The sequence below is a fragment of the Oncorhynchus mykiss genome, chromosome 19 (assembly GCF_013265735.2).
Source record: "Oncorhynchus mykiss isolate Arlee chromosome 19, USDA_OmykA_1.1, whole genome shotgun sequence".
Classification (NCBI taxonomy): Eukaryota; Metazoa; Chordata; class Actinopteri; order Salmoniformes; family Salmonidae; genus Oncorhynchus; species Oncorhynchus mykiss.
The window spans coordinates 57,212,733-57,356,911 of record NC_048583.1 but is presented as its reverse complement, the minus strand read 5'-3'; the positions used below and the strand labels follow the sequence as shown (position 1 = coordinate 57,356,911).

General features: G+C 44.0%; 3 protein-coding genes across 12 annotated transcripts in view; 2 read left to right on the top strand and 1 right to left on the bottom strand.

Annotated features, from left to right (window-relative positions):
* The window catches only part of LOC110498390 (ribosomal protein S6 kinase alpha-1), a 96,141-nt gene extending 43,953 nt beyond the window's left edge, over window positions 1-52,188 (top strand). For 2 of the 7 annotated variants that reach the window (XM_036955147.1, XM_036955149.1), the window contains exons 3-23: window positions 19,335-19,388; window positions 25,714-25,830; window positions 28,826-28,907; window positions 29,742-29,822; window positions 30,070-30,149; window positions 30,257-30,363; window positions 34,822-34,859; window positions 36,453-36,595; window positions 36,894-36,964; window positions 38,725-38,813; window positions 39,840-39,904; window positions 40,081-40,183; window positions 40,276-40,406; window positions 40,990-41,115; window positions 41,344-41,433; window positions 41,517-41,675; window positions 43,831-43,992; window positions 46,099-46,175; window positions 46,320-46,437; window positions 46,642-46,779; window positions 47,818-52,188. In XM_036955147.1, coding sequence (XP_036811042.1) covers window positions 19,335-19,388; window positions 25,714-25,830; window positions 28,826-28,907; window positions 29,742-29,822; window positions 30,070-30,149; window positions 30,257-30,363; window positions 34,822-34,859; window positions 36,453-36,595; window positions 36,894-36,964; window positions 38,725-38,813; window positions 39,840-39,904; window positions 40,081-40,183; window positions 40,276-40,406; window positions 40,990-41,115; window positions 41,344-41,433; window positions 41,517-41,675; window positions 43,831-43,992; window positions 46,099-46,175; window positions 46,320-46,437; window positions 46,642-46,779; window positions 47,818-47,940 — 2,154 coding nt within the window. In that variant the 3' untranslated portion in view covers window positions 47,941-52,188. Of the gene's footprint in view, window positions 1-16,579; window positions 16,705-19,272; window positions 19,389-21,419; window positions 21,825-25,713; window positions 25,831-28,825; window positions 28,908-29,741; window positions 29,823-30,069; window positions 30,150-30,256; window positions 30,364-34,821; window positions 34,860-36,452; window positions 36,596-36,893; window positions 36,965-38,724; window positions 38,814-39,839; window positions 39,905-40,080; window positions 40,184-40,275; window positions 40,407-40,989; window positions 41,116-41,343; window positions 41,434-41,516; window positions 41,676-43,830; window positions 43,993-46,098; window positions 46,176-46,319; window positions 46,438-46,641; window positions 46,780-47,817 lie in introns of those variants that run through there. The other 5 variants (XM_036955148.1, XM_036955151.1, XM_036955154.1 and 2 more) reach the window with 4 other exon arrangements.
* Window positions 52,189-59,239: 7,051 nt separating this feature from the next.
* Window positions 59,240-73,232, top strand: LOC110498169. 2 transcript variants are annotated; one of them, XR_002469787.2, is made up of 2 exons: window positions 59,240-59,408; window positions 72,624-73,232. XR_002469787.2 is itself a non-coding variant. In XM_036955144.1 (2 exons), the coding sequence occupies exon 1, from the start codon at window positions 68,259-68,261 to the stop codon at window positions 68,916-68,918; it is 660 nt and encodes a 219-aa protein (XP_036811039.1). In that variant the 5' UTR covers window positions 66,427-68,258; the 3' UTR covers window positions 68,919-69,916; window positions 72,624-73,232. The 2 variants fall into 2 exon arrangements, 1 of the variants encoding a protein (XP_036811039.1); XM_036955144.1 differs by lacking the exon at window positions 59,240-59,408 and adding an exon at window positions 66,427-69,916.
* Window positions 73,233-82,309: 9,077 nt separating this feature from the next.
* LOC110498167 (arf-GAP with SH3 domain, ANK repeat and PH domain-containing protein 3) lies at window positions 82,310-141,673 on the bottom strand. 3 transcript variants are annotated; one of them, XM_036955143.1, is made up of 27 exons: window positions 141,209-141,322; window positions 133,047-133,215; window positions 132,516-132,588; window positions 130,467-130,612; window positions 119,790-119,864; window positions 119,202-119,251; window positions 118,112-118,235; window positions 115,868-115,953; window positions 115,385-115,460; window positions 113,404-113,490; window positions 113,053-113,162; window positions 111,020-111,089; window positions 106,686-106,773; window positions 106,337-106,385; window positions 101,568-101,734; window positions 100,814-100,947; window positions 100,474-100,565; window positions 98,854-99,040; window positions 95,787-95,872; window positions 92,581-92,696; window positions 89,881-89,948; window positions 88,584-88,691; window positions 86,805-87,000; window positions 85,035-85,317; window positions 83,578-83,803; window positions 82,738-82,869; window positions 82,310-82,460 (listed from the first exon to the last, which is right to left on the bottom strand). In XM_036955143.1, exons 2-27 carry the CDS (start codon window positions 133,098-133,100, stop codon window positions 82,383-82,385), a joined length of 2,961 nt encoding a protein of 986 aa, XP_036811038.1. In that variant the 5' UTR covers window positions 133,101-133,215; window positions 141,209-141,322; the 3' UTR covers window positions 82,310-82,382. The 3 variants fall into 3 exon arrangements, with proteins under 3 accessions (XP_036811038.1, XP_036811036.1, XP_036811037.1); XM_036955141.1 differs by lacking the exon at window positions 133,047-133,215 and having other exon boundaries at window positions 141,209-141,673; XM_036955142.1 differs by lacking the exon at window positions 133,047-133,215 and having other exon boundaries at window positions 82,322-82,460; window positions 82,742-82,869; window positions 141,209-141,673.
* Window positions 141,674-144,179: the final 2,506 nt, after the last annotated feature.

The window sequence follows — 144,179 nt, the reverse complement described above, 5'->3', positions numbered from 1 at the left end:
ACCTGGCCAATGCTGGGCCAGTTGTGCGCCACCCTATGGGACTCCCAATCACAGCCGAATGTGATACAACCTGGATTCGAACCAGGAACTGTAGTGACACCTCAAAATTAACACAAACTAATAGCAAAATCACAGACGATGTCAACCAAATGTAATTTCCGGTCAGTGTGGACATTTACAAGCGAAAGTGAACGAGAGAAATTGTGCATGTATGCTTTTCTGAAGAGCAGCGTGTGTACTTCAATATTCACATGGAAAAGTCCACCGACCCACTCCGAAAGGATTTCGGAGCCATCGACTCAGTGGGTTTTGTCCAACATGTCTCCGGACCTATGCATTGCCACAATATAATATACACTGCTCAAAAAAATAAAGGGAACACTAAAATAACACATCCTAGATCTGAATGAATGAAATATTTTTATTAAATACTTTTACATAGTTGAATGTGCTGACAACAAAATCACACAAATTATCAATGGAAATCAAATTTATCAACCCATGGAGGTCTGGATTTGGAGTTACACTCAAAATTAAAGTGGAAAACCACACTACAGGCTGATCCAACTTTGATGTAATGTCCTTAAAACAAGTCAAAATGAGGCTCAGTAGTGTGTGTGGCCTCCTCGCTACAACGCCTGGGCATGCTCCTGATGAGGTGGCGGATTGTCTCCTGAGGGATCTCCTCCCAGACCTGGGCTAAAGCATCCGCCAACTCCTGGACAGTCTGTGGTGCAACGTGGCGTTGGTGGATGGAGCGAGACATGATGTCCCAGATGTGCTCAATTGGATTCAGCTCTGGGGAACGGGCGGGCCAGTCCATAGCATCAATGCCTTCCTCTTGCAGGAACTGATGACACACTCCAGCCACATGAGGTCTAGCATTGTCTTGCATTAGGAGGAACCCAGGGCCAACCGCACCAGCATATGGTCTCACAAGGGGTCTGAGGATCTCATCTCGGTACCTAATGGCACTCAGGCTACCTCTGGCGAGCACATGGAGGGCTGTGCGGCCCCCCAAAGAAATGCCACCCCACACCATGACTGACCCACCGCCAAACCGGTCATGCTGGAGGATGTTGCAGGCAGCAGAACGTTCTCCATGGCGTCTCCAGACTGTCATGTGCTCAGTGTGAACCTGCTTTCATCTGTGAAGAGCACAGGGCGGCAGTGGCGAATTTGCCAATCTTGGTGTTCTCTGGCAAATGCCAAACGTCCTGCACAGTGTTGGGCTGTAAGCACAACCCCCACCTGTGGACGTCGGACCCTCGTGGAGTCTGTTTCTGACCGTTTGAGCAGACACATGCACATATGTGGCCTGCTGGAGGTCATTTTGCAGGGCTCTGGCAGTGCTACTCCTGCTCCTCCTTGCACAAAGGCGGAGGTAGCGTTCCTGCTGCTGGGTTGTTGCCCTCCTACGGCCTCCTCCATGTCTCCTGATGTACTGGCCTGTCTCCTGGTAGCGCCTCCATGCTCTGGACACTACGCTGACAGACACAGCAAACCTACTTGCCACAGCTCGCATTGATGTGCCATCCTGGATGAGCTGCACTACCTGAGCCACTTGTGTGGGTTGTAGACTCCGTCTCATGCTACCGCGAGCATTCAAAAGTGACCAAAACATCAGCCAGGAAGCATAGGAACTGAGAAGTGGTCATCACCTGCAGAACCACTCCTTTATTGGGGGTGTCTTGCTAATTGCCTATAATTTCCACCTGTTGTCTATTCCATTTGCACAACAGCATGTTAAATTTATTGTTAATCAGTGTTGCTTCCTAAGTGGACAGTTTGATTTCACAGAAATGTGATTGACTTGGAGTTACATTGTGTTGTTTTAAGTGTTCCCTATATTTTTTTTAGCAGTGTATATCACATACGACAAGACAAAGACGCCTGACTGCTACGCCATCTTGGAATAGTCCTTCTGGAAGGTTCTCCACATAGGAACTCGAGAGCTCTGTCAGAGTGACCATCGGGTTCTTGGTCACCTCCCTGAGCAAGGCCCTTCTCCCCCGATTGCTCAGTTTGTCTGGGCGGCCAGTTCTAGGAAGAGTCTTGGTGGTTCCAAACTTCTTCCATTTAAGAATGATGGCCATTGTGTTCTTGGATCTTCAACACTGCAGACATTTGTTGGTACCCTTCCCCAGGTCTGTGCCTCGACACAATCCTGTCTTGGAGCTCTACGGACAAATCCTTCAACCTCATGGCTTGGTTTTTACTCTGACATGCACTGTCAACTGTGTAACCTTATCTAGACAGGTGTGTGCCTTTTTCAAATCATGTCCAATCAATTGAATTTACCACATGTGGACTCCTATCAAGTTGTAGAAACATCTTAAAGAAGAAGTTGCAGGTCTGTGAGAGCCAGAAATCTTGCTTGTTTGTAGGTGACCAAATACTTATTTTCCACCATAATTTGCAAATAAATTAATAAAAAATCCTACAACGTGATTTTCTGGATTTTTTTTTTCTCATTTTGTCTGTCATAGTTGAAGTGTACCTATGTGGAAAATTACAGGCCTCATCTTTTTAAGTGGGAGAACTTGCACAATTGGTGGCTGACTAAATACTTTTTGCCCCACTGTATTTTACACAATTTTTAAAGATACACTTGTTGTAAATCCAGCCACAGTGTCCGATTTCAAAAAGGCTTTTACGAAGAACTGATACCTTTTCCGACAGATAAGATCTAAACCAGGCAAGAACTTGTCTGCATAGACCAATTAGGGTTGCCAGTCTCTCCAAAAGAATGTGGTGATTGATACAGTTAAAAGCAGCACTAAGGTCTAGGAGCACGAGGACATATGCAGAGCTCTGGTCTGACGCCATTAAAAGCATCACCTTCACGAGTGCGGTTTTAGTAATGTGATGTGATGGGGGCTAGAAACCAGACTGTATACATTCTTTGTCTTCAGGAAGACAGTGAGCTGCTGCACAACAGCTTTTCCAAAAATGTTGGAGAGTAATTATTTAGTATTTTACATTTTCCGGGTCAAGGTTTGGCTTTTTCAGGAGGCTTTATTACTTCCAGGTGGATGGCGTCTGGAAGGGCATTTGGGTTGCCGGAGAATTTACAGTGCAGCTTTTGATAATCCTTGGTTGGAGTCTGAACAGGTTATTTGTTGCAATTTCAAATGTAATAAAATGGTGGTCCAACAGAGCCACTTTTATTCCACTGGACAAAACTAGATACAGGGTATTACTGTGGCAATGCATAGGTCTGGAGACATGTTGGACAAAACCCACTGAGTCGATGGCTCCGAAATCCTTTCGGAGTGGGTCGGTGGACTTTTCCATGTGAATATTGAAGTACACACGCTGCTCTTCAGAAAAGCATACATGCACAATTTCTCTCGTTCACTTTCGCTTGTAAATGTCCACACTGACCGGAAATTACATTTGGTTGACATCGTCTGTGATTTTGCTATTAGTTTGTGTTAATTTTGAGGTGTCACTACAGTTCCTGGTTCGAATCCAGGTTGTATCACATTCGGCTGTGATTGGGAGTCTCATAGGGTGGCGCACAACTGGCCCAGCATCGTCCAGGTTTGGCCAGGGTAGGCCGTCATTGTGAATAAGAATTTGTTCTTAACTGACTTGTCTAGTTAAATAAAAAAATATATATTAAAAAGATGCATAATGGGCTTTTCTTGTGTTTTTTTAGCGCCCCCTTGTGTGCTATGCCCATAATAGTGTAAATCCCGGGAAGAGAGAAGGACGGTATGACGATATGAAAACCTGCATACCGTCCAACTTTAATTCCCAGTCTAAACAAACACATGCTGCTACAGAGTTTGAGTGTGTGGCACACACCTAATACATGTCTGTACACACGTGAATGTCTCAGGAGAACATTTTAAGGCGCAACAATGCCTTTCCTTTTTGTCAAATATTTAAACATTAGATATTGTGTGTTTCTCTGTTGAGCATAAAACATTCTGAATGGTGTTAGGAGAATACATTTTAAATGGATTATGTAAACCATTGACAAATGCCTACTTGAAGGAAAATCCTAGTGTAATAGTATAGGGATATATGAGGTTTGCTGAGACCAATTTTAAATTCCACTTGATCCTGCTGAAATCTGTAGATTAAGCCCTCCAAATACTTTACTGCAATTTGTCAGCATTTGTGAGGACTCTCCTAAAACTACAGGAGTAGATGGGGTTGAAAATAATTGACTAATGCACTACTACCGTGTGTGTGTGTGACTGGTTAATGTGTTGTTTGGGGATTCAGCTCTTCACTAGTGGGACAACTTAATTGGACCAGCTGTACTGTTTCCCCCTGAGGGATTCTCTTAATAAATTAGAATGACTAAATATTATGAATGGTGTTGGCAGTGAATGCACTGGAGACTGAGCTTGTCGTGACACAATGTCTTGCTGTGAAAGTCGTGTACAATATTTATACATTGGGCGGGAGGGTAGCCTAGTGGTTAGAGCGTTGGACTAGTAACCGGAAGGTTGCAAGTTCAAACCCCCGAGCTGACAAGGTACAAATCTGTCGTTCTGCCCCTGAACAGGCAGTTAACCCAGGCCATCATTGAAAATAAGTATTTGTTCTTAACTCACTTGCCTAGTTAAATAAATAAAAACATGGGGGGGTGAACCATGAGCAGTTTTCTAAGACAACACCTGCTGAAACATTTTGCATTTCTTATTGGACAAGTTCAGGTAGTCCCTCTTTTGTTTGTTTCCTTTTGGTGCCTAATGAATAGAACCCTGTTAGGTTTCAGGACAGAATGGGTACAGTATGTGCTTTTTTATTTTGTATCCCTCTTTTCTCTGATAAGTCCATTACCTTCGGTCTTTCAATTCTTCTTCTTCTGTTCCTCGGAAAGCTACATTCTACACATTATTTTTTTCATTTTCAAAGCCTCATCCTTGTTATTCACTCTGCATCTCTGTATTCAGATACTGTGATATTTTTTTTTTTCTCTCTCCACTTAATTCCAGCCTTGGCGGTAACGGTCCCTGAGCCTGTAACACACTCTTCCATCCCTCTCTATAGGCCTTGACTTGTTCCAATGGAAACTCATTGGGAGCCATGGTGAAGATTTGCTACACAAGCTTTGAGGTGTAAATGCAAACCGTTTTTTGTTTGCTTTTTTTTGCTTGCCTAATGTCTCGCACATCTCCTGCTCTTGTCGAGTATTTCAGCAGTCGTGCACACAGAATGATACCATCCCCTGTGGCACTTGATTCAGATGGAATGAGGCGATTAGAATGCATGTCCATGATATTAAATTATTGACGTCATGAAATTAGTCACGTCATGATTATTTCCCCGTGTGTGTCTCGCTTCCAACAACAATCCCTTGTTAATCCTAGCGATTTGTTTAAACTGTGTTTCACTTGTAGTCCTTCACTAGATGGCCCTAGTACTGTTGGCAGAGTTTCTGCATCGCAGCCGACGCAATGCCAACTGAACCTCTTTAAAAACAGCCTTGACAATACAAGGTTTTACGGAATGCTGAGAACTACATTGCTGATTTGAAGAACCTGATTGGACTAGAATGCAGATGAGAACTTTTGATTAATTTTTTAAATGCTCCTTGTGCGACTCCCGTTATGGGAAAAACCTTTACTCTTCTTTTTGTTTAACCCTCTGGCAGCCTTGTCTTTGAACAACAACTTGTCATGAAAAATCTGTCTGCACTTTAGTCTGAGCTGACTGAAGCCGGCTGGATCTGACTGAAGCCGGCTGGATCTGACTGAAGCCGGCTGGACTTTGAACTCACACTGGGCCTGTTGTGTTGTTGGTGAATCTCTACTCTAGCAGAGCACCAGTCAGTGCTTTACTTGACTGACACAGAACCCCGTTTTTGTTTTGTGGTTCTGCATTAATTGAACCAATGCTGGAGGGCACTTCCGGATCTGCAGTACCTAATCAGCCTTGACTCTGATTGCTTCTGCGGGGCGTGGGGGGGCGCTCAGTGCGCACTGTCAAGTGCGTCTGGTTATCTCAGGCTCTGGTCCTAGGATTTACAGTACGTGCGCCTTGTATCGTTTTGCCGATCGTGACGGTCTTAATGTGGGCCCGAGCGTGTGTCTGTCGATCATTGAGGTCCATTGTGTCCACCCACGTGCGTCATCAGTAGACAGGCGATGGAAGCCCTGCTTTACTGGTTGTAGTACTGCCGGCAGCAGGAGTGGAGAGGCCAGACCGAACGGTGCATGGTTTAGTCTAATTACCCACACTGCTGCTGGGTTGGAGGAGGGCACTAAATCACCAGGTGTTTCTATCCTATCCTCTCCACACAGACCTGTGTTTTTTTTTTTAAATAGTATTTGTTTCCTTTCAAATACTTTGAGTGCCTGACTGAGCCAGATGGTCGGTGTTTGCACTTGTCCACTATTCATTGGTTCCACTGCATGCCATCTAGGCATGCTCAATCTAGCACAGCTAAAGTATTTAGATCTGGATTCAAATAGTATTGGTTTTCTGCTATCTTTCCTGTCCCAGCCTCGCTCCGTCTGGCAGTGAAGCAGCGTTCTATTTGGCAAGGATGGCTTCCCATATCAGGGCATCTACTGTGGATGCATTGTCTCTCTTATCCAATCTAACAATGGGCTCAAGCCTTATGCCTTTGAGCTATTTGCACACATGGCATTGGATACAAGTGCAATCAAGAGAAACCAATCCAACTCCAACCAGCAGATCTCATTGCCCTTCCTGGTTTGCACACCGTCTTGTGAGATTGGAAAAACACTAGTCAAGCGTTTTTTATTTTTTTACGCAACTGTTTGAATTTGTTTGTCTGGGCCCATATTAACAGGACTATATTTGTATAATCAGTACTCGCTAGGCTACGTCTTCATTCAGAGGATTTGAGATGTAGCGTGATGTTTTCTGTTGTGTATGTGAGGTTAGATGGAAATGTCTGCTGGTTCCATCATATCAGTAAAGCCTGCGGTGGGTTGTCATGGTTACTGCGGCTTTGCCTCAGTACCACACAACACAGTACCCTTTTGACATGTGCCACAGAGTAAAGGTGTGTGTACGTACACCCCCCCCCCCCCCCCCCACACACACACACACACACACACACACACACACACACACACACACACACACACACACACCCTCACCCTCTACTGCAGTACCAATTCACAGAAATCCTCCCCCAGTCTGTTTCATGGGGCTTTTCCTACCTCATTCATCTACAGAATCACTGTCATTCAGTCACACACACACTGTAATGATGTATCGCTGCCCAGCTAAAGGAGGTTCCATTAATCAGTGTGCGTATGATGGGGGTTCTAATGCAGAAGGCTAATTAACAGTTGTCACTATTTAGATACACTTCCTCTCTTCTTCTATCACCATCAGAGGGAACCCTCTGTAACCTTCTCTGTGTGACAAAAACAAATGTTGTGAGAGAGGGTCCAGGGGTTGCCATAGTTTCAATGTGTAGAGACAAGGTGGAGTTTTGAGGTCATCTATACGTCTCCGTCTACAGGGTGCTATTTACTCTCGGCTGTCTCTGCCTGCGTCCGGAATGGCACCCTATTCCCTATTATAGTGCACTACTTTTGACCAGAGTCCTATGGCACCCTATTCCCTATTATAGTGCACTACTTTTGACCAGAGTCCCATGGCACCATATTCCCTATTATAGTGCACTACTTTTGACCAGAGTCCCATGGCACCCTATTCCCTATTATAGTGCACTACTTTTGACCAGAGTCCCATGGCACCATATTCCCTATTATAGTGCACTACTTTTGACCAGAGTCCCATGGCACCCTATTCCCTATATAGTGCACTACTTTTGACCAGAGTCCTATGGCACCATATTCCATATATAGTGCACTACTTTTGACCAGAGTCCTATGGCACCATATTCCATATATAGTGCACTACTTTTGACCAGAGTCCTATGGCACCATATTCCCTATTATAGTGCACTACTTTTGACCAGAGTCCCATGGCACCCTATTCCCTATTATAGTGCACTACTTTTGACCAGAGTCCCATGGCACCCTATTCCCTATTATAGTGCACTACTTTTGACCAGAGTCCTATGGCACCCTATTCCCTATTATAGTGCACTACTTTTGACCAGAGTCCTATGGCACCATATTCCCTATTATAGTGCACTACTTTTGACCAGAGTCCCATGGCACCCTATTCCCTATTATAGTGCACTACTTTTGACCAGAGTCCCATGGCACCCTATTCCCTATTATAGTGCACTACTTTTGACCAGAGTCCTATGGCACCCTATTCCCTATTATAGTGCACTACTTTTGACCAGAGTCCCATGGCACCCTATTCCCTATTATAGTGCACTACTTTTGACCAGAGTCCTATGGCACCATATTCCCTATTATAGTGCACTACTTTTGACCAGAGTCCTATGGCACCATATTCCCTATTATAGTGCACTACTTTTGACCAGTGTCTTATGTAGAGAATAGGGTGCCATTTTAGATGCAGACTCCGCCTTGTTTTTATTTTATTTATTTATTTTATTTAACTAGGCAAGTCTGTTAATAAGAACCAATTCTTATTTTCAATGGCGGCTTTGTTCAGGGGCAGAAGGACACATTTTTACCTTGTGTCAGCCCGGGAATTCGATCTTGCAACCTTTCAGTTAGTAGTCCAACGTTCTAACCGCTAGGCTACCTGCGCGCGCGCGCACACTGCTAGGTGTTTTTCTCTGGTCCTCAGTAAGATGGGTTGTTCCACCAATTCGGTGCCTTTTTTTTGAGAAGTGTAAAAAAGTAATTTTCGTTCTCAAGAGGTTAGTTAAATAAATAAAAATACTATAGTAAGTGCCAAATAAAGTAATGGTTGAACGCAACAGGGTTGACTTCTTAAATCAGCCATAAATTCCCCTGTGAAAGGGGGAATGGAAGCTTGTTGTGTGCAACAGTGAGTGGCAATTGAATGCAAAGCTTCACAACTTTTATAATTATTTTCTTTCTTTGCAACATTTCTAGCCTGTATCAAAGGATAACGAGGTTGATGTGTTTTATGCTCGACCCGCTCAGTTTTCCACCACAAAACACCAGAAAAGGGCCAAAAAGAGGAGAGCCACTAACGATTTGACGATTAGATGTTCCTTTTTGAAACACATTTTTAAGGAATAGTTTCACCATGTTAAAGAGTTCAGGTCACCTAACAGGGTTGACTTTAAAATGAGGGCTAGACGTGAAATAATCATCTTTGTCAAAGCAACAAAATAACTTGGGTTTTACAATGATGGTGAAAACATGGAGAAATGTTTGGGTTTAAGTGGGTTAAAATCTTCCTAGAAGTCAGTATGCACAGAGGGACATAGCAAGTCTTCATTCATGTAAAAAAACACATTTTATAGAATTCTCCGTGTGTGTGTATATATTAATATAACAGGGTTTTAAATATTGGTGAACAATTTCTACTTAAAATATCATTGCCTTCAGCTTTGAGCTGAGCTGTGCAATGTGCAGCCTGCTCTGAGTGACAGACAGCCTGGTTTAGCCCAATGCTTTGAGGGCCATGGTCACAACGCCCACCACTACTCAACCCCCCCCCCCCCCCCCGTCGTGTGGTCTGGCTCAGCTGACCTCTGTTCAGCGTCTTCACATTGGTTATGTTGTTGCTGCTTTTATTTTTAATGGAGGCCGTCTGCATTTGAAATTCGACTTGGCCAAAGTTTCTCCCCTTCAGCTATTGTCTTTGACTCCGTCCTCCACTGTGTGCTTTAACACTTTCTCTCTCAACGGTCTTAGATTTATACCACTAGGGTGTGGCCCGGAGCACAGTACACTAACCTTTGACACGGGTTGCCGTGGCAGCAGCACTGTCGTAGGCGGCAAGGCGTTTAACTAAGGCTAAACACACTATCTACATCCAAATGTAGTCTCAACTGGGTCAGTCACTCTGGACGGCAGCCATATCTATACCAAGTCATTACTATGGGATTTACAAGCTATTGAGCGATCCAAAGGCTGCTATTTGATTGTGTCTGCTGTAGGTGTCGGCTGTAGGAGATAGAACTACCAACTGAGTGGCGGAGAGCGTGTAACTGGTTGAGGGAGAGCGTGTAGCTTTTACTTATGGTAAAATGTAGTGCAGGGAATAGGTGGCCATTTGGGACTCAGTCAGGCAGAGAATGTCATGCACCACTTAAGAAAAGGTGGAATGGCTGTCTGGTTAAATATTTTCTGTGTGCAGGGAACTTCCCACTAAGCTGGGAGTTGAAAGGCAATGGCTCCACGGTTGTACTGTCTGCATGTTCATTTTTTATGTTTTATTTCACTTTTATTTAACTAGGCAAGTCCGTTAAGAACAAATTATTATTTATAATGACGGCCAAACCCTCCCCTAACCCGGACGATGCTGGGCCAATTGTGCGCTGCCCTATGGGACTCCCGATCACGGCCCGGTTGTGATACAGCCCGGGATTGAACCAGGGTCTGTAGTGACGCCTCTAGTACTACATTGCGGTGCCTTAGACCGCTGCGCCACTCGGGAGAAGGCACCGGGTAGAGTGTTGTACTGTCTGTATGTTAATGTAGAGAAGGCTTGTACTATCTGTATGTTGAGGTTGACTGGACTCTGAGGAGTGGGGAGCAGAGACACTGTATTAGGATAGTAGGATTTTACTCTGGTATGAAGCAGCTTGTCTAGAATTTCCGCCACAGTGGAGCTGGCTGGTACATTATATATATACAAAAGTATGTGGACACGTCTTCAAGTTAGTGGATTAGTCCATTTCAGCCACACCTGTTGCTGACAGGTGTATACAATCCAGTACACAGTCATGCAATCTCCATAGACAAACATTGGCAGTAGGCTGGCCTTACTGAAAAGCTCAGTGACTTTCAACATGGCAGTGTCATAACATTTCTGCCCTGCTAGACCTGTCCCGATCAACTATAAGTGCTGTTATTGTAAAGTGGAAACGTCTAAGAGCAACAATGACTCAGCCACAAAGTGGTAGGCCACACAACCGAACCGCCGAGTGCTGAAGCGCCTAGCAACACTCTCTACAGTTCCAAACTGCCTCTGAAAGCCAACGTCAGCACAATAACTGTTTGTCGGGAGCTTCGTGAAATGGGGTTTCCATGGCCGAGCAACTGCACACAAGCCTCAGATCACCAAGCGCAATGCAAAGTGTCGGCTGCGATGGTCACGCTTCACCATCTGGCAGTCCAACGGACGAATCTGGGTTTGGCAGATGCCAGGAGGACGCTACCTGCCCTTATGCATAGTGCCAACTGTAAAGTTTGGTGGAGGAGGAATAATGGTCTAGGGCTGTTTTTTATTGTTCGGGCTAGGCCTCTTAGTTCCAGTGAAGGGAAATCGTAAAGCTACAGCATACAATGACGTTCTACACGGTTCTGTGCTTCCAACTTTGTGGCAACAGTTTGGGGAAGGCCCTTTCCTGTTTCAGCATGACCGTGCCTCCGTGCCTCCGTGTGGGTGAATGGAAGCAAGTCCTAGCAGAAATGTTCCAACATCTAGTGGAAAGCCTTCCCAAAAGAATGGAGGCTATTATAGCAGCAAAGGGGGACCAACTCCATATTATTACCCATGATTTTTGAATAAGATGTTTGACGAGCAGGTGTCCACATACTTTTGTTCCTGTAGTGTATAAAGCAGTTTGTATGGATTCTGTGAGGTAGTGTTTAAGTGTGTGCAAGACCAGGGATTTGGGCTATGGGAGGTTGTGTGAGAGAGGGAAACATGGGACTGTGTTTTGAAGAGAATTGCAGGCTGCTGTGAGTCACGTTCATGTTCCATAGGAGTGCTTGATATACAACATCACTACATGTCTGCTGCAGTCAGCCCTTAGCCCTGCTGCGCTTTGTGATGACCTCATTGTTTACATTACGTCATCCTAATCTCCAATCGACCCATCCCGCCATTCCAGACATTACGCCCTCCTAATGCGCCACCATCCCCCCTTCCAACCAGCCCTTCCTCTAGGCTAATGTTACCGCTCTATTCCTGCTAGCTCTGCTACTATTATTAATATGACCGTTCCACTACTTCCGCTAATACTACTAGTCATGTCAGCATTTTAAGCAGGTAACGCTAACGGCTAGTAGCCAAATTGCTGCCTTTGCAATTTTTGCTCCATCACTATTGACATGTACCAACTAGCCGTTAGCCTATGCTAACTGAAGGTACTATTGCTAGCATTTGCATAGCATTGTTCTGTTGTCTGTGGTGAGTACAACTGGGCCCGATCCCAAATGGACCCCTAAGCCATATGCACCTGTGGAGATCTGAGAGGATTTGACACGTGTCAGCGATATGGTAATATATGAACTTTGCCCTCTGATAGGCTAGGTGGAAGTTTCACCATATTGTTTATTTCAATCAAATCCTCTCAGATCTCCACAAGTGCCCAGGGTTCTACACTATTATTGTTATTCCATGGACATGTGGGATTGCGCCTGGTTGAAGTTTGGTAGGCACTCTCAGCTCACTCTCTCTCTCACTCACTCACTCACCTTATCACTCTCCCTCTTCACAGGTGGTGCAATAGACCTGAAACAGCAGGTCATTGTAACTCTACACCTGAGGATGATTCACCCAGCTCCACCTATGGAATTCTTCCACATCTGTGCTACACACTGTGGGGGGGGGCACAATTTATAACCAATCAAAACCAATTTTCCCTAGCCCTACAACTAAGCCTACAACTAAGCCTAACTCCTAATTCTACCTTAGTCCCCACAAGGTCAAATGCTATTTCTAGGGGACTAACAAAGACTTACCCAGTTGGTCAAACTTTTGTTTGTTCAGTATTCTTGTGGGGACTTCTAGTCCCTACAAATATAGTTAAACTTATCCACACACATGACCACACAGTTGTCTGATTTCCCTCCCTCCCTCAGCTGCTTTACCCACCTGTCAATCTCTCACTGCTGGGGTTGGTGGGAGGGGATTGTGTCTCTCACTGCTTGGCCTGGCGAGGGGGGGATCGTATCTCACTGCTGGGCCTGGCGAGGGAGGGGGGTCCGTATCTCACTGCTGGGCCTAGTGAGGGGGGGGGGGGGGGGGGGGGGAATTGTGTCTCTCACTGCTGGGTCTGGTGAGGGGGGGTCCGTATCTCACTGCTGGGCCTGGTGGGGGGTGGGGGGGATTGTGTCTCTCACTGCTGGGCCTGGCGAGGGGGGGTCTGTATCTCACTGCTGGGCCTGGTGGGTTGGAGAGATGATAGAAAACTAGAGACATAACCCCTCTGCTTGAACACTGCTCCACTGTCTCTCTTGAAGAGAGAGGAAAAAAAGAGAGCAGGGAGGGGAGAGAGGGGCATTCCTCTGTTCATCGTTCATCACCTGAATGATGGGGCCAGGGGACCCTGGCCTGCTGACAAGGCCTAGGCGCTACTGTGTGTGAAAGGAACTCCTCACAGTGACCAGGGTTATCCCCTCTATAATGATGCTACACTAATCTACTGTTACAATGACATCACGAGGCCACACGCACTAAGGTGAGGTAAGCTAATCGTGTGTGTGTGTGTGTGAGGGAGGGAATCAGAATCGGTTGGCTCCATTTTCAACATTAGTCAACAGGTTTTTTTAGCCCTGAATTGTTTGTTTTGAAGCTTTTGCATTCTCGCCAAATCCAGCTGACTCAGCGTTTCACATTGACGTGGCAATAAGTGCTCTCCATAAAATATCAGCTCCATGCATTCAGCACACTGTGTGTGAGATTATATATATATATATATATATATATATTAGTGCAGGCAGCAGGAACTGCTATTTGTAACGCTGTGAAAGCATTACTGTGAAGTGTGTGTGTATCAATGTCTAGAAGTGTTAGTTGGTGATGTTCGACCTAGTTTCTGATAGTGATGTGCTACATTTCAGTTCCATAGTGTATATGATATGCTCCTCTGGCTTGGCATAGCTGGAGTTTGACTCTGAGCTGAAGTGTTTTGGACTGAGCACTTGTCCCCTCTCCCTCCCACCTCTCTCTGGGCTGGGGTCCAGTATTTCAACAATGAGATCCACCGTGTGTGAGGCTGTACAATTATTACACACTCTGGGGGGAGGGAGAAGGAGAGGGGGCACCGAACCGGTGCACTGAGAGGGTGTCTGTCAGACAACCTGGTACACGGCCCAAGTGGACCGTCTCATCCTCCCTTCTCCTCGAACTAGACTCCTTTCTTTGTGTCTCATCCCTCTTAATTTTCCTCTCTCTCCTCCTCTACCAGGCTGCCTTGTCTCTATCCTCCATATCTTCTTCTCGTTTCCTGGTCTGGTGTCTAACGGTTTCTCACTTTATCTAAAGATCTAGTTCCATCTCTCTTTCACTGTCTCTCACACACTACCTTCTCCTTTCTCTCCTCTGGGCTATCACCTCTCCTCCCCTGTGTTCTCTTGCGTTCTTTCTCTGCCTCCATATCACCCTGCCTCTTATGTCACTTTGTTGAGCTGGAACAGTGGGACCGTGTTCTTGGCTGCAGCAGCTCCACCTCTAGTCTGTACTGGCGTTAGTCTCTATGGAGTTGGGTTTGTTGTAGAGAATAGACTCACACTGCCCCCTCGTGGTGTTTATGTAGCATTACATCAATATGTGGACCACTGGTGAAACTAGGCTTTCTTTACTGCTTGGGGACTTTGACAAAAGCCTTACCACTACATTTCAAGCACATTCTTTCACTACCATTAAACAATGACCCTTTTCACTGTGGTTTTTAAAGGGAATGTGTTTTATTAACAGGATTTTTTTTTAAACTTCATGTGGAAGTGGTTTTGAAGGTTGTTTTTAGTTTAACACCAAGTATATTTGCGCTAAACTTACGTCAAACAATTCCCTCTCACACTAACTCAAGGTGATTAAAGCCGCCGGAGATGCTAAATTCACAAAGAAATGTTTTGCTTCATACAATTGTTGTCTCTCAATGGGAGGCAAGTGCAATTTCAGTACAAAGTATTTCATCCAGTCTGTAAGCATGCAAGTCACTTCCTCTCCTTCCTGTCATTGCGTTGCAGAAGGAAACAGAATTTAGCGTGCTGGATCACGACCAGAGAGATCGCCAGCTTGTAGTCCTAAAAAACTAAATAGATGTAGCATTTTCTACGTCTGGTTCATTGGCTAATCTCACTATTGCTCTTTATTCAGTAGAGACATTGAATGAGTAAGTAACCTAAACAGAGAACTTGTCTGAAGTAGACTTGTCTGGAATTGTTCAGTGGCACTGATACAGCAAATGTATTGTTTGTAAATCTTTGTGTAAGCGAACAAGTGAAAGCGTGTGATTATATATCTCACATACAACACACAAGTATGTGGACACCCCTTCAAATGAGTGGATTTGGCTATTTCAGCCACACACGTTACTGACTGGTGTATAAAATCGAGCACACAGCCATGCAATCTCCATAGAAAAATGTTGGCAGTAGAATGGCCTTACTGAAGAGCTCCGTGACTTTCAACGTGGTACCGTCATAAGTCATTGTGTCAAAATTCTGGCCTGCTAGAGCTGCCCTGGTCAACTAAATGCTGTTATTGTAACGTGGAAACGTATAGGAGCAACAACGGCTCAGCCGCGAAGTGGTAGGCCACACAAGCCCACTGAACGGGAACGTCGAGGGTTGGAGCGCGAACCCTGTAAAAATTTGTCCTCTACCGAGTTTCAAACTGCCTCTGGAAGCGAGGTCAGCACAAGAACTGTTCGTCGGGTGCTTCATAAAATGGGTTTCCATGGCCAAGCAACCGCACACAAGCCTAAGATCACCATGCACAATGCCAAGCGTCGCCTGCAGTGGTGTAAAGCTTGCCGCCATTGGACTCTGGAGCAGTGGAAACGGGTCCTCACGCTTCACCGTCTGGCAGTCCAACGGACAAATCTGTGTTTGGCAGTTGCCATGAGAACGCTACCTGCCCCAATGCATAGTGCCAACTGTAAAGTTTGGTGGAGGAACAATGGTCTGTTTTTCATGGTTCGGGCTAGGTCCCTTAGTTCCAGTGAAGGGACATCTTAACACTACAGCATACAATTACATTCTAGACGATTCTGTGCTTCTGACTTTGTGGCAACAGTTTTGGGGGAAGGCCCTTTCCTGTTTCAGCATAACAATGCCCCTGTGCACAAAGCGAGGTCCATATAGAAATGGTTTGTCAAGATTGGTGTAGAAGAACTTAACCGGCCTTCAGAGCTCTGACTTAAACCCTATTGAATACCTTTGGGATGAATAGGAACACCGACTGCGAGCCAGGACTTATCGCCCAACATCAGTGCATGACCTCACTAATGTAATGCTCTTGTGGCTGAATGGAAGCAAGTCCCCGGCGCAATGTTCCATCTAGTGGAAAGCCTTCCCAGAAGACTGGAGGCTGTTATAGAAGTAAAGGGTGGACCAACTCCATATTAATACCCATGATTTTGGAATGAGATTTTTGACGTGCAGGTGTCCACATACTTTTGGCCATGTGGTGTATTTCTTCTCATGGCTGCAAATATACATTTCTCTCCCCTTGACCACACCTGTGGAACGGACTTGATCTCTCTTCCCCCTGACCACACCTGTGCAACGGACTTGAACATTCAGTCTTCTACCGGGGGTGAACATGCGCTTTGCATTTCCCCATTTGTGTGAGAGAGATGAGCGTACTGCCCCATTCTGAGTGTCACAGCATGTCTGTGTGTCGGTCGAAGTCAGAGACATTGTGACATGGGAAGCTTTGATCGACAAGATGTGGAGACACATATTTCGCACCAAACAAGGTTTCCGCGTAACCCAGGCAAGTCTCAGACCCTCTGTTTTCAGCGTGTGTGTGTGTGTGTGTGGTGTATTTTAGGGGCTAGAGAAAAGGGTCCCCTGTGAGGGCGGTGGGTTTGGAGAACTGCGAGGTAGGAAACACATGGTGGTGTGTCTCCTGACTAGCCCTGACAAGCCCCAACTACTCATTCTGTCAGAGGAAGAAGGCCACAGTACTGTCAACTTGGACTCTACTGAAACCTCTAACCTTCACTTAAAATGAATTGTGGCATTCCCCAGCATTGTGTTCTGTATCCAAACTGAAGAAAACGCTCTGAAACAGAGGAACTTGGAGGTACTATCTACACTAGTCCAATAAGAAACACATGTTCCTTTCATTTCCAACATTTAGAAATGTTTTGCTAGCTACAACATGCTGGAGCCCTGAGGAACACGACCTAGCTCTCTCTCTGAGATATTAGAAGCCTGGCAAACCAAGGACTAGTCTACATCGGACTAAAATAAACTAGATCTGTGTAGATGTTACGACTACAGCAAAAAGGTTTTAGTTGGCACACCGTTTTTGGTTTATGTATTTGTATGTGTTTGAGTTACCCTTCACTTTCCATTTGCTGTGAGAAGATTCACATTTGTTCCATAACTCCACAAAGAAATTCATTTACCGCTAGTCAGCACTTATGTGAAATCCTATGGAGTGTGCTGTCGAGTGAATTGCATTCATTTACAGCTTCTTGGAAGAGCGACTGTGTAAGGACAGGTTTTCTATACTCGCTGACGGCTGTAGAATGTGTGAGTGGCTGTTGGTAGAGCACGGTGCCTGCGACGGCAGGGATTGTGGGTTCGATTTCCTGGGGCCACCCGTATGAAAAATGTATGCACACTTGACTAAGTTACTGTGGTTGAAGGCTTCTACTGAATTGGAATACACAGTGCCGTCAAAGTATACATACCCCTTGACTTATTCCACAGTTTGTGTTTACAGCCTGAATTCAACATTTTATTTAAAATGTTTTTTAAATGTGTCTTACCAATCTACACACAATACCCCATAATGACAAACTGAACCTGTTTTACATTTAGATTTCATTTTCAATACATTTTAAATCTAGACATCACATTTACATACGTATTCACACCCATGATTCAATACCTTGTAGAAGCACCTTTGGCGGCAATTACAGCTTTGAGTTGTGTGTGTCTGTACACTAATCTGAATTCAGGGATTTTCTGCCAGATGCTCAAGCTCTGTTTTAAATTAGATTGGGAGCAGCAATCTTCAAGTCTTCCCACAGATTTTCCACAGGGTTCAATTCTGGGCTTTGGCTGGACCACTCGAAGGACTTTCACATTATTGTTCTGTGGCCATTCCAGCATGGCCCTGGCTGTATGCTTGGGGTCATTGTCCTGTTGGAACATAAATCCTCTCATCAAGGATGCTTCACGGTAGGGATAGTGTTAGATGGGTTACTGGTTGTGCCTGGTTTTCTCCAGACATACTCTTTGGCCTGAAAGCACTAACATTTGTCTCAAGTGGCCACAATATTTTACCTGATATCAGTGTTTCATGTGCCTTTTTGCAAACTCTGGCCACTCTCCCTTAAAGCCCAGATTGGTGAAGTGCTGTGGAGACTTGTCCTTCTGGCAGGTTCCCTCATTTCAGCCAAGGAACTGTAGTTCTCGCATCTTGGTCATTGGATTCTTGGTCCCCTTCCTGACCAAGGTCCTTCTTGCCTCATTGCTGAGTTTGGTTGTACGGCCAGCCTTAGGCAGAGTCTGGGTAGTTCCATATCTTTTCTAATTTCCCAATGATTGAGACCACTACACTCTTGGAAACTTTCAAAACTCTAGAAATTGTTTTTATACCCTTTCCCGATTTTGTGTCTCATTACAATTCTATCTCAGATCTACGGACAGTTCCTTGGACTTTATGGTATAGTTTGTGCTCTGACATGCACTGTCAACTGTGGAACCTTTATCTAGATGGGTGTGTTTCTAATTCATGTCCAAACAATTGAATTGGCCACCTGTGGACTCCAATCAAGTTGTATTGATCAAAGGAATTTGCTGCACCTGAGCACCATTTGTAGTGTCATAGCAAAGGGGTGTGGCTATTTTAGATTTCTGTATTTCATTTTCAATAATGTCTAATCATATTTTCACTGTCATTATGGGGTGGGTGGGGGGGGGGGGGGGATTCAGGCTGTAACACAAAATGTGCAATAAGCCAGAGTTTGAATACTTTCTGAACACACTGTATTTAATATTGTCATGAAGCCCCAGGAAGCGAGCGAGAGTTGTGACAAGTCTCTTTCTGTGGGTTATCAGAGAAACGGGAAGTGAAGTGTGGGAGGGCAGAGCTACGTCCTGTCATCTGTGTGTGTGGCAACCAAACCATCCTGACTGCCCGGGTGGACAGGACACACAGTTGCTGACGTGTGTGTGTGTGTGTGGCCTATTTATAGAGCCCAAGTATCAAAATAATGGCCTGCAAAATAATACATATACTGATGGCTCTAAATGTCATAAGGTAGCCTCATAAAAATCTAATATTTTCCCTGCATCACCTCTACAACCCGACTTTTTCCTATAGAACACTGCATGTGAATCACAGCCGAACCTGACGCCCTTCTCCCTCTAACACCTCCCAATCAGGACAGGTCCCATATTACCTGGGTAGAGAAGGACTTTGCCAATATTACTGCCAAGGTAAGATTATTCCTCATTCAGTGGCCTTATCCACAGCTAAGTCAATACACTCTCTCTTCCTCAAATGCTTTGCCTTGCTGAGCTAAAATCAATATTGTGTCAACAATATCAGAAAATGTAGCGAATAATATGCTTGTCTGTCTGTCGGCTCAGAGTGAAATGCAATAGCGCTGTGGCTGTCTCCTTAGCTGTGGCTGTCTCCTTAGCTGTGGCTGTCTCCTTAGCTGTGGCTGTCTCCTTAGCTGTGGCTGTCTCCTTAGCTGTGGCTGTCTCCTTAGCTGTCTGAGTCATTTGCTTCAGAATTTGACAAGGCACCTTTTTCATACATCTTTGCTGAAGAAATGTTATTTTCAACATCTGGTTGAAATCCGTGTGGATTTTCATGGGTCCTGAGATCCTCAAAAGGTTCTACAGTTGCAACATCGAGAGCATCCTGACCGGTTGCATCACTGCCTGGTACGGCAATTGCTCGGCCTCCGACCGCAAGGCACTTCAGAGGGTAGTGCGTACGGCCCAGTACATCACTGGGGCAAAGATGCCTGCCATCTACACCAGGCGGTGTCAGAGGAAGGCCATAAAAATTGTAAAAGACTCCATCCACCCCTGGCTGGCAAGCAGTACTGGAGTGCCAAGTCTAGGACAAAAAGGCTTCTCAACAGTTTTTACCCCCAAGCCATAAGACTCCTGAACTGACTCCTGAAGACTCCCGGACTATTTGCATTGTGTGCCATCCCCCCAACCCCTCTTTTACGCTGCTGCTACTCTGTTCATCATATAGTCATAGTCACTTTTACGATACCTACATGTACATACTACCTCAATAAGCCTGACTAACAGGTGTCTGTATATAGCCTTGCTACTCTTTTTTTCAAATGTCTTTTTACTGTTTTATTTCTTACCTACACACACACACACACACACACACACACTTTTTTCCCCCGCACCATTGGTCAGAGCCTGTAAGTCAGCATTTCACTCCTGTTGTATTCGGCGCACGTGACAAATAAACTGATTTGATTGGTCCAGGACTATGCTCTGCATCCTGGGAACTTATCCTACATTCCTTGTCTCTATGACATCACAAATGGAGTTGGGACTGCGTTTATATGGCAGATGGCATCGCGGTTAAGAACATTGGGCCAGTAACCGTAAGGGGTCGCTGGTTTGAATCACCGAGCTGGTGAAAACTCTAAATGACTAAAATGTAAACGTAAATTATACTGTGAGGATAATAGGGGCACGATCAGCAGGATACGTTTTGGAACATTCAGATAAAAAAATATATATATATCTCACAAACATGCCTCTCTGTCATGTAGACCGAGGAATCATGTTGGCTCAATTCATGGTATTTGTATCTGCAACGTTAAACTTTTGGCAACTGAAGGTGGCCTAGGTACAAGTGGTACAATACAAGATATTTAGATCCTGGTCTAGTCATGCAGTAGAGCTCTATAGTACCTAACATGGGATCTTAGGAGCTTGAAGAAGAAGTAGTGACTTAGAAAGCCAATGGAGACTGAGTGGAACAGTGTTCGGTGAAGCTAAGAGGAAGTGTGGATTGATTTATATAGACACAGTGACAGTGTGTTTTGTAGGGATGTGGAAGTTCCTCTCCTCACACACTGGTAAATGGGGGTGGCAGGAAAGCGGCTGTAAAGGATTCCTGTGTCCTGGCCCGTCTCACTCGCTCTTTTATAACGCGAGAACGAAGGAGACCGAGAGCTCTCTCTATTCAATTCAAGGGGCTTTATTGGCATGGGAAACGCATGTTAACATTGACAAAGCAAGTGAACTACATAATGTACAACAGTGAAATAAAAAATGAACAATTAACCTTACACTCACAGAAGTTCCAAAAGAATAAAGACATTACAAATGTCATTATGTATCTCTATCTGGGTCATAACGTTGACCGTGAGGGAGGTGACACCTCACCACCCTGGCCACACCTCACCACCCTGGCCATAGCCGACGGGAAGTTGTCCTTTCTGTCTTTCACACACTAGTTGTGTGGGTTCTGCACACAGGTCTCTTCCTTCCTGCCTCTCTCTCGCTCCCTCTGTCTGTGTGTCTCTTTCAGTTCAGCAGTAGTCAAAGATCTGTGCTAGCAGAGGACAGGACACAAAGTGAATAGCTTACATACAGAGGACAACGTTCACCTCATCTTACCTGGCAGTCTACCAGGCTGGTATGAGATTGAGGACTTTGTCCAGAGGTAGGGGGGGGGTGTGACTAAGATGAAGAGGTCTAGGTTGGCAAGGCGATGTTGAGATGGACAAGGACAGGAGGAAGTTGAAAGTGAGCCGCTTGCTGACCCTCTTCTTCCTCTTCAAGAAACACCAGACCAATGCGTTGGCCAGCTGCAGCGTGCCACAGACAGGCAATGAGACAGACGCCTCATGTGAAGACCGTCAGAACAGAACCCGGTGTATGGTAATGTGGTCTTCACACCGGGGCGAATCCCAACTTCCACTTGTCAGATTTTCACTTACATGGTCATGTGTTGAAGTGCATTTTCGACTAAGCTGAAGGTTTTTGGGCCCATCGATAATTAGATCTGGGCTTGTTGTTTATGGAGCAGGAGATGTGTAAAAGGCATGTCATGTGTGTTAGAATGTATTGTTTGCATTTCCTGTCCTCTTCTTCGTTTTGCTTCCTGTTGACAGACTATGAATGTGCAGTGCCAAAAGCAGCTATTGAGAGATATATGGCAGTTGTGTAGGTGTATTAATGAATGAACACTTATTCTATTGTGCTGTGTGGCAGCAAGTGTTATGAGAGAGCTTATTGTGGTCGAAGCAGTCTGACTCAACGGGTTGAAGGCCTTCACATCGCAGGTGTTCCTCATTATCACCTTGGTCATTATCCAGTTCCTGTGAAATACCTGAATAAGTCAAAGTGCTTCACAGTATGTCAGTTATTTGAATCCTAAACACAGAGATACAGTATGAAAATGCAACAGTATGTTTATGTCATTCAGAAAGTATTCAGACCCCTTGACTTTTGCCTCATTTTGTTACGTTACAACTGTATTCTTAAATTAAAAAAAGAACGTTTTAAAGGATGTTTGACAAGCAGGGAATTGGCAATGTACTGTAATATTGTTCTTGACGGTAGGGGTTAATTTGTTAAGAATGTACTAATTTATTCCAAACAAATTATCTTGATTACCATAAACGTACATTTTAACTACCGAACGCTTTGTAGGAGATCGACGCAGTGGGTTTGAGGGGTTTTTACTTTACACAAGTAAGAATGTGTAAGTTAGGTGTGGTTGTTGTAATTTCATGGTGACTCAGTGTTAACTTAGTCAGCAGTGTGGTAGAGGAGTGTTTGTCTAGTGTTAGTTCTACCCTCATTAGTATGATTACCTACTCACTATGGTTGGGTCACTGCACATTTATTTTATTATTTAACCAGGTAGGCAAGTTGAGAACAAGTTCTCATTTACAATTGCGACCTGGCCAAGATAAAGCAGAGCAGTTCGACACATATAACAACAGAGTTACACATGGAGTAAAACATAGTCAATAATACAGTATAAACAAATCTATATACGATGTGAGCAAATGAGGTGAGATAAGGGAGGTAAAGGCAAAAAAAGGCCATGGTGGCAAAGTAAATACAATATAGCAAGTAAAACACTGGAATGGTAGATTTGCAGTGGAAGAATGTGCAACGTAGAAATAAAAATAATGGGGTGCAAAGGAGCAAAATAAATAAAATAAATAAATACAGTAGGGAAAGAGGTAGTTGTTTGGGCTAAATTATAGGTGGGCTATGTACAGGTGCAGTAATCTGTGAGCTGCTCTGACAGCTGGTGCTTAAAGCTAGTGAGGGAGATAAGCGTTTCCAGTTTCAGAGATTTTTGTAGTTCGTTCCAGTCATTGGCAGCAGAGAACTGGAAGGAGAGGCGGCCAAAGAAAGAATTGGTTTTGGGGGTGACCAGAGAGGTATACCTGCTGGAGCGCGTGCTACAGGTGGGTGTTGCTATGGTGAACAGCGAGCTGAGATAAGGGGGGACTTGACCTAGCAGGTCTTGTAGATGACATGGAGCCAGTGGGTTTGGCGACGAGTATGAAGCGAGGGCCAGCCAACGAGAGCGTACAGGTCGCAATGGTGGGTAGTATATGGGGCTTTGGTGACAAAACGGATTGCACTGTGATAGACTGCATCTAATTTATTGAGTAGGGTATTGGAGGCTATTTTGTAAATGACATCGCCGAAGTCGAGGATTGGTAGGATGGTCAGTTTTACAAGGGTATGTTTGGCAGCATGAGTGAAGGATGCTTGTTGCGAAATAGGAAGCCAATTCTAGATTTAACTTTGGATTGGAGATGTTTGATGTGGGTCTGGAAGGAGAGTTTACAGTCTAACCAGACACCTAGGTATTTGTAGTTGTCCACGTATTCTAAGTCAGAGCCGTCCAGAGTAGTGATGTTGGACAGGCGGGCAGGTGCAGGCAGCGATCGGTTGAAGAGCATGCATTTAGTTTTACTTGTATTTAAGAGCAATTGGAGGCCACGGAAGGAGAGTTGTATGGCATTGAAGCTTGCCTGGAGGGTTGTTAAGTGGGCCAGAAGTATACAGAATGGTGTCGTCTGCGTAGAGGTGGATCAGAGACTCACCAGCAGCAAGAGCGACATCATTGATGTATACAGAGAAGAGAGTTGGTCCAAGAATTGAACCCTGTGGCACCCCCATAGAGACCGCCAGAGGTCCGGACGGCAGACCCTCCGATTTGACACACTGAACTCTATCAGAGAAGTGGTTACTAGCCTAACATGGTTACTAGCCTACTGCATACTGAAGTCTAAAGCCTTGTTCACATTTGCAAATTTGAAGTAGCTGAAATTCAATTTAGTTTCAAACCACCTTCAGATTCCTGGCCATGTGACCTTTTGTCTGAACAGTCAAATCTGATTTGTCTGCCCTCAAGTGGTTTTTAGACTTATTTGGCATATCTTGCTGCTTGCTAGCGACTCTGACTTTTTGACAAGAACATGTGGTAGCTAACTAGCTTGTTTACAAACACATTAGGGACTGTGCAAGAAAGCTAAACCGCTAACTAGCTAGTTGACTGCTGTGGCTAGCCAAAAAGGACTCGTTTTGAAAGTTGGATCTTATCGTTTGAGGCGTTGTAAGTGTTCTTACACTATGATTTGAAACATTCAAAGCAACTGGGAAACGTCCATGACAACATTGTTGTCACCTCAGCTTGCTACATAACTTCTGAGTGATGGGAAGCACGAGCACCACGACCAATCAGCCTACACCACTGCACACATACCCGTTGTTACTATGACAACTAGCGTAGCCTTGTCAGCAAATGACTTCTGTCTGAACACACATCTGATTTGGTCACTTGTAACTTGCTGTTTAGACCGTCAGTAGTTCAAAACAGATTTGTAAAAACCAAACAGATTTTGAGCATTGAGGCCTGCAGGGAGAACGAGGCTTGTAAATGCAGTTGCACTGCAACTCTGCATACTGGAGTTGGCTATTTTGAGAAATGTCTCAGCAGACATTGGTATAAAGGCAATGTATTTGCAAAAAAAAAAATATGTTTGTACTGTGTGAATGTTCTGTTGTAATTTCAGTGAGATTCAGTAGACCTAGGCTCTAAAGCAGCCTGTGCTACAACGCTGGTGTAAAAACAGAATTATTTAAAGTTGTGGTTGCTGTTACCATTCTCGGTATCATTAACAGTAAATGGTGCCATCAGCCTCACTGTTCCGACAAGCTGCCCACAACACAAATACACCCGAGGGTTGAGAAGTTTCCCAGGGGACTTGTTTTTGATATTTTTGTCTTACACACTCTTGTTCCCTCTGTCTTCTAAGCCTAAATAGCACTGCTGCACCAAGCCATTACCGTTCTCTGAACTCTCGCTCTGTAGATAGATAGAGAGATAGATATATATATATCTCTGGTAATACCTGGTTTTCTACCCTCTTCCTCTTTTCAGTTGGCTTCTTAGAATTAGGTACACCCACTTTGATCAGGACGCAACCTAGTATGAGAAGAGGAACCTGTATCAATCAACTCCCAGCAGCTCCTTAACGTCTCCTAAGCTACATGCAATAGTTATTTGAATGCACTGTATGAAGCTCTGGTCCTATTCATTCTGAAATATTCTTATCAAGAATAGTTTATTTTCATGGTCACGTGATCAAACGTCTTTGGTTTTCCAGGACGCATGGCAAAATCTTAACACATTTAGGATGGGTTTTATCTTTAGACAGTGTCAATGTTTTCTCTTGGAAGGGTGACCTACTATGCCATCTCCGGCATAATGGACCTTGTTTTTGTCTCTGTCTAGGACAATGATGTCATCAAGGAGATCAACATCACCAACGTGGTCAAGGAGGGCTCAGAGAAAGCCGACGCCCGCCAGTTTGAGCTGCTTAAAGTGCTGGGCCAGGGCTCCTTTGGCAAGGTAAGAGATTGCCCATGTTCCATTAACCCTCTACTTGCAGATAAATAGTAGATTGGTTTAAACCAGGGGTGGGTAATTCCAGTCCTCAAGGACCTGATTTGGTGTCTGTTTTTCCCCAGCTAACACACCTGACTCCAATCAACTAATCATGATCTTCAGTTTAGAATGTAGTTAGTTGAATCAGCTGTGTTTTCCTAGGGATGGGGGGAAGTGACACCACTCCGGCCCCTGAAGACGAGTTGCCCATCCCTGGATTTGATCAAAAGGGGACGAGCAACACTGCCGTCTCCTCCTCCTCCTCCTCCTCGTTAGTGGGGGATAATGGTTAGAACAAAATGACTGCAGCATCTTTTACTACACTTCTGACCTTGTTGAGGGAAGCGAATCGTGTTTGACTTTGTGACGGATACTAATGACTGACTGCTAAGCTTATCTCTTTAGTAGAAATTCTTTACACTATAAACCATTCAGAAAGCTGGTGTTTTAGCACAGTGATTTTCCTCCTAGCCGTTCCACGCATTTGAACTATTCCACAGATTGATTCAATAATCATCAAGCCCCTGACTAGGTTAACCAGGTGAGCTAGTTCAGGGCTACAACAACATTGTGAAAAGTCTGGCGGTCCCAGATGAGTGGTTTGAAAACCCCTGCTTTAGCAGCATCCAACCACTCCCATGCGTTGTTGATGGCTGTGATTGTGCACATGAATCAAATTTTATTGGTCACATACACGTGTTTAGCAGATGTTTTTGCAGATATAGTGAAATGCTTGTACTTCTAGTTCTGACATTGCAGCAATATCTAACAATTCCACAACAAATACCTAATACACACATCTAAGTAAAGGAATTAAGAATATCTAAATATATGGATGAACAATGTCAGTGACATGGACTAAGATACAGTACATACATATGAGATGAGTAATGCAAGATATGTAAACATTATAAAAGTGACGACATTTAAAGTGGCCAGGGATTTCAAGTCTGTTGGCAGCAGCCACTCAATGTTAGTGATGGCTGTTGAACAGTCTGATGTCCTTCTGATAGAAGCTATTTTTCAGTCTCTGTCCCAGCTTTGATGCACCTGTACTGACCTCGCCTTCTGGATGATAGCGGGGTGAACAGGCAGTGGCTCAGGTGGTTGTTGTCCTAGATGATATTTTTGGCCTTCCTGTGACATCGGGTGGTGTTGGTGTCTTGGAGGGCAGGTAGTTTGCCCCCGTTGATGTGTTGTGCAGACCGCACCACCCTCGAGCCCTGTGGTTGTGGGCAGTGCAGTTTCCGTACCAGGTGGTGATACAGCCTGACAGGATGCTCTCGATTGTGCATCTGTAAAAGTTTCAGGGTTTTAGGTGACAAGCCACATTTTAGGGGCCTCCTGAGGTTGAAGATGCACTGTTGCGCCTTCTTCACCATACTGTCTGTGTGGGTGGACCATTTCAGATTGTCAGTGATGTGTACACTGAGGAACTTAACTTTCCACCTTCTCCACTACTGTCCCGTCGATGTGGATAGGGGGGTGCTCCCTCTGCTGTTTCCTGAAGTTCACGATCATCTCCTTTGTTCTGTTGACGTTGAGTGGGGGGTTATTTTCCTGACACCACACTCCCAGAGCCCTCAACTCCTTCCTGTAGGCTGTCTCGTCGTTGTTGGTTATCAAGCCTACCACTGTTGTGTCATCTGCAAACTTGATGATTGAGTTGGCGGCATGCATGGCCACGCAGTCATGGGTGAACAAGGGAGTAAAAGAAGGGGCTGAGCACGTACCCTTGTGGGGCCCCAGTGTTGAGGATCAGCGAAGTGTAGATGTTGTTTCCTACCTTCACCACCTGGGGGTGGCCCATCAGGAAGTCCAGGACCCAATTGCACAGGGCGGGGTTCAGACCCAGGGCCTCGAGCTTAGTGATGAGCTTGGAGGGTACTGTGGTGTTGAATGCTGAGCTGTAGTCAATGAACAGCATTCTTACATAGGTATTCCTCTTGTCCAGATGGGATAGGGCAGTGTGCAGTGTGAAGGTGATTGCATCGTCTGTGGACCTATTGTGGCGTTAAGCAAATTGAAGTGGGTCTAGGGTGTCAGGTAGGGTGGAGGTGATATGATCCTTGACTAGTATCTCAAAGCACTTCATGATGACAGAAGTGAGTGCTACGGGGCGATAGTCATGTAGTTCAGTTCAGTTACCTTTGTTCCTGTACCCAAGATTGCAATGGTGGCCATCTTGACACATGTGGGGATAACAAGAGAGCCTCATTAATACAAAGGAAAAACCCTGCAGATGGAAATGACCATTTCCATATGTATGGCTTGAGAATGCATTGTTTTGACAAGCCCTTAGGCCTGATGCTGATGATACCTGGCTTACACACACTGCCTGTCTTTCACCTCTCTGCTTGCTCTACTGATGTGCCACAGGAGGTGGTCTTTCTTTTATTTAGAGCACTAAGAACACATTCTAGACAAATATGTTCATGTGTAATTTAGTCCAATTTACAACAAGTACGCATCTAAACAAACCCATTTCATGTTCATTCGTATTCATTCCATTTTAATTTCTCTCACACTTCAGATGACAAGTTCTAAAATAGCAGTTTTTTTTCCTCTGGTTGAGTTTATTGCTCTGGGTGTCAGGCCAGGCTGTTTCGCAGTAAGATAGGACTTTCATTATTTACACTGACTAGGCCTGACTACATAATGGAAGTTAAGGTAGTTAGGTGAGGTATTGGTTACAAAATACAGTATTTATAGCCTTTTATTATTGTTATACAGGCCAGGAAGAATGCCAGAGAACTTCACATGTAGTAGTTCCAATGACCATCCCCATTGTCGCTCCCATAGGTTTGTAGCATTATGCATTGAGCATTTATATATATATTCAATATCACCGCCAGTCCCTCCGTCACGGAGCATTGACTTGGATGGGAATGTCCGTTGTCCGCTCTAGAAGTTCTATTTCTAGGATTGAGAGTTGGATGTTGTCTTGCGTTGCCTGCAGGTGTTCTTGGTGCGGAAGGTGACGCCTCCCGACGACAACGAGCTGTATGCTATGAAGGTCCTGAGAAAAGCCACCCTCAAAGGTACGCACGCACACGCGCACACACACACACACACAAAGTGGAATAGAGACATGTACTATCATGGGAAACGATACTGTAGCTACACATTCATGGGGTGGTAAATATGTTGTGAAGTTTTTGGGTGGTAAACATGTTGTGAAGTTTTTGGGTGGTAAACATAAGTGTCTCTGAATCCATCCAATGGAGCCCACGGTTTCAACACCACATCGTCAAAGTAAAGACTTGGTCTCACCTCATTTCATTTATTGACATGTCTTTGCGTTCGCTCTATACTCCACGTGCCATTTTGCCCCCAATGTTTTGATCTTGTCCCAAGGCTCTGATAGTGAGAAGAAATTGGCGTTTTTTTCAGTTAGTGTGTCTCTCGTCTTCCTATATGTAGTAGACCACACCGCTAGCTAGCAGTCGGTCTGTCGCTCCCCACCCTGTCAACACTAGATGTAAACACCTTGACAGTTTAATTATCAATGAGAACAGATTGTCTCACAGATTACAACTCACTGCCATTGTGCGCTGAAAATCTGCCTAATTGTTCAACAAGAATGTCTGTTCACATTTCCATTATTTTCATATTTTTATTTATTTGTATTATCAAAATATTTCAAGGATTGATTATTTGGTGTTTTTGCTTTTGACTGAATTCTCAAATACTGTATCCATTGAGTGAGATTTAAATATTTTTGCTGACACTGACAGTTTTTAGCATTTTGTTTAAGTTATGTCTTAGCCATGGACTCCCTGTTCCAAACCCATTTGTTACCAAGCTAATGTGGTAGCATTTGTTTTGCGTGAACCTTCTGACGGCTCTGAAATGGTGTGATCCTTTCCCCACAGTGAGAGACCGGGTGAGGACCAAGATGGAGAGAGATATCCTGGCAGACGTCAACCACCCCTTCGTGGTCAAACTCCACTATGGTGAGTTCACAACCAGACCTTTGTTCAGGTAACATGGTAAAGGAACACAGGGCTGGTGGTGACAACACTGTGTCACTTAGCGATAACCTTCCCTGTGGTCATAGTGGGCAGTGCCCTCCATGTTTTATACGATGAATGGGAACAGCTTTGGGTGCTCTAGCTTTGCCTGACATTTTTATGCAAATGATTTAGCACTGGATATACACTTGTGCTAGCCCATTAAGTGTGTGTGTGTGTGTGTCTCTAGCATTTCAGACAGAAGGAAAGCTCTACCTGATCCTGGACTTTCTGAGAGGAGGCGATCTCTTCACCAGACTGTCTAAAGAGGTGGACCTCAAGGACCTATGTTTCAGGAAAATACATCTAATGTGACATCTTATGTGTCATGGTTATTATAACCTCTCTGCATTATATTTTGTGTGTGTGGTATCCAGGTGATGTTCACAGAGGAGGATGTGAAGTTCTACCTCGCAGAGTTGGCTCTGGGCCTGGACCACCTGCATAGCCTGGGCATCATCTACAGAGACCTCAAACCTGAGAAGTAGGTGACGCCTCAGCAGAGGGCAGCTAGTCCTAGCTAGCCTAGCGTAGCATCACACATCGTAGCATTGCTTTCCTACAATAATAATATATGCCATTTAGCAGACACTTTTATCCAAAGCAACTTGGTCATGTGTGCATATATTTTACATATCAGTAGCCCCAGTGAGAATTGAACCCACGATCCTGGTGTTGAGGTATGTGGCAGGGTCTACAGTCAATCACGGATTACAAAAAGAAAACCAGCCCCGTAACGGACCAGCATGTCTTGCTCCCAGGCAGACTAAATAGCTTTTTTGCCCGCTTTGAGGACAATACAGTGCCACTGACACGGCCCGCAACCAAAACATGCAGACTCTCCTTCGCTGCAGCCGAGGTGAGTAAAACATTTAAACGTGTTAACCCACGCAAGGCTGCAGGCCCAGACGGCATCCCCAGCCGCGCCCTCAGAGCATGCGCAGACCAGCTGGCTGGTGTGTTTACGGACATATTCAATCAATCCTTATCCCAGTCTGCTGTTCCCACATGCTTCAAGAGGGCCACCATTGTTCCTGTTCCCAAGAAAGCTAAGGTAACTGAGCTAAACGTCACTGCTTTGAGAGACTAGTCAAGGACCATATCACCTCCACCCTACCTGACACCCTAGACCCACTCCAATTTGGGTCCACAAATAGGTCCACAGACGATGCAATCTCAACCACACTGCACACTGCCCTAACCCATGTGGACAAGAGGAATACCTATGTGAGAATGCTGTTCATCGACTACAGCTCAGCATTTAACACCATAGTACCCTCCAAACTCGTCATCAAGCTCGAGACCCTGCGTCTCGACCTCGCCCTGTGCAACTGGGTACTGGACTTCCTGACGGGCCGCCCCCAGGTGGTGAGGGTAGGTAACAAGATCTCCACCCCGCTGATCCTCAACACTGGGGCCCCACAAGGGTGCGTTCTGAGCCCTCTCCTGTACTCCCTGTTCACCCACGACTGCGTGGCCACGCACGCCTCCAACTCAATCATCAAGTTTGCGGACAACACTACAGTGGTAGGCTTGATTACCAACAACGACGAGACGGCCTACAGGGAGGAGGTGACGGCCCTCGGAGTGTGGTGTCAGGAAAATAACCTCACACTCAACGTCAACAAAACTAAGGAGATGATTGTGGACTTCAGGAAACAGCAGAGGGAACACCCCCCTATCCACATCGATGGGACAGTAGTGGAGAGGGTAGTAAGTTTTAAGTTCCTCGGCGTACACATCACAGACAAACTGAATTGGTCCACCCACACAGACAGCATTGTGAAGAAGGTGCAGCAGCGCCTCTTCAACCTCAGGAGGCTGAAGAAATTCGGCTTGTCACCAAAAGCACTCACAAACTTCTACAGATGTACAATCGAGAGCATCCTGTCGGGCTGTATCACATCCTGGTACGGCAACTGCTCCGCACACAACCGTAAGGCTCTCCAGAGGGTAGTGAGGTCTGCACAACGCATCACCGGGGGCAAACTACCTGCCCTCCAGGACACCTACACCACCCGATGTTACAGGAAGGCCATAAAGATCATCAAGGACAACAACCACCCGAGCCACTGCCTGTTCACCCCGCTATCATCCAGAAGGCGAGGTCAGTACCGGTGCATCAAAGCTGGGACCGAGAGACTGAAAAACAGCTTCTATCTCAAGGCCATCAGACTGTTAAACAGCCACCACTAACATTGAGTGGCAGCTGCCAACACACTGACTCAACTCCAGCCACTTTAATAATGGGAATTGATGTAAAATATATCACTAGCCACTTTAAACAATGCTACTTAATATAATGTTTACATATCCTACATTATTCATCTCATATGTATATGTATATACTGTACTCTATATCATCTACTGCATCTTTATGTAATACATGTATCACTAGCCACTTTAAACTATGCCACTTTGTTTACATACCCTACATTACTCATCTCATATGTATATACTGTACTCGATACCATCTACTGCATCTTGCCTATGCCGCTCTGTACCATCACTCATTCATATATCTTTATGTACATATTCTTTATCCCCTTACACTTGTGTCTATAAGGTAGTAGTTTTGGAATTGTTAGCTAGATTACTTGTTGGTTATTACTGCATTGTCAGAACTAGAAGCACAAGCATTTCGCTACACTCGCATTAACATCTGCTAACCATATGTATGTGACAAATAAATTTGATTTGATTTTGAAATCGCCATGCTCTACCAACTGAGCTAGATGACTGCGTGCTGTGCTATGCTCGTGTAGCCCCAACCCACAAATGCTTTTTCTTCTAAAATGACAGGAACCTTGAGATTCAATGTGCTTCTCTGTTAGCCATCTCTTCTATGTCAAATACATTTAAACTCAGTTTTTCACAATTCCTGACATTTAATCCTCGTAAAAATTCCCTGTTTTAGGTCAGTTAGGATCACCAGTTTATTTTAAGAATGTGAAATGTCAGAATAATAGTAGAGATTTTATTTCAGCATTTCTTTCTTTCATCACATTCCCAGTGGGTCAGAAGTTTACACACACTCCGTTAGTATTTGGTAGTATTTCCTTTAAATTGTTTAATTTGGGTCAAACATTCCGGGTAGCCTTCCACAAGCTTCCCACAATAAGGGTGATTTGGGTGATTTTTGGCCCATTCCTCCTGACAGTGCTGCTGTAACTGAGTCAGGTTTGTAGGCCTCCTTGCTCGCACGCACTTTTTCAGTTCTGCCCACAAAGTTTCTATAGGATGAAGGTCAGGGCTTTGTGATGGCCACTCCAATACCTTGACTTTCTTGTACTTAAGCCATTTTGCCACAACTTTGGAAGTATGCTTGGGGTCATTGTCCATTTGGAAGACCCATTTGCGACCAAGCTTTAACTTACTGACTGATGTCTTGAAATGTTGCTTCAATATATTCACATAATGTTCTTCCCTCATGATGCCATCCATTTTGTGAAGTGCACCAGTCCCTCCTGCAGCAAAGCACCCCCACAACATGATGCTGCCACCCCCGTGCTTCACGGTTGGGATGGTATTCTTTGGCTTGCAAGCCTCTATTTCCTCCAAACATAACGATGGTCATTATGGCCAAACAGTCCTATTTTGTTTCATCAGACCAGAGGACATTTCTCCAAAAAGTACAATCTTTGTCCCCATGTGCAGCTGCAAATCATAGTCTGGCTTTTTTTATGGCAGGTTTGGAGCAGTGGCTTCTTCCTTGCTGAGCGGCCTTTCAGGTTATGTCAATATAGGACTTATTTTACTGTGGATATAGATACTTTTGTACCTGTTTCCTCCAGCTTCTTCACAAGGTCCTTTGCTGTTGTTCTGGATTGATTTGCACTTTTCACACCAAAGTATGTTCTTTTCACACCAAAGTATGTTCATCTCTAGGAGACAGAACACATCTCCTTCCAGCTGCGTGGTCCCATGGTGTTTATACTTGCGTACTATTGTTTGTACAGATGAACGTGGTACCTTCAGGCGTTTGTTCCCAAGGATGAACTAGACTTGTGGAGGTCTACAATTTTTTTTCTGAGGTCTTGGCTGATTTATTTTGATTTTCCCATGATGTCAAGCAAAGAGGCACTGAGTTTGAAGGTAGGCCTTGAAATACATCCACAGGTCCACCTCCAATTGACTCAAATGATGTCAATTAGCCCATCAGAAGCTTCTAAAGCCATGACATCATTTTCTGGAATTTTCCAAGCTGTTTAAAGGCCCAGTCAACAGTGTATGTAAACTTCTGACCCACTGGAATTTTGATACAGTGAATTATAAGTGAAATAATCTGTCTGTAAACAATTGTCGGAAAAATTACTAACTTATTACTAATTAATTACTAAATTACTAACCGACTTGCCAAAACTATAGTTTGTTAACAAGATATTTGTGGAGTGGTTGAAAAATGACTTTTAATGACTCCAACATAAGTGTATGTAAACTTCCGACTTCAACTGTACGTATTCATGGCCCCTTAATCCACATGTTTAGAAACTGGCAAATTTTACTGCAGTGTAATTGATTGTCCTCTCAGTTTTGATGGGGGTCATTTATGTTATCAACAATCATCATGTCTGGTCATGAGTACTGGAGTCTTAGCATGACATATGGATACTAGAGAATGAGAAAGCCTTGCCTGAGTGCACAAACCAATTACATGAATGTTATTACGTGTGTGGCATATACATTTCTGATACTGTGAATTAACTGGGGGGGGGGGGGGGGGACTTGATTTGGGCTGCGCTTTTACTGTTACATTTTCATATTTGTGAAGGTAAGAGAGGGAGGACGAGGGCTACTATACAAAATAAAAAATGGAGTCTACAGGTTTTTGAAATATCCTACCCTCATAATGTCAAGTATTTTGCAATCCGGTTGTGACACAACGCGGAGACAAACTCTTTTTTACTGACATAACGCCTGGCAACTCTCTATTCTGTTGTAGCATTCTACTGGATGAAGAGGGCCATATAAAACTCACAGGTAGGGGACACACACACACAGACACTACACCCCCCCCCCCCCCCCCCCCCCTCTCCAATATACACGGAGGATACCAAATATAAGGAGAACCTTCCTAATATTGAGTTACCCCCGTCCCCTCAGAACAGCCTCAATTCGTCGGGGCATGGACTACTAGGTGTGGAAAGCATTCCACAGGGATGCTGGTCCATGTTGACTCTAATGCTTCCCACAGTTGTCTAGATTGGTCCACCACCCAAAGACATTCTTGATACACAGAAGTCTATACAGTGGCAAGAAAAAGTATGTGAAATCTTTGGAAATACCTGGATTTCTGCATAAATTGGTCACACGTCCCTCTGCCTGTTCTCTCGTTTCACTTGGCCTCCCCATTAGTCAGTGAGTCGGCACCACTCTTATCTGTTCCTGTGTAGATAACTGCTCTTTGCAAGGACCTGTAGAGCAGTGGTTCCCAACCAGGGTACTAGGGCCCTGGGGGATGTGGTCTGTCCACAGGGTACTAGGGCCCTGGGGGATGTGGTCTGTCCACAGAGGGTACTAGGACCCTGGGGGTACGTGGTCTGTCCAGAGGGTACTAGGACCCTGGGGGTACGTGGTCTGTCCACAGAGGGTACTAGGACCCTGGGGGTACGTGGTCTGTCCACAGAGGGTACTAGGACCCTGGGGGTACGTGGTCTGTCCACAGAGGGTACTAGGACCCTGGGGGTACGTGGTCTGTCCAGAGGGTACTAGGACCCTGGGGGTACGTGGTCTGTCCACAGAGGGTACTAGGACCCTGGGGGTATGTGGTCTGTCCACAGAGGGTACTAGGACCCTGGGGGTACGTGGTCTGTCCACAGAGGGTACTAGGACCCTGGGGGTACGTGGTCTGTCCACAGAGGGTACTAAGGACCCTGAGGGTATGAGTTCTTGAGAAGACTCATGAGACCATAGCCTACTGTTAAATGCATTTGTGGGGGTGCTTTAGGGGTACTCCGGCCAAAACAAAATTCAGTTGGTGGTACACTAACCGAAAAACAAGTACTGATATAGAGCATGACCCTGAAATGAATACAGTTTCTCCTGCATCTTATCTACCCTGTAATCACTCTCTCCTCTCATCTGTTTACCTTGTTGGCGTGCACACACACACACACACACACACACACACACACAAGCACCACAGGTGACCTTAAAAATATCCCGGTGTGGTGTATTTCCTTCACATGGAGCATTTGAATGATAAGGCCTTAGAATACCTGAAGAGTAATCATGGCATCAGGAAGTGTTACGGATAGTTTTCCCTGATCATGTGACCTGGCTAGTTGAGAACTCTAGGGCTTTGTCTGAAATGGCATACTCTTCCCTAAAATATAGTGCACTCCTTTAGACCAGGGCCCTCTAGAATTACCCACCATAGGGAATAGGTTACCATTGCAGACCTAGCCTGGGCCCTAATTGTCGTCTACAGACTAGTTATTATAGTCAAACTCCTGGCCATTTCCATAAAGCATAGTGTTAATGTCCTTTTTTTCCTCTGTCTCGTGTGTACTCGTGTGTTTATGGTAGTACAGGTAATTGGATAGTAACTGACTTGTGGTGTCTTCTCCCTAGATTTTGGCTTGTGTAAGGAGGCTGTTGACCAAGAGAAGAAGGCCTACTCCTTCTGTGGTACGGTGGAATACATGGCGCCAGAGGTGGTGAACAGGCAGGGCCACATACAGAGCGCCGACTGGTGGTCATTTGGGGTACTGATGGTGAGTCATTTCATCTGTCGTTTGGGTCATATTCATTAGTGCACTACTGTGCACTAGTGAACTTGGTAAAATGCATTTCAACTGAAAACAAATATAAACGTTAGTTATTGGACACATTTAGGTAGTTTCTCCCAGTTTCAGTCTGTTTTCTTCCGTTTGGTGCCTAATGAACACAACCCTCACAATACAAACAATCAAACAGACATGAGTATGATGTGTGTTTGCTTCAGAGCTCTAGAATTGAATGTGAAAGGTGTTTTTTTTTTTTTTAAATGTGGTGGTTGTATTTGTTTGACAGTTTGAGATGCTGACCGGATCGCTTCCTTTCCAAGGGAAGGACCGCAAAGAGACCATGAACCTCATCCTCAAGTAAGTAGAGGCTGTCACAGAATAGGTCACTCCTTTTGATAAGCCATATAAACTCAGCAAAAAAATAAGTCCTTTTTTCAGGACCCTGTCTTACAAAGATAATTTGTAAAAATCTAAATAACTTCACAGATCTTCATTGTAAAGGGTTTAAACACTGTTTCCCATGCTTGTTCAATGAACCATAAACAATTAATGAACATGCACCTGTGGAACGGTCATTAAGACACTAACAGCTTACAGACCGTAGACAATTAAGGTCAAAGTTATGAAAACTTAGGACACTAAAGAGGCCTTTCTACTGACTCTGAAAAACACCAAAAGAAAGATGCCCAGAGTCCCTGCTCATCTGTGTGAACGTGCCTTAGGCATGTTGCAAGGAGGCATGAGGACTGCAGATGTGGCCAGGGCAATACATTGCAATGTCCGTACTGTGAGACGCCTAAGACAGCGCTACAGGGAGACAGGACGGACAGCTGATCGTCCTCGCAGTGGCAGACCACGTGTAACAACCCCTGCACAGGATCGGTACATCCGAACATCACACCTGCGGGACAGGTACAGGATGGCAACAACTGCCCAAGTTACACAAGGAATGCACAATCCCTCCATCAGTGCTCAGACTGTCCGCAATAGGCTGAGAGAGGCTGGACTGAGGGATTGTAGGCCTGTTGTAAGGCAGGTCCTCACCAAACATCACCAGCAACAATGTCGCCTATGGGCATAAACCCACCGTCGCTGGACCAGACAGGACTGGCAAAAAGTGCTCTTCACTGATGAGTCATGGTTTTATCTCACCAGGGGTGATGGTCAGATTTGCATTTATCGTTGAAGGAATGAGCGTTACACTGAGGCCTGTACTCTGGAGCAAGATCAATTTGGAGGTGGAGGGTCTGTCATGGTCTGGGGAAGTGTGTCACAGCATCATCGGACTGAGATTGTTGTCATTGCAGGCAATCTCAATGCTGTGCGAAGACATCCTCCTCCCTCATGTGGTACCCTTCATGCAGGTTCATCCTGACATGACCCTCCAGCAATGCCACCAGCCATACTGCTCATTCTGTGTGTGATTTCCTGCAAGACAGGAATGTCAGTGTTCTGCCATAGCCAGCGAAGAGCCCGGATCTCAATCCCATTGAACAGGTCTGGGACCTGTTGGATCGGAGGGTGAGGGCTAGGGCCATTCCCCCCAGAAATGTCCGGGAACTTGCAGGTGCCTTGGTGGAAGAGTGGGGTAACATCTCTCAGCAAGAACTGGCAAACCTAGTGCAGTCCATGAGGAGGAGATGCACTGCAGTACTTAGTATCTGGTGTGGTCACCAGCAGCATTGACACTTAGTTTTGATTTTGACCCCCTCTTTGTTCAGGGACACATTATTCCATTTCTGTTAGTCACATGTCTGTGGAACTTGTTCAGTTTGTCTCAGTTGTTGAATCTTATGTTCATACAAATATTTACACATGTTAAGTTTGCTGAAAATGTACGCAGTTGACAGTGCGGGGATGTTTCTTTTTTTGCTGAGTTTATATAATTCAACACTATATAGGGAATAGGGTTCCTTTGCAGAACCACACTGAGCCAACAATCACTGGCTAGAGTGTCTGTAATTATTACCAGAGCAGTACTATTTATATAGCCCGACTAAACCAGCCTGAATGCTGCGTTCAAGGAAACCGTGGTGAACGTTCAGCAGCGTTCAGTCTGGATTAACCAGGCTGCTATTTTATAAAACTTCTGGATGTAACAATGTCTCCCTCTGCAGGGCCAGATTGGGAATGCCCCAATTCCTCAGTACAGAGGCCCAGAGTCTCCTCCGAGCTCTGTTCAAGAGGAACCCCATCAACAGAATGGGTGAGTACTTACCCACTAGCCAGTGACAAGCTAATTACAGTGGTTACTCCACTAGGAGAGTAATTACTGTGGTATAATAAGACTGATTTGATATTAAAGGGACAATCTGCAGTTGGTGCATCCAGTTGTAGACGTATAAATTAAGGATATGTATTGAATTAAATGTATTTTGGGTAACAGACACGTACAACAAAATATACCATGTGGACCCAGACAATATCACTTGAAAGTATTCATTAAAATGCTTGTTTCCAAAGTGTTCCTCGATGGTTAAAACAATAACACGCATGATTAAAAGGCAAGACAATTGCAAACAACCATAAATAAATACATTTTATATTGACATAAAAAGTGGAACTATTCACTGCATAACCTTAAAAATCAACCATATTAATTTCACATCTTCCTGATACTTCAAATAAATGCAACTAACCGGCAGTGCAGTGGTTTCTAAGACAAACTTGTCCAAATGAAAACTGTTTCCTGCTTTTTAAAACTACTTTAACTTTCTTTGATCTCTAAGGGGAGGATATTCCATAGACAAATGCCTGTATAGAAAAATATGCTCCTCGCAGTACTGTTTACTCTTGGGATTTTACAAGACAACACTAGCTCTGGTATTGTAACTGTGGTGGTTATAGACCACATCAATGTGTTTTTTCATATAACCTGGGGCACGATCATTTAAGATCAAACTTAATAATTTGCTTAAGTTTGTCCGTGTAACTATTGATTCTTGAAGAATATAACTTATAAATGCCTCATGAGTTTAGATCAACTGTCGTACCCAATCAGAACTGAAAATATAAGCTTGTTGTATTTAACAAATATAAACATGGTTAAAACTACATTTATAAAACTATATTGATATCGTGAATGGTCACTCCTTGCATCCATAGATCTGTTTATGAATTTGCCAGGCTGGTGGGAAGAACACATTGCTTCAACTGCTGATTGCTGCTTTAAGCATAGAGTTGGTGGTGATGTATGCAGTCATCCATACTAATAGTGTGATTGTGTGGACAGGGTCCGGGACGGATGGTGCAGAGGAGATCAAACGCCACACCTTCTTCTCCACCATCGACTGGAACGTGAGTGGGGCCTCCCCTCTAGCACTCATCGCACACTCATAGTGTCGTCCTATCAGGACTCATTATCAATCTCATTATCCAATTAGCATTTTTAAATGAATAGTTTCATATGCTACGGGCAAATGTCAAGTCTCCATTATTTGAAACCTCTTCAGAAACTATTTTAACGCTTTCAGAAACTGTTCCGGCGAGAGATCCCACCCCCGTTCAAGCCGGCGGTGGCCCGACCAGACGACACCTTCTACTTCGACTCGGAGTTCACCTCCCGCACACCCAAAGGTAAGAGGTCAAAGTTGACAAGAGTAACAAGACAGACCAGGGCTGACAATCTAAGTGTGTATGAAGTTGTGTTCTTGCTCTGATTCCCACAGACTCCCCAGGTGTTCCACCCAGTGCCGGAGCCCACCAGCTCTTCCGGGGCTTCAGCTTCGTCGCCCCGGCCATGCTGGATGAGGAGGGGGCCAAGGAGCCGGCCAAGCCCACACCACACCCAGTGGTCCAGGTCAGCAGTCCATCACAGATGGGAAATGCCTACTATTAATATATAATTATAATATATGCTATTTAGCAGGCGCGTTCTCATTTCTTATATTAATTTCTATCAAAAACTATATCATATAGACAGTAAGAAGACAGAGATCTATCTAACAGCCAGATGGTTCCCTCCCCAGGATTTTGTCTTTCGTTGGCGTTTTGAAGGAGAGAATGCACTTTCACTCTGACCACTAGATGGCCATATTTCGCCATCCTACAACGCTGTGTCAATCAGTATAATGTAATGACAGTGAAAGCCATACTTAGGGCAGATAAGGCTCGGATTTAATTGCTTGATGATTTTACACTGCACATGTTGTTGAGGAGTAAACCTCTAATCCAGTTGAATTGCTTAGTCTAATATCATCAGTAAGGATGGATGATGTGCTTGATTTTACCTCCAATGTTTTCTGTGCTTTACCACAACTGTGGGGTGTGTGTGTGTGTGTGTGAATACATCATAATAGAAGAAAGTATAATATTAGTATGCATTGATTGTTGTAGACTGTAGTTCAAGCACTATACCATAGATGTGTGTGTGGTTCATACAGCAACTCCATGGAAAGAACGTGTTGTTCAGCGATGGCTACATGTTGAAGGAGGACATCGGCATGGGCTCTTTCTCCGTTTGCAAGCGCTGTATCCACAAAGCCACCAACACCGAGTACGCCGCCAAGGTCAGAACACACACTGTAACCTCCCTCTCTGGGTTGTCACTCTCCCAAGAACCCAAAGTTCTTATCCATCCCCCTTGTGGGCTGCTGAATCCGTTCCAAACCTGTAGTTGGACATGTTTACACTGCATTCATTATTTTGATGGTCTTTTTGGAGAGTGCCGTTCTAGTCATTTGTCATCTCTCAAATGGTCTCCTAATGGAGGATTTATAATATTGTGTTATTGTCAGGTGATTGACAAGACCATGACAGACCCCTCAGAGGAGATTGAGATCCTGTTGAGATACGGCCAGCACCCCAACATCATCACCCTGAAAGACGTGAGTACGCGCGCGCACACACACACACACACACACACACACACACCCTGAGCCATCCATCATGTGTTCTCTCCATCTGTCAGGTGTATGACAATGGGAAGCAGGTGTATCTGGTGACAGAGCTGATGAGAGGTGGGGAGCTGCTGGACCGGATCCTCAAACAGAAGATCTTCTCCGAGCGAGAAGCCAGCTCCGTGCTCCACACCATCACCAAGACTGTAGAATACCTCCACGCACAGGGGGTGAGACACTCATCTACACACTGTAACAGACTGGTCACTATGGACTTAAACAGTAGTTTGATATTCCTCCTTATTCTTAGTATGTTGTTTTTTTCCCTCCCTTTTTCTCTGTGTTCTAATATTCATTCTTTAAAATATACAGTACCAGTCATACATTTGGACACCTAATCATTCAAGGGTTTTAATTTATTTTTTACTATTTTCTACATTGTACAATAATAGTGAAGACATCACAACTATGAAATAACACCTATGGAATCCTTTAGTAACCAAAAAAGTATTTCATATTTGAGATTCTTCAAAGTAGCCACACTTTGCCTTGATGACAGCTTTGCACACTCTTGGCATTCTCTCAACCAGTTTCACCTGGAATGCTTGAAGGAGATCCCACATATGCTGAGCGGCTTTTCCTTCACTCTGCAGTCCAACTCATCCCAAATAATCTAATTTGGGTTGAGGTCAGGTGATTGTGGAGGCCAGGTCATCTGATGCAGCACTCATCACTCTTCTTCTTGGTCAAATAGCCCTTACAAAGCGTGGAGGTGTGTAGGGTCATTGTCCTGTTGAAAACAGATGATAGTCCCACTAAGCCCAAACCAGATGGGATTGTGTATCACTGCAGAATGTTGTGGTAGCCATGCTGGTTAAGTGTGCCTTGAATTCTAAATAAATCACTAACGGTGTCAACAGCAAAGCGCCATCACGCCACCTCCATGCTTCACGGTGGGAATCACACATGCAGAGATCATCCGTTCACCTACTCTGCGTCTCACAAAGACACGGAGGTTTTAACCAAAAATCTCAAATTTGAACTCATCAGACCAAAGAACAGATTTCCACCGGTCTAATGTCCATTGTTTGTGTTTCTTGGCCCAAACATGTCTCTTCTTCTTATAGGTGTCTTTTAGTAGTGGTTTCTTAGCAGTAATTCGAGCATGAAGTCCTGATTCACACAGTCTCCTCTGAACAGTTGATATTGAGAGGTCTGTTACTTGAACTCTATGAATTATTTATTTGGGCTGAAATTTCTGAGGCTGGTAACTAATGAACTTATCCTCTGCAACAGAGGTAACTCTGGGTTTTTCTTTCCTGTGGCGGTCCTCATGAGAGCCAGTTTCATCATAGCGCTTGATAGTTTTAACACTTTTTTTGGGGTACTACATGATTCCATATGTGTATATTTCATAGTTGATGTCTTTGCTATTATTCTACAATGTAGAAAAAAATAAAGAAAAACCCTTGAGTGGGTGTGTCCAAACTTTTGACTGCTACTGTGTATATATATATATATATATATATATATATACACACACACACAGAGTATATACACACACACACAGAGTATATATATATATATATATATATATATATATATATATATATATATATATATATATATATATATATATATATATATATATATATATATATATATATATATATATATACACACACAGAGTATATATATATATATATATATATATATATATATATATATATATATATCGCCAAGTGAGCAGTTGAAGTAGATTATTTTTGCATTCACATTTAATCTTTACTAATTAATAAATTCTCTCATGTCCTCTCTGCTATCCTGCCCTAACCCTCCTCTCTCTTCTTCCCCTCTCCTCTCTTCCTCCTGTACCTCCTCTCGTCCTCCCCTCCCCTCCTCGCTCTTCCTACCCTCTCCTCCTGTACCTCCTCTCTTCCTCTCCTCCCCTCCTCGCTCTTCCTACCCTCTCCTCCTGTACCTCCTCTCTTCCTCTCCTCCTCGCTCTTCCTCCCCTCCTCTCCTCGCTCTTCCTACCCTCTCCTCCTGTACCTCCTCTCCTCTCCTCCCCTCCTCGCTCTTCCTACCTTCTCCTCTCTTCCTCCTGTACCTCCTCTCTTCCTCTCCTCCCCTCCTCGCTCTTCCTACCCTCTCCTTGCTCTTCCTACCCTCTCCTCTCTTCCTCCTGTACCTCCTCTCTTCATCTCCTCCCCTCCTCGCTCTTCCTACCCTCTCCTCTCTTCTTCCCCTACCCTCTCCTCTCTTCCTCCTGTACCTCCTCTCTTCCTCCCCTCTCGTCGCTCTTCCTCCTGTACCTCCTCTCTTCCTCCTGTACCTCCTCTCTTCCTCCCCTCCTCGCTCTTCCTCCCCTCTCCTCTTCGCCAGGTTGTCCACAGGGATCTAAAGCCCAGTAACATCCTTTATGTAGATGAGTCGGGGAACTCTGAGTCTATCCGGATCTGTGACTTTGGTTTTGCCAAGCAGCTGAGAGCTGACAACGGCCTGCTCATGACTCCATGCTACACCGCTAACTTTGTAGCCCCGGAGGTAAGGCCCGTGAGAGTGTGTTTGTCATTATGATGATGATGATGATGATTTAATACATGCATAGCGCATCAATGCCCCCTATCATATGCTATTTGGGGAGTTTTAATAGAAAATAAACCATAGAGAGCGAGATTATTGATCCACCAATATTACATTTTTGGCCGATACGATATCCAATATTTTCCTTGCCAAAAAAAAACTATATATTTAACATTTTAGCAGACTTTTAAACATTCTTGTACAGTTAAATAGTTAACACACACACATGGACACAGCATCTCGGTGCAAGAGGTGTCACTAAAGTCCCTGGTTCGAATCCAGGCTGTATCACATCTGGTCATAATCGGGAGTCCCATAGGGCCCATTACCAGTAAAACATAATCAAAACCTATTTCTTTCACTTACTTGCTGTGCTGTTTCGTCGTTTCAGTCTCAAACAGGATTGCATCATACATGTCAAGCAGTGAAGTTTCAGCTCTGTCTGTCCGTGGCCTCATCCACGGTGTGCACGGTTACTGTGTCCGTTTCCATCTTGTCCAGCTCTGTATGTAACATTTCACCTAAACCCTGTTTCTTGTCTGCATCGAAGTAGCGGCCCTTGTACATAGCATCGAGCATGGTGGTAACACAGTAAAGAGAGAATGCCACCGAATCACTTGTTCACAGCCTGTGTGGGCAGTTTTGTTCCCAGGGCCCACTGTTGTCAAGGGCAACTGTTTCATTCGCCAATGTGGGCCAGTAAAAGCATCCACCTCGTTGGGAAAAGGGGCCATCTTCACTCCATAGAAACTAGTCAGCACTAATGTCGCACACTAGCTGCTAGCTAACTGGTTAGCATAGCATTGACGAAGTCAGAATGGGCATGCGCACTCCACTGTTGTGACAGAATCGGTGGCGTTAGAATTAGGAATTAGAATACGGCCTATTCCGATATGTTCACTGATATATCGTGCATCTTTTTATATAGTGTGTGTACACTACCATTCAAACATTTGGGGTTACTTAGAAATGTCCTTGTTTTTGAAAGAAAAGCAAATATTTTGTCAATTTTTAAAATAACATCAAATTGATCAGAAATGCAGTGTAGATGTTGTAGATGACTAAGTGTATCATTTTAAAAGGCTAATTGATGATTAGAAAACCCTTTTGCAATTATTTTAGCACAGCTGAAAACTGTTCTGATTTTAAAGAAGAAATAAAACTGGTCTTCTTTAGACTAGTTGAGTATCTGGAGCATCAGAATTTGTGGGTTCGATTACAGGCTCAAAATGGCCAGAAACCAAGACCTTTCTTCTGAAACTCATCAGTCTTTTCTTGTTCTGAGAATTGAAGGCTATTCCATGTGAGAAATTGCCAAGAAACTCTAACCAGAATAGAAAGAGGAGTGGGAGGCCCGGGTGCCCAACTGAGCATGAGGACAAGTACATTAGTGTCTAGTTTGAGAAAGATGCCTCAAGTCCTCAACTGGCAGCTTTATTATCTAGTATATGCAAAACACCGGTCTCAAAGTCGACAGTGAAGAGGTGACTCTGGGATGCTGGCATTCTTGAACCCTGTCTAATATCTCTGTAGAGACCTGAAAATAGCTGTGCAGCTACACTCCCCATCCAACTTGACAGAGCTTGAGAGGATCTGCAGAGAATAATGGGAAAGATTCCCCAAATACAGGCGTGCCAAGCTTGTAGCGTCATACCCAAAAAGACTTGAGGCTGTAAACGCTGCCAAATGTGCTTCAACAAAGTACTGAATAAAGGGTCTGAATACTTATGTAAATGTGATATTTCTGTTATTTATTTATATACATTTGGGCAAAAAAGTATTTAGTCAGCCACCAATTGTGGAAGTTCTCCCACTTAAAAAGATGAGAGGCCTGTAATTTTCATCATAGGTACACTATGACAGACAAAATGATGTTTTTGATGTTGCAGTGTTCTAATTTCGCGGGAAATAGGAGGAAGCCGCATCACTGAGGGGGCGTGTCCGCCCATGAGCTCTGTCCGATAGGGGGCATCGATAGGCTAGTGTCCTTGTCAACGCACTTTAAAGCCTTTGGTGTATAGCTCTACCCAGGTAATGTTTTGTGACATAATGCTGTGTGGGTTCTAGGTGTTAAAGCGTCAGGGCTATGACGAGGGCTGTGACGTATGGAGTCTGGGAGTGTTGTTGTACACCATGCTGGCTGGGTAAGGAACACACGACATGTCACTCATACAGCTGTGCACTGTATCCCACGCCAACAAAATGTTATGTTCTCAATCACTCACTTACACATATACATACACATTCATTCTCATTTGACTGGTGCTCACTCCCTCTCTCCCCCGCAGCTTCACACCATTTGCCAACGGGCCCGAGGACACTCCAGATGAGATCCTGAGCAGGATAGGCAGCGGTCACTTCACCCTGACTGGAGGCAACTGGGATGCCGTGTCGGAAGCAGCGAAGGTACTGTAGGACTGACTAGGACTTGCTGGGTGACACAACTTATCACGCGATCATGCCGACCTGAACTGTGCTGCTTATATATTTTATTTTCGCAATGTAGTGAAGTGGGACAATGACTAAATGTATTTCTGTTTGGATTTCAAGGATGGAGGTGCAGTATATAATCTAGAACTCATCTAACCTCCCAGCTGTGTGTCTTTATAGGACCTGGTGTCTAAGATGCTTCATGTGGACCCTCACCAGCGGCTGACCGCAATGCAGGTCCTCAAGCACCCCTGGATTGTCCAGAGGGACAAGCTATCCAGCAGCCAGCTGCAGCACCAGGATGCCAAGCTAGTCAAGGTACTAGACTCATGCTATACTGTACACCAGTGGTTACCAAATGGGTCAATTCGTGATTGACTGGTCGATCGTCAGTCGTTTTGAAACACCATGCCCATCAGATGCAGGTACCATCAGTCCAGTAAAATAAAATAATTTACATTTATGCTCAGCTGTGCATGGCTGAGCAGCCGCACAAAAGCCTAAGATCACCATACGCAACTCCAAGCGTCAGCTGCCATTGAACCCTGGCGCAGTGGAAACACATTCTCTGGAGTGATGGATCACACTTCACCATCTGGCAGTCCGATGGACGAATCTGGGTTTAATGGATGCCAGGAGAATGCTACCTGCCCTATGCATAGTGCCACCTGTAAAGTTTGGTGGAGGTGGAATAATGGTCTGGGGCTGTTTGTATGGTTCAGGCTTGGCCCCTTAGTTCTAATGAAGGGAAATCTTAATGCTACAGCATACAATGACATTCTAGAGGATTCTGTGCGGTCAAGTTTGGGGAAGGCCCTTTCCTGTTTCATAATGACAATGTCCCAGTGCACAAAGCGAGGTCCATACAGAAATGGTTTGTCAAGATTGTTGTGGAAGAACTTGACTGGCCTGCACAGAGCCCTGATCTCAACCCAATCGAATACCTTTGGAATTAATTTTAAATCCGACTGTGAGCCAGGCCTAATCTCCCAACATCAGCTCCTGACCTCACTAATGCTCATGTTGTTGAATGGAAGGAAGTACCTGCAGCAATGTTCCAACATCTCTCCCAGAAGAGAGGAAAGGAGGGACCAACTCCATATTAATACCCATGATTTTGTAATGAGATGTTCGATGAGCACATGTCAACGTACTGTTAGCCATGTAGTGTATTTCTGCTGGACTCAGCTGACGATTTCATTACAGGTCTGAAAAGTTGGCATTAGAGCGCCATGTTGCACACGCATTGTCAATTGTTCTACCAATAGCACCATGTGACCTAAGTTTTTAATAGCTGCAACAATATTTGTCCTCAACTGTTGTCTTAACATTGCACTACCTCTTCTCTTCCCACAGGGGGCGATGGCTGCCACCTACTCTGCCTTGAAGAGCTCCCAGCCCACCCCGGAGCTCAAGCCCATTGAGTCGTCCTTCCTGGCCCAGCGACGTGTCAAGAAGCTCCCCTCCACCTCTCTGTAGAGCCACCAGAGAGAGACCATGAGCACCCTCAGACTCTAGCTAGAACATCAGCCAGTACAGGAACAAGTCACGGGACTGAAGAGACCGGTAGATCCCCTCTATCTAACCAGCCAAGGACCACTGACTACTCTACTGCTGTCTCCTTCCCTGGCAGTGATATCAATACTCTGCTGCAGTCTCCTACCCTGCCAACGACATAACTACTCTGCTGTAGTCCCTTCCCCTGCCAATGATATCGCTACTCTGCTGCAGTCTCCTCCCCTGCCAACTATATCGCTACTCTGCTGTAGTCCCCTGCCAACTATATCGCTACTCTGCTGTAGTCCCCTGCCAACTATATCGCTACTCTGCTGTAGTCCTCTGCCAATGATATCGCTACTCTGCTGTAGTCCCCTGCCAACGATATCGCTACTCTGCTGTAGTCCCCTGCCAACTATATCACTACTCTGCTGTAGTCCCCTGCCAACAAAATCGCTACTCTGCTGTAGTCTCCTGCCAACGATATCGCTACTCTGCTGTAGTCCCCTGCCAACGATATCGCTACTCTGCTGTAGTCCCCTGCCAACGATATCGCTACTCTGCTGTAGTCCCCTGCCAACAAAATCGCTACTCTGCTGTAGTCTCCTGCCAACGATATCGCTACTCTGCTGTAGTCCCCTGCCAACGATATCGCTACTCTGCTGTAGTCCCCTGCCAGTGATATCGCTACTCTGCTGTAGTCCCCTGCCCTGCCAACGATATCACTACTCTGCTGTAGTCCCTTCCCCTGCCAACGATATCACTACTCTGCTGTAGACCCTTCCCCTGCCAACATTATCGCTACTCTGCTGTAGTCCCCTGCCCTGCCAGTGATATCACTACTCTGCTGTAGTTCCCTGCCCTGCCAGTGATATCACTACTCTGATGTAGTCCCCTGCCCTGCCAGTGATATCACTACTCTGCTGTAGTTCCCTGCCCTGCCAGTGATATCACTACTCTGCTGTAGTCCTCTGCCCTGCCAGTGATATCACTACTCTGCTGTAGTCCTCTGCCAGTGATATCACTACTCTGCTGTAGTCCCCTGCCAGTGATATCACTACTCTGCTGTAGTCCTCTGCCAGTGATATCGCTACTCTGCTGTAGTCCCCTGCCCTGCCAGTGATATCGCTACTCTGCTGTAGTCCCCTGCCCTGCCAGTGATATCACTACTCTGCTGTAGTCCCCTGCCAGTGATATCACTACTCTGCTGTAGTCCTCTGCCAGTGATATCACTACTCTGCTGTAGTCCCCTGCCAGTGATATCACTACTCTGCTGTAGTCCTCTGCCAGTGATATCGCTACTCTGCTGTAGTCCCCTGCCCTGCCAGTGATATCACTACTCTGCTGTAGTCCCCTGCCAGTGATATCACTACTCTACTGTAGTCCCCTGCCCTGCCAGTGATATCACTACTCTGCTGTAGTCCCCTGCCCTGCCAGTGATATCAGTAGTTAATCTTTCCTCTGGATTGGCTTCTGGGCATGGTCACTTGGATGTCAATCAACCTGGACTAGCAACAAGACATGGTTGGGGATGAGGGGGCAGTGGGGTAGGGGCAGGTTATGACAAATTTCTTAGCAGTATATTTTGGATAAAAGGTATGTGTGCGTGAGTTTGAGACAACCTGCTACCACGGAGGACGTTGATGATCATTGAGGATGTTTCTGTTGTGTTTTTTGTTCTGCTGTCGTTTTGATTGGCTCTGCATCTCCCCTCAGCATCGCTGTGATTGGCTGTCGCTAAACTCTCTGCATGTCTGTCTGTTTGGTGTGACGTTCTCTCTCTCCAATTGATCAGCTTGCCAAATCGATTTGTGTGTTTTTGCTGTTTTACCATTGAAAGCTGGAAGGGACAATGGCACAAAACGAGATCACAGTCATCACTATCATTTTCCTACATTTTGAATGAACATTAAAAGAAAGAAAAACATTTCGCCATAAATGCCTCTCGTTTTTGAGACTATACTGGAACTAGGAATTCTGGGTAATGTAGTCAATGCTAATGTTTTTTCCAGGCCGAATGTCTCACTCTCCATTGCATGACTTGTCCAGGGAAGGGTTCAGAAAGTTGTTTGCATGGTCTGGTGCAGTGTGGCGTCATGTTGCTTTGTCCTTCTCTTCTCTTTTCTTGGTGACATTTCCGATCCTGAGAAGAAGAAAAGATTTGAGATATGGCCAAATATTTTTATTGTAAAAAAAAAAAAAAAGAGAGAAAATAATATCTGTAATACCACTAACAGGGTGGAATGTTGAAATCTGTTTTTTCATTGTGTTTTCTTCTTGGATATGCCTATTTTGAATGTCGTCTTTCTTGTATTTGCTTTTGTTGTTGAAAGGCATGTTGAACGCACACACACACTGTTGGGGCTTCCATAATGGACTCTTTCCCACAGCCCTCTGTGTTTCAATGTCAAGTATGGTGAGAGTGATTGTCAAAACGATTGTACTGAGCACTCAAATGCACACTCTCCCTTAAAGATATTCTCCCGTACTTTTGTATACTTTTTAACCAGTAGTTAAGTAGCTCCCACGAGCCAAAAATGGTCCCGAAAATGGCCGACCACGTCATTTCTCTTGCTCTGCTGGGTTTGCTTCTTGCTAGTTGTCAGTCAAATGGTGAGGGATTGAAGCTCATTGGCTGAAACTCAAATAATTAATAGGGGGCTGGCCCACACGGGGGTACATGTAGGGAAAATGGCACTGCACAGCTTCCAGAAAACTGTCCCTTTCAAACTCTGGGTTTCGTGGCTAACTGAGGTAAGACTGTAATTCTGCTCATAGATTATGCATGTATGAGCTACACATTGATACATCAAGCCCAAAGCGGGAGATTTAAAAAAATACTTACCAGTCGCCAAAGTACCCGGGCATGTCTTTAAGGTCTCTAAAGTATATTGGTTTTACATAGACAATCCTTGACAGGAATATTTTTTAGTGCTTTTCTGATTTGATTGGCCTGTCTGTTGGTCTTAATCAGGACATAAAGTAAATCTCCACAGGTCCTTTCTGTCTCCTGTTCAGTTTGACATTGTCTGAGTAGAAGTGCCGATCTAGGATCTGTCCATATCTTATTCTATACAGACACAACTATCTAACAGACACAACTGCTGATCCTGGATCAGCACTCCTACGCTGAGACGCATTGTGGATACGGGCCGTGGACTCTAGTACAGTATAGGTCACAACAACGTCTTGACTAGAGGCTCCTATGGGATAGTACATGTTTGCGTGGCTATGTTTTTTTGGTAGCTTTTAAATTCCTTATTAAGGGCCGAATTCCTAGACACAGTATCTGCGTTGAACATGCTTTTTAGTCTAGGACTTGTCCGGGAAACTGGCCCCTGCGCCTACAGCAGAAAGATCCTGCAAGTTTATGTAGGCTTGGATCTTTAGTCTTAGATAAGTGATGCATATCTGTAGAAAGGTTGGGATAACTCTTTCTATGGGAAACGCATTATTAAGAAGAAACAGATCAAGATGAAGGGAAAGTTTGACTAAAACAAGAAATAACAGCTACCACCCACTGAGACTCCTCGTAGTAACAGTAACCCATCTGCTATAGTAGCACAGTGACATTACTACAGTTGCAAAGTATGAAAACCCCTTTCATCTCAGATCAAGTGGAATACATAGTTATGTTTATTTTGTTTTAAATCAAGTTCTCTATCGCTTTATTTGTATTTTTTATTTAACCTTTATTTAACTAGGCAAGTCAGTTAAGAACAAATTCTTATTTACAATGACAGCCTACCGGGGAACAGTGGGTTAACTGCCTTGTTCAAGGGCAGAACGAGCTACAAAGGTTGAGATTAAATGTTTAATTTACTATGATGATATTTACCTCTTGTCTGTTCTATGTTGTTGTACCTTTCCTTATAAGGGTCCATAAACACTTCTCGTGGCAAAAACACGATTCACCAATGAATTGCAACCTAACTCGGACACGTCCCATGATTCTGCCATCTAGAACCAATGAAATTCCATCTTTGCTGCCATAGTTTTTTTCTGCCACGACCAGTGTGTTTGGACCCTGAAGTGGGAGCTTGCTTTGGTATGGAACTATTCTATGTGTTTGTTCCTCTTGCTTTGTATTCCCTTCCTTCCTGGTTTTCCATGTGAGTCGGGATGAGATGGGGTAGTTCACTCTCATCTGCCATTGCAGCAGTGGGTATTCAGGCCTATAGGGAGTTCTGATGAGATGCCTTTCTATTAAAACACTTTTCTCTGCGCTGATCGAAGACTGCTCTGTGTCAGCTGTAACATTTTCTGTCATGTGTGCATGTATGTGGGCTTGAATAATATGATAAAAAACAGCAGATCGTGGATACGACCAAAATTGCAAATACTGTGGAAAAGGGTTTTTGCAAAATCCTTTTTAAATGGGACTTGTCGTGGTCCTATATTCTTGTCTGTATGATTTTCTACTATTTTCATGGACCAACCCCTTTAGCATAGCACCCCATATTATTGGCATATTCAACAGCGTTTAAGAAATATATTACCTTCAACAGTGTTATCTTGTGATCAAGCCATCAATGTTTTGTAATTATTGTGTCGTAAAAATGTTAGCTAACGGGTTAGCAATTAGTAGTATTTTCACTGAAATGTCAAATATACGTTCAGCTTTTTGATACTCGGTTTACCCAATAACTAAAAAAGTCCTGTATTATCGGCATATGGTCCCCAGTTATTGGCCACCTAACTATTTTGTTTAAAAAAGACAACCTTGTATCCAAAGTGTTTGCGGGATAGTTGGCTAGCCTTCCGGTTAAAAAAACAAACAATTAGTTGCCTGAAATCCGGTATCTATATTTGAGGTAAAAAAGTTGATATTAAATGACGTGGGGTCAAATTTTACAATACATTTTGTGGGACACGCTGTATATGTAACTTTTTTTGAAAACTCAACTTAAATTGCAATGAAAATCGGTGTTCAGCTAGCTAGAATGGTGTCTTTAGTTGCGAAACGTACCGTTAGTTTCCAGTCCTTTTTAAAATTTTAGTTAGCTAAGTGTAGTGTTCTAGACCCTGTGCTGTATTGCTTGACAAGAGTGGTCCTTTTTAAAACAGACTACAGTCGTGGCCAAAAGTTTTGAGAATGACACATATTATTTTTCACAGTCTGCTGCCTCAGTATGTATGATGGAAATTTGCATATATTCCAGAATGTTATGAGTGATCCGATGAATTGCAATTAATTGCAAAGTCACTCTTTGCCATGCAAATGAACTGAATCCCCAAAAAACAGGACCGTCTCCTAAAGTTGATTCAGCTGTGGGATCGGGACATCACCAGTACAGAGCTTGCTCAGGAATGGCAGCAGGCAGGTGTGAATGCATCTGTATGCACAGTGAGGCGAAGACTTTTGGAGGATGGCTTGGTGTCAAGAAGGGCAGCAAAGAAGCCACTTCTCTCCAGGAAAAACATCAGCGACAGACTGATATTCTGCAAAAGGTACAGGGATTGGACTGCTGAGGACTAGGGTAAAGTCATTGTCTCTGAATCCCCTTTCCGATTGTTTGGGGCATCTGGGGAAAAAAGCTTGTCCGGAGAAGACAAGGTGAGCACTACCATCAGTCCTGTGTCATGCCAACAGTAAAGCATCCTGAGACCATTCATGTGTGGGGTTGCTTCTCAGCCAAGGGAGTGGGCTCAACCGCAATTTTGCCTAAGAACACAGCCATGAATTAAGAATGGTACCAACACATCCTCCGAGAGCAACTTCTCTCTACCATCCAGGAACAGATTGGTGATGAACAATGCCTTTTCCAGCATGATGGAGCACCTTGCCATAAGGCAAAAGTGATAACTAAGTGGCTTGGGGAACAACACATCGATATTTTGGGTCCATGGCCAAGAAACTCCCCAGACATTAACCCCATTGAGAACTTGTGGTCAATCCTCAAGAGGCGGGTGGACAAACAAACAACCCACGAATTCTGACAAACTCCAAGCATTGATTATGCAAGAATGGGTTGCCGTCAGCCAGGATGTGGGCCAGCATTTAATTGACAGCATGCCAGGGCGGATTGCAGAGGTCTTGAAAAAGAAAGGTAAACACTGCAAATATTGACTCTTTGCATCAACTTCATGTAATTGTCAATAAAAGCCCTTTGACACTTATGAAATGCTTGTAATTATACTCCAGTATTCCATAGTAATATCTGACAAAAAATATCTAAAGACACTGAAGCAGCAAACTTTGTGGAAATTAATATTTGTGTCATTCTCAAAACTTTTGGCCACGACTGTAGGTGTGCTATGCAAGCAGAAGAACACTGTGTTCATCTCACTGCCTGTCTGCAGCACACAGTCGTGGCCAGTACACTCTCATATCCTCCCCGCCTTCGCAAAGGTCCTCAAATGTACTCAGACCAGCTCCTGTGATAGACCTCTGCTGCAGACACACACGCACACACACTCCCAGGTGTCTGAAGGTAGCGTCGAGCATAGTAACACCATCCTCTCATCTACTGCACCATGCCATTCTGCTATATAACACTCACATGTCCTGAACACACACGCCTGAAACGGAGTGAAACATGCTCTCGCCTAAACAAGAGTTTAATATCTCCACATAATTGACTACTTCCTCTTGCACATGCTTCTGTACAATTACATAAACTCGTAACGTGTATATAAACAACTACACAATACGTTATTCTGTTCAACATCAAATATAACAACTGTCTCCCTCTGACACATCCCATCAGTGCACTTCACACCTCAGTAAAACTACCTCTCTCTAGCCTCCCACACACACACTCAGCCCAACCTGTAACAGCTGCCGGTAACTACCGGTTCCCGGTATTGATTACAGTATGTGCATCTGAACCGAGGATGGAGAAGCCATCATCATCTGTCCTGTCTGTCCAAGACAGAACGGCGGCTCCCGTTACATTAAATTGGTCTCCTCTCTGAAAGACTTTCTGGACTTCCTCCCAAAAATCACCCTATTCCCTATTTAGTGCACTACTTTGGAACCGGGCTCTAGTCAAGAGCAGTGGTGGGAGTACTAAACTGTCCAACTTTGGTGAAAGTATAGAGTACATGCTATGCATCACATTTCCTATATTAAGCAAATCAGATGGCACAATTTTCTTGTTTTAAACATTTACGGACAGACGGGCACTCCAACACTTAGGCAGTAGGTATGATAATGTTATATTGATAGGTGCGTGATTTAGGCCATATTACTGAAAGTGTTCATACCCCTTGACTTAATCCACATTTTGTGTTAATTGTTTTGTTTTTACAAATTCGTTTTGAATTACTGACTGTCTAAACAGCAAGTTACAAGTGACCAAATCAGATGTGTGTTCAGACAGCAGTCATTTGCTGACAAGGCTATGCTAGTTGTCATAGTAACACTGTGTGTGTGTGCGTGTGCTGTGGTGCAGGCTGATTGGTGGTGGTCCTTGTGCTTCCTATCACTCAGAAGTTATGTAGCAAGCTAAGGTGACAACGTTGTCATGGACGTTTCCCAGTTGCTTTGAATGTTCAAAATGATAGGGTAAGAACAAAACGTTTAAAGCCTCAGAGTCCTTTTTGCCTAGCCACAGCAGTCCGCTAGCTAGCGTAAACTCACCCGATTCCGTACAAATGTGCGCAACCTCGACATTCAAACGAGGTTGCAAAGAAAACTAATGGGACTGTAGCGACTGTGTTGACATCAAAATCTGGGGTGTGAACTACGTTTCTATTCAAGCGTTGATCGACATGGTAATGGCTCAATAGTATTGGAGAAAAGTTTAAAAAACGGACCCTCCGTTACATCGGGACGTGTCATGTCGTAACGTACAGCACGCATAAAGCAACTATTTCTGTCTTACAATCTCTCTCCACCAGGTGTAGCACTTCTCATCGTTTAAAAACAAGAAAGGGACAGGAACAGGGTAAGGGGGATACCTAGTCAATTTTTGCGTCATCACTGCAAGCTATCATGACTCTCAAAAGACAATGTTGACTTCTGAAGATCACTTTAGCACGGCCCTAAAAACCTGATTCAAATTCAACACAAACCTTCAATTAGGTATGTAATGACACATTATATAAACTCTTTATAGTGTTTTATTTACATTTTAGAGGTGATAAGGTGATAAGTTGGACAGATCGAGTGGGAAAAAAAGCAGGTTCTCCACATCTCTCCTTCTCACTATCACGCATTAGTTTCGCTTCCCCACCCGCCATTTAATAAAAGACCCGACGGAGCTCATTACCTTCTTGAATCATGCAGAAACGGGCAGCGTGGATGTCTCGGCATGGATTTTGTTTGGAAAGGAGAGAAATTGTGCTTTACCAATAGTATTGACATTACAGTTGTTCTGGAAGTATTACGTTTTTTTGGGCGCTAAAATAAGGTCAATTGTACGGACCAAGGCGATGTACAAAAGTGAGTGAGTTTACGTTCGCTGTTTATCTTAATAGCACATTCACTCATTTGTTTGTAAACAATTAACAAGCTAGTTAACTACCACATGTTATTGTCAAACTGTCAACTGAGCAGCTAGCAAAGCTAGTTAACTACCACATGTTACTGTCAACTGAGCAGCTAGCAAGCTAGTTAGCTACCACATGTTATTGTCAAACTGTCAACTGAGCAGCTAGCAAAGCTAGTTAACTACCACATGTTACTGTCAACTGAGCAGCTAGCAAGCTAGTTAGCTACCACGTGTTATTGTCAAACTGTCAACTGAGCAGCTAGCAAAGCTAGTTAACTACCACATGTTACTGTCAACTGAGCAGCTAGCAAGCTAGTTAGCTACCACATGTTATTGTCAAACTGTCAACTGAGCAGCTAGCAAGCTAGTTAACTACCACATGTTATTATCAAACTGAGCAGCTAGCAAGCGGCAAGATTTGCCAAACAGTCTAAAAAAAACTTCAGGGCAAATAAATCTGATTTGACCGTTCAGATGGCTAGGAATCAAAATATGTATCTGACTTCAAACCACGTCCCCACTTGTGCTATGTCATGATATATAGTGCCTTCAGAAAGTATTCACACCCCTTGACTTTTTTCAAACTTTGCTGTCTTAATGCCTGAATTTAAAATTGAGATTTTGTGTCAAAGTGGAATTGTGTTTTTAGAAATGTTTACAAATTAATAAAAAAAATGAAAAGCTGAAATGTCTTGAGTCAATAAGTATTCAACCCTTTTATGGCAAACCTAAATAAGTTCAGGAGTAAAAATGTGCTTAAGTCACAAGTTGTATGAACTCACACAAGTTGTATGAACTCACACAATTATCTGTAAGGTTCCTCAGTCAAGGAGTGAATTTCAAACACAGATTCAACCACTAGACCAGGGAGGTGTTCCAATACCTCACAAGGAATGGCACCTATTGGTAGATGGGTAAAAATAAAACAAAAAGCAGATATTGAATATCCCTTTCAGCATGGTAAAGTTATTAATTACACTTTTGGATGGTGTATCAATACACCAAGTCACTATAAAGATACAGGTGTACTTTCTAACTCAGTTGCTGGAGAAAACTTCTCAGGGCTTTTCACCATGAGGCCAATGGTGACTTTAAAACAGAGTTTAAAAGCTGTGAAAGGAGAAAACAACTGAGGATGGATCAACAACATTGTAGTTCCTCCACAATACTAACCTAAATGACAGTGAAAAGAAGGAAGTCTGTACAAAATACAACTATTCTGAAACATGCATCCTGTTTGGAGTAAAGCACTAAAGTCAACCTGCAAATAATGTGGCAAAGAAATGAACTGTGTCCTGAATACAAGTGTTTATGTTTTGGGCAATTACAACACATCACCAAGTACCACTTCATGTTTTCAAGCATGGTGGTGGCCTGCATCGTGTTATGGTTATGCTTTTCATCGGCAAGGACTAGGGATAAAATAAAAAAAAATGTAATTAAAAAACCAGTATTGCGCTAACCACAGTCAAAAACCTAGAGGAAAACCTGGTTGTCTGCTTTCCAACAGACACTGGGAGACAAATTGACCTTTCAGCAGGACAATAACCTGAAACACAAGGCCAAATATACACTGGAGCTGCTTACCAAGATGACATTGAAAGCTCCTGAGTGGCCTAGTTAGTTTTGACTAAAATCGGCTTAAATCTATGGCGAGACTTGAAAATGGCAGTTTAACAATGATCAACATCCGACTTGACAAAGCTTGAAGAATTTTGAAAAGAATAATGGGCAAGTGTTGTCCAATTGAGGTGTGCAAGCTCTTGGGGCCCAATTCCGACTTAGGATATTATGTCTTTCTTACGCACTTCTCAGTACTTGGTATTCAGACTTACCTTATGGTGTGTTAAGGGCTTTGCAGGCATGGTTCTCTTGTGTGTGTTGAATAAATGTATTTCAACTGCTGAAAACCCTCCCACTTGCGGGCCAACAGATTTTCTTGTGTTTTCATTCAATGGGGTATTCAGTACATTTATCTTAAGACATTCCTTTAAATACGGTGCACTTTTTTTAAAATTCTTTTTATTTTTAGCCCTTTTTCTCCCCAATTTTGTGGTGTCCAATTGTTTTAGTAGCTACTATCTTGTCTCATCGCTACAACTCCCGTACGGGCTCGGGAGAGACGAAGGTTGAAAGTCATGCGTCCTCCGATACACAACCCAACCAAGCCGCACTGCTTCTTAACACAGCGCGCATCCAACCCGGAAGCCAGCCGCACCAATGTGTCGGAGGAAACACTGTGCACCTGGCAACCTTGGTTAGCTCGCACTGCGCCCGGCCCGCCACAGGAGTCGTTGGTGCGCGATGAGACAAGGATATCCCTACCGGCCAAACCCTCCCTAACCCGGACAACGCTAGGCCAATTGTGCGTTGCCCCACGGACCTCCCGGTCGTGGCCGGTTACGACAGAGCCTGGGCACGAACCCAGAGCCCTTAACCACTGCGCCACCCGGGAGGCCCTAAGGTGCACCTTTTTTGATTAGAATTTTGTTGACAGAGTAGAATATATCGAGAGAACAGGTTCTGAAGATAGGGATCAATGCAAGAAAGACATCTAAATATATGCATATTCGTCTGTTTCGGCACCAACTGGTAGATTCTTGTGGATTTAGGCCCATTTTATGATTTGGAAAGTATGAATCACTAAAGAATGCAAAAACATTTGGAGTCTTTACACACAAATATTGATGAATCAAAACACTGGTTTGATTCATTCTGAAAATGTCCACATTCAATTCTTAGTGTATATAGAATTATAATGGGGAGAATAGTGTACAATAGTAGGCTATACCCTCGTCTATTGCCTGCACTATTTATGCAACTGCTATGACAAGGTCCAAATATTGAGCCATGCGTCAGGTTCAAACTGTTAAGGCTTGGTCTGCGCTCAGCACCATAATGATTTATTTAGCCTAAATGTTTTTGTTTTTTATATTATCAACTTTAACTTACTAATGATCCTCATCATCAACCACACGGCCGCGACAGTGTTTACAGAGGAAGCAAATGAAGGTAAACGAAACAATGTACTTAAATGAATGATAATGTAGGCTACACCAACTGAAGGGAAGTAACAGTAAATTGGCAGTTGAATTTGTGTGGTTATTAGGCCTACTGGCGGTCGATACTGATAGTGACTAATATTTAACATGATAAAAATAGGAAGCGGAGAAAGTCGGGGTAGCCTATAATTAAGACATTAGAGAGTGCCCATCCCTGCAAAATTAAAGGCAGTACAATTTAAATTCTGCATAGTCTTCACTTTTTTTTATTTTTTTTTACTGTGGGCGAGTTGATATGTTGATATGCTTCAGTTTGCTGCCATATGAATGGTTTCACATTCGTCTCCAGTGATATTGAGGTAAAATATATCTAAAAACAAGTGTCATTTATATTTATAATTCCTTTATCCAAATGGATTACTCATTCACCCAGCTCTTCTTAATAGCTCTTATCCAGTTGTAAATATCAGTGCAGAATAAAGTAGAAGCTTTTCCCACTTGGAGCTGGTACGTTTGCTAGACCTTATTCATGGTTTATTCTCACGTAAAGGTGGTGGAAATATTAGGGAATTGGGTGAGAATATGTCGTATCTGCAGACACACCTCTGCCACCCAGAACGAATAGCTTAAGTTTGTCAGAATACGCATAGAGAGAAAAGTGTATAAAAAGGGAACAACGTTCTGTTTACGCGTTCTTAACTCGGGTTGGAATCGGGGCCAAGACTTACCCAGAAAGACTCACGGCTGTAATCACTGCCAATGGCGATTTCTAACGTATTGAATCAGGTGTGTGAATATTTACGTGAATTTGATTTCTGTACTTGTTTTCCAAATAAATGTGCTAAAATTTCCAAAAACATGTTTTCACTTTGTCTTTATGGAGTATTGTGTGTAGATGAGTGAGGGAAAAACATATATTAAATCCATTTTGAAATCAGTCGAACACAAAATGTGGAATCAGTCGAGGGGTGTGAATACTTTCTGAAGACACCTGGACCACCTATTGATGAGCCTTTTTAAGTGACTCAGGTGTTAAATGAGGTGGAAAGGAGTTCCACTTTAACTGGAGTTTAACTGGAGTTTCACTTTAACCACACTTAAAGTACTTAAGTAAAAATACTTTTTTTTTGCAGTTATTTGTGCTGTACTTTACTAATTATATTTTTGACTTTTACTCTGCTACATTCCTAAAGAAAATAATATACTTTTAACTCCATACATTTTTCCTTGACCCCGAAAAGTACTCGTTACATTTTGAATGCTTAGCAGGACAGGAAAATGGTCCAACTCATGCACTTATCAAGAGAACATCCCTGGTCATGTCTACTGCCTCTGATCTGGCAGACTCACTAAACATGAATGCTTCATTTGTAAATGATGTCTGAGTGTTGGAGAGTGGCCTTGGCTATCCGTACATATAATAAAACAAGATATTGTGGCGCCTGGTTTACTTAATCGGGATCGGACCCTTTTTTTTTCACCTAAAATGACATTCCCAAATCTAACTGCCTGTAGCTCAGGACCTGAAGCAAGAATATGCATATTCTTGATTCCATTTGAAAGGAAACACTTTGAAGTTGATGGAAATTGATTTAAAATATATATTTGTTTTTTTATTATTTCACCTTTATTTAATAATGTAAGGAATTAGAACATATTTATAATCTTACTTTTGATACTTACTATTTTACATTGAGCACACAGTCATGCAATCTCCATTGACATTCAATGTCGCACCATCACAGGATGCCACTTTTATTTTGCTGAAGCGTGTAACACGTCAGCAAAATAACTGTTTGTCGGGAGCTTCATGAAATGGGTTTCCATGGGCGAACAGCCGCCCACAAGACTCCGATCACTTGCAATGCCAAGTGTCAGCTGGAGTGGTGTAAAGCTAACCGCCATTGGACTCTGGAGCAGTGGAAACACGTTCTCTGGAGTGATGAATCACGCTTCACCATCTGGCAGTCCGACGGACGAATCTGGGTTTGGCGAATGCCAGGAGAACGCTACTTGCCCCAATGCATACTGCCAACTGTAAAGTTTAGAGGAGGAATAATGATCTGGGGCTATTTTTCATGTTTCGGGCCCCTTAGTTTCAGTGATGGGAAACTTAACACTACAGAATACAATGACATTCTAGATCATTCTGTGCTTCCAACTTTATGGCAACAATTTGGGGAAGGGCCTTTCCTCCCCAAACACAAAACGAGCATTTTTATTGTTCAAGTACAGATAGTACTTCCCCGTTTCACACATTTTTTTTGAAAATGTTCTTCTGTTATGTGCCTACTAAACACTGTGTGGTTTCAAGGCAGCGCTAGACAGGAGTGTTAATTGTCCTGCGGAAGAGTAATCATGTCTGAATGTCATAAGATGCAGCGTGAAGGCTGCCTCTGTCTCCTCCTGTCTCTGTGTGGACAGCATTTCTCCGTCTCTGTGTGGACAGCATTTCTCTGTCTCCTCCTGTCTCTGTGTGGACAGCAGTTCTCCGTCTCTGTGTGGACAGCAGTTCTCCGTCTCTGTGTGGACAGCAGTTCTCCGTCTCTGTGTGGACAGCAGTTCTCCGTCTCTGTGTGGACAGCAGTTCTTGGAGATGTAGAGAGCACTAACACCTTTCACTCCAAAACAGTAAAACGTCACATTTTTGATACCAGTACATACTGTACTATCTAGTATCTACTGAACAAGCAGATTTAATGGGTGTTTTATGCAGTTGGTTTATATTGCTCTTTCTGGCTGATGTGAGCTGAATTCTGATTGTGCCTCTTAAAAGCTTTTGTTAGTGCTGCATTACTGCATACACAAGCATGAAAAAATATGGACTTCTCTTTCTCTCTCAGCAGGTTATGTGTCTCCAGTTCCTCTGCAGTCCAGCCCAGTAACGCTCCCTCAAAGTAGAGCATACTCTGAAACTGTACACACAGGCACTGCTATCCCTATGAGCAAAATATGTTTTTTTTTGGTTGAAAATACATATTTTTAAATGTCTTGTGCTCACTGTGATGCAGCCAGCATGCACAACAAGGAAATGGGAAGGCCTATTAGACCTATTTGGAGCAATCGGGGTCAAGCACTTATTTTAATACACAGATGCATGTTACTACAAATTGTATCCCCAACTATCATGCTTCTGATGTTGTAATGGGTGCAACAAGCCATTACTGAATAACTTGCTTTCATACAACCCAGTCCTTCCACCAACGTGACATCTTACTACCAAGACACTACCATGCATTCCATACACCCTAGCTGCCAATGGAGTATCCCGGCCACACCCGTGACCCTCTCTCCCCAATCCCCAATCAGACCTCATGATGCACAATCGAGGGCGTCCTGTCGGGCTCTATCACAGCCTGGTTTGGCAACTGCACTGCCCTCAACCGCAAGGCTCTCCAGAGGGTGGTGCGGTCTGCGCAACGTATCACCGGGGGTAAACTACCTGCCCTCCATGACACGTACAGCACCCGATGTCACAGGAAGGCCAAAAAGATCAAGGACAGCAACCACCTGAGCCGTGGCCTATTCACTCCGCTATCATCTAGAAGTCAGTACAGGTGCATCAAAGCTTGGACCGAGAGATTGAAAAACAGCTTCTATCTCAAGGCCATCAGACTGCTAAAACAGCCTCCACTAACTCAGAGGCTGCTGCCTACATTGAGACCCAATCACTAACTCAGAGAGGCTGCTGCCTACATTGAGACCCAATCACTGGCCACTAATAAATGGATCACTAGTCACTTTTTAACAATGCCACTTTAAATAATGTTTACAGATCTTACATTACTCATATCACATGTATATACTGTATTTTATACCATCTATTGCACCTCAGCCATCGCTCATCCATATGAATATGTACACATTCTCATTCACCCCTTTAGATTTGTGTGTATTAGGTAGTTGTTGGGGAATTGTTAGATGACTTTTTAGGTATTACTGCACTGTCGCATTAACATCTGCTAACCATGTGTATGTGACCAATAACGATTTGATGATGATGATGAGGATGCAATTCCCTCTATCCAGCAACTGCTAAGTCACTCCATCCAACTAGCACCAACAAACATAGGCAGAGGAGATTCAACTAATCTGGGACAGAGTGTCTGTGTATGCACAGGGAAGGATGGATGCAGGGAAGTATGGATGGATGCAGGGATGGCTAAGGGATTGAGAGCAGGCTTTCAGGACTGTGTTTTAGTGATGGAGAGGTGGGGGGGGGGGGGGGGGGGGGGTGAGATTATATCTGAGATGGAAGAGGGACATTGTAATACTGTAATGCATCCTGAATTATCCTATCAAGAGCCTTGTTTAGTGTGTGTGTGTGTGTGTGTGTGTGTGTGCACCAGTCTTTCATAACAGGACAGGATCCGCCTTACGTATCCCTCTGGTTTGCTTGGCTCACACACTAAGCCACGGATGGACACGTTGTTGTTGATGGTAGCAGTGTCCACCCACTGAGCACAGACGTCAATTCAACGTCTAGTCCATGTTGGTTTAACCTAATTTCATTGAACCAACATTCATTCACCCGTGTGTGTGTGTTTGAACTCTTGGCAACCTGTCCATGGGTTAGATGATTAGCTACTTTTAACTGTGTTGTGCAACCAACCACTGGTGGCTTCCCAAACATTAAGCTAACTACAGGATGACAGGGTTAGAGTAAGGGAAATTGGAATTATAATTTTTATTTTACCTTTATTTAACTAATTGACATGGAACTGACCCTAACCGTGCAGCATGTGCACTGCAAAACCCACCAACCAACCCCAGTTAATCCTAATATCACTCACTCCCAAAACCCACCAACCAACCCCAGTTAATCCTAATATCACTCACTCCCAAAACCCTCCAACCAACCCCAGTTGATCCTAATATCACACACTCCCAAAGCCACACAAGCCCTCCTTTAGCCTCTAGCCCTCTTTCTCTCTCGCTCTCGTTAAAGTAAGGGCAGTAGCGGTAGCAGCAGTTGATAGATTGTTTCTGATGTCATGCAGATCCGGAGATGAAAACTGTGGCTGAGTGAGCACCATCTCCCATTTCCACCCACCCAATCATGCTCAGTCAATTGCCACTAGCGTTACTCATCCAAGGTAGTAGGTTTTAAAAGTGGCTATTTAAAGTAACACTCTCGCTCCCACCCTCACTACCACTATGAACCAATACTGTATGTACCTCCACCCCAGATCGATCTCACTCTTTCCCTGTTGTGTTATTTTCCACCTAGCCTGCCATGACTGAAAGCATCTGGTCAATAACTGTCTAGACAGCTATGGTGGCAGCAAATGGAACCAACAACCGAAAGCATCCATTAGATACCTGAGGTCAAAATAACCATGGCTACCGCTTAATCTTTCTCATGTATACAACAGTAGCCTCAAAATACTTGTTTGAAAAGTAATTGAATTACCTGATTTAGTATTTGAACACAGGTCTGAGTAGCTTATGTAGTAGTGTGTGTTTTTAACGGACAACAGCAGGTAACAGGATGTCGGTCTCTGAACGTTGTTCTAGATCTGGGCCCATTTATTAATAACAAAGCGTCTCAGACTGCTGATCTAGGATCAGTTTCACCTTTTTAAGATCATAATGAATACGATTATATAGATCAGCTTTCCTACACTGAAACGCTTTGTGAATACGCCCCTTAGGTGCTCTGAGTTGACGGATGTTTTGATAAAGGTGCACTGGTTGTTACATATTCTATGGTATGACCCTTCCTCCTCTTCCTGCTTCACTTCTTCTGTTGTTTAGTGTCATCTTCCTGCTTCACTTCTTCTTCTGTTGTTTTAGTGTCATCTTCCTGCTTCACTTCTTCTTCTGTTGTTTAGTGTCATCTTCCTGCTTCACTTCTTCTGTTGTTTTAGTGTCATCTTCCTGCTCCACTTCTTCTGTTGCTTTAGTGTCATCTTCCTGCTTCACTTCTTCTGTTGTTTTAGTGTCATCTTCCTGCTTCACTTCTTCTTCTGTTGTTTAGTGTCATCTTCCTGCTTCACTTCTTCTGTTGTTTAGTGTCATCTTCCTGCTTCACTTCTTCTGTTGTTTAGTGTCATCTTCCTGCTTCACTTCTTCTTCTGTTGTTTTAGTGTCATCTTCCTGCTTCACTTCTTCTTCTGTTGGTTTAGTGTCATCTTCCTGCTTCACTTCTTCTTCTGTTGTTTAGTGTCATCTTCCTGCTTCACTTCTTCTTCTGTTGTTTAGTGTCATCTTCCTGCTTCACTTCTTCTGTTGTTTAGTGTCATCTTCCTGCTTCACTTCTTCTGTTGGTTTAGTGTCATCTTCCTGCTTCACTTCTTCTTCTGTTGTTTAGTGTCATCTTCCTGCTTCACTTCTTCTGTTGTTTAGTGTCATCTTCCTGCTTCACTTCTTCTGTTGTTTAGTGTCATCTTCCTGCTTCACTTCTTCTGTTGTTTAGTGTCATCTTCCTGCTTCACTTCTTCTTCTGTTGTTTAGTGTCATCTTCCTGCTTCACTTCTTCTTCTGTTGTTTTAGTGTCATCTTCCTGCTTCACTTCTTCTGTTGGTTTAGTGTCATCTTCCTGCTTCACTTCTTCTGTTGGTTTAGTGTCATCTTCCTGCTTCACTTCTTCTGTTGGTTTAGTGTCATCTTCCTGCTTCACTTCTTCTGTTGTTTAGTGTCATCTTCCTGCTTCACTTCTTCTGTTGCTTTAGTGTCATCTTCCTGCTTCACTTCTTCTGTTGCTTTAGTGTCATCTTCCTGCTTCACTTCTTCTGTTGCTTTAGTGTCATCTTCCTGCTTCACTTCTTCTTCTGTTGTTTTAGTGTCATCTTCCTGCTTCACTTCTTCTGTTGTTTAGTGTCATCTTCCTGCTTCACTTCTTCTTCTGTTGGTTTAGTGTCATCTTCCTGCTTCACTTCTTCTTCTGTTGTTTAGTGTCATCTTCCTGCTTCACTTCTTCTGTTGTTTAGTGTCATCTTCCTGCTTCACTTCTTCTGTTGGTTTAGTGTCATCTTCCTGCTTCACTTCTTCTTCTGTTGTTTAGTGTCATTCCTGCTTCACTTCTTCTGTTGTTTAGTGTCATCTTCCTGCTTCACTTCTTCTGTTGCTTTAGTGTCATCTTCCTGCTTCACTTCTTCTGTTGCTTTAGTGTCATCTTCCTGCTTCACTTCTTCTGTTGCTTTAGTGTCATCTTCCTGCTTCACTTCTTCTGTTGTTTAGTGTCATCTTCCTGCTTCACTTCTTCTGTTGTTTAGTGTCATCTTCCTGCTTCACTTCTTCTGTTGTTTTAGTGTCATCTTCCTGCTTCACTTCTTCTGTTGTTTAGTGTCATCTTCCTGCTTCACTTCTTCTTCTGTTGTTTAGTGTCATCTTCCTGCTTCACTTCTTCTTCTGTTGCTTTAGTGTCATCTTCCTGCTTCACTTCTTCTTCTGTTGTTTAGTGTCATCTTCCTGCTTCACTTCTTCTGTTGTTTAGTGTCATCTTCCTGCTTCACTTCTTCTTCTGTTGTTAAGTGTCATCTTCCTGCGTCACTTCTTCTTCTGTTGTTTAGTGTCATCTTCCTGCTTCACTTCTTCTTCTGTTGTTTAGTGTCATCTTCCTGCTTCACTTCTTCTGTTGTTTAGTGTCATCTTCCTGCTTCACTTCTTCTGTTGTTTTAGTGTCATCTTCCTGCTTCACTTCTTCTGTTGTTTTAGTGTCATCTTCCTGCTTCACTTCTTCTTCTGTTGTTTAGTGTCATCTTCCTGCTTCACTTCTTCTTCTGTTGTTTAGTGTCATCTTCCTGCTTCACTTCTTCTTCTGTTGCTTTAGTGTCATCTTCCTGCTTCACTTCTTCTTCTGTTGCTTTAGTGTCATCTTCCTGCTTCACTTCTTCTGTTGCTTTAGTGTCATCTTCCTGCTTCACTTCTTCTGTGGTTTAGTGTCATCTTCCTGCTTCACTTCTTCTGTTGGTTTAGTGTCATCTTCCTGCTTCACTTCTTCTGTTGGTTTAGTGTCATCTTCCTGCTTCACTTCTTCTGTTGTTTAGTGCAAAGTAATTACATCTCCCGAACACATCTCCACATCCCTCATCACCACAAGATCACAGGAATCTAGAGGTGTGACGTGTCTTCTGTTAGTGAGGAAACCATTCAGCCTCGCCGTTAACTTCTCGTCTTGTATTCACATGGTTGGGTGCTGTACGTGCTCTATATGCCACTAGCTTCATGTGTTTGTTAGCAACAGTAAGGCGTTTCCTTATTCGTTTATATCAAAATTAATAAATAATTCAACCTTGAGTTAAAGCAGATGGCTTGATCAGCTAGCAGGGGAATGGACCAAACAGATGGTGCAAGGGTGTCTGATCATTCCTCAGGTGGTGTGTGTGTGGGGGGGGGGGGGGGCGCAAATGACTGCTGGATAAGGGATCTGAGAAACTGAATCTACTGGGTTACATTTGTCATGGAGCTGGTTCAAACAATAAAGAAATTACATTTCAGGGCCAGACGGTGAATGACAGGAGGGGGAATAGTTGGAAAGAGGGATAAATGAGAGAGGGAGACAATCTGAACACCACCCCTCCCTCCTCCACTTGCCATCTGATGTCGAGACTGCGTTGCTATGGGCAACGAGCAGAGTGGGAGAGAGGAGGATGGATTGATCCCAGCTGGTGGGAGGGAGAGAGGGCGGAGAGGACAACGGCTCACACAACACACACACTGAGCCAACCACAGAGAGGAGAGGAAAAGGGATAGAATATATGTTATCCGTCTTCCTTTTCCTGTTGAAGCAGACTAAGGGCATTGGACATCGAGAGGGGCAAGCAGCCAATCGGCATTCAATGGGGAGCAAGCAACCAATGAGGGGCGAGTGGACTCCTCCCCATAAAGCGCTGTGCTGAGCCCCGATCCTTTATAAATGAATGGAGAGGCTCTGAGGCAGCACACTGCTCTCCCACAGAGCACTAGAATCAACAACAGCAGCATAGACGGATGCTCGCACCCAGCCATGAAGAAACGCCACAGACAAGCACATGCCGCAGACACCACAGACGACATGGATCCCCACCATCCCCCTGAGGCCTTGGCGCCCCCTCTCACCCTCCCTTTCTCAGCCTCCGGCACCCTGGCCCTCCCGCTCCCATCGCCTGCCACCCGACGCTCCATCTCTATGGGCGACTTCAGGCGGGTGACCACGGCCCTGTACGGCTCGGAGCCCCCCTCGACGGCTACCACAGCCCCCTCCTCCAAGATGGTGACCCCCAGCTCTAGCATGGAGTTTGAAGCGGCCCGTCGGCGCCTGCTAGAGATGGAGGAGCGCCAGCGGGTCATCCGGGAGATGGAGAGACGCCTGGAGGAGCTCCGGGAGGTGTTCGTGCGCTCGGAGCAGGAGGCGGTGGAGCATGGTGAGGTGTTGACCCGCATTGCCTGCGGCGCCCAGCAGGGGGAGATATACGCGGCTGAGAACAGCGAGCGGCTCAAGAAGGGGCTGCGATTCAGGAAGCACCGGCCCACCATTGTCTTCTCCTCCATGCTGGGACTCCGTACGTGTCTTCCCTGGCCCGTCAAGCTCAAATGACCCTTAAACTACAGACTGACGCCATTCCCAAACTGTCACCCCTCCTTGAGGCTACAACCCCCCCCCCCCCCCCCCCCCCCTTGAGCTCTTATTGATTCCAGGAAGCTGGCCCTCTTTGGACTAATGGGTGTATATTGTATGTCTGGGATGGTTTGGAGGCCATGGGACTCACATGGTAAATCTGTAAAACTAAAAGTTGTTTTATGAAACCATACTTGTACAAACGCAACAACAACGAAAATGTAATCGCTTCGATGTGGTTGGTCGATTCTTTCTTATTTGCTTTGTGTTGAAAGAAGTGGGAATGACAGAAGAAGAGTCACAGTGCAGGTATTGGAGCGTGAGGTAGAGAGAAGTGAGGGTTACATAACAAAGCCCGGGCCTACGGGATGGGGGAGAGCGTTGAACAATCTGCCTTTTCAACCCACTGGAGTAGGAACAGAGGAGCAGAGTGCAGTTGAGGTTTCACTTTCTTTCTTTTTTTTGCTGCATTGTTTTGTAAACCCGGGGGGGGGGAAGGGGGAGTCAGAAAGAATGGTTGGTAGAGGGCCTTGGGTGACCGCAGGGTGTCGAAGGGCAACGTGCCTTGGCATTCCCCAGCACACTCACTATATCTCCCAGCCAACTCATCTTCTGAGCTTCAAAGGTCAAACCCCCAGTGGAGTAGTAGTCTGCTCTCTCAGGACATGAGAAACCAACCAGGTCCTTCTGGGACGCTTCCACCTGTGGCCTATTCTTTGTCGCCTGGCAACCCAGGCCTAACTCACCTTCCAGAATGTATCCGACAAACATTGTGTCCTTTTGGAAAACAAGAGGTTCAAGAACAACTTCCTTTTCTGGTTCATTTGCTTCAACTGGACCTGAGCGATGGACAATGGCGCTGTTTGCAAAACTGTGTTCGTTTGACAATGGCAGAGCTGGCCTCCTCAATGCTTTTACGGTTGATGAAATGTTTGAGGATTGCGTTAGCCATGCCGTGGCCAGCGAGACAAGCACAGGTAGGGTATATACTGTGTAACAAGATGATAGGCTAGCTGAGAGACGGAGGGTGGATGATTTGTGCAAAGGGATGACACTCAGTCACGTGAGAGGGAGGGGTTAAAAAGACGATTAAACAGCAAACAGACATTTTAATATTATTGACGTTATTGCATCAAATAAAATCAAATGTAGTTTTGTCACATACACATGGCAAGCAGATGTCATTGCGAGTGTAGCGAAATGCTTGTGCTTCTAGTTCTGACAGTGCAGCAATATCTAACAAGTCATATCTAACAATTTCACAACTACCTAATACACACATCTAAAGGAATGTAATTAAGAATATATAAATATATGGATGAACAATGTCAGAGCGGCATAGAATAAGATACAGTAGAATAGTATAGAATACAGTATATACATATGAGTAATCAGTACTGCAAGATATGTAAACATTATTAAAGTGACGAGTGATCCATGTATTGAAATGGCCAATGATTTCAAGTCTGTATGTAGGCAGCAGCCTCTCTGTGTCAGTGATGGCCGTTTAACAGTATGATGGCCTTGAAATAGATGTTTTTCAGTCTCTCGGTCCCAGCTTTTGATGTACCTGTACTGACCTCGTGTTCTGGATGATAGCGGTGTGAACAGGCAGTGCCTCTGGGGTGGTTGTTGTCCTTGATGATTTGTTTTGGCCTTCCTGTGACATCAGGTGCTGTAGGGCAGGTAGTACCCCCCCCATTGGACATTTTTGCTTAGTTCATAAATTATAGTCCACTGTATAGGCTTACATATCGATTAGGGTAAATTACTGCCTGTTATTTGTAAGCTAGACAGAGACTAGAATAATTCCTATTGTATGCTTCAGACCCAAACACCTTGTATTTTTCTATGAACATGTATTATTAAATTATACTGGAAGTCTACAGGCTACAAAGGTTCGTCATTAAATGCCTTATACATTGTATGTGTATATACTAGTGTGAGGATGGAGTCCTGTGTAGCTCGGTTGGCAGAGCATTATGCTTACAGCACCAAGGTTGTGGGTTCAATTCCCACAGGGGACCAGTATGAATAAAGTATTCAAATGTATGTCACTCCGGATAAGAGCGTCAATGCGAAATGACTTAAATGTAAAGTAATGAATTCATGACCATTGATCTAACGATGACAACCAGAACACCAATGTCCATGTTGGAATACTTTGAAACTCATGCAATATTTTCAGCGCTGTACTTTTGTTGTTGTTACGTTTTGCTATGAAATACTAAGTTTCCTAAAGAGCTCTGGGCCCACACGCAGAATGAATGTATTGTTTAAATGTGTTTCTCAATAAATATTGTTCCCTTAACTTGTTAAGGGCCTGTGGTTGAAAATACGATTCTCTGTCTGGATATCTTAACAAATCTCGTCTTAAAATGTGTTTAATTAAATGGATCCTCCTTACTTCAGGGTTATCTGAATCATTTCCCTCCTCTCTGCACAATTGAGTTGCAGGGACACATTTCCCCTTGAATGTATGACCGATTGAAGGACAGATCGGCAGAGTCAAATACAGTATCTTGGTTAGCCACATTTTCAGAGGCTTCCATGATAGACATTCGCCTGATCCACAGTCCTGACTGCCGGCGTTTTGTTTAACATCAAACAAAATACATGGTAGAACGAGGCTAGATGGGCATAGCCTGGTCCAGTCCCATATCTGTTTGTGGTGTCTTACCTTTTCTTATAGTCAATGTCGGACAGCATAAACCGATATGGGACCAGGCTATTAAAAACATGCAGCTGAGCCAGAACTGGCAATCAGAACTGGTTTAAAAATAGCCTAAAATAATATCAAGCGTTCTGCATCAACCACCGGTCCAAAACAAGTTTTATGACAATATTACCATTCTGTAAATGAATGTACTTATCTTCTATTGTGTTAAATTGTTCATTTGTGATGTGAAAGTGTTTCCTTCTGTTAAAATTAATGTAAGGCTGCGTTTACACAGGCAGCCCAATTCTGATCCTTTTTCTGACAATCGGTCTTTTGAACAATCAGATCTTTTGCCCATAATTCGGCAAAATATCAGAAATTGGCTGGCTGTGTAAACGCAGCCTAATAGTCCTAAAATATATGTCATTTTGAAACCGGGTTTAATCAGTTTATTTTAAATTATATAATGTTCTTCATTATTACATTTCCATGTTGACCTTAAATGCGTTTAGATGTATTAGAAGCTCTACTGATAAAATGTGTTCTCCTTAACTTAGATCAATTTGAAAACATGCTCATTGCTTTGAATAAGGCGTTTGCATTCCAGAATGTTTTGCTAAAGTGACAAATTGCTTGTAATACATAATTTAATCATAGGCTTTAGTGCAGAGTTTAAACAAATGAACAGTGTTCTGTAAAGGCATGAAAAATTGGCTTTTTTTTTACATTGTTCAGGACAATTTGTTCTCGGTTCTGTCAGAGAGGGACTGATGGTATACTGCTAGTTGGGGGAGAGAAAATGAATTAAGGCAATCTGGAATGTGGTCTATTTTCCCGGAGAGTGTGTGAGAATGCTTATTGCTTACCCATGCACATTTTGACATTTAAATCAGCTCTTACATCTGTTGGGCAAATGTCTCTTTTCTCTCTCCTCTCTCTTTCTCTCCTCGCTCTCTCTCCTTCTCTCCTCCCTCTCTCTCCTTCGCTCTTCCCTCTCTCTCTCTCTCTCTCTCTCTCCTTTGAAGTGACGCATTTGGCCTGTCACGACTGGTACAGAGGTAGTAGTCTGTCACCTTGGAGCACCAGAGCAGAAAAACAGAGCATGCTCAGCATAACTGAAATGGCTCATGACGTAATGACATAATGAGACGATCCATGCATCCTGCAGAGAGGAAGCCAAGGGACCTGATAACAAAACACCCATAACGCTGCTGGAAGCATCAGCAGACAAACGCCAGACGTGACATGTGTATTCTATTCTGAATGAAGAACATCCTGGGTTGAGCTTGTTACAATACCCATATTAAACTTGAGTTATAAGATGGGACGGTGCTGAACGTGACCGGTACCAAGTGTGTCGAGAGACCCCATTGACCAATAGGATGCAAGATCTTCCATCATGCGTCCAAAAGATTGGCTTCTCCTTGGAATGTCTGATGTTCAGGATTTTGTCCTGATTTGTGATCTGTCCTGAAGTGAAGGCTTTAGTGAAGGCTTTAGTTATTTGGTGCAACTCACTTTGCCTGTACAGTCCACTCTGAATAATGTATGTATTGGTCATGATCTGGATGAGGGAGCCGTACCTTCTCCAATGGGTCTGGATGTACTGTATAATAAACATTGACAGGAAATGACATCATTACTGTGTTGGCCTCATTGCCCACCAATGACAGCAAGATGTTGAAAACATGCATATTCAACCAGAAACACATTTTTTTAACATATTTTGCTCATAGAGAAACACTTTAGGCCTAATACCTGTTAGTTTAGAATTCTAGTCATGTTTGTCCCAGAGTACCATGCCTGGTTTCTCCATGATGTTGTGTATCTCCTGTCAAGAGAATCAAAAAGCATTAATCTGTAATATCGTTGTGTCATTCACATGGTACATCAAAGCTATGAGACTACAAGGTAGCAATCTGACTGCAGCGTCCACATTGGCAATATGATTTTATCAAACTTCAGTATAAAATCATTATTCATCTCCATTTAGATGCTAAAAAATAATAGTAATAAAATAATACATTTAATTTGTATAGAGCTTTTTATTACACAGTTCTCCAAGCTCTACTGAGGAAAAAATACAATATACTGTATATAAAGTAAGAATAATGGGTTGCTGAGGTCGGTTGACTATGGAGGCCAGGTCATCTGATGCAGCACTCCATCACTCTCCTCCTTGGTCAAATAGCCCTTACACAACCTGGAGGTGTGTTGGGTCATTGTCCTGTTGAAAAACGAATTATAGTCCCGCTAAGTGCAAACCAGATTGGATGGTGTATCGCTGCAGAATGCTGTGGTAGCCATGCTGGTTAAGTGTGTGTTGAATTGTAAATAAATCACAGACAGTGTTACCAGCAAAGCACCATCACACCAACTCCCCCATGCTTCACGGTAGGAACCACACATGCAGAGATCATCCGTTCACCTACTACTATGTCTAATTTTGACTCATCAGACCAAAGGACAGATTTCCACAGGTCTAATGACCATTGTTCATGTATCTTGGCCCAAGCAAGTCTCTTCTTCTCATAGATGTCTTTTAGTAGTGGTTTATTTGCAGCAATTCCAAAATGAAGGCCTGATTCACACAGTCTCCTCTGAACAGTTGATGTTGAGATGTCTGTTACTTGAACTCTGTGAAGCATTTATTTGAGCTGCAATTTCTGAGGCTGGTAACTCTAATGAACTTAGTTACCTCTAATGAACTTAACTTTGTGGCGGTCCTCATGGGAGCCAGTTTCAACCCAGCGCTTGATGGTTTTTGCAACTGCACTTGAAGAAACTTTCAAAGTTCTTAATTTTCTGCATTGACTCACCTTTAAGTCTTTAATGATGGACTGTTGATTCTCTTTACTTATTTGAGCTGTTCTTGCCATAATATGGACTGGTTGAGAGAATGCCAAGAGTGTGCAAAGCTGTCGTCAAGGCAAAGGGTGGCTACTTAGAATCTGAAATATAAAATATATTTTGATGCTTAAACTTTTTTGGTCACTACATGATTCCATGTGTTATTTCATAGTATATGATAGTCAGGATGAATGGTGATAGGACACCATCACATACAGTATATCATGTTAGCAGCTTAGCTGTCATGCTGTATCTCTTAACACTGTACATCCTCTCCATGGTTAAGCCATGTGGCTGATGACGGTTGCTGTTGTGGGTCCTGTGTGGTTTACCAGTTAAAGCGAGAGCCACACATTGCTGGTCCAGGTTGGACTTTTTGATCATAATAAGATTACGTGGACAGGGAGGGACCTGATCCTAGATTTTTTTAAACATTTGATTTATTTCACCTTTATTTAACCAGGTAGGCTAGTTGAGAACACCTTTATTTAACCAGGTAGGCTAGTTGAGAACACCTTTATTTAACCAGGTAGGCCAGTTGAGAACACCTTTATTTAACCAGGTAGGCCAGTTGAGAACACCTTTATTTAACCAGGTAAGCTAGTTGAGAACAAGTTCTCATTTGCAACTGCGACCTGGCCAAGATAAAGCATAACAGTTCGACACATACAACAACACAGAGTTACACATGGAATAAAAAGATCAGCACAATACGGGTCTACTTCCTGGCTGCCTCAGCACCACCCTGACCCCCCGTCCTCTGAGAAATACGGGTCTACTTCCTGGCTGCCTCAGCACCACCCTGACCCTCCGTCCTCTGAGAAATACGGGTCTACTTCCTGGCTGCATCAGCACCACCCTGACCCTCTGTCCTCTGAGAAATACGGGTCTACTTCCTGGCTGCATCAGCACCACCCTGACCCTCCACTCTTTTCTCAGAGGATGATGTCATATCTGTCACTTACAGTGCCTTGCGAAAGTATTCGGCCCCCTTGAACTTTGCGACCTTTTGCCACATTTCAGGCTTCAAACATAAAGATATAAAACTGTATTTTTTTGTGAAGAATCAACAACAAGTAGGACACAATCATGAAGTGGAACGACATTTATTGGATATTTCAAACTTTTTTAACAAATCAAAAATTGAAAAATTGGGCGTGCAAAATTATTCAGCCCCCTTAAGTTAATACTTTGTAGCGCCACCTTTTGCTGCGATTACAGCTGTAAGTCGCTTGGGGTATGTCTCTATCAGTTTTGCACATCGAGAGACTGACATTTTTTCCCATTCCTCCTTGCAAAACAGCTCGAGCTCAGTGAGGTTGGATGGAGAGCATTTGTGAACAGCAGTTTTCAGTTCTTTCCACAGATTCTCGATTGGATTCAGGTCTGAACTTTGACTTGGCCATTCTAAAACCTGGATATGTTTATTTTTGAACCATTCCATTGTAGATTTTGCTTTATGTTTTGGATCATTGTCTTGTTGTAAGACAAATCTCCGTCCCAGTCTCAGGTCTTTTGCAGACTCCATCAAGTTTTCTTCCAGAATGGTCCTGTATTTGGCTCCATCCATCTTCCCATCAATTTTAACCATCTTCCCTGTCCCTGCTGAAGAAAAGCAGGCCCAAACCATGATGCTGCCACCACCATGTTTGACAGTGGGGATGGTGTGTTCAGGGTGTTGCTTTTACGCCAAACATAACGTTTGCATTGTTGCCAAGAAGTTCAATTTTGGTTTCATCTGACCAGAGCACCTTCTTCCACATGTTTGGTGTGTCTCCCAGGTGGCTTGTGGCAAACTTTAAACAACACTTTTTATGAATATCTTTAAGAAATGGCTTTCTTCTTGCCACTCTTCCATAAAGGCCAGATTTGTGCAATATACGACTGATTGTTGTCCTATGGACAGAGTCTCCCACCTCAGCTGTAGATCTCTGCAGTTCATCCAGAGTGATCATGGGCCTCTTGGCTGCATCTCTGATCAGTCTTCTCCTTGTATGAGCTGAAAGTTTAGAGGGACGGCCAGGTATTGGTAGATTTGCAGTGGTCTGATACTCCTTCCATTTCAATATTATCGCTTGCACAGTGCTCCTTGGGATGTTTAAAGCTTGGGAAATCTTTTTGTATCCAAATCCGGCTTTAAACTTCTTCACAACAGTATCTCGGACCTGCCTGGTGTGTTCCTTGTTCTTCATGATGCTCTCTGCGCTTTTGACGGACCTCTGAGACTATCACAGTGCAGGTGCATTTATACGGAGACTTGATTACACACAGGTGGATTGTATTTATCATCATTAGTCATTTAGGTCAACATTGGATCATTCAGAGATCCTCACTGAACTTCTGGAGAGAGATTGCTGCACTGAAAGTAAAGGGGCTGAATAATTTTGCACGCCCAATTTTTCAGTTTTTGATATGTTAAAAAAGTTTGAAATATCCAATAAATGTCGTTCCACTTCATGATTGTGTCCCACTTGTTGTTGATTCTTCACAAAAAAATACAGTTTTATATCTTTATGTTTGAAGCCTGAAATGTGGCAAAAGGTCGCAAAGTTCAAGGGGGCCGAATACTTTCGCAAGGCACTGTACACAACCACCTGGCTGACGCTAGCCTGGGATAACGATCCAACCAGCCACCTGGCTGACGCTAACACGGGATAACAATCCAACCAGCCACCTGGCTGACGCTAGCCCGGGATGACGATCCAACCAGCCACCTGACGATCCAAGCTCCTCTACTGCTGCCTACTCTGAGGACCAGACTGTCCCATATACGCCTGCTCTCTTTCGTGTGTGTACATAAACACACAGTAAGAGCATTCAGTAAAAGGCTGTGATCCTGAGAGTGATCTTACTGTATAATGGCAATCCCTGTGCTCGGTGATGTGGGCTGTACTGTGTTAATCCTAGGGGATTTGGATGAGGGGTTGTAAGGTAAAGTAGGGTTGGAGGACATGGGGCATTTGGTTTCAGGTAGATATTCATTCAATTGAATGTTCTACTCCCTGGTTGCCATCTGGCAGTCCGACAGACGAATCTGGGTTTGGCAGATGCCAAGAGAACTTTACCTGCCCGAATGCATCCGGCCAACTGTAAAGTTTGGTGGAGGAGGAATAGTGGTCTAGGGCTGTTTTTCATGGTTTGGGCTGGGCCCCTTCGTTCCAGTGAAGGGAAATCTTAATGCTACAGCATACAATGACATTCTAGATGATTCTGTGCTGTCAAGTTTGGGGAAGGCCCTTTCCTGTTTCAGAATGACAATGTCCCCATGCACAAAGCGAGGTCCATACAGAAATGGTTTGTCAAGATTAGTGTGGAAGAACTTGACTGGCATGCACAGAGTCCTGACTTCAACCCCATCGAACACCTTTGGCATGAATTGGAACACCAACTGCGAGCCAGGCCTAATCGGCCAATGTCAGTACCCGACCTCACTAATGCTCTTGTGGCTGAATAGAAGCAAGTCCCCCACAGCAATGTTCCAACATTGAGTGGAAAGCCGTTCGAGGAGAGTGGAGGCTGTTATAACAGCAAATGGGTGACCAACTCCATATTAATGGCCATGATTTTGGAATGAGAAGTTGGACAGGCAGGTGTAGTGCATCAATATGAGCGTGCGCCAGATGGTGACATTTATAATCTTTTTAGTTCCAGTATCTAATCAGAATGACTGAGATGGATTGCATGTGTTCTACACTCTCTTATCCCTTTATTTTTTGGACACCAAAGCCCATTAATATTTTACCTTGTTCTCTCTCATGCATTATGTATGAGAACAAAAGTTTAATGCATCAAAACATGTAAATAATTAAATCCATTCTGAAAGTTACTTTTCATAATACAAATATTGAATATAGTGTAAAAAAAACACACAGATGTTAAAACGGTATTTAATAATCTTGTAACATGGAAAGAACAGAGAGCAAAACACATTTACTATGTTACAAATACTTAAATGACAGAAATACTCCATTATATTGATGTTCTATCTTACACTGTCAGCACAGAAACCATGTGAAACAAAGTCTCAACCATAGAGGCAGTTATCTACATAAGGTTTAAAATAATAAAGACATGGAAGAACAACAGTAAGTGGGCAAGTCTATACTGACTATACTGACTGGGCCCTTTGGGGCTCCGCTAGTCCATACTGACTGGGCCATTTGGGGCTCTGCTAGTCCATACTGACTGGGCCCTTTGGGGCTCTGCTGGGCCATTTGGGGCTCTGCTAGTCCATACTGACTGGGCCCTTTGGGGCTCTGCTAGTCCATACTGACTGGGCCCTTTGGGGCTCTGCTAGTCCATACTGACTGGGCCCTTTGGGGCTCTGCTAGTCCATACTGACTGGGCCCTTTGGGGCTCTGCTAGTCCATACTGACTGGGCCATTTGGGGCTCTGCTAGTCCATACTGACTGGGCTCTGCTAGTCCATACTGACTGGGCCATTTGGGGCTCTGCTAGTCCATACTGACTGGGCTCTGCTAGTCCATACTGACTGGGCCATTTGGGGCTCTGCTAGTCCATACTGACTGGGCCCTTTGGGGCTCTGCTAGTCCATACTGACTGGGCCCTTTGGGGCTCTGCTAGTCCATACTGACTGGGCCCTTTGGGGCTCTGCTAGTCCATACTGACTGGGCTCTGCTAGTCCATACTGACTGGGCCATTTGGGGCTCTGCTAGTCCATACTGACTGGGCTCTGCTAGTCCATACTGACTGGGCCATTTGGGGCCCCGCTAGTCCAGCCCCCATGCCATATTGCCCTACTGACACATAAGAGTTTACAGAACCGAAGTGATGTTCACAAGTAGCATTAACATGACAGTATGTGAACATAACAATGCATTCATTCTGATACTCAGTCATTCTTCAACACTGCATGATATTAACGTTTCCAACATGGAACAGCTGTTTGTTTTTTTACCTTTGTAGAACAGAGCACAACATATACTCAACGGTCTGCCCTCACTTTTCAGTCTGTCCCTGGTTCCATTGACAATCATGCACTTCTCTACTTACTTGTGTAGATATTGGCAACAGTGACTGGATCTAGAGAAAGCTAATCAAACCCTCAATAACCCCTGTCTACAGTAGCGACAGGAATGCAAACCGGCAAACCGGCGCAAACCGGCTGAAAAGCAACTGATACTTAGAAAGGTTTTTTATTGTTGTCTGCCCTATTGTAGAGAGCCCTCCACACCCACTGCAGGCGTAGCTTCACTTGTGGACAGATAAACCAGTTGTATGAGACGCTTAACAGCCTGAGATCCAATACTGAGTTACACTTTCTCTCAATCGCTATTAGTGGCATTTAAAGCACTTTGAAACCATATTAGGAGACAGAATCCTGGTGCATTAAGTAACACTAGAATCTAGTTCTAGAATTACTAGAATATTACTAGAATCCTGGTGCATTAAGTAACACTAGAATCTAGTTCTAGAATTACTAGAATATTCATAGAATCCTGGTATATTAAGTAACACTAGAATCTAGTTCTAGAATTACTAGAATATTACTAGAATCCTGGTGCATTAAGTAACACTAGAATCTAGTTCCTAGAATTACTAGAATATTACTAGAATCCTGGTGCATTAAGTAACACTAGAATCTAGTTCCTAGAATTACTAGAATATTAATAGAATCTTGGTGCATTAAGTAACACTAGAATCTAGTTCTAGAATAGTAATAGAATGCTGGAACACGCAATGCAATGTATTAATATGCCTTTACTGCAGATTCAGAACATGACAAATATGAATTGATATGAATGGGAGTGGTCAGATGTGAGTATGCACTAGTAAAATGTAATTACACTGTAGAGTTATGGTGCTCAAGAGACTAGGAAAACAACTAATGTCTCAATACTAGCTTATGGTTAGCGATATGGAATCCTTCCATCACAATTCATGGGTGTAATAATATCTATTTACAATTCTCTACAACCTTCTCTTTTCTTTACAATATGGAAGTGTCCAACTGTCCATGCCTTTAGTATAGACCCAGAACCGAGATCTACTGTATGGAAAAAGGCACTAGAATTGGGTCATGTTCATTAGGGCAAACTAAAATGAAAAATTTGCATTTCTTATTGGACAAGTTCAGGTAGTCTTTTCCTGTTTCAGTCCATTTGGTGCCTACTGAATACAACCCAGCTTTGTGTATTTCACTGCGGTGACAGTCTCTTCCTTTCCCCTGTCGACTGTAGGAAGACAGACTCCTCTGGAGACGGAGAAAACCAAATCACCCAGGCTCCACCCAGGCTCCAGCCAGGCTGGAGCTGGAGTCTGGCCCAAAACCACCTTAGACACTGGGGTTCCATTTCAGTTCGGCAGCCAGAGAACCCTGGAGCCCCAGGAGACAGGCTGGCAGCCACAAATGCGCTTTCAGTTCCAGGTCGTTCCAGCCCCAGACATAATCGCCACCGGTCACTGAGCAGGTATTCATTGCATCTGGCTCAGAGTCCCGACGTACCGTGACTGACATGGCATGAATCTCTTAAGTCTCCTTAGTTTCCAGGAAGGCAGTGGACAATGCCGACTATTCATCCTCTTTTCTAGGGCTCCCACAGCACACGATCTCACTCCTCCAGACACCAGTGTTGTATGTATGTCATTGCCAGGTAATCCAATGGTATGGTTATAATCTCAGACACACGCGCAGGCAGTCTGCATCACAGGTATTCCAGCAGTTATGTGGCTACAGCTGTTGCTCTTATAATTTCCCCTGGGAAGCAACGTGTGGTAAAAATATCCCTTTAATATCCTGGGCCGTAAGGTGTGGTAAAAACATCCCTTTAATACCCTGGGCGATACGGTGTGGTAAAAACATCCCTTTAATACCCTGGGCCGTAAGGTGTGATAAAAACATCCCTTTAATACCCTGGGCGGTAAGGTGTGGTAAAAACATCCCTTTAATATCCTGTGCTGTAAGGTGTGATAAAAACATCCCTTTAATACCCTGGGCGGTAAGGTGTGGTAAAAACATCCCTTTAATATCCTGGGCGGTAAGGTGTGGTAAAAACATCCCTTTAATATCCTGGGCGGTAAGGTGTGGTAAAAACATCCCTTTACAGATGTAAAGCATACAGGTATTAGAGGTCAAAAGCAGAGGGAGGCGTTTTCACTCTCTTCTGTCGGGTTGTGAGGGTGGCATTCCTTCCTGTAATATGATCTCTTTCATCCCTTCTTTCTTTATGGCGACTTCCTTAAGTGCACTGTCTGTTTATACAATTACAGTTTATGGGAGTCTCTAGTCATCAGATCACAACACATCAAAGTGGTTCAGAATATTCTCTCATAAGAAATGACCAGGAAAGAGAGCAAGCATTTCTTTGTTGTCTTTGAATGAGTTGCTTTCAAGAGAGTCCATTCCAGCCTTTTTTGTGTCCTAGGTAAGTGACGTAGTAAGGATAGGAGCTAGGGTAGGAGACAGGCTAGGGTAGGGGACAGGCTAGGGCAGGGGCTAGGGTAGGGGCTAGGATAGGGGACAGGCTAGGGTAGGAGCTAGGGTAGGGGCTAGGATAGGGGCTAGGCTAGGGGCTAGGGTAGAGGCTAGGGTAGGGGCTAGGGTAGGGGCTAGGCTAGAGGCTAGGGTAGGGGCTAGGCTAGGGGCTAGGGTAGAGGCTAGGGTAGGGGACAGGCTAGGGGCTAGGGTAGAGGCTAGGGTAGGGGACAGGCTAGGGTAGGGGACAGGCTAGGGCAAGGGCTAGGGTAGGGGCTAGGATAGGGGCTAGGCTAGGGGCTAGGGTAGAGGCTAGGGTAGGGGCTAGGGTAGGGGCTAGGCTAGGGGCTAGGGTAGAGGCTAGGGTAGGGGCTAGGCTAGGGGCTAGGGTAGAGGCTAGGGTAGGGGACAGGCTAGGGCAGGGGCTAGGGTAGGGGCTAGGATAGGGGCTAGGCTAGGGGCTAGGGGCTAGGGTAGGGGCTAGGGCGTCCGGTATATGACTAGTCAGTCCCCAGTTTATGGACATAGTTCACAGGGAATGTCCCACTTCTGGATGGATAGCCCTCGATGTGGCCGACCTGGAGGTACAGAAACAATCAAGATCACTGACCGACTAGATAGAAGATACAGAGGTAATTGAGATAGACGGACATTAATGAAAGGACTCTGGATGTTGTGTTTGCGCAGAAGGAAAACCCTCCAGTTGCCTTTTTTGTAATAATATATAGGTGAAAACATGGTAGGCTTTAATACAGAAAGACAAATAGCTCAACTCTCTATTTTAAAGCTGTGCTTATTAAAAGTAACAACGGATTTACAGAGGTAAAAAAAAAATAGAGGTGTAGTTCTACTCACCCACCAGTGGGGGTCCTCGGTGGCTGTGACTACGATGACCTCATCCTTGAAGAAGGCCAGCTGGTCCGAGCTGACGGCTCTGCAGTCCACCAGGGCCTTGACCCTCTTCTGGGTAGGCCTCCTCTGAGACACCTGGCGGATACACACGCTACTCCGTCAGGCTCTTGTACATACTAATGTCCCGCTACTGTGTTACAGACAACTGATCTGTACGTGTAACCCCATTGTCCGTTGGTTGGGCATTATTATCCCGCAACATCACTATTCAATGTGCGCCACTCGCTGCGCCGCGGTCTAAGGCGCTGCATCTCAGTGCAAGTGGTGTCACTACAGTCCCTGGTTTGAATCCAGGCTGTATCACATCCGGCTGTGATTGGTAGTCCCATAGAGTGGTGCACAATTGGCCCAGCGTCGTCCGGGTCGGGCAAATGTAGGCCGTCATTGTAAATAAGAATTTGTTCTTAACCGACTTGCCTGGTTAAATAAAGGTTATAGATAGAATTTTTTTTAAATGTAACATTTACGTTATTGTGCCTTAAACTGATATTTAATAGTGATGTTGCAGGATAATAATACCAACCAACTGACAATAGGTTACATGCAGCAGCTGAGGAAAATGTATGTTCTATCAGAGTACCCAACAAAAATACATTCTTTATATTTCACATATATATTTTAAATATGTTTTTTCTCTCGTATGAGACCATTATTTATTTATTTCCATGCTCTAACTAGCATGCCATATATAGATACCATTCTCACTCAGATACCAGTGGTTTTGTTGTCAGTGTTTGAAATGATGCTACAGTATTAGTGGTAAGGTCATGTTGCGTGTCCTACCATAGCGTTTCTGCGAGGGCGCACAGTGATCGGAGAGGAGGAGGAGGTGGATTTGGCCGCAGGTGTGACGCTGGGAGCGGGACCACTAGTTACCACGCTGCAGTACAGCTCCTCCTGGCTGCCCAGCGCCACACAGCTGGGTGAGGTCACAGCCGAGGTCACGGCTGCAGAACACTTCCCTTGTCCTCCGCTGCTGGTCCGCCTGTACGATGTTGTTTTCTCTGAGCTGGGGAGGAGAGGAACAGGTTGGTAAAACACAAGGACTTCACCTACTCATAGATACATAGAGTACCTACATGGGTCCTACTGGATTGAGATCGTTTGGATTTTTCATCTGTAAATGCAATTAACAGACTGTTTGCTAATGTTTCCAGGATGGACAAAATGTCTGCACTCTGGATAAGAGCATCTGCTAACTGACTAAAATGTCAATGTAAAATGTTACGGTTAAGATAAGAGTTAAGGTTAGTAGATAGACAGTTGAAATGTTACGGTTAAGATAAGAGTTAAGGTTAGTAGATAGACAGTTGAAATGTTACGGTTAAGATAAGAGTTAAGGTTAGTAGATAGACAGTTGAAATGTTACGGTTAAGATAAGAGTTAAGGTTAGTAGATAGACAGTTGAAACGTTACGGTTAAGATAAGAGTTAAGGTTAGTAGATAGACAGTTGAAATGTTACGGTTAAGATAAGAGTTAAGGTTAGTAGATAGACAGTTGAAACGTTACGGTTAAGATAAGAGTTAAGGTTAGTAGATAGACAGTTGAAATGTTACGGTTAAGATAAGAGTTAAGGTTAGTAGATAGACAGTTGAAATGTTACGGTTAAGATAAGAGTTAAGGTTAGTAGATAGACAGTTAAAATGTTACTGATAGTCTGTAGACTGTCCAAATAAAGTGTTACCATGTCTTTTCATATAATGTAATCCAGTATGCATGTAATGTAATTGCAAAGTTTTGTAACATTAATGATTTTTTTTATATATAATTCATTATTTTGCTCACTAGGAGTGTTTTTGGGACAGTGACAAAGTAGGTGTTCATTACTGTTAGAATGCTCTATGTGCTCAGCTCATAGAGAATTGTTAGGCTTCAACAGCGGGCGCTGTGAGGTCATTTTATCGGCCAGTAAACTGCTGCCCGAAGGCAGTCATCTTCAGAACTGATGAATTCTCTCTCTTAACTCTAGGGTGGTTCCATTTAAATATATATATATATATATATATATATATATATATATATATATATATATATATATATATATATATATATATATATATATATGTTTGACTATTCATTTCTAACAGTAAGGGGAATCAAATCATGAATACAAACATTTTACTGTGAAGACCAGGAAGGAGTCTAACATTAGCAGGAATAGAGGGAGTCCATCCGCCATAACATTACAAAACCACACTGATCTCCTACTTTGTCAGTTCTGGAAGTATTTTAGGATTACCTGACAGGTCCTATGTGGTTCTGAGGGGAGCTGGAACTACTGTTAGACTTGGTGCTGTCTCTGTCTGAGGACCCTGACCCAGTATTGGCCTGACCCTCCCAGGCTGCGGTCTGTCTCTGCCCCCTCACCAGGATGCCCTGGCCGTGGGGTGATTTGGGTGGTCGTCCCCCCTGACCCTCCAGCATGGGGGAAGGGGGGCTGGACTGGGGGGTTGGGTTGGAGCAGCTGCACCTGCTGCTTACCCCCTCCTGGGTGGACAAGGAGATCTGGGGGTCCGAGCGACCTGGGGGTGCGGGGAGAGGGAGACAGGACCAGGTGAGTGAGAGACAGAGACAGCCATACAAAACAGTCTCCTTCTCAATTTGTCCTTCCTTGATTCCTCACATCCTTTACTCCTCAAAAGGTGAGGAAGATGCGAGGGAAGGTCCTCAAATACAGTTAAGAAGAAAATGGGATGAAAGGAGATGAGATGAGATGGGTTGGCGCCCCCCCCTTGGGTTGTGCCGTGGCGGAGATCTTTGTGGGCTATACTCGGCCTTGTCTCAGGATGGTAAGTTGGTGGTTGAAGATATCCCTCTAGTGGTGTGGGGGCTGTGCTTTGGCAAAGTGGGTGGGGTTATATCTTTCCTGTTTGGCCCTGTCTGTGGGTATCATCGGATGGGGCCACAGTGTCTCCTGACCCCTCCTGTCTCAGCCTCCAGTATTTATGCTGCAGTAGTTTATGTGTCGAGGGGCTAGGGTCAGTTTGTTATATCTGGAGCACTTCTCCTGTCTTATCCGGTGTCCTGTGTGAATTTAAGTATGCTCTCTCTCTCTCTCTTTCTTTCTCTCTCTCTCGGAGGAGAACCTGAGCCCTAGGACCATGCCTCAGGACTACCTGGCATGATGACTCCTTGCTGTCCCCAGTCCACCTGGCTGTGCTGCTGCTCCAGTTTCAACTGTTTTGCCTGCGGCTATGGAACCCTGACCAGTTCACCGGACATGCTACCTGTCCCAGACCTGCTGTTTTGAACTCTCTAGAGACAGCAGGAGCAGTAGAGATACTCTTAATGATCGGCTATGAAAAGCTAACTGACATTTACTCCTGAGGTACTGACTTGCTGCACCCTCGACAACTACTGTGATTATTATTATTTAACCATGCTGGTAATTTATGAACATTTGAACATCTTGGCCATGTTCTGTTATAATCTCCACCCAGCACAGCCAGAAGAGGACTGGTCACCCCACATAGCCTGGTTCCTCTCTAGGTTTCTTCCTAGGTTTTGGCCTTTCTAGGGAGTTTTTCCTAGCCACCGTGCTTCTACACCTGCATTGCTTGCTATTTGGGTTTTTAGGCTGGGTTTCTGTACAGCACTTTGAGATATCAGCTGATGTACGAAGGGCTATATAAATACATTTGATTTGAAGAGAGGGGATGAGAGGAGATTGGAGGGGATAGAAGGAGAGGAGAGATGGGAGGAGAGGAGATGGGATGGGAGGAGAGGAATGGAGATGAGAGGGGATGGGAGGAGAGGGAAAGAGAATTTGAGATTGAGCCCCTATTTCAGTGTTTGCAGATCTAATGGATCAGATGTGTGTCTTTCCTGTAAGTGTGTCAGGACCAGGATGAAGAGGTGAGACAGCTCTCTCAGCTACGAGACTCAAAAATCCACTATAAACTATAATAGACCGCTTTCCAGGGTCTTGTTCATTTAAGCACCAAACGGAAGAAAACTGACTGAAACAGACTACCTGGGCTTTAATGTTTATGTCAATGCGTGTGTTCACCTCTCATGATGGCTTTAGCGGGCAGAGGGGGCGGGGGCATGAGGACGCCAGATGGAGCACTATTGGGGGGGTTACGGTAAAGGAAGTCCACGTTTTCATAGGTCTTACACGCCACGGGGGCGTTGGCGAAGCTCCAGCGGGAGGGCGAGGCTTTGGAGGGCAGAGGGGAGCGTAGGTTCCTGTGTAAGGGGTTCACCTGAAGAGTAGAGAGGAAGGGGGAGATGGTCAGTATATGATGCCAAACATGGCACTGGGGTTTCGTCAAAAACAACCCCTACCCCCTAGGCCCTTGTGTTCTGAAATAATTGGATAAGAGTAAACAATATGGTGAAAATTCCATCTAGCTTACATCCATCCCCCATTCTAACACCCCCCCGATTTTAACAACCCCACCCCCCATTCTTACATCCCTCCATTCTAACATCCTCCGCATTTTAACACCCCCTCCACCCCCCATTCTAACATCCCCATCCCCCATTCTTCCATCCCCCGATTCTAACACTCCCATCCCCCATTCTTCCATCCCCCCATTCTAACACTCCCATCCCCCATTCTTCCATCCCCCCATTCTAACATACCCATCCCCCATTCTTCCATCCCCCCATTCTAACACCCCCATCCCCCATTCTAACACCCCCACCCCATTCTAACACCCCAACCCCAAAACCCCCCTCATTTTTCCATCCACCCATTCTAACACTCCCATCCCCCATTCTACCACCCCCACCCCATTCAAACACCCCCGCCCCATTCAAACACCCCCGCCCCATTCAAACACCCCCGCCCCATTCAAACACCCCCCGCCCCATTCTAACACCCCCACCCCATTCTAACACCCCCACCCCATTCTAACACCCCCGCCCCATTCAAACACCCCCCGCCCCATTCTAACACCCCCACCCCATTCTAACACCCCCACCCCATTCTAACACCCCCGCCCCATTCTAACACCCCCACCCCATTCTAACACCCCCGCCCCATGACTAAGTCTAAGTCGTGCGATAGTGAGGGATATGAGCAGAGTGACACAAAGGTGAAGTGTGGTTGCACCGAGGTAAACACTGAATAAAACTCTAGTGCAGCGTTTCCCAAATCCAGTCCTCCAGTAACCAGTACAGTACACATTTATTATGTAAACCCCAGACACCTGGTTCAACTTGTAACCCCAGACACCTGGTTCAACTTGTAACCCCAGACACCTGGTTCAACTTGTAACCCCAGACACCTGGTTCAACTTGTAACCCCAGACACCTGGTTCAACTTGTAACCCCCAGACACCTGGTTCAACTTGTAACCCCCAGACACCTGGTTCAACTTGTAACCCCAGACACCTGGTTCAACTTGTAACCCCAGACACCTGGTTCAACTTGTAACCCCAGACACCTGGTTCAACTTGTAACCCCAGACACCTGGTTCAACTTGTAACCCCAGACACCTGGTTCAACTTGTAAACCCCAGACACCTGGTTCAACTTGTAACCCCAGACACCTGGTTCAACTTGTAACCCCAGACACCTGGTTCAACTTGTAAACCCCAGACACCTGGTTCAACTTGTAACCCCAGACACCTGGTTCAACTTGTAACCCCAGACACCTGGTTCAACTCAATGAGGGCTTGAAGATTAGTTGGCGAATTGAATCGGGTGAGTTTGCACAGGGTTACAATATAAATGTTCCTTTGGGGTCCAGGAGGACTGGTGTATTGGTTGTACAGTGGTTAGTGTGTGTGTTTACCCTCTCATCCAGGTCGTATTCGGTGTGTCTGTGTGTGTGTCTGTACCCTCTCATCCAGGTCATCTTCGCTGTCGTACAGGTCCTGGCTCTGTGTCTCCCACATGTACTCCACATGGATCTGACTGTTGAACTTCCCACTCTGGGCCAGCTCTAGCTAAAACAAACACACACACACACACACACACACACACACAGGTCAGCTACAAATCCATATTTTGCTCAGATTACAAACATAGCATAGCTAGTCAAGTCATTGCTCCTATCAGTACCTTTAAATACTCAAATATCATCCAGAAAATAAAATAGTATTTTCAAGCTATGGGACAACTGTTAAAACCACTGAAACTTTAGTGCCAGGAACCAGAACTAAATCTTACATGTGCTGGCCAGTGACTTAATTATGCTAACATTCATGTTAAAGTGCAAAAAAAAAATGTTGCTGCAATTTTATGCAATTTTCAACCTCATAGTCATTTTCTTCAGCACAATGTCAGTGTCTACATATGTGCAAACAGCGCTTTTCTACGTTTTGTAGAAAAATACATACATTTAAAAAGGTCTACCCGATGACATCATCTAAAGATAAAACGTTTTTTTTAAACGATGTTTTCAAACAAGAAAATACCCCTCTGTCTAGAAACTCACTGTTTTCTTACTTTAAATCTTTATTTAACTTTTTATTTTATTTTTTACTACAGATCATAGAAACACTATGTAGACACGGGTATGGTGCTGAGATGGTGATTGTGAGGTTGAAAAGTGGCGGAGTTGCCCTTTAACAGTCTGTCACGAGACAGTATTGAAACAACAACTTACTCGACTTATCACCGTTTTAACAGGAAATAATGGATAATGGTTTTCCAGTAAAAACACAACAAGGACAGGAAATTAACACTTTCTTTCATTACGGACTTGAATATGACAATTCAGCACCTCACCATAATCAGAGACAGTGAGCATGTTATCTATTGTTCCATAAAGGATAGGAAGACAGGAAATTGAACGTGGTCAAAGCAGGTTTAGCAGGGGAGAACAGGGAGCCAGAAGGAACACAAAGGCTGTATTTGCACTGAGAGTTGGCTGTAAAGTCAGGGTCAGTCAGTCCCTTTCTTGGCAAGAGCTCTCAAACTACGCAAATGACTATCACAGTAAAAAAAACATTGATACGCATATTCATTGATTTAGTGTTTCGTTGTTAATGACGATGATGAACTGTCCACATAATTAGGCTAATCATATCTTCTTCGTTGTGTTTTATATTGTATGATATCGCATTTTATGCTTGTTTCTGCTTAAGTACCAAGATGTTCAAATAAACCTAAACCCAGTCAGTCATGTCTTACCAGTTCCACACACTGGGAGTGCTGCAGTCTCCTGGCGATGTCCAGGGCCGTCTCTCCGGATGAGTTCACTGGATGGATGGAGAGAGGGAGAGATGGATGGATGGATGGAGAGAGGGAGAGATGGATGGATGGATGGAGGGAGGGAGGGAGGGAGGGAGGGAGGGAGGGAGGGAGGGAGGGAGGGAGGGAGGGAGGGAGGGAGGGAGGGAGATGGATGGATGGATGGAGGGAGGGAGGGAGAGATGGAGGGAGAGAGGGAGAGAGGGAGGGAGGGAGGGAGGGAGGGAGGGAGGGAGGGAGGGAGGGAGGGAGGGAGGGAGGGAGGGAGGGAGGGAGGGAGGGAGGGAGGGAGGGATGGATGGATGGATGGATGGATGGATGGAGGGAGGGAGGGAGGGAGGGAGGGAGGGAGGGAGGGAGGGAGGGAGGGAGGGAGGGAGGGAGGGAGATGGATGGATGGATGGAGGGAGGGAGGGAGAGATGGAGGGAGAGAGGGAGAGAGGGAGGGAGGGAGGGAGGGAGGGAGGGAGGGAGGGAGAGAGGGATGGATGGATGGATGGAGGGAGGGAGGGAGGGAGGGAGGGAGGGAGGGAGGGAGGGAGGGAGGGAGGGAGGGAGGGAGGGACAAGTTAAGTCTCTGTGGTATCCCTATTTAACCCAGCTTACAAGCACTAAACGCACTGTGTGTACATACTGTAGGTGTGTATATACAGTAGGTGTGTGTGTAGGTGTGTCTATACTGTAGGTGTGTATATACAGTAGGTGTGTGTGTAGGTGTCTATACTGTAGGTGTGTATATACTGTAGGTGTGTGTGTATAGGTGTGTATATACTGTAGGTGTGTATATACTGTAGGTGTGTGTATAGGTGTATATATACTGTAGGTGTGTATATACTGTAGGTGTGTGTATAGGTGTATATATACTGTAGGTGTGTATATACTGTAGGTGTGTATATACTGTAGGTGTGTGTGTATAGGTGTGTATATACTGTAGGTGTATATATACTGTAGGTGTGTGTATAGGTGTATATATACTGTAGGTGTGTGTATAGGTGTATATATACTGTAGGTGTGTATATACTGTAGGTGTGTGTGTAGGTGTGTCTATACTGTAGGTGTGTGTGTAGGTGTGTATATACAGTAGGTGTGTGTGTAGGTGTGTCTATACTGTAGGTGTGTGTGTGTGTAGGTGTGTATATACAGTAGGTGTGTGTGTAGGTGTGTATATACAGTAGGTGTGTGTGTAGGTGTGTATATACAGTAGGTGTGTGTGTAGGTGTGTATATACTGTAGGTGTGTATATACAGTAGGTGTGTATGTAGGTGTGTATATACTGTAGGTGTGTGTGTAGGTGTGTCTATACTGTAGGTGTGTATATACTGTAGGTGTGTGTGTAGGTGTGTCTATACTGTAGGTGTGTGTGTAGGTGTGTATATACAGTAGGTGTGTGTGTAGGTGTGTCTATACTGTAGGTGTGTATATACAGTAGGTGTGTGTGTAGGTGTGTCTATACTGTAGGTGTGTATATACAGTAGGTGTGTGTGTAGGTGTGTATATACAGTAGGTGTGTGTGTAGGTGTGTATATACAGTAGGTGTGTGTGTAGGTGTGTGTATATACAGTAGGGGTGTGTGTAGGTGTGTATATACAGTTTGTGTGTGTGTAGGTGTGTATATACAGTAGGTGTGTGTGTGGGTGTGTATATACAGTAGGTGTGTGTGTAGGTGTGTATATACAGTAGGTGTGTGTGTGGGTGTGTATATACAGTAGGTGTGTGTGTAGGTGTGTGTGTAGGTGTGTATATACAGTAGGTGTGTGTGTAGGTGTGTATATACAGTAGGTGTGTGTGTAGGTGTGAGTGTAGGTGTGTATATACAGTAGGTGTGTATATACAGTAGGTGTGTGTGTAGGTGTGTATATACAGTAGGTGTGTGTGTAGGTGTGTGTATATACAGTAGGGGTGTGTGTAGGTGTGTATATACAGTTTGTGTGTGTGTAGGTGTGTATATACAGTAGGTGTGTGTGTGGGTGTGTATATACAGTAGGTGTGTGTGTAGGTGTGTGTGTAGGTGTGTATATACAGTAGGTGTGTGTGTAGGTGTGTATATACAGTAGGTGTGTGTGTAGGTGTGAGTGTAGGTGTGTATATACAGTAGGTGTGTGTGTAGGTGTGTATATACAGTAGGTGTGTGTGTAGGTGTGTATATACAGTAGGTGTGTGTGTAGGTGTGTATATACAGTAGGTGTGCGTGTAGGTGTGTGTGTAGGTGTGTATATACAGTAGGTGTGTGTGTAGGTGTGTATATACAGTAGGTGTGTGTGTAGGTGTGTATATACAGTAGGTGTGTGTGTAGGTGTGTATATACAGTAGGTGTGTGTGTGTGTGTGTATATACAGTAGGTGTGTCTATACTGTAGGTGTGTATATACAGTAGGTGTGTGTGTAGGTGTGTATATACAGTAGGTGTGTGTGTAGGTGTGTATATACAGTAGGTGTGTGTGTAGGTGTGTGTGTAGGTGTGTATATACAGTAGGTGTGTGTGTAGGTGTGTATATACAGTAGGTGTGTGTGTAGGTGTGTGTGTAGGTGTGTGTAGGTGTGTATATACAGTAGGTGTGTGTGTAGGTGTGTGTGTAGGTGTGTATATACAGTAGGTGTGTGTGTAGGTGTGTATGTGTGTGTGAAGGTGTGTACCAGGTACCTGTGTGGAGGACAGCCTTTCCTTTGAGGAGTAGTTTGAGGCACTCTGTTTTGTGGTGCTGGGCGCTGTAATGTAGAGCAGTGTTCCCCTCTAGAGTCCTCTTCTCTAGACAGACACTGTTAAGTGGTGACAGACAGTTGGAGTCAATGTGATGTACATGTATGTCTCCGGGGGCTGGTGTAGGTAAGACAGTACTAAAGGTCAATGCTGGTGACAGAGAATGTGTCCCAAAATGGCTCCATATTCCCTACGTTGTACAGTCGTGGCCAAAAGTTTTGAGAATGACACAAATATTAACCTGTTAGAGCTCTAGGGGCGCTATTTCATTTTTGGATAAAAAACGTTCCCGTTTTAAGCGCGATATTTTGTCACGAAAAGATGCTCGACTATGCATATTCTTGACAGTTTTGGAAAGAAAACACGCTGAAGTTTCAGAATCTGCAAAGATTTTGTCTGTAAGTGCCCCAGAACTCATTCTACAGGCGAAACCAAGATGATGCATCACCCAGGAATTAGCAGAATTTCTGAAGCTCTGTTTTCCATTTTCTCCTTATATGGCTGTGATTGCGCAACGAATGAGCCTACACTTTCTGTCGTTCGCCCAAGGTCTTAGCAGCATTGTGACGTATTTGTAGGCATATCATTGGAAGATTGACCATAAGAGACTACATTTTCCAAGTGTCCGCCTGGTGTCCTGCGTCGAATTCGGTGCGCAATTGCCAGCTGCTTCTACTTTACCATTTGATTCAGGGGAGAAAGCATGTGTCCAAGAACGATGTATCAATGAAGAGATATGTGAAAAACACCTTGATGATTGATTCTAAACAACGTTTGCCATGTTTTAGGTCGATATTATGGAGTTAATTTGGAAAAAAGTTTGCGTTTTGAGGACTGAATTTATGGATTTTTTTTGGTAGCCAAATGTGATGTATAAAACGGAGCTATTTCTAATACACAAGGAATCTTTTTGGAAAAACTGAGCATCTGCTATCTAACTGAGAGTATCCTCATTGAAAACATCAGAAGTTCTTCAAAGGTAAATTATTTTATTTGAAGGCTTTTATGTTTTTGTTAATGTTGCGTGCTGGATGCTAACGCTAATGCTAACGCTAAATGCTAACGCGAAATGCTAACTCTAGCTAGCTACTTTTACACAAATTATTGTTTTCCTATGGTTGAGAAGCATATTTTGAAAATCTGAGATGACAGTGTTGTTTACAAAAGGCTAAGCTTGAGAGATGGCATATTTATTTCATTTCATTTGCGATTTTCATAAATAGTTAACGTTGTGTTATGCTAATGAGCTTGCTGATAGATTTACACAATCCTGGATACAGGGGTTTTTTCATAGCTAAACGTGACGCAGAAAACGGAGCGATTTGTCCTAAACAAATAATCTTTCAGGAAAAACTGAACATTTGCTATCTGAGAGTCTCCTCATTGAAAACATCTGAAGTTCTTCAAAGGTAAATTATTTTTTTGAATGCTTTTCTGTTTTTTTGTGTAAATGTTGCCAGCTGAATGCTAATGCTAAATGCTACGTTAGCCATCAATACTGTTACACAAATGCTTGTTTTGCAATGGTTGAGAAGCATATTTTGAAAATCTGAGATGACAGTGTTGTTAACAAAAGGCTAAGCTTGAGAGCTAGCATATTTATTTCATTTCATTTGCGATTTTCATGAATAGTTAACGTTGCGTTATGGTAATGAGCTTGAGTCTGTATTCACGAACCCGGATCCGGGATGGGGAGATCAGAAAGGTTAATTTTCACCAAGTCTGCTGCCTCAGTTTGTATGATGACAATTTGCATATACTCCAGAATGTTATGAAAGTGATCAGATGTATTGCAAAGTCCCTCTTTGCCATGGAAATGAACTGAATGCCCAAAAAACATTTCCACTGCATTTCAGCCCTGCCACAAAAGGTCTAGCTGACATCATGTCAGTGATTCTCTCGTTAACACAGGTGTGAGTGTTGACGAGAATAAGGCTGGAGATCACTCTGTCATGCTGATTGAGTTTGAATAACATACTGGAAGCTTCAAAAGGAAGGTGGTGCTTGGAATCATTGTTCTTCCTCTGTCAACCATAGTTACCTGCAAGGAAACACATGCCATTATCATTGCTTTGCGCAAAAAGGGCTTCACAGGCAAGGATATTGCTGCCAGTATTCCCTAGACAAGCATTTTTCTGGATGCTCCAAACAATCGGAAAGGGGTTTCATCAGAGAAAATGACTTTACCCCAGTCCTCAGCAGTCCAATCCCTGTACGTTTTGCAGAATATCAGTCTGCCCCTGATGTTTTTCCTGGAGAGAAGTGGCTTCTTTACTGCCCTTCTTGACACCAGGCCATCCTCCAAAAGTCTTCGCCTCACTGTGCGTGCAGATGCACTCACACCTGCCTGCTGCCATTCCTGAGCAAGCTCTGTACTGGTGATGTCCCGATCCCGCAGCTGAATCAACTTTAGGAGACAGTCCTGGTGCTTGCTGGACTTTCTTGGGTGCCCTGAAGCCTTCTTCACAACAATTGAACCGCTCTCCTTGAAGTTCTTGATGATCCGATAAATGGTTGATTTAGGTGCAATCTTACTGGCAGCAATATCCTTGCCTATGAAGCCCTTTTTGTGCAAAGAAATGATGACGGAACGTGTTTCCTTGCAGGTAACCATGGTCGACAGAGGAAGAACAATGATTCCAAGCACCACCCTCCTTTTGAAGCTTCCAGTCTGTTATTCAAACTCAATCAGCATGACAGAGTGATCTCCAGCCTTGTCCTCGTCAACACTCACACCTGTGTTAACGAGAGAATCACTGACATGATGTCAGCTGGTACTTTTGTGGCAGGGCTGAAATGCAGTACTTGCCTCCTCCTTTCCTTGTTCCCTAAACTCCTTTCAAAGCCATTGGTTGGAGGAGGTCTGAGTGAGGGACCTTGGATCCTCTCCTCCAATTCACTTTGGGCCCGATTCAGACTGGGGATAAGTTGACTTAACAACATGTTAAGTCTACTTATCTCAAGTCTGCACAGGGCCCACTAAGACGAGAAAACGGATTAAGCACGGATTATACGGTGAGTAACGTTTTCTGATACAGCCTTTGTGTTATCACGTTGGTGTTATTGGGGGGTCTGGTGTTATTGAGGGGTCTGGCGTTATTGGGGGGTCTGGCGTTATTGGGGGGTCTGGCGTTAGGGGGCGCTCACACCTGTTCTGTATGAGGAAGTCCACCAGGGATAGAGAGCTCCTCTCCTCCAGTCTCACAGCCAAGTGAAGAGCTGTCTCTCTCAGATGCTAGAACACAGAAGAAACTCATTATGTCCACCCATTGAGTGTGTGTGCGTGTGTGTGTATGTATGTTTGTGTGTGTGTGTGTGTGTGTGTGATGAATGAGTATGACTATGAACTGTTCTTAGTTCTCTGGAGACATGAGCTCTGACCCAACAAGCTGAAATAATAAACCATACCCTGCCAACACACACACACACACACACACACACACAGATCAAAAGGTGTGCAGGACAGTTCCATTACATAGCCTTAGGAAGCAACAGACGGTGAATTTGATGAAATACATTAAAAGAGAAGGAGAGAGACAGAGAGGAAACATAACCTTTTAACAGGAGAGGAGAGAGAAGGATGTAAAATGAGAGGGATAGATTGAGTGTGATTACAGAGAGAGAAGGGTGTAAAATGAGAGGGATAGATTGAGTGTGATTACAGAGAGAGAAGGGTGTAAAATGAGAGGGATAGATTGAGTGTGATTACAGAGAGAGAAGGGTGTAAAATGAGAGGGATAGATTGAGTGTGATTACAGAGAGAGAAGGGTGTAAAATGAGAGGGATAGATTGAGTGTGATTACAGAGAGAGAAGGATGTAAAATGAGAGGGATAGATTGAGTGTGATTACAGAGAGAGAAGGGTGTAAAATGAGAGGGATAGATTGAGTGTGATTACAGAGAGAGAAGGGTGTAAAATGAGAGGGATAGATTGAGTGTGATTACAGAGAGAGAAGGGTGTAAAATGAGAGGGATAGATTGAGTGTGATTACAGAGAGAGAAGGGTGTAAAATGAGAGGGATAGATTGAGTGTGATTACAGAGAGAGAAGGGTGTAAAATGAGAGGGATAGATTGAGTGTGATTACAGAGAGAGAAGGGTGTAAAATGAGAGGGATAGATTGAGTGTGATTACAGAGAGAGAAGGGTGTAAAATGAGAGGGATAGATTGAGTGTGATTACAGAGAGAGAAGGATGTAAAATGAGAGGGATAGATTGAGTGTGATTACAGAGAGAGAAGGGTGTAAAATGAGAGGGATAGATTGAGTGTGATTACAGAGAGAGAAGGATGTAAAATGAGAGGGATAGATTGAGTGTGATTACAGAGAGAGAAGGGTGTAAAATGAGAGGGATAGATTGAGTGTGATTACAGAGAGAGAAGGGTGTAAAATGAGAGGGATAGATTGAGTGTGATTACAGAGAGAGAAGGGTGTAAAATGAGAGGGATAGATTGAGTGTGATTACAGAGAGAGAAGGGTGTAAAATGAGAGGGATAGATTGAGTGTGATTACAGAGAGAGAAGGGTGTAAAATGAGAGGGATAGATTGAGTGTGATTACAGAGAGAGAAGGGTGTAAAATGAGAGGGATAGATTGAGTGTGATTACAGAGAGAGAAGGATGTAAAATGAGAGGGATAGATTGAGTGTGATTACAGAGAGAGAAGGGTGTAAAATGAGAGGGATAGATTGAGTGTGATTACAGAGAGAGAAGGATGTAAAATGAGAGGGATAGATTGAGTGTGATTACAGAGAGAGAAGGGTGTAAAATGAGAGGGATAGATTGAGTGTGATTACAGAGAGAGAAGGATGTAAAATGAGAGGGATAGATTGAGTGTGATTACAGAGAGAGAAGGGTGTAAAATGAGAGGGATAGATTGAGTGTGATTACAGAGAGAGAAGGGTGTAAAATGAGAGGGATAGATTGAGTGTGATTACAGAGAGAGAAGGGTGTAAAATGAGAGGGATAGATTGAGTGTGATTACAGAGAGAAGGGAGTGGTTACTAACTACAGTTCTGGGACTTATAACTTACTACACAATCACACTCACACACATTTCATTGCGGACACACACACACACACACACACACAAACACATACACAAACAGCGACATTTACAACATTACAATGTAGAAGAATTGTAGCGGTCTATTTTGAGATAATAACCCCACAGTAGTCTTCTGAGAGAAGAGGCCAGGCCATTGAGCCATGTTAAAGTCGCAGTCTGGGATCTGGCAATCTGTTCAATGATCATATTCATTATCTGTTGTTCTTCAAATCCCAGAATGTAGTTTTAATGGAGCCTTCCGCCATTAGCTAGCTAATTAAATCATATGGGGATGACCCAATGCCTTTTGTTTGAATCATTTCACAGCTCTTTACATTAATAAAGGCATCGTAATGATATCCTGCAGAGCACACACTTCAAACCTTCCACTGGGAAGTTATCTTGGGGTTTTCATACGCAATCCTACATGTAATTATGACCATGTTCATGCTGTGTACTTGTGTGTGTGTGTGTGTGTATGTATACTTGTGCATGTCCTATCTAGTACCTGTCCCTCAGGCAATTATAATGGGCTGGCCAGTAGTTAGTGAGTGAGTGAGTGAGTGAGTGAGTGAGTGAGAGAGAGTGTATCTCTCTGCTATCTAGTACTAGGGCTGTGTGTATCTCTCTGCTATCTAGGACTAGGGCTGTGTGTATCTCTCTGCTATCTAGTACTGTGTGTATCTCTCTGCTATCTAGTACTAGTGCTGTGTGTATCTCTCTGCTATCTAGTACTAGTGGTGTGTGTATCTCTCTTCTATCTAGTACTAGGGCTGTGTGTATCTCTCTGCTATCTAGTACTAGGGCTGTGTGTATCTCTCTGCTATCTAGTACTAGGGCTGTGTGTATCTCTCTGCTATCTACTACTAGGGCTGTGTGTATCTCTATCTACAACTAGGGCTGTGTGTATCTCTATCTACTACTAGGGCTGTGTGTATCTCTATCTACTACTAGGGCTGGCACCGTTCCCATATATGGGTGAAGACCGTCGTGAAAATAAAATAACTGCCAAATGTCTTATTTTAAATCATTTTTTTTGTGGATGAACAGCTGACTGAAGATGGGACAGACGGTTCATTCCGTTTCTGTGGTAACATGGACTCTTTACAAAACCAAACGATTATAAACGGTGACCACGGGCAGTTGGTTGACCATCACAACCTTATGTCTAGTACCTGTCCCTCAGGCAGTGCTAGCGGCTTGGCCAGGTCCTCTCCCTGGGCGTACAGCTGCAGCAGAGCGGTCAGGTCCCGGCTCCTCACGGCATCGTACACACGCCACGGCTCACCGTCCTCCCGGTCCCTGTGCAGCACGTAGCGCCGGTCCACGTACTTGGCCACGATATACTCCTTCCTGGCATTCCTGGTTGCACAACGGGACAGAGCCATAGGTATGCAGCAACTGGTTAACTATATCCTCCATGTTGGCACCAGCAACTGGTTAACTATATCCTCCATGTTGCCACCAGCAACTGGTGAACTATATCCTGCATGTTGGCACCAGCAACTGGTTAACTATATCCTCCATGTTGGCACCAGCAACTGGTTAACTATATCCTCCATGTTGGCACCAGCAACTGGTTAACTATATCCTCCATGTTGGCACCAGCAACTGGTTAACTATATCCTCCATGTTGGCACCAGCAACTGGTTAACTATATCCTCCATGTTGGCACCAGCAACTGGTTAACTATATCCTCCATGTTGGCACCAGCAACTGGTTAACTATATCCTCCATGTTGGCACCAGCAACTGGTTAACTATATCCTCCATGTTGGCACCAGCAACTGGTTAACTATATCCTCCATGTTGGCACCAGCAACTGGTTAACTATATCCTCCATGTTGGCACCAGCAACTGGTTAACTATATCCCCCATGTTGGCACCAGCAACTGGTTAACTATATCCTCCATGTTGGCACCAGCAACTGGTTAACTATATCCTCCATGTTGGCACCAGCAACTGGTTAACTATATCCTCCATGTTGGCACCAGCAACTGGTTAACTATATCCTCCATGTTGGCACCAGCAACTGGTTAACTATATCCTCATGTAAGGCACCAGCAACTGGTTAACTATATCCTCCATGTAAGGCACCAGCAACTAGTTAACTATATCCTCCATGTAAGGCACCAGCAACTGGTTAACTATATCCTCCATGTAAGGCACCAGCAACTAGTTAACTATATCCTCCATGTAAGGCACCAGCAACTAGTTAACTATATCCTCCATATTGGCACCAGCAACTAGTTAACTATATCCTCCATGTTGGCACCAGCAACTAGTTAACTATATCCTCATGTAAGGCACCAGCAACTAGTTAACTATATCCTCATGTAAGGCACCAGCAACTAGTTAACTATATCCTCCATATTGGCACCAGCAACTAGTTAACTATATCCTCCATGTTGGCACCAGCAACTAGTTAACTATATCCTCCATGTTGGCACCAGCAACTGGTTAACTATATCCTCCATGTAAGGCACCAGCAACTGGTTAACTATATCCTCCATATTGGCACCAGCAACTGGTTAACTATATCCTCCATGTTGACACCAGGGTTGGGTTCAATTCCATTTCAATTCAGTCGATTCAAGAACTGAATTGAAATGGAATTGACCCCAACCCTGGTTGATACCAAACGTTTTGTTACAACATTCTCACTTCAACACTTGAATGTCATTGTTTTGGAATGTTTTGGTGCCAATATGGCTTCTGTCAAAATGTGTTGTTTCAAACCAAGTTTGCCCCACCAATGAGAACATGATTGAAGTATGAGGCATATAATGGACTTACATGTCACTCTGGGGGAGGGGTTTGATGGAATCATTGGGAAGATTGGCCTCCATGATGTCATTGAAGCGGGTGTTGCCTATACTGACTGCCAGCTGTGGACAGATGGAGAGTGGAGGCGTTAGGATACAAGGTATGTGAGTACAGCTGTATAGGGACTAAACTTTCAGCGCATCAAATACCACATATCTAACCCATGCCATTATCATAACTATAAACCAAGTTAGCATGCTGAGCTAAAGCCAAAGCAGAGCTCAGCAAACTAACGCTTGTTTAGAAATGGAAGTGTGTGTGTATAGGTCAGTGTGTGTGTGTATTGGGACTAAGACGGGGTCAACATTACTAGTAGTTCGGAGGTGCTGAGCATGTCCAGCGTGAGGGACTGGATCCTGGAGTAGTGGACTCCCAACTCCCTGTGGATCCCAGAACACTCTATACACGTCAGGATGCCCAGGTTAGTGGAGAGCCACGTGGGGTCTGTTGACAACACAGGGACAGAACATGAGGAGTACAGTTAACACTGGATTTACACTGAAGCAATAAGGCCCGAGGGGGTTTGGTATACGGTCAATACACCTGGGCTAAGGTCTGTTCTTAGGCATGACGCAATGGAATTAGAACAGTAAAAATAAATGTTTTGTCATACACATGGTATATTGTCTATTATAAAGTGGTTCGGACTCTGAAAGCTGATTGGCTGACAGCAATTGTATATCAGACCGTATACCACATGTATGACAAAACAATTTACTGCTCTAATTATGTTGGGAACCAGTTTATAATAGCAATAAGGCACCTCAGGGGTTTGTGATATTTGTCCAATATACCACTGTATCCAGGCACTCCACGTTGAGTCGTGCAGAAGAACAGCCCTTAGCCGTGGTATATTGGCCATATACCACACCCCCATGTTCCTTATTGCTTAAATATACCACGGCTGTCAGCCAAATCAACATTCAGGGCTCGAACCAACCAGCCCTACTGGCTGTGTCCTGATTCTCCACCCTTCTCTAAGTGTGGAGACAGGACAAGAGCACATCCTGAAGTTTTTCGATGAATCCTCCCACTGACTCCTGTCTCCTGTCCACCAGTCTCACCGTGGGCTCCACAGTCGGCACAGGCCTCGTTGCCGGGCATGTGTCTGAGCTCGGTGATGACTGCCCTGGCCAGCTCCTGCAGCCCGGAGTCCTGGAACTGCGGCTGGTCCCCTCCCAACACTGTGTTCAGGGCTTCCTCCTTACTGTTCTGCAGCACCGACACCCAACTGGGGGGGGGGGGGGGGGGGGGGGGGGGGGGAGAGATTAAAACAATACAATATAGTGTTTATACAGTTATGTATTGTAGTACAAGTCATTCTTTCTGGAAATGTCTTCCTGATTTTTTTATGGATCTACAACAACCGTTTATTTTTTATTTTTAATGAAACTACTATGGTGGTCTACATTCTGTGCTTCAAAAGCACGGACTGCCCACATGATAGTCCTGTGTGCAGCTGTGTGTCTTTAACCCAAGTATATAATTGTACCACTGAGAGCTTGGCACATTCACACTGCAGTAAACCTCCTTTCTCTTTCTCATCCCTCTCCTCAATTTTTCTTTCTTTTTGTTGTTTTTGTTTCAGCTGACCCTCCTTCTTCTTCTCCTCCCCACAGACACAGATGACATCCGAAGGTTTGATCCTGAGGCCCACACAGAGAGAAGAGGAAGAGGGGCTCCCGAGTGGCGCAGCGTCATCCCGAGTGGCGCAGCGTCATCCCGAGTGGCGCGGCGTCATCCCGAGTGGCGCAGCGTCATCCCGAGTGGCACGGCGTCATCCCGAGTGGCGCAGCGTTCTAAGGCACTGCATCTCAGTGCTAGAGACGTCACTACAGACCCTGGTTCGATTCCAGGCTGTATCACAACCGGCCGTGATTTGGAGTCCCATAGGGCGGTGTACAATTGGCCTAGTGTCGTTAGGGTTTGGCCGGTGTACGCAGTCATTGTAAATAATATTTTTTTCTTAACTGACTTTCCTGGTTCAATAAAATAAAAAGAGGAGAGAAACCCCCTACTCAGCTCTGTACGCTCCAGAGAGAGGTCCCAACCCAAACTAGATCCCTCTCTCGTGCAGTTGAGTTTCCACCTCATTTTGTGGCCAGTAAGCTTGATGCCCTCAATCTCACACAAAGTATCAATGAACCTACCAGGTACCACCCCAAAGCCGTAAACACGGGCACCCTCATAGATATCATCCTAACCAACTTGCCCTCTAAATACACCTCTGTGCTGTTTTCAACCAAGATCTCAGCGATCACTGCCTCATTGCCTGCATCCGTAATGGGTCAGCGGTCAAACGACCTCCACTCATCACCGTCAAAAGCTCCCTGAAACACTTCAGCGAGCAGGCCTTTCTAATCGACCTGGCCCGGTTATCCTGGAAGGATATTGACCTCATCCCATCATGCCTAGTTATAATTGTTTTTAAATGCCTTCCTCACCACCTTAAATAAGCATGCCCCATTCAAGAAATTTAGAACCATATAGCCCTTGGTTCTCTCCAGACCTGACTGCCCTTAACCAACACAAAAACATCCTATGGGGCTTTGCATTAGCGTTGAACATCCCCCGTGATATGCAGCTTTTCAAGGAAGCTAGAAACCAATATACACAGGCAGTTAGAAAAGCCAAGGCTAGCTTTTTCGCGGGGAATTTTGCTTCCTGCAACACAAACGCAAAAAGATTCTGGGACACTGTAAAGTCCATGGAGAATAAGAACACCTCCTCCCAACTGCCCACTGCACTGAGGATAGGAAAATTTCAAAAAGCATTTTTCTACTGCTGGCCATGCTTTCCACCTGGCTACCCCTACCCTGGTCAACAGCACTGCACCCCCCACAGCAACTCGCCCAAGCCTTCCCCACTTCTCCTTCTCCCAAATAAAGAGAAAGAGCTGCAAAATCTGGACCCCTACAAATCAGCCGGACTAGACAATCTGGACCTTTTCTTTCTAAAATTATCTGCCGAAATTGTTGCAACCCCTATTACTAGTCTATTCAACCTCTCTTTCGTGTCGTCTGAGATTCCCAGCTGCGGTCATCCCCTTCTTCAAAGGAGGGGACACTCTTGACCCAAACTGCTACAGACCTATATCTATCCTACCCTGTCTTTCCAAGGTCTTCAAAAGCCAAGTCAACAAACAGATTCAGAGCTGGTCATGGGTGCACCTCAGCCACGCTCAAGGTCCTAAACGATATCTTAACCGCCATCGATAAGAGACATTACTGTGCAGCCATATTCATTGACCTGGCCAAGGCTTTCAACTCTGTCAATCACCACATCCTCATCGGAAGACTCGATAGCCTTGGTTTCTCAAATGATTGCCTGGCCTGGTTCACCAACTACTTCTCTGATAGAGTTCAGTGTGTCAAATCGGAGGGCCTGTTGTTCGGGCCTCTGGCAGTCTCTATTGGGGTGCCACAGGGTTCAATTCTTGGGCCGACTCTCTTCTCTGTATACATCAATGATGTTGCTCTTGCTGCTGGTGAGTCTCTGATCCACCTCTACGTAGACGATACCATTCTGTATACATCTGGCCCTTCTTTGGACACTGTTAACAACCCTCCAGACGAGCTTCAATGCCATACAACTCTCCTTCCGTGGCCTCCAACTGCTCTTAAATACAAGTAAAACTAAATGCATGCTCTTCAACCGATCGCTGCCTGCACCTGCCCGCCCGTCCAGCATCACTACTCTGGACGGTTCTGACTTAGAATATGTGGACAACTACAAATACTTAGGTGTCTGGTTAGACTGTAAACTCTCCTTCCAGACATCAAACATCTCCAATCCAAAGTTAAATCTAGAATTGGCTTCCTATTTTGCAACAAAGCATCCTTCACTCATGCTGCCAAACATACCCTCGTAAAACTGACCATCCTATCGATCCTCGACTTCGGCGATGTCATTTACAAAATAGCCTCCAATACCCTACTCAATAAATTGGACGCAGTCTATCACAGTGCCATCCGTTTTGTCACCAAAGCCCCACATACTACCCACCACTGCGACTACCCACCAGTACATAGCCCATCTATAATTTAACCCAAACAACTACCTCTCCCCCTGTCTTTATTTATTTTGCACCCCATTATTTCTATCTCTACTTTGCACATTCTTCCACTGCAAATCTACCATTCCAGTGTTTTACTTGCTATATTGTATTTACTTCGTCACCATGGCCTTTTTTTTTGCCTTTACCTCCCTTATCTCACATAATTTGCTCACATTGTATATAGACTTATTTTTCTATAGTATTATTAACTGTATGTTTGTGTTACTCCATGTGTAACTCTGTGTCGTTGTATCTGTCGAACTGCTTTGCTTTATCTTGGCCAGGTCGCAATTTTAAATGAGAACTTGTTCTCAACTTGCCTACCTGGTTAATTAAATAAAGGTGAAATAAAAATAAATAAAAAATAGTGGTGGCAGCATCATGTTATGGGGATGTTTCTCATCGTCAGGGACTGGGGCACTTATCAGGATAGAAGAGAAGATGACTCGAGAAATGTATATATAAGTCCTTGAAGCAAATCTACTGCCCTCTGCAAGAAAGCTGAAACTGGGAAAGAAGTTCACCTTTCAACATGACAACGACCTGAAGCACACAGCCAAAGCTACAGTGGAGTGGCTAAGGAATAAAAAGGTAAATGTCCTTGAGTGACCCAGTCAGAGCTCCGACCTAAATCCAATCGAAAATGTGTGGCACGACTTGAAGATTGCTGTCCAAGGAACTTGAAAGTACAGTTTTGTAAAGAGTGGTCCAATATTGCCTAATCTAGGTGCGCAAAGTTGGTAGAGAGCTATCCCAAAGGCAATCACAGCTGTAATGGCTGCCAAAGGTGCTTCCACCAAGTATTAATTCAGGTGGGCGGAGACTTATCCAATTGTGATGTTTCAGTTTTGTATTTTTAATACAGTCCCCCCCCCCCCCCCCCCCCCCCCCCCACACACACACACAAAAAAATTGCCTTAAGTCTGGTGTGTAGAAGAGTGGGAAAACATGCTTTATTTAAATGCATGAAACTCTGAGGCAATGACAAAGGAGAAAAAAATTCACAGAGGTATAGACTTTCTATAGGCACTGTATGTTGAAGAGGGTGGGGCTCAAGCTGCATCCCTGTCTCACCCCACGGCGCCAATTTTAACAGCACACGTGTAGTTCGTATGTTTTCTTTCTACCTATCTCGGTATCTTTTTCTATTTCTCTTTCTGAAAGAAACATATTGTATCTCTTTCTGAAAGAAGATCTACTTTGTATTCGTTCTCCTCTCTGAAAAAAATACTATATTGTAATCTTTTGCTATTTTTGAAGGGAATTTCGCTCTCTTTCTGAATGACAAAGTCACTGTCCTTATCTACACATCGGTGTATCTGGAACGATGCTTGTATAGAATCTAGGAGGGATGTCAGTGTATTTGGAACAATCATAGAAATTGAAGGAATAGAACGGGCTTGGAACCTTTAACCGCAATAGCTGCCTGGTATTGTGATGCAACAATTTCCATGGTAATGTAGAATGTTTATCCAAATTATGTTAATTGATGTGGCTCATGCAATGGAAATATTTCAATAGTCAGTTGAGGTGATTCAACAAATCACCGTACAGATTGATGGGTACACTTGCTTTTACTTCCTGCTTTGCTCCTATGGGTACAATCGCAATGGCTGCCAGTCCTCCCATTACGCCACCATTGACTTGAATGGGGATGCCCGTTCTATTCATTAAAATTCTATGGGAACAATACTTGTGTAGAAACAAGGAGGGATTCCAGTGTATTTAGAACAATACTTGTATAGAAGAGAGGAGGGATTCCAGTGCTCTGCTTACATCATGCATTCCTGCTCGTCCTCGGCTTGGAAATGGTACGTCCGATTATCTGGAGAGAGGAACGATAGGTGTGAATTTAGAGGGAGAGGAGAGAGAGAGGAGGACGACAGAGAGAGAGTGCAGTAGGCTACATTCCGAGGGATACATGCAAGGGGAAAACCTGATCCACAGACACAGAGAGAGGATCGGTTGAGGGAGACTCGTCTCTCTGCACGTCTTTCCATTACATACACAGGCTCAGACACACACACACACAGACAGGAAAATGCACTTGCACACAGCTCAGACCATAGTTATGTGGAGAAAGGTGAGAGGTCAGTGGTGAGAGGTCAAGGAGGGGTGAACCTACGTGTGACCAGGTCAAAGGTCCTCCTCTCATCGGGGTTGGGGCGCACCTGACAGGTCAGGAGGTTGAGCTTCGCCGGTGGTCGGTTGATCTGTGGAACCAACGACACTGGGGTCAATTCCCACCCTAGGGCTGACCCAAACTTTACTACGCTGGCTCAGATGCTAGCTTCTCACATCATCTTTTCCAGAATGGTCCCAACAACTATGGAATACGCACTGTATTCAGGAAGTGTTCAGGCCCCTTCACTTTTTCCACATTTTGTTACGTTACAGCCTTATTCTAAAATGTATTAAATATATGTTTTTCCTCATCAATCTACACACAGTATTCCATAATTACAAAGCAAAAACAGGTTCATACATTTTTGCAAATGTATAAAATAATATAACTGAAATATCACATTTACATAAGTATTCAGACCCTTTACTTACTACTTTGTTAAAGCACAGCCTCAAGTCTTCTTGGGTAGGACACAACAAGCTTGGCACACCTGTACACCAGCTATTTTCAGGTCTCTCCAGAGATGTTAGATCAGGTTCAAATCCGGGCTCTGGCTGGACCACTCAAGGACATTCAGAAACTTGTCCCAAAGCCACTCCTGCGTTGTCTTCTCTGTGTGCTTAGGGTCGTTGTCCTGTTGGAAGGTGAACCTGGAGCAGGATTTCATCAAGGATCTCTCTGTACTTTGCTCCGTTCATCTTTCCCTCGATCCTGACTAGTCTCCCAGGCCCTGTCTCAAAAAAACATCCCCACAGCATGATGCTGCCACCACCATGCTTCAACGTAGTGATGGTATTGGCCAGGTGATTAGCGGTGCCTTGTTTCCTCCAGAAATTCAGGCCAAATTCAGGCCAAAGAGTTCAATCTTGGTGTCTTTTGGCAAACTCCAAGCAGGCTGTCGTGCCTTTTACTGAGGAGTGGCTGCTGTCTGGCCCCTCTCCCATAAAGGCTGGATTGGTGGAGTGCTGCAGAGATGGTTGCCTTTCTGGAAGTTCCTCCCATCTCCACAGAGGAACTCTGGAGCTCTGTCAGAGTGACCATCGGGTTCTTGGTCACCGTGCTTCTACCCCGATTGCTCAGAGCTGGCCAGGTGACCAGCTCTGGGAAGAGTCCTAGTGGTTCCAAATTTCTTCCATTTAAGAATTGTGGAGGCCACAGTGTTCTTGGGGACCTACAATGCTACAGAAATGTGTTGGTACCCTTCCCCAGATCTATGCCTCAACACAATCCTGTCTCAGACCTCTACAGACAAAAAACGTTGTAGAAACATCTCAAGGATGATTAATGGAAACAGGATGCACCTGAACTCAATTTGGAGTCTCATAGCAACAGATCTGACTACTTATGTAAATAAGGTATTTTTTTAAAGAAAATTTGCTACAATTTCTAAAAAGGCGTTTTTCCTTTGTCATTAAGGGGTAATGTGTAGATTGATGCAGAACATATATATATTTTATACATTTTAGAACAAGGCTGTAACGTAACAAAATGTGAAATTAGTGAAGGGGTCTGAATACTTTCAGAGTATGCATTACTAGGGCAGCCCAGTCCAGCCTGGCTTAACTATAGTACATTTCAAGAGCATCAGCAACCTGGCGACTAGGGCTGTCCCCAACAAAAATCTTGGTCAACAAAGAGTCGTCTGTTCTTTCGACCAATCGACTGATTGAAATATAGGCCTAAGTAAGTGGCGGTATTAAGACTAAACAGGAAGCGTTCTCAGGCCTACAGCTCGATGGTGGTTACACAAGGCTGCTATACAAAGGCTACTAATGACAGTGACATTACTTATTATTAAAATGATGGTCATAATAATAGATGGCAATAAGGAGATCAAGGAAAAAGGAGGGTTATTATTATTATAAATAAAATTATAAAACGGACAATTTGAAACGATGCTAAATAAATGATAAATAATACCAGAGAGGCTGGTCTAATGAAAAGAAGAGTCAAGCCTTTATTTCAGCACAGCAAAGATTAAAAACAACCGCACTTGTGAAATTGTTGCATGAGGCTTGGTGCTTATGGAATCAGTAGGCTATTACACAAACGGTCAAACAGGCAACAGAAGCAGGATCTGTCATCTTTCTGTAGATATACAGTACTAGTCAAAAGTTTGGACACACCTAATCATTCAAGGGTTTTTCTTTATTTTTACTATTGTCATTGTAGAAAAATAGTGAAGACATCAAAACTATGAAATAACACATATGGAATCATGTAGTAACCAAAAAAAGTGTTTTAAAAAATATATATATATATATTTGAGATTTTTCAAAGTAGCCACCCTTTGCCTTGATGACAGCTTTGCACACTCTTGGCATTCTCTCAACCAGATTCATTAATTAACAGGTGTGCCTTGTTAAAAGTTAAAATAGTGATATTTCTTTCCTTAATGCATTTGAGCCAATCAGTTGTGTTGTGACAAGGTAGGGGTGGTATACAGAAGACAGCCCTATTTGGTAACAGACCAAGTCCATATTATGGCAAGAACAGTTCAAATAAGCAAAGAGAAATGACAGTCCATCATTACTGTAACACATTGTAAGTCAATACGTAAAATTAAGAATTTTTAAGTTTCTTCAAGTGCAGTTGTAAAAACCATCAAACGCTATGATGAAAATGGCTCTCGTGAGGACCGCCACAGGAAACGAAGACCCAGAGTTACCTCTGCTGCAGAGGATAAGTTCATTAGAGTTACCAGCCTCAGAAATTTCAGCCCAAATAAATGCTTCACAGAGTTCAAGTAACAGACACATCTCAACATCAACTGTTCAGAGGAGACTGCGTAAATCAGGCCTTCATGGTCGAATTGCTGCAAAGAAACCACTACTAAAGGACACCAATAAGAAGAAGAGACTTGCTTGGACCAAGAAAAATGAGCAATGGACATCAGACCGGTGGAAATCTGTCCTTTGGTCTAATGAGTCGAAATTTTAGATTTTTGTTTCCAACCGCCGTGTCTTTGTGAGACGCAGAGTATTGTAGGTGAAGCATGGAGGAGGTGGGATAGTGTGGGGGTGCTTTGCTGGTGATACTGTCTGTGATTTATTTAGAATTCAAGGCACATTTAACCAGCATGGCTACCACAGCATTCTGCAGCGATACGCCATCCCATCTGGTTTGCACTTAGTGGGACTATCATTTGTTTTTCAAAGGACAATGACCCAACACACCTCCAGGCTATGTAAGGGTTATTTGACAAGAAGGAGTGATGGAGTGCTGCATCAGAGTACCTGGCCTCCACAATCACCCGACCTCAAACCCATTGAGATGTTTTGGGATGAGTTGGACCGCAGAGTGGCGGAAAAGCAGGCCACAAGTGCTCGGCATATGTGGGAACTCCTTCAAGACTGTTGGAAAAGCATTCCAGGTGAAGCTGGTTGAGAGAATGCCAAGAGTGTGCAAAGCTGTCATCAAGGCAAAGGGCGGCTACTTTGAAGAACCTAAAATATAACATATTTTGATTTGTTGACCCCTTTTTTGGTTTCTACATGATTCCATATGTGTTCGTTCATATTTTTGATGTCTTCACTATTATTCTACAATGTAAAAAAAAAGAAAAACCCTTGAATGAATAGGTGTGTCCAAACTTCTGACTGCTATACATGCTACCGTACATGGTTGATTTATAAAATCAGGCAAATTTAACAGTTAGGCTGTTAATTACAGACCTAATTAAGTTGTGGTTTCCTCTCTCCTCTCTTTTCTTAGACAATTAAGGCAAGGGCTGTCACCTCCTAACTCTGCTGCTGCTTCCGCCTCATTCTCAACACCAATATGCTGGTTAACTTTGCTATTATGCACATAGCAACATGGTCTAGGAAAAAAACGCCAATTCAACAGCGCACTGATGTGTTTCAGAACCACGGACGGCGACCACTATCCAACGCGGGACAAAGTGCATGTTATAAAATAATATTTTTTATTTATTTATGAACCATTGTTCATACACAATATAACTATATACATTTTTAGTAGCACATGTCTTAGAGTGATGGACTGTTCCATCCCCACAGCCTCCACAATTGATCAGTCCACTCAGACAGGCATCAATCAGACAGGTGTCTTGTACACCATGAATGTATTTTTTTCATCATTTTTGCTACTGCTCGACTAAAGAAATCTCAGTTGACTAACAGCCTATCGACCAAACAATCGACCCGTCGACTAAATGGGGTCAGCCCTGTTGGCGACTGATTTAAAGTTACAGGTAGTCAGGTATACACTAGTTTGAGGATTACTTTTGGCACTGAGCTTTACTGTATGGTTTATATACTGTATTGGGTACAGGATATGAGAGGTGAATGAGACGTCAACTAAAAGAGTCTCACCGTGCTGTGAGAGATGGTCAGACAGCCGTACTTGACACCACACTTCCTCTTCTGCCACACCTTCCTAATCCTGGATGGATGGGAGGGAGGGAGGGAGGGGAGGGATGGTTTGGGAGGGAGGGAGGGAGGGAGGGAGGGAGGGAGGGATGGTTTGGGAGGGAGGGAGGGAGTGAGTGAGTGAGTGAAAGAGAGAGGGAGAGACTCAGACCACATTCTAAGTCAGGTATAACTTACTGTATATCTACAGTACCATCAAGCTTACTCATCATATCTAGGAATACAAGTTTGTTTCCCCAACTGACTCACATCCCCCCTATGTTATCACACTGTAATCTAACGCTCTGAGAACAAGGAGAGAACAGGGGAGAGAGGGGCTGGAATGGAGACATAGGCCTGTTTTAGACTTCCAGGCTACCCCTCTCTCTCTTCTTTCTCCTCTCTCTTTACTCTCTTTCCCTTTCTCTCTCTCCTATCCCCCCTCTCTCTCTCTTTACTCTCTTTCCCTTTCTCTCTCTCCTATCCCCCCCTCTCTTTCTTTCTCCTCTCTCTTTAATCTCTTTCCCTTTCTCTCTCTCCTATCCCCCCCTCTCTTTCTTTCTCCTCTCTCTTTACTCTCTTTCCCTTTCTCTCTCTCCTATCCCCCCTCTCTCTCTCTTTACTCTCTTTCCCTTTCTCTCTCTCCTATCCCCCCCTCTCTTTCTTTCTCCTCTCTCTTTACTCTCTTTCCCTTTCTCTCTCTCCTATCCCCCCCTCTCTTTCTTTCTCCTCTCTCTTTAATCTCTTTCCCTTTCTCTCCTATCCCTCTCCCTTTTCTTTCACTTTCTTTCTCTCTCTCCTCTCTTTCTCTCTGCATGACATGGGTTAGCTGGAGTAGCTGGATCCACTCATCCAGCCAGGCCTCTTTGCCAGGATCCAAACCCCAGAATAATGAAGACCAGCTGGGGCTGACATAGCACTGTGCCCCCACCCCTCCCCCCAGCCTCTCCATAATGTCACGCTCCACCCTGCTACATACCCTAACCCTGCTGAGGCCTAACCTTAACCCTAACCCTGCTGAGGCCTAACCTTAACCCTAACCCTGCTGAGGCCTAACCTTAACCCTAACCCTGCTGAGGCCTAACCTTAACCCTGCTGAGGCCTAACCTTAACCTTAACCCTGCTGAGGCCTAACCTTAACCCTGCTGAGGCCTAACCTTAACCCTAACCCTGCTGAGGCCTAACGCTGCTGAGGCCTAACCTTAACCCTAGCCCTGCTGAGGCCTAACCCTGCTGAGGCCTAACCTTAACCCTAACCCTGCTGAGGCCTAACCCTGCTGAGGCCTAACCTTAACCCTAGCCCTGCTGAGGCCTAACCCTGCTGAGGCCTAACCTTAACCCTAACCCTGCTGAGGCCTAACCTTAACCCTAGCCCTGCTGAGGCCTAACCCTGCTGAGGCCTAACCTTAACCCTAACCCTGCTGAGGCCTAACCTTAACCCTAACCCTGCTCAGGCCGATTTTTACTTGGAGAAGTCTAAGAGATATTTGACTCCGACTCATCATCAAGTCCAAACTTCCGTGGTAGTTCAATGGTTAATCTCGTCCGTACCTGTACTCGTCACAACCATAAAACAGCCTGTGGAATCCTAGCCTAGTTCCGGGTTGGTTTGTGCCGTCTTGCCAAATCAAATGTGTGCTAGCTTATCATATAGCGCTGCCTCCCTTAAACTTGCCTGACTTGGCTTGAACCACGGTCCTCTGTCTCACCGACACGTGACTGCCCGCTTGACAACCTGGCTGTGAAGTGAGCTCACAGCACGTTCTAATCTCTGTTACACAGGCTAACAGAATCCTCCTATTGGGGTTAATGCTGGAAGTGGAGCCTTGTGTGTTTTCAGTACACGGTCAATATATATATATATATATATATATATATATATATATATATACAGAACCACCACACACATATATATATATATATATATATATATATATATATATATATATATATATATATATATATATATATATATCAGTATTTTCTGACAGACTCACCCGTCACTCCTCTTCTGTAGGAAGCCTGACTTCTCCGTACCGTACTTCTTGTTGCCTTGAGGCTGGTGGATGCTGTAGCCGTTACCAGAGTTCTTTCTGGTCAGGTACTCCTGGGACAAAACGGGAGAAAAATACTTTATTACAATATATATTGACTATGTTTAGTTGAAAAGATACCAGTTAAAAAAAAATGTTTAACCACCGACCAGGGTTGTGTTCATTAGGGCAAGTAATGGAAGATGTTTAAAGCATTTTCCTAAGGAAAATGAACACTTCTTATTGGACAAGCCCAGGTCGTTCCACTCTCTGTTTCGGTCAGTTTTCTTCCGTTTGGTGCCTAATGAACAGTACCTCTTTCCCCTCCATCTGTAGCAGCAGTCTTAGGGAGTCTCGTAGCTGAGAGAGCTGTCTCACCTCTTCATCCTGGTCCTGACGCACCTACACACACACACACACATACACACACACACACACACACACACACAAGACAGGTCAGCTTGCTAGCTGAATGCAATCTACTGTAGCTAATATATAAACAGACACTGATTTGGCTAATGTATTGGGAGCATTTGGAGGGAGTTGCTGGTGCACTAGCTTTTGACAACACCAACTGGGAATGGGTAGCTTTCCTGATATGTTCCCAATCAATGGGTGTGGACAGCAATTAAACCAAGCTTTGCATAATGTTGCAAAATAAAGTGTAACAGAGCATCGTAGAACAGTCTTTGGGTTTCTGGGTCCCCATCTTAGCCTGGTCCCATATCAATTTGTGCCGTCTTGCCAAATCAAACAGGATAACAACACAAAAACGTTTAGGTGAACCGTGAAAAAGTCCCAACAGGTTTCTTTTCCATAATTCTTCCTTGAACCTGAGAAACAGAGTGCCCGAGCTTACCCCTTTTCCAACCATGAAGAGAAGAACCACCGACACTCTCATTAAACTCAAGTGTCCATTACTAACACTGTGCTTGATATGAGAGAGAGAGAGAGAGAGAGAGAGAGAGAGAGACTAGGTGGAAAAGGCTCAGCATAACCACCACACCATGTCATTTAAGGTGGACCAGGCTCAGCAGAACCACCACAACATGTCATTTAAGGTGGACCAGGCTCAGCATAACCACCACACCATGTCATTTAAGGTGGACCAGGCTCAGCAGAACCACCACAACATGTCATTTAAGGTGGACCAGGCACAGCATAACCACCACACCATGTAATTTAAGCTGCTGCTCCAGTTTCAACTGTTCTGCCTGCGGCTGACCTGACCTGTTCACCGGACGTGCTACCTGTCCCAGACCTGCTGTTTTCAACTCTCTAGAGACAGCAGGAGCGGTAGAGATACTCTTAATGATCGGCTATGAAAAGCCAACTGACATTTACTCCTGAGGTGCTGACTTGCTGCACCCTCGACAACTAATGTGATTATTATTATTTGACCAGGCTGGTCATTTATGAACATTTGAACATCTTGGCCATGTTCTGTTATAATCTCCACCCGGCACAGCCAGAAGAGGACTGGCCACCCCACATAGACTTGTTCCTCTCTAGGTCTCTTCCTATGTTTTGGCCTTTCTAGGGAGTTGTTCTTAGTCACTGTGCTTCTACACCTGCATTGCTTGCTGTTTGGGGTTTCAGGCTGGGTTTCTGTTCGGCACTTTGAAATATCAGCTGATGCACAAGGGGCTATATAAATAAATTTGATTTGATTTAAAGTGGACCAGGCTCAGCATAACCACCACACCATGCCATTAAATACTTCCACACCACTGCCATGTAACCTTGACAACCATAACCGTTACCGAGTGATAGTCTCCTGGTTTGGCAGTTGGGGGATATGGGCAGGAAAATGTAAGCTTTGTCTGGTTTGTAAAACCTGTCTAGGCGATTATAGCGTAAGGGACCTTACTTCCAATAAAATTGATGAATAATTTCGGTTTCCCTTTCGGGAATGAAGGGGCAGTTATAGGAATTGCATCAAATAGTGGACAGACCGTGGGTTGGGAAAGTCTGGGAGGAGAGATGAGGTTGAGGTTTAGGAGGTCTGTCTGCTGCGATGCATAATCTGTTAGTGTCTGTACAGGACTTCAGTAGCAGCTGATGACTAAGGTCCAGTTGGAGTTGGAAGTTAGTGTGTGTGTGTGTGTGTGTGTGTGTGTGTGTGTGTGTGTGTGTGTGTGTGTGTGTGTGTGTGTGTGTGTGTGTGTCTGTGTCTGTGTCTGTGTCTGTGTGTGTGTGTGTGTGTGTGTGTGTGTGTGTGTGTGTGTCAGACAGACAGACAGGTAGGTAGGTAGGTAGACAGACAGACAAAACAAAACATAGCGGTTGTTACTACCATGTGCACCGATGTAGCCAGCTTCTCCACAAAGGGACTAAGGTTCTCGGCAGCTTTCAACCCGTCCTGGAAAAAACTGAGATGATACAACAATACTGAGTCATTGGTGGATGTCGACCATAACACTCAGGTACACATATAACATATGCAACAAAATTGTTAAGTGGCAATACCTAGTAAAAGGAAGCCAAAGCCAAACAGCCACAACATTTGACACCAGAAACCACAGTAACATTCCTGTGGTAAGATCTTGGTGCTGTTACTATGAGTAGTAGCTGGGAGATATGAAAGCCATACGCTTCCCATAAGGCCAAATGAGTACTCTTACGATTCACACTATAGGACCAACCAGAACCGTACTGTCTTTGATATGACATTTTCCTAAAACGTTTTATTTTCGACTATAACCAGGCCAGTGCAGTACAGCTCGGCTTGGCCCAGTAGCGTGAAAAAGGGGCATTAAAGCATAAAAGGAGAAATTACTTGAGCTGGGCCTGGAAGTACTTGATGAGACTCTGGAGCAGGTCTGGACCCTGACGTACCCTCAGCTCCTGGATCTTCAGTAGATACTGGAAAAACCAGAGGACGTAGTACTGGATTAGTAACCATGGTTACAGAGCTGGTTTCAGGTTCAGAAACGGTCACCCTGGTTATAAACCGTTGGGTATCATTTTAGTGATTTAACCAGTCACTAATTAAATCACGGTAGGAGAAATGTACTGTCTGTTCAGGAAAAACTCCTGGTCTTAGTTGTAGCCTGTAACTTTTTCCTGGTCAGGACACATGGGCAGGAAAAATGCTGGAATTTCATATAAACAAGTCTCTTGGTGCCACAGACAATATGCTTCTCCTAAACATGACATAGCATAGAACAGTTTCAGGGTGTGTTTCTTCCCTGATCCATTTTTAAACTGTTTGAATGGTTTTAAAAGTTGCTTTAAAAGGAGAATGCCTTGGTGACAGCCAGCTGTAGGAGCTCTATGCTGTTTTTGGAAGGAATGACTGCAGTCTACTGTGTCTCTGCTCCATAAAGCCTTGTTTAAAGCTGTCTGTCTGCGGCTGTGCGGGGTCATGTTTATGATGCACCAAAATGGGGCAAAATGGACTGAAACGGCCCACTGGGCAAAAACTGGTAGAATCAACATCATTTCATTTCATTTCCACATCATTTCAATCAAAACTAAATCAGTGTGATGATGTTGAATCAACGTTGAAAACAGATTGGATTTGCAAAACGTAAATCAACGTAAAGACTGTTTTTTTACCCCATTTTTATGCTAAATCCAATGGCATGGTGACAACTCAACCAAATGTAAATCAAAACTAGACGTTGAACTGACGTTTGTGCCCATTGGAAGGGATGTACAAGCTCGACTTATCCAAAAACGTATTTTCGTTTTCAGTTGCATGTTTTCAAATGTTTTCTGTTGTGTGCCATAACGAACATGACCCAGACAAGGGCCATGGAGAAGAGAGGGAATTCTCCTCCTCTACTCCTCCACCCATCTCAGCAGCTGGCCTCACAGAGAGAGTCCAACTAAAGAGTAAATTCCCCTATGCTTGTAAAGTGTAACTGTGGACTTGAACTTTAACTGAGCTTAGCATTGGTTTCAGTGCCATTTCCAATCTGTGCTGCACATTTTACATTTCACAGTCTGGTCTGGGTCTGGCTTCCTCCCCCACCTTGACAAGATCTGTGCTGCACATTTTATATTTCACAGTCTAGTCTGGGTCTGGCTTCCTCCCCCACCTTGACACGATCTGTGCCGTTCAGGGGAGAAATTGTCCATATGCACAGATCTAGAATCAGATTCCCATCCACCAAACCTACCCATAAGTATTAGTGGAATAAGTGGCATTAGCGACGTTTGCGGTATTAGTAGTGGTGTTAGTGGTAGTAGTGGTAGGAGTAGTGGTGTTAGTGGTAGTAGTGGTAGGAGTAGTGGTGTTAGTGGTAGTAGTGGTAGGAGTAGTGGTGTTAGTGGTAGTAGTGGTAGTAGTGGTGGTGTTAGTGGTAGTAGTGGTAGGAGTAGTGGTGTTAGTGGTAGTAGTGGTAGTAGTAGTGGTGTTAGTGGTAGTAGTGGTAGGAGTAGTGGTGTTAGTGGTAGTAGTGGTAGGAGTAGTGGTGTTAGTGGTAGTAGTGGTAGGAGTAGTGGTGTTAGTGGTAGTAGTGGTAGGAGTAGTGGTGTTAGTGGTAGTAGTGGTAGGAGTAGTGGTGTTAGTGGTAGTAGTGGTAGGAGTAGTGGTGTTAGTGGTAGTTGTGTTAGTAGTGGTGTCAGCGGCGTTAGCAGTGTTAGCGGCGTTAGTGGCGGTAGTGGTGTTAGCGGCGTCATCAGTGGCGTTAGCGGTAGTAGTGGTGTTAGCGGCATTAGCGGTAGCAGTGGAGTTAGCGGCATTAGCGGTAGCTGTGGTGTTAGCGGCGTTAGCGGTATCAGCGGCGTTAGCGGTATCAGTGGCTTTAGCGGTATCAGTGGTGTTAGCGGTATCAGTGGTGTTAGCGGTATCAGTGGTGTTAGCGGTATCAGTGGTGTTAGCGGCATTATCCGTGTTAGTGGTAGTAATGGTGTTGTGTTAGTAGTGTTAGTAGTGGTAGTATCAGTGTTAGTACTGGTATTAGCTGTGTTCGCAGTAGTGGTTTTACCACCACTATTACCAAGACTTTAGATCAGTGTCTATGGGCAACTTTATCCTACTACGTGTGTGTCCGTCCTAGCTCTGTGTCCTCACCTCACACATCTGCAGCTGGAAGGTCCTCCTCTCTCGTTCCATGTCCTCCGTCACGTCGGATCCCTCCATCCTGATCATGCCCGGCTGACGGCTCTTCTCCCTCCTCTCCTTCTCCAGCTTCCCACTGAGATAGGGAGAGAGAGAGGTAGAGAGAGAGAGGTAGAGAGAGAGAGAGAGACAGAGAGAGACAGAGACAGAGAGACAGAGACAGAGAGACAGAGACAGAGAGACAGAGAGACAGAGACAGAGACAGAGAGAGACAGAGAGAGAGAGACAGAGAGAGACAGAGAGACAGAGAGACAGAGAGACAGACAGAGAGAGAAACACAGAGAGAGAGAGAGAGACAGAGAGAGAGAGAGAGAGGAGGTAGAGAGAGAGAGACAGAGAGAGGGACAGAGAGAGGGACAGAGAGGGACAGAGAGAGAGAGAGACAGAGAGAGACAGAGAGCGAGAGGTAGAGAGAGGGAAACCGAGGGAGAGGTAGAGAGAGGTAGAGAGAAGAGAGGGAGACAGAGAGAGAGAGAGGTATAGAGAAGAGAGAGAGAGGTAGAGAAGAGAGAGAGACCGAGAGAGAGGTAGAGAGAAGAGAGAGAGGTAGAGAGAGGTAGAGGACTTTAGACTGTAAAGCATATTTATTGATACCGTTCAATGAAAGAAAAGAGCATTGTTAAATGGAGACGGACTAAACGTCAACATTCGTGGACACAGATGCTGAGGAGTGAAAGGACAGTGCATTAGATATCTGTAGAATTGTCTTGGGATGAGGTGTGAGTGTGTGCATGTCTGTGTGTGAATGATAGACAGAGATACGGGTGGATTTACAGGTATTTACTGGCCTAATCTTGGCCATTTTAAACATCATATTCCTGTAACACACTCCCTCCTTCCAACTATTTCACCTGAGGAAGCAGGAGAAAGGATAAGGGAGAGTTGAGGTGAAACCCCATTCTTATATTACATTGACTTAAAACCAGAACATGACTGGATGGGTGTACAGTAACACTCTCTTTTCATCTTTCTGAGAGGCACCAAAAACCATATGGAAGACGATTTCCCTCACATTCACTTTGGTAGAATGATATCAACTCACACTTTGATGTCATAGTCCTTCCAGCTCTTCTCCAACTGTTTCTTCAACTCCTAAAGAAGAGAAGACGGAAGAACGATAGATCAGTTCAGTTGGGCTGAACAGGCCCTAGTACCTGTTGCCTTTGGCTCGGGAGAGGCATGCGTCCTCCAAAACATGACCCGCCAAGCCGCGCATCTTAACACTCGCGCGCTTAACCCGGAAGCCAGCTGAACCAATGTGTCGGAGGAAACACCGTTCAACTGACGACCAGAGTCAGCCTGTAGGTACCCGGCCCGCCACAAGGAGTCGCTAGAGCGCGATGAGCCAAGTAAAGCTCCCCTGGCCAAACCCTTCCCTAACCCGGACGACACTGGGCCAATTGTGAGCCGCCCTATGGAACTCCCGGTCACAGCCAGTTGTGACATAGCCTGGGATCAAACCCCAGGCTGTAGTGATGCCGCAACACTGCGATGCAGTGCCTTAGACTGCTGTGCCCTTTAGACTGCTGTGCCCTAGACGTATCTCTTATTGTCTAGATGACTGTATAGACACAGTAGAGGAGACAGAAGTGTTCCACTATGTAGTGTACACTACAGTAGGGTTACTCACCAGTCTGCTGTCTCTAAGCTCACTCTTCAAGACATTCTCCAAGGGAAAGGAGATTATATTGTTCAGATTCTGGACCTGGAAGACAGGAAGGGAGCGAAGGAGGGAGAGAGGGAGAAAGAGGAAGAGGGAGAGAGGGAGGGAGTCGATGAGTCACACAGACACACACGTTCTGATTTAAAACCTTGAAACAACAAAAACCTGTATTGGTTCCTAGGGATCCTATAATGTTGTTCCAGTTTCCCAGTGAGTCACATTTCATGGGATGGCTATGATCGACTTGTGATTCCATCCATATGTCCCAGTGCACCACAATTTGTATGATTTTATTTGTGGGCTCAGAATGTGTGCATTACCAAATCAAAATGTGATTCAGATGGAATGACTGTATTCTAGTTACTCATGCGGAGATACATCCTGTTATGCAGTCAGTTGGACTACAGATGTACGGTGCCCATTTTAGGACTTCCACAAGACATGTCCATTAAAATGAAAGCTTGGTGCAGTAAAGTCAGTCAAGTCCTCCTCCACCTCAGATCGTACAGGGCTCATAGATCATATAAACCCTACCACCCAGGGAAAAAGGACATGTCCTTAAATATACACCATACACATGAAAGCTTGGTGCAGTTAAGTCCTCCTCCAGTTCTACTCTTACAAGGCTAGTGCATCATATAAACCCTACCACCCAAGAACATGGCACCCTGCCATCCCCTCCCTCTCTCTTATCTCAAGGCAAGGAACTACTGAATGATTAGCTCCACGTGTTGGGTCGTGTCTATGTAGGTTTATTCTCATTCATATACAGTACGTCAACGTGTTGGGGTTTTAGGCTGGGCTTCTGTATAGCACTTTGTAACATCGGCTGATGTAAAAAAAAAAGTGTTTTATAAATACATATGACTGATTGATGTCCGCCATTTTCCTCTGTTTTGGATAACAGCATGTCACATGGGGAAAATCTACATTGGTTTAAGCCTGTTCTTTCAATTCAATTCAGAATACTTAATTTATCCCACAACGGGAAATTATTTCGACAGGAGTGAATATGTGACTAGTTTCAGGAAACTAGACATATGTCGCACGTCACTACTTCACAGGAGAGCCATTTGAATGGAAACATTTATTTACGAAAATGTTTTTTTTGGCAGAAATGCCTTCTGGAACATGTGAACTTCTATGTGCCTTAATAAGAAACTTGTACTCCATCCATAAATACAAATACAATTGTTAAATTACGAGCATAGTTGGTTTAACCATGGAAAAAGACAGGAACCTTCCGGCTAGCCATGATTGGCTAAGATAATGGATGGGCTGGACATGCCGGGAGATGAGTTTGGATTGGTCTGCCATGTAGCATGCGTCTGTCTATAACATTAGCTGTTCAGTATGTGTTGACAGTCCTTTCTACCGCATCGTTTGTGAAAGATATAACGTTAGCCATCGAGAACTACAAAAGTGTTGCTGCTTTTCTCAACAACGTAGATGCCCTGAATCTAGCAGGCGCTATTGACAGATCAGTTGGGAAAAGTGATGGGCTACTTTCTGCACACGCCACGGTCCGTGTGAACCGGAGTGACTTGGCACAACGCTGGCCAAACAAGATGTAGCTACAAACTAAACCGAGTTAAATGGTTCCAGTCAGCTGTGTAGTATTCATCCATGTATATGGGTAAGAATCTAGCTACATTTTTAGAAATAAGTCTCTAATTTTGTCAAATCATTTTCATTGCAAAGCGTACTGTTAGTTAGCTAGCAAACGTTAGCTTGCTGGCTCACTAGCTAACGTTACGTGTGTGATCTGTGTAGTAATGTTATTCAAATCAGAAACCCATTTGCATTGCTAGCTATAGCCTAATATTAGCCTAGCTAACATTAAACCTAGTTTGTTAGCTTTAGCTACATGCAGATTCATACTACAGATAAGATAATGTTTGTATTGGTAGTAGTATGAGTTGGGATTATTCCAGTTCATTGTTTAGGTAGCTTGTTACATGTCTAAACAGAAGACTAAACTTAGTCCGGATTATTATATGACCCATCAGTTTAGACAAGTGTGTCTGGGGGTGATTATGTCCATCTATTGTATTTCATGAACATGTGTACATGTCTAGACAATAGTGACCCATCCACTTAGCTAGATGTGGCTGTGGGGTGGTTAAAGCGTTTCTTTCACAGGACCCATAGTGGGGAAATTATTACAGTATGGCAAATTAAACACTGGGGTGATAGATGTGCAGAAGATGAGTGTGCAAGTAGCGGTACTGAGGTGCAAAAGAACAAAATAAATCAAATAAATAATCTGGTGATGAGGTCGTTGGATGGGCTATTTACAGATTGACTATGTACAGGTGCAGTGATCTGTGAGCTGCTCTAACAGCTGGTGCTTAAAGCTAGTGAGGGAGATATGAGTCTCCAGCTTCAGTGATTTTTGCAGTTCGATCCAGTCATTGGCAGCAGAGATCTGGAAGGAAAGGCGGCCGAAGGAGGAATTGGCTTTGGGGGTGACCAGTGAAATATACCTGCTGGATTGCGTGCTACAGGTGGGCGCTGCTATGGTGACCAGTCAGCTGAGATAAGGTGGGGCTTTACCTAGTAACGACTTATAGATGACGCAGATGATGATGCTGCCACCCCCGTGCTTCACAGTTGGGATGGTGTTCTTCGGCTTGCAAGCCTCCCCCTTTTTCCTCCAAACATAACGATGGTTATTATGGCCAAACAGATATATTTGTGTTTCATCAGACCAGAGCAAATTTCTCCAAAAAGTATGATCTCTGTCCCCATGTGCAGTTGCAAACTGTAGTCTGGCTTTTTTATGGCGGTTTTGGAGCAGTGGCTTCTTCCTTGCTGAGCGGCCTTTCAGGTTATGTCGATATAGGACTCGTTTTACTGTGGATATAGATACTTTTGTACCTGTTTCCTCCAGCATCTTCACAAGGTCCTTTGCTGTTGTTCTGGGATTGATTTGCAGTTTGCGCACCAAAGCACATTCATCTCTAGGAGACAGAGCGCATCTGCTTCCTGAGCGGTATGATGGCTGCGTGATCCCATGGTGTTTATACTTGCGTACTATTGTTTGTACAGATGAACGAGGTACATTCAGGCTTTTGGAAATTGCTTCCAAGGATGAACCAGACTTGTGGAGGTCTACAATTTTTTTTCTGAGGTCTTGGCTGATTTCTTTTGTTTTTCCCATGATGTCAAGCAAAGAGGCACTGTTTGAAGGTAGGCCTTGAAATATATCCACAGGTACACCTCCAATTGACTGAAATTATGTCAATTAGCCTATCAGAGGCTTCTAAAGCCACGACATCATTTTCTGGAATTTTCCAAGCTGTTTAAAGGCTCAGTCAAACTTCTGACCCACTGGAATTGTGATACAGTGAATTATAAGTGAAATAATTTGTCTGTAAACAATTGTTGGAAAAATGACTTGCGTCATGGTCACAGTAGATGTCCTAACCGACTTGCCAAAACTATAGTTTGTTAACAAGAAATTTGTGGAGTGGTTGAAAAACGAGTTATTGACTTCAACCTAAGTGAATGTAAACTTCCAACTTCAACTGTATGTACATCAATAAAATATAGGTCGGATGTGAAACAAATACAAATCTCCTTGTTCTGCCCACAGATTCTATTCACCTCGTGATGGATGAAGTGATATCACTCAATGGAAACAACCATTCTCAAATATAATTCTTAGATAAATCAAACCTATGGTCAAACAACATTGAAATAACTATTTTCAACAGCTTGTGCTTACTGGGAAAACATCTGAAGGTCTTATGTAGATCCAATTGATTAACAATACACTGACTGACTGTCCAGTGCAAAAACATGTCCTGTCCTGAAGCAGCTTTGTAGGTAAATACAAGTCAACCACTTCCCTCTTCTGAGTTCATACACAAGTTAGCCTTGAGAAATTGATCCAAAGCTTTGTTTGTTTTGATTGGCTTCCAATAACTTAGCGAATGGAAAAAGGCCTTGTGTAGGCCTAACAGTGAAACCACACACGGTTTACTTTAAAAGCTCCTAAATCAAACAGCGGTAGTGAGTTGGATTGGTTTCCCCAGTTCCCTCAAACACTTCCTCTAGAGCCTGCGTGGGAAACGTTGATTGACAGATGGGGGGGAGGGACCTTGTCCACTCACAACACACAGAGGTCTGGGAGGAATTATCATTGCCATGGAGACTATCAGTGGGAGGGTTTCGGCTTGCTCCAGTTTTCTGAATGGCTCTAATTACTCCCCTGCAGCTGTTGTATCCCTCCAACACAAACACACACACACACACACACACACACACACACACACATACATACATACATACACACTCCTGCACGCATATATGCACACACACATACCTGAGACAAGTTTGGGGTCTCCCCTCACCCTTCCTCTCCCTAAAACCTGGGGCCCTTTGACCCTCAAGTTGTGACCAAACTGCAACTCATTCATAAATAACCCCTCTGACAGCACACGCACACACACAGGGTTATTGAGATGATGGCTTTGGTTAACTTGCATCTTAACGTTGACATTGTGGAGAGAGTTGAGTAATGCTTCTAGGACCATACTTTAATCATGTAACATAACCAGACAATAATTTAATTGACGGAGCTCAACTCCACAGGTTTATGGATTATAATATTGCCCTGGGGTGTTTTCATTAGGCTACAAATAAAAGAAATTGACTGAAACAGTGACCACAAGACAAAATGTAGACAATAGTACAAATAAAAAAACCTTGATTGAGTAGGTGTGTCCAAACTTTTGACTGGTACTGTATATACACTACCGGTCAAAAGTTTGGACACACCTACTCAATCAAGGGTTTTTCTTTATTTTTTACTATTTTCTACATTGTAGAATAATAGTGAAGACATCCAAAAAAGTGTCAAAATATATTTTATATTTGAGATTCTTCAAATAGCCACCCTTTGCCTTGATGACAGCTTTGCACACTCTTGGTATTCTCTCAACCAACTTCACCTGGAATTCTTTTCCAACAGTATTGAAGGAGGTCCCACATATGCTGAACACTTGTGGCTGCTTTTCCTGCGGTCCGACTCATCCCAAACCATCTTAATTTGGTTGAGGTCGGGGGGATTGTGGAGGCCAGGTCATCTGATGCATTACTCCATCACTCTCCTTCTTGGTCAAATAGCCCTTACACAGCCTGGAGGTGTGTTGGGTCATTGTCCTGATAGTCCCACTAAGCCCAAACCAGATGGGATAGCGTATTGCTGCAGAATGCTGTGGTAGCCATGCTGGTTAAGTGTGCCTTGAATTCTAAATAAATCACTGAGTGTCACCAGCAAAGCACCCCCACACCATAACACCTCCTCCTCCATGCTTCACGGTGGGAACCACACATGCGGATATCATCCGTTCACCCACACCGCGTCTCACAAAGACATGGCGGTTGGAACCAAAAATCTCAAATTTGGATTCATCAGACTAAAGGACAGATTTCCACTGGTCTAATGTCCATTGCTCATGTTTCTTGGCCCAAGCAAGTTTCTTATTATTATTATTAGTGTCCTTTAGTAGTTGTTTCTTTGCAGCAATTCGACCATCAAGGCCTGATTCACAGTTGCTGTTGAGATGTGTCTGTTACTTGAACTCTGAAGCATTTAGTTGGTCTGCAATTTCTGAGACTGGTAACTCTACTGAACTTATCCTCTGCAGCAGAGGTAACTCTGGGTCTTCATGAGAGCCAGTTTCATCACAGCGCATGATGGTTTTTGCGACTCCACTTGAAGAAAATGTTTGACATTTTCCGGATTGACTGACCTTCATGTCGTAAAGTAATGATGGACTGTCATTTCTCTTTGCTTAATTGAGTATCTTTCCACAATATGGACTTGGTATTTTACCAAATAGCTGTCCTCAAGGCAAAGGGTGGTTATTTTAATAATCTCAAATATAAAATAGACTTTAAAGAAAAACCATTGAATGTGTAGGTGTTCTAAAACGTTTGACCGGTAGTGTATATACTACACACAGTACTTGTATGTATATATACACACACACTGAACAGAAATATAAAACGCAACATGTAAAGTGTTTGAGGAGCTGAAATAAAATACATTTTCCACACACACAAAAAGCTTATCTCTCTAAAATGTTGTGCACACATTTGTTTACATCCCTTTTAGTAAGCATGTCTCCTTTGCCAAGATAATTCATTCACCTGACAGGTGTGGCATATCAAGAAGCCGATTCAACGGCATGATCATTACACAGGTGCACCTTGTGCTGGGGACAATTAAATTAAAGGACACTCTAAAATGTGAAGTTTTGTCACACAACACAATGCCACAGATGTCTCAAGTTTTGAGGGAGTGTGCAATTGGCATGCTGACTGCAGGAATGGCAACAGAGTTATTGCCAGATAATTTAATGTACATTTCTCTACCATAAGCTGACTCCAATGTTGTGTTTGAAAATTTGGCAGGATGTCCAACCGGCCTCACAACCGTCTATGCAAACATGTCTGGGATCTTTTTATTTCATGAAACATGGGACCAACACTTTACATGTTGCGTTTAGGATGCTGGAATTATAATTTGAAGAAACGTGCAAAATTGTGACTGGTTTTGTTAATGCCACATATGGAAGGTAATACATTTAACAAGCTATATCATTTAGGCTATATTAAAGCGTTAGGTTCTAGGTGCGCAAGGAATAGCCACTCGGATTGGAGAGGAAGCGTGTGTTAAGCTTTCCTGAATAAATGGGCCTGCTGGGAGCATATGTGGCCACATAATTATAGGACAGCGCATCTCAGTATCAGAAGTAACAATACAGCCAGACTGGCCTGCTACTGGGCCTTCCTGAACTGTAGACAGTAGACCCACAACTGATCCAAATGAAATGAACTGTTCAAAATCACAGGGCTTTTGCTCTGTTATTCAAATTACATTTTCACTGCAGCCCTAGAGTAGAATTTTGTACTCACTTGAAAACAATAACGCAATTATTACTACTACTATATTACTACAATTATTACTGCTATTATAGTCTAGTTAGGATAGTTGTATTGTCCCTAAACAAGATCAATATAAAGCTTTTTGAGCAGCATGTCTCATATCTCCCGTTTTCTTTTCATGTGTAATGACCCACCTGACCTCTCCACTGCCCCTCAGCTATTCCTCCATCTTGTGGATTCGTAGGAAAAAAACTGGTGCAGCTTTGAATGCTTTTATGTGTGGTATGATCGCTAGTTGGCCTATTGCAGATCTGGACAAACGATCCACCGACCACTATTGTCACTATGAATGGTGGATAGAGGGCAGGACAGACAGAGTGGTATACTATATTGACCTGTGGTATAGTAAAACTGTAATGCACAAGGGAAGTACTAAAACACCTTGAACTCGAGGAGGCGCATGCAAGCAGATGAGGACATGTGGCTCGGATGGAAGACATTATATAGTCAAACCTGCAAAAGAGTCAATGTAAACCAGGGAGAAAACACACTACCCTCCCCAAAACAAGAAAAAAAAAAAATAATAACTTCCCCCACCCCCCCCAGGAAATTTCAAACGGTCCCTTACCCAATCTATATGTGCATATCTAACTCAATGACATTGTACACCTGCACATCGACTAGGTTCTGGTACCCCGTTTATATAGCCAAGTTATCGTCACTCATTGTGTATTTATTTAATGTGTTATTATTTTTAAATGTTTCTCTGCATTGTTGGGAAGAGCTTGTAAGTAAGCATTTCACTGATAGTCTACACCTGCTGTTTATGAAGCATGTGACCAATACCATTTGATTATCTCCCCTATTAGTCACACCAGCCAGCATTTTGTTCTGTCACCACCAACACAATAACAAATCAGATCACGTCTGTCTGCCCTGTTTCCCTCTGAACCGTACCCTTCCCTCTTCCTCTTCTCATCACCATCACTGCAGTACATCAATACCATCATCACAGTCACTACAGTACATCAACACCATCACTACAGTGCATCAACACCATCACTACAGTACATCAACACCACTATCACCATCACTGCAGTACATCAACACTATCACTGCAGTACATCAACACCATCACTACAGTACATCAACACCATCATCACAGTCACTACAGTACATCAACACCATCACTGCAGTACATCAACACCATCATCACAGTCACTACAGTACATCAACACCATCACTACAGTGCATCAACACCATCACTGCAGTACATCAACACCATCACTACAGTACATAAACACCATCACTACAGTGCATCAACACCATCACTACAGTACATCAACACCATCACTACAGTACATCAACACCATCACTACAGTGCATCAACACCATCACTACAGTACATCAACACCATCATTGCAGTACATCAACACCATCATCACAGTCACTACAGTACATCAACACCATCACAACAGTACATCAACACCATCATCACAGTCACTGCAGTACATCAACACCATCACTACAGTACATCAACACCATCACTGCAGTACATCAACACCATCATCACAGTCACTACAGTACATCAACACCATCACAACAGTACATCAACACCATCATCACAGTCACTGCAGTACATCAACACCATCACTACAGTACATCAACACTATCACTACAGTGCATCAACACCATCACTGCAGTACATCAACACCATCATCAGTCACTACAGTACATCAACACCATCACTACAGTGCATCAACACCATCACTGCAGTACATCAACACCATCATCACAGTCACTACAGTACATCAACACCATCACTACAGTGCATCAACACCATCACTGCAGTACATCAACACCATCACTACAGTACATAAACACCATCACTACAGTACATAACACCATCACTGCAGTACATCAACACCATCATTACAGTCACTACAGTACATCAACACCATCACTGCAGTACATCAACACCATCACTACAGTACATCAACACCATCACTACAGTGCATCAACACCATCACTGCAGTACATCAACACCATCACTACAGTACATAAACACCATCACTACAGTACATAACACCATCACTGCAGTACATCAACACCATCATTACAGTCACTACAGTACATCAACACCATCACTGCAGTACATCAACACCATCACTGCAGTACATCAACACCATCATCAGTCACTACAGTACATAAACACCATCACTACAGTACATCAACACCATCACTGCAGTACATCACCACCATCATCAGTCACTACAGTACATCAACACCATCACTACAGTACATCAACACCATCACTACAGTACATCAACACCATCATCACAGTACATCAACACCATCATCAGTCACTACAGTACACCATCATCAGTCACTACAGTACATCAACACCATCACTACAGTACATCAACACCATCACTACAGTACATCAACACCATCACTGCAGTACATCAACACCATCATCAGTCACTACAGTACATCAACACCATCACTACAGTACATCAACACCATCATCAGTCACTACAGTACATCAACACCATCACTACAGTACATCAACACCATCACTACAGTACATCAACACCATCACTACAGTACATCAACACCATCACTGCAGTACATAAACACCATCACTACAGTACATCAACACCATCATCAGTCACTACAGTACACCAACACCATCATAGTCACTACAGTACATCAACACCATCACTACATTACATAAACACCATCACTACAGTACATCAACACCATCATCAGTCACTACAGTACACCAACACCATCATAGTCACTACAGTACATCAACACCATCACTACAGTACATCAACACCATCACTACAGTACATCAACACCATCACTACAGTACATCAACACCATCACTGCAGTACATCAACACCATCACTACAGTACATCAACACCATCACTACAGTACATCAACACCATCACTACAGTACATCAACACCATCATTGCAGTACATCAACACCATCATTGCAGTACATCAACACCATCATCATAGTCACTGCAGTACATCAACACCATCACTACAGTACATAAACACCATCACTACAGTACATCAACACCATCATCATAGTCACTACAGTACATCAACACCATCACTACAGTACATCAACACCATCACTACAGTACATCAACACCATCACTGCAGTACATCAACACCATCACTACAGTACATCCACACCATCACGGCAGTACATCAACACCATCACTACAGTACATCAACACCATCATCATAGTCACTACAGTACATCAACACTATCACTACAGTACATCAACACCATCACTACAGTACATCAACACCATCATCAGTCACTACAGTACATCAACACCATCACTGCAGTACATAAACACCATCACTGCAGTACATCAACACCATCACTACAGTACATCAACACCATCACTACAGTACATCCACACCATCACTACAGTACATCAACACCATCACTACAGTACATCAACACCATCACTACAGTAAATCAACACCATCATCACAGTCACTGCAGTACGTCAACACCATTACTGCAGTACATCAGTGCAGAGAGAAACATTTACCCCTCCTACCCCTATGACATTGATGAAGCCCAGATGAGTGAAATGCTTCTCCTGTAAAATGTAATACATTTTGTGCAGACGTTCCCTCTTCTCTCTATTAGCCCTCCTCTCTCTTCTTCACCCGACTCCCAACCTCCTCCAAAGTCTCCCCCTCCTCTCACCAGGTTCTTGAAGAGAGAGGTGACCTCCCTGGTGAAGACGGCCATGTTGAGGAATCCTGTGGACACCTCGTTGTTGTCCTGGGTCAGGTGACTGTTCCCCAGGTTCTCCAGCACCTCGATGTACTGCTCCTTGTTCTCCACATGACCTAGAACCACAAACACACTTCATTGTTGTTTCTCCCTCTCTCTCTCCCTCTTTCTTCCCCTATCCCCCTCACTCTCTCTCCCCTCTCTCTTCCCCTCGCTCCCTCACCCTCTCTCCCAATGTAGTGTCTAACCCAGCGGTGCCACTGCTCTCTGACTACAGCCTGTCAACATAATAAGAGAGAAAGTGACCACATATACCCTTTCATATACCCTTTCATCACGACTGAGCAGAGCTGTACTAGATGTAATAGTTGCTGGAACCCAGCTGGATCAGATCCAGCATACTGTCGTTTGCACAATAGTGTGAAATGGGGAATGTAAACAAGTCTTTTTGAGTACCCATCTCCAGTTTTCTAGCATGGGTGCCAGTATGTGGATCCCAATCGGTTTGTGCTTTAGCCAGGTCCTTTGTCAAAGGTCTGGCACGGCAACGACAGTGGAAGCAGTAACTGCCTGGCGTCTAGGCTACAGTTTTTCCAGTAACTATTACAAAATGCACATCTATGCCATCCCGATGGCTTACCCCAGATAATAGTCTGCTTTTGTTCAAAATGGTCTCTTTCAGTCTTTAATGTTGTGTGTGTATGCTTGTTTGTGTGTCAGGGCCAAGGTCTGCGGCTGCATGCTAACTGCGGGTTTGTTGACAACAAAAATCTGACGAGCAGCACAACATTGACTAACATATTTGAGGAAGATCATTAATGGCCCCCTGGGGTTGGGGGAGAGAGAGAGAGAAGAGAGAGGAGAGAGAGGAGAGAGAGAGAGAGATGGTGAGTCAACCAAGCAACGCCATACTGTATCATTCATGGCTGATTGAGGGGTTCTGAATCAGCCAGCCACTAGCAACAAACAGGAAAAGAGCCCCCCCCCCCTTAGCCTTACTGGAATGGAACAGCCCCATATGATTCCAGTTAAGAGGGAGAAAGAAAGTGGGGGTTTAGAGGGGGGATGGTGGATGTGTGGATAGAAGTGGAGTTGGGGTATCTCTGTACTGACTGACCAAACATCATTTCCTAACTCTGTCTCTCTCTGACTTACATCTGACCGTTAAACCTCCCAAATAGGAAAGAGACTTTTTCATAGTTCAGTAAGAAGAAAAACTTCTTTTTTTACGTGTTCATCCATGTTTTCTGTATGTTGTTATCATTGTGAATCTGGTGAGTAGTTGCTTCGTCACACCAGTATGAAATAGTGAAAAGTAGTCGTCAGGGTTGGGTAGGTTACTTTATAAATGTAATCCGTTACAATTACAAGTTACCCGTCCAAAATTGTACATCAGTAACGTAACTTTTGGATTACCCAAACTCAGTAACGTAATCTGTTTACATTCAGTTACTTTTAGATTACTTTCCCCTTAAGCCGTATTAGAAGAAGACAAAAAAAATTGAACGACATCTATTGCAGGATAAATCAATGTTAAAGTTTACATAGTTGGCCATATATGGATGTTCAATGTTACTTTATGGATTGGTTATGTAGAAACCCATCGCTTTCTACTACATATAATAATAAGATTACATTATATCTTTACATTAAAAACCAAAGTCTATCAGAATTCCAGTCATTCCATTAAATTACAACTGTGTTTTATCGGGAATAGTCTGAACTGGGGGTTTTTTCAGCTCAGTTTTACTCGAGGCATAGAACGCAGCGTAGACATAACCTATAGGTCTACTGTTTTTATTCGATAGAATACATTAAAATATATATATCTTTCGGGTTCACAGTGCTGACGGAACCGAGGTCCCCATATTCATCTGAGAGTGGTTCCATTTGTCCAGGCCTATCCCTCAGTATAATGCTTTATAACTTGAACACATGTGTGAGCCTTCATAATGCATTATAATAAGGCTTATAATGCCATGTATGTGTGCATGTGCGTGTGCGTGTGCGTGCGCTTACTTAGTCCAGAGCTGTGGATGGCCTTGATCATCTTCTTCATCCTCTGTAAGGTGCTCTGGTCCATCTCTAAGGACTGCAACACATAAAGAGAGGAAAAGAGATTTAAGGAAACATACATACTTGACATGTATTGAGCAGTATAAGGTTTCAGGAAGGCAGATCTTTCCCTGAGGTAAATCCTAACTTCAGATCGGTCTGTCCATGCAACTCTGTGTTTGACGTAAAATCATGTACTGATGATGTCAATGGGAGACTTGAACAACAACAAATAAATGGAATATTACACCAGACTCCAAGTTAGGATTTCACCCAGTAGTAATGAGAAACAGCAATGGTGAAAAACATGTAACCTGTCCAAGCTGTCTCTAGGGAAAACACACTTTCCTTGACTTTCTAGCAGCGGTCATGACGACTGTTTAGTTCCCACGCCATGACTAATGTTAAGTGAACGGGTGAATCGGCACTTAGTCCGTCTAACACCGTCACATTTGCAATCATTGGACTGATGTCACTCATGCTCTAACCACCGACCTCGCCTGACGTTTTCTTTTCAAGTTCGCCGACTCTTTCAGGTTCATTTGACATGTTGAAACTTCCCTCTGCTCTGCTCTGTTTGCATCTGAACCAGCAGACCTCGTGGCTCTCTCTTCTACCGGATCGTTAATGGCACCCACCTGGTGTGCCAGCTCTAAATCAGTCCCTGATTACAGGGGAAAATGAGAAGACAAAAAGGATCCTTAAGAGAAAAAAGGATCCTTATTGAGAAGACAAAAAGGATCCTTACTGAGAAGAGAAAAAAGGATCCTTACTGAGAAGAGAAAAAGGATCCTTACTGAGAAGAGAAAAAGGATCCTTATTGAGAAGACAAAAAAGGATCCTTACTGAGAAGAGAAAAAGGATCCTTACTGAGAAGACAAAAAGGATCCTTACTGAGAAGAGAAAAAGGATCCTTACTGAGAAGAGAAAAAGGATCCTTATTGAGAAGAGAAAAAAAGGATCCTTATTGAGAAGAGAAAAAAGGATCCTTATTGAGAAGAGAAAAAAGGATCCTTATTGAGAAGAGAAAAAAGGATCCTTATTGAGAAGACAAAAAGGATCCTTACTGAGAAGACAAAAAGGATCCTTACTGAGAAGAGAAAAAGGATCCTTACTGAGAAGAGAAAAAGGATCCTTATTGAGAAGACAAAAAGGATCCTTAAGAGAAGAGAAAAAGGATCCTTATTGAGAAGAGAAAAAGGATCCTTATTGAGAAGAGAAAAAAGGATCCTTATTGAGAAGAGAAAAAAGGATCCTTATTGAGAAGACAAAAAGGATCCTTATTGAGAAGAGAAAAAAGGATCCTTATTGAGAAGAGAAAAAGGATCCTTATTGAGAAGAGAAAAAAGGATCCTTATTGAGAAGAGAAAAAAGGATCCTTATTGAGAAGAGAAAAAAGGATCCTTATTTTATAAGTATTATTAAAGTTACAGTAACTCAACCAGTAGTGGTTAGTGTTCATGTGACATAACAGCCCTTGGCATTGTGGGGGACTACCACATGTCTTATTTGTCAAATTCAAAAGAGCATGGGACTTTAAACTGTATAGAAATGTATGGAAAGACTCACTTCTGCTCTATTTTTCCACTTTCACAGTCAACTGCTGAGCAAGGCCACGTACAGTAAGAGTCAGGGCAAGACAGTGGTCAAAGTGAAAATATGTCTTGAAACTGTTACACTTCAATGTCATAAATGTGTTTACTTAAGTCTATGAGACAGTCAGGGTGAAGGTGATGTGTCCAATATGATGTTCCCTATGAACAAATGATGTAATATCGCCATTTAACAAAGAGATACTCTTTTTTTAAACCTCTCCTCGTACACAGAATCCAAGTACAGGCCACACCACCATGGTGCAGTAGACGGTAGAACAGTTACAACACACCCTGTTACGGTAAATCAAAAAGATATGTTAAACCCCCCCAGCATGCATTTAGCATAATACCTAAGGTCCCGAGGACCAGACCTTGTGGTTCATCCCTGCTGTGTCCTGTCTGTAGCATCTGCTGATACTCTGTCTAACACACACAGAGCTGCTGTAATAATAGAGAGGGGTCCAAGGTTTGAAACAGACAGTAGAATAAAGGGAAGATTGTCTGTGGAGAATACACCCAGTCTGTCTCAATGGTAACACATGTATTTATGGGTGTAACTGTTTTACTCTTCTCTCAAGGGTATAGGGAATTTTGGTATGTGTGTGTTCCTGGTTGCATGTGTGTGTGTGTGTGTGTGTGTGTGTGTGTGTGTGTGTTTCAAAACCCCAGTGTGTGTCACTGTCAACCCATGGTCAGGCAGCGCAACAGGAATTCCTGGCTTCAGGGATATCTGATCCCATGAACCTGCTGTTGGCAAGAGGACAGATTTGTTGAATAACCACAAGAACGACGAGCCCTTAGAATCTGGCTTTCCCTTGCTCTCCATTCAAATAACCTTATCAGCACTCAACTACTATCAAGAGTAACAAGCGGCAGTAGGAGGCCACAACCAGCCAACACAACCACTATAGCCATAACACACAGCCTCCCCCTAAAACATCACGACCTAGTAATGGGATCACTCTGCCCTCTGATAACTCTGATACCCAGCCACCATTTGTAAATGGCCCTGATCACGTTGCATTAAAATGGATTCTCTCCATAGCTGCCCTGCATATTTGGGTTCAAATCCTAATATTAATTGGCTTTAGACTGCGTAGAGTGGCAGGCACTTTTGGGACTTTCGTATTGGTTCCATTGCACCAGGCAATCTCAATCAAGCCCAGCTAAAGTATTTTAAATGATTTCAAATAGTATTTAAACCCAGGTCTGGGAATCAGATTCCAAACTGGCCTCTCCCCAGCGGAGCTATCCCAGCTATGTTTCCAGACTGTCGTAACTATAAATAGTTAGATTAGTCATATAAAGAAATGGTTGGACTGGCACGTCAGGGTATCTCTGTTGGACTGGCACGTCAGGGTATCTCTGATGGACTGGCACGTCAGGGTATCTCTGTTGGACTGGCACGTCAGGGTATCTCTGTTGGACTGGCACGTCAGGGTATCTCTGTTGGACTGGCACGTCAGGGTATCTCTGTTGGACTGGCACGTCAGGGTATCTCTGTTGGACTGGCACGTCAGGGTATCTCTGTTGGACTGGCACGTCAGGGTATCTCTGTTGGACTGGCACGTCAGGGTATCTCTGTTGGACTGGCACGTCAGGGTATCTCTGTTGGACTGGCACGTCAGGGTATGTCTGTTGGACTGGCACGTCAGGGTATCTCTGTTGGACTGGCATGTCAGGGTATCTCTGTTGGACTGGCACGTCAGGGTATCTCTGTTGGACTGGCACGTCAGGGTATCTCTGTTGGACTGGCACGTCAGGGTATCTCTGTTGGACTGGCACGTCAGGGTATCTCTGTTGGACTGGCACGTCAGGGTATCTCTGTTGGACTGGCACGTCAGGGTATCTCTGTTGGACTGGGACGTCAGGGTATCTCTGCTGGACTGGCACATCAGGGTATCTCTGTTGGACTGGCACATCAGGGTATCTCTGTTGGACTGGCACGTCAGGGTATCTCTGTTGGACTGGCATGTCAGGGTATCTCTGTTGGACTGGCACATCAGGGTATCTCTGTTGGACTGGCACGTCAGGGTATCTTAGTTGGACTGGCACATCAGGGTATCTCTGTTGGACTGGCATGTCAGGGTATGTCTGTTGGACTGGCATTTCAGGGTATCTCTGTTGGACTGGCACGTCAGGGTATCTCTGTTGGACTGGCACGTCAGGGTATCTCTGTTGGACTGGCACGTCAGGGTATCTCTGTTGGACTGGGACGTCAGGGTATCTCTGCTGGACTGGCACATCAGGGTATCTCTGTTGGACTGGCATGTCAGGGTATCTCTGTTGGACTGGCATGTCAGGGTATCTCTGTTGGACTGGCACGTCAGGGTCTCTCTGTTGGACTGGCACGTCAGGGTATCTCTGTTGGACTGGCACGTCAGGGTATCTCTGTTGGACTGGCACGTCAGGGTATCTCTGTTGGACTGGCACGTCAGGGTATCTCTGTTGGACTGGGACGTCAGGGTATCTCTGCTGGACTGGCACATCAGGGTATCTCTGTTGGACTGGCACATCAGGGTATCTCTGTTGGACTGGCACGTCAGGGTATCTCTGTTGGACTGGCATGTCAGGGTATCTCTGTTGGACTGGCACATCAGGGTATCTCTGTTGGACTGGCACGTCAGGGTATCTTAGTTGGACTGGCACATCAGGGTATCTCTGTTGGACTGGCACGTCAGGGTATCTCTGTTGGACTGGCATGTCAGGGTATCTCTGTTGGACTGGCACATCAGGGTATCTCTGTTGGACTGGCACGTCAGGGTATCTTAGTTGGACTGGCACATCAGGGTATCTCTGTTGGACTGGCATGTCAGGGTATGTCTGTTGGACTGGCATTTCAGGGTATCTCTGTTGGACTGGCATGTCAGGGTATCTCTGTTGGACTGGCATGTCAGGGTATCTCTGTTGGACTGGCACGTCAGGGTCTCTCTGTTGGACTGGCACGTCAGGGTATCTCTGTTGGACTGGCACGTCAGGGTATCTCTGTTGGACTGGCACGTCAGGGTATCTCTGTTGGACTGGCACATCAGGGTATCTCTGTTGGACTGGAATGTCAGGGTATCTCTGTTGGACTGGCACATCCAACCCCAGGGTATCTCTGTTGCTTACCTTTTCTTTTGTGATGGTTATCAGGAGAAATGACCTACACAGTGTGCGTGTGTGCCCATCCAACAGCCCATCACCTAAACATACTGACAGAGATACACAAACAGACTCTAGCATCCAGTGGTACGGTTCAGTTAGGAGAGCTGGCCAGGAACCCAGTGATGTATCATATCATCTTAAAGGCGCAATCTGTAGTTGTTACATCCATTGTTGGATTTATAAATGAGTAATATACCCATAGATTCTTGAATAATTGAACTTAATGCCTCATGTACACCATCAGAACCCAAAATATAAGATTGTTTTACTACAATGTTTGTAAACGATATAAACCTCAAAACATGGTTAAAACCATAATGTTGATATTATGGATGGTCAGTCCTGGTATCCATAGCTCTGACTATGAATTTGAGAGTGGTTACATTTCTCCAGGCCCTTCCCTAAGTTTTTATTTTTTTAAATTGAAAAAGAGACAGGGTAACCTCATTGTTATAGTTTAAACTGCATATTGGTAATTTAAAATGTGTCATATCATTCATTATTACACACCTGAAGTTTGTATAGGCTATATATATATATATATATATATATATAGTTGGGTAATGTGTTGTTTTTTTACCATATCTTCTTTCTTTGGACTTTCACTGGGGCATTTCAGACCACTGAAGTTTACTTGGATCATAGAGACATATATTCATGAATAAAGCTTAGTGTGTGTGTGTGATGTCACAGTCAGAAGCCAGCTTCTCTCTCTGATTCATCTGCAATGTTGAGAAGCCTTGTAACCACAGTCTGAGGATAAATGGATTCAAACAAACATTAACACATACATAATCCCCAGCAGGCCTTGAGGCTGGAGTTTCGCCCACCAAACCCACTGTCCTTCACCCCCCCCCCCCCCCCCCAACCCAACCCCAACACGCACTAATCCTTCCTAGCTGTCCACACTCCAAACGAGTGCCGTCTGGCTGGCCTGCTGTGTTTGTTTCCGGTGGTCCTGCTACAAGCTCAGCCAGGTCATCCCAGCCCAGAACCCCATAGAGCCCCAGTCACAGCCCTCAGGAACTGAGCTAATTAAAGAGGCTCTGCCATAATCCCTTCAGGAAGCTCTGCCAGAGATGTGCTGTGCATCCATGGGTTTCTAGTGGGGCTGATTGGCTCTTTTAGCCCTGCTGTGAGGAAACCAGACATGGGATTATGCTGAGTCAACATTTGAGGAAGGCTGTGGTAAGGTTGATTTGGGGTTGGGATTCAGTCTATGGAAAACATAATTCTCCTAGCCTTGCTGTGACAAAATCAAGGCATGGGAGTCAACGTTTGGAGAAGGTTACGAGAAAGTTGTGGTAATGTTGGGCTTTTGGATTCATTTAGTCTGGCAGGTCTGCCATGCCAAGTCTGAAGAGCATTAGTCAAATGTGTTCCAGCCAGGATTGCATTGTGCTTCTATTGCCAGGAGTTGTATCCAGCCTCAGCATTTTTTGTTGTGTAAAAAAAGGTAGGAAATACTTAAGTGTGTTGGTAGAACAAATGAAGGCCTCTGATTATGTAACTGATGAGGAACAGTCATTTCATGTAATTTCATGTGAATGGCTAAAAGCAGAAACAGACGTCTTATTTAATCCTCCCAGCCTTCAGTTCAGCCTCTCCAATTAGAGGCCATCGACTCTTCTCGCTGACAAGTTCCCGATAACAACAACAACAACAACGATGATAACAACAAATCAAGAGCTGCGTGATGCTCTGCGCTACAGCTTTCTCCAATAGCGAGTCAACACTGATGTTTACCTGTGTCAATTTTTTACAGTTCCATGCATTGCTAGCTGATCTTCACCATCATAAATCACTCCCTTCTCTTATAAGAGCTAAGATCTCTCTAACCTTGAGGAGAATCTACTTACTCCTAATCTCACGTTGACATCGAAGTTCAGTAAAATGCGTTCATCTAGACCCGCCAATAGAGATCAAAGCTGTGGCCATTCGTAGCTCAAGATTTTGACGAAGGCTCGGATGATTATTGCCCATCTGAACATCTGTTCCACAATGGTCTCTCAAACAGTTCACGACAGAGACCATGAGAGACTATTCCTCAGTCGTCAATGTCTCAGTGGGTATGGTATTGTTTTTTTTTATTAGGATCCCCATTCGCTGTTGCGAAAGCAGCAGCTACTCTTCCTGGGGTCCACACAGAACATGAAACATTACATAATACAGAACATCAATAGACAAGAACAGAACTACATCAATTTAAAAATGGCACACTTAGCCTACCTATCAATACATACACACAAACTATCTAGATCAAATAGGGGTGAGGTGTTGCTTTATCTGCTTTTTGAAACTAGGTTTGCAGTTCACTTCCGCTATATGAGATGGGAGTTCCATGCAATAACGGCTCTATATAATATTGTACAATTTCTTGAATTTGTTCTGGATTTGGGGACTGTGAAAAGACCCCTGGTGGCATGTCTGGCGGTGTAAGTGTGTGTGTCAGAGCTGTGTGTAAGTTGACAATGCAAACCATTTAGAATTATCAACACATTAATGTTTCTTAGAAAAATAAGTGATGCAGTCAGTCTCTCCTCAACTCTTAGCCAAGAGAGACTGGCATGCAATGTATTTATATCAGCCCTCTGGTTACAATTAAGAGCAAAACGTGCCGTACTGGGTCAGCTGCAGCTTAACTAGGTCTTTCTTAGCAGCACTTGACCTATGATGACCTCTGACCGGACAATAATCAAGATAAGATAAAACTAGAGCCTCCAGGACTTGCGTTGTGGAGTGTGGTGTCAAAAAAAGCAGAGCATCTCTTTATTACGGACAGACCTCTCCCCATCTTTATATCCATTGAATCCATACATTTTGAACATTACAGTTTACAATCTAAGGTAACACCAAGTCATTTTGTCTCCTCAACTTGTTCAACTGGCACACCATTCATGACCAGATTTAGCTGAGGTCTAGAGCTTAGGGAATGATTTGTACCAAATACAATGCTCTTAGTTTTAGAAATGTTCAGGACCAGTTCATTACTGGCCACCCATTCCAAAACTGACTGCATGCTCCTTGTTAAGGGTTTCAGTCACTTCCTTAGCTGTGGTTGCTGATACATATATGGTTGAATCATCAGCATACATGGACATACAGGCTTTGTTTAATGACAGTGGCAGGTCATTGGTAAAAATAGAAAGAGTAGAGGACCTAGAAAACTGCCTTGCGGCACACCACACATTGACATAAGAGAAGCTTCCATTAAAAAATACCCCTTGAGTTAAATTAGATAGATAGCTCTGAAACCACGATTTGCAGAGGTTGAAAAGCCATAACACATATGTTCTCAACAACAGGTTATGGTCAATAATATCAAAGGCTGCACTGAAATATAACAGTACAGCTCCCACAGTCTTCTTACTGTCAATTTCTTTGAACCAATCATCAGTCATGTGTGTCAGCGCAGTTCATGTTGAGTGAACCCATGGGCACTTTCTCTGTTATGGGAGGAATGGTATTCAGGTGAAACTAGGCTATAGCCTGTCACTGCAAGACAAAGGTCATACCTGTACTGTAGCTAAGGTTTATCCTGGAAAGTATTCAGTGTCACAGTCATTTAGCTTAACACTCATACAGGAAAATGACATATTTGGAAATGCTTATTTGTAAATCTTATTTAAACACCTCCCCTATCTATCAACTGCCCCAACCCTGTGCATTGCACTATCCACTGTCCCACGACGACATAAAACACTTGTGAAATATCATGGAAATATTTATAAATAGCCTACGTTTATAAATTACATCAAAATGAACTTGGCCAACTTGTTTTAGGGGTTTTACCTATCGGTTCACCTCCCACAACTGTCAATAACAAGTTAGGCTACCTAACGCAGACTGGTATACAGTATTAGTACGCACTGCGCGTTCCCCACTCTCTGGTTGCGCTGCACTAGCCTGACTTACCTCTTCGACTGCCGAAACGGTGTTCCGACATTCACTCATTTTGGACTGAAAACTCGAGGTAGCCGGTGAAGCCAAGTCCTCGTTTGTCAGAGCAACAAACTCTGAAATGTTGATACGCTCCGGCATATTTCTCTCAAGGTAAAGGGGTCCAACTGAAGATTTACAAAAGTTAGTAAAAGTGTCAAAAACGCATGTTTCCATGGAAAATGCACATGTTCTCCGTTGTGGAAAAGGCTATAGCAAAAGGTAAAATGTCTCACTGCGGTGCGGTACATGAGTGAGCACCACTGCGAGCGCTACAGATCCAATGCTGGCTCTGTGCGTGCGGTTAGGGAGGGAGTAATTCCATCATCACGTGGAATGTTTCTGCTTTCTGGCATACTGAATTGGGCGCGTGAAGAATGGACCCGCAGTCTTTTGCCGTCTCATTTCCCCTCCATGCAAACCCTAGCCTGTAGTGAAAACAGTGGACTACTACACAGATGAATAGGGTGTCACACACCATATAATCCCTTTAGAATGCAATGAAAAGGTTCAGGGCGCTATGAGGAAATGGAGCAAGATCCACCATGTGAAAGCACTGCAATATTCTACATTTTAATCAAGGCTAAACAAAAACATTCAACTTTCAATGCCTTCCATTGGCTTATTTCACCAGTTTAGCCAAAGTATATAGCTGTCATTCTATGGCAAACCTCACCTCTACACTTGAAAAACCTTTATCTCTGCCTCTAATTCCCTGCTGGGTATAGATAGTATGACTGTTGGGCCCCAGTGCAGGTAACAGACTTGTAGCAAACCTCTATATTACCTACCCTTGACATTACGGTTTCACCTTACAGGTGTACCCGACTCCTCATTCCTGCTACTATACAATCTGCCAACACATGAAAGGAAGGATATCAAAGTACTTTGCCTGAGGGAAGTTAAGTTTTAGACTTGAAAAGCTTTGGGTGCAATGTAGTCCAGGGTTGACTGTGTTTTCCAAGCCCACTGCAACCATATTGAGTATGGGGGGGGGGGGGGGGGGGGGGGGGGGGCTACTTGATATGACCACAAAACCACTTATTTAATTGCTGAAAGGATATAACTAATTAACCCTTCACTAAGCCCCGCCACAGAACATGGTGCAACCTATCGCAGTGTTCCAATGCATAACAACTGTTGTCAAGTCTGACACACTGAGGTGTTGTAATAAGAACTGAAGACTGCATCCAAGATGTCCGCCAGTTGTTCTCAAGGTAACCTCCTCACGTTCACATACTCCGATATATCTGGGTTGCGTCCAGTTTGTGTTGATCAACATCAAATGCGCACTAGCACTCAGAGCGCGCCGGGTGCAGCGACAACGCCATCACATCATCCAAATAAATGGGGGACATTAGATAAATATAAAATATTCATAGCTTTGGTTGTGAGTAATGGAAAACAAATCGGCTTCAGAAACAATTATTTGAATAATAAATGTTTTGTGCTCGAAGGTGATGACTAAAGTGTCTTATTAGGAATTTTTGAATCTGACTTCTCTGGGTGGCCGTATATGGGAATTGTCTTTCTGGGCCGAGCTTCAGTTAAACTGCCGTACGGAAGCAAAATTGGAGGAGCAGTTGAAACCTGGCCTCATTCGTCCGACACCTTGGACAAGTTCACGTATTAAACGCATGGAAGGCATTGAGCTTTCATCCAAAAACACCTTTTTCAATGCCTAAATAATTGTACAGTGCACCAGGGGCACTTGTTACTATAATTCCTCAGATGCAAAGCCTGTTGATGGCGTATTTGTTTCGAATCTAAAATTATACTTTTGTTATCATAGGTTTATAGCTCAGCTGGTTAGCTGGATCTCAGTCTTATTGACCACCCAACGGTGCTAACGCTAGTTAGCCAGTTAATATAAATGTTAGTTTTTTTTCTTCAAAATGTTAGCAAGCTAAGTTAGCCATGTTATGAATACAACTACCATCTGCTGTCGACATAAGGATACGATTTGAGAGCACTAGTCAGCTCCAAAAAATGGTTAGTAACTATGGCTGCATGACAGAACATTCAGAGCCATCGTGGCTAGTCACACTACAGCCTTCATTTTACCAGGATCCCGTGAAGCAATTGTAATGACAGACCACCACAACATACCAGAGGGTCTCCTGATTAGCAAAGGGGTAGTCTGTGTTCAATTTCATTGTGTATTAAAAAACACTATTTGAGGTCATTTTGAGGGGATTTTGCCAGTGATGTAAATATAAGGAAATGGGTTTTGCATGATTTTTTTTTCTTCAGAAGTTGCAACAGTAACCAAGGGGGGCGGGACTTAGCAAAGGGTCAACCTGGGAAACTTTTACATGCGTCATTGTGACAGTAAACTCAAACAAACTCAAGGTTATTTCCTGAACAGTCCTGAAGGAATAGCACAGTCAATACCAGACTTTTTGCAGTAGTAGTGCTGTGTTATTGTAATAGCAGCCTTGATTTCTAACTCCAACCCTTACTTTATTTTTGTAAAAACAAATATTTAACATTTATTTAACTAGGCAAGTCAGTTAAGAACACATTTTTATTTACAATGATGGCCTACCCCGGCCAAACCGTAACCCGGACGACAATGGGCCAATTGTGCGCCGCCCAATGGGACTCCCAATCACGGCCGGTTGTGATACAGCCCAGAATCGAACCAGGGTCTGCAGTGACGCCTCTAGCATGAGCTGCAGTGCCTTCGACTGCTGCGCCACTCGGGAGCCTATCACGTGATAACTCTTTCATGTAGGGTGAATTCAGAAAAAGTGTGACATCACATAAACTGGGACAGCTTAATCCTGACCTTGTTTATTTCTTGGTCTGACAATTGAAAATCAAAACTACTGTTGCTAATCCCTTGCAGAGAAACCACATGACCAAAATCACGTCACTTCATTGGTGTGACGTCATAGAAGGGGTTAATAACAGGAAGCTCGTCGTAAAATCAGTGACATAGATT

Coding starts and splice junctions, on each gene's coding strand:
- LOC110498169 (XM_036955144.1), top strand. CDS start 68,259: ATGAATGGAGAGGCTCTGAGGCAGCACACTGCTCTCCCACAGAGCACT.
- LOC110498167 (XM_036955141.1), bottom strand. CDS start 141,409: ATGGAAACATGCGTTTTTGACACTTTTACTAACTTTTGTAAATCTTCA. Junction 100,566..100,813: donor TCAGCACCTCCGAACTACTA/GTAATGTTGACC, acceptor ATCTGTCCACAG/CTGGCAGTCAGTATAGGCAA. Junction 99,041..100,473: donor CCCCTCCCCCAGAGTGACAT/GTAAGTCCATTA, acceptor TTGTGCAACCAG/GAATGCCAGGAAGGAGTATA.